The sequence below is a fragment of the Lacerta agilis genome, chromosome 18, assembly GCF_009819535.1.
Source record: "Lacerta agilis isolate rLacAgi1 chromosome 18, rLacAgi1.pri, whole genome shotgun sequence".
NCBI classification, from domain to species: Eukaryota; Metazoa; Chordata; class Lepidosauria; order Squamata; family Lacertidae; genus Lacerta; species Lacerta agilis.
Genome location: NC_046329.1, coordinates 11,941,067 through 12,081,366, shown reverse-complemented (window position 1 = coordinate 12,081,366; position 140,300 = coordinate 11,941,067). Strand labels below are relative to the sequence as shown.

At 48.6% G+C, this 140,300-nt stretch overlaps 6 protein-coding genes across 9 annotated transcripts in view; 4 read left to right on the top strand and 2 right to left on the bottom strand.

The window, feature by feature from the left end:
* LOC117039765 (zinc finger RNA-binding protein-like) overlaps nucleotides 1-11,883 on the top strand; it is a 23,885-nt gene extending 12,002 nt beyond the window's left edge. The window contains exons 7-19 of the mRNA XM_033136949.1: nucleotides 275-512; nucleotides 1,339-1,499; nucleotides 1,862-1,981; nucleotides 2,741-2,886; nucleotides 3,943-4,084; nucleotides 5,307-5,494; nucleotides 5,946-6,117; nucleotides 6,979-7,120; nucleotides 9,041-9,138; nucleotides 9,471-9,566; nucleotides 10,097-10,208; nucleotides 10,671-10,768; nucleotides 11,701-11,883. Coding sequence (XP_032992840.1) covers nucleotides 275-512; nucleotides 1,339-1,499; nucleotides 1,862-1,981; nucleotides 2,741-2,886; nucleotides 3,943-4,084; nucleotides 5,307-5,494; nucleotides 5,946-6,117; nucleotides 6,979-7,120; nucleotides 9,041-9,138; nucleotides 9,471-9,566; nucleotides 10,097-10,208; nucleotides 10,671-10,768; nucleotides 11,701-11,883 — 1,896 coding nt within the window. The remainder of the gene's footprint in view (nucleotides 1-274; nucleotides 513-1,338; nucleotides 1,500-1,861; nucleotides 1,982-2,740; nucleotides 2,887-3,942; nucleotides 4,085-5,306; nucleotides 5,495-5,945; nucleotides 6,118-6,978; nucleotides 7,121-9,040; nucleotides 9,139-9,470; nucleotides 9,567-10,096; nucleotides 10,209-10,670; nucleotides 10,769-11,700) is intronic.
* A 15,332-nt stretch (nucleotides 11,884-27,215) lies between these two features.
* On the top strand, nucleotides 27,216-36,043 carry LOC117039508 (retinal homeobox protein Rx1). Its single transcript, XM_033136642.1, has 3 exons — nucleotides 27,216-27,516; nucleotides 34,426-34,681; nucleotides 35,565-36,043. The coding sequence occupies exons 2-3, from the start codon at nucleotides 34,439-34,441 to the stop codon at nucleotides 36,006-36,008; spliced, it is 687 nt and encodes a 228-aa protein (XP_032992533.1). The 5' UTR covers nucleotides 27,216-27,516; nucleotides 34,426-34,438; the 3' UTR covers nucleotides 36,009-36,043.
* Nucleotides 36,044-40,846: 4,803 nt separating this feature from the next.
* Nucleotides 40,847-52,314, bottom strand: LOC117039603 (receptor expression-enhancing protein 6-like). The gene is made up of 5 exons (XM_033136772.1): nucleotides 52,163-52,314; nucleotides 47,401-47,494; nucleotides 46,436-46,574; nucleotides 45,504-45,672; nucleotides 40,847-41,897 (listed from the first exon to the last, which is right to left on the bottom strand). Exons 1-5 carry the CDS (start codon nucleotides 52,275-52,277, stop codon nucleotides 41,854-41,856), a joined length of 561 nt encoding a protein of 186 aa, XP_032992663.1. The 5' UTR covers nucleotides 52,278-52,314; the 3' UTR covers nucleotides 40,847-41,853.
* A 6,771-nt stretch (nucleotides 52,315-59,085) lies between these two features.
* On the bottom strand, nucleotides 59,086-77,017 carry PGPEP1 (pyroglutamyl-peptidase I). 4 transcript variants are annotated; one of them, XM_033136779.1, is made up of 5 exons: nucleotides 76,933-77,017; nucleotides 71,202-71,254; nucleotides 63,089-63,209; nucleotides 60,857-61,089; nucleotides 59,089-59,363 (listed from the first exon to the last, which is right to left on the bottom strand). In XM_033136779.1, the coding sequence occupies exons 1-5, from the start codon at nucleotides 76,964-76,966 to the stop codon at nucleotides 59,178-59,180; spliced, it is 627 nt and encodes a 208-aa protein (XP_032992670.1). In that variant the 5' UTR covers nucleotides 76,967-77,017; the 3' UTR covers nucleotides 59,089-59,177. The 4 variants fall into 4 exon arrangements, with proteins under 4 accessions (XP_032992672.1, XP_032992670.1, XP_032992671.1 ...); XM_033136776.1 differs by having other exon boundaries at nucleotides 59,093-59,363; nucleotides 63,093-63,209; XM_033136781.1 differs by lacking the exon at nucleotides 71,202-71,254 and having other exon boundaries at nucleotides 59,086-59,363; nucleotides 76,933-76,990.
* Nucleotides 77,018-79,880: 2,863 nt separating this feature from the next.
* On the top strand, nucleotides 79,881-88,256 carry LSM4 (LSM4 homolog, U6 small nuclear RNA and mRNA degradation associated). Its single transcript, XM_033136755.1, has 5 exons — nucleotides 79,881-79,923; nucleotides 81,569-81,610; nucleotides 82,813-82,911; nucleotides 86,283-86,466; nucleotides 87,098-88,256. Exons 1-5 carry the CDS (start codon nucleotides 79,921-79,923, stop codon nucleotides 87,190-87,192), a joined length of 423 nt encoding a protein of 140 aa, XP_032992646.1. The 5' UTR covers nucleotides 79,881-79,920; the 3' UTR covers nucleotides 87,193-88,256.
* Nucleotides 88,257-104,070: 15,814 nt separating this feature from the next.
* JUND (JunD proto-oncogene, AP-1 transcription factor subunit) lies at nucleotides 104,071-105,912 on the top strand. The gene has a single exon (XM_033136760.1). It carries the CDS (start codon nucleotides 104,289-104,291, stop codon nucleotides 105,306-105,308), a length of 1,020 nt encoding a protein of 339 aa, XP_032992651.1. The 5' UTR covers nucleotides 104,071-104,288; the 3' UTR covers nucleotides 105,309-105,912.
* Nucleotides 105,913-140,300: the final 34,388 nt, after the last annotated feature.

Genomic DNA, 140,300 nt, shown 5'->3' with positions numbered 1-140,300 from the left:
ACTTGTGGGAGACTTTGGTCCACTCCAGGAGGTGGCCCCTCCGTCTTCCTTCTCCTGGGGGGAACATAGGGACAAAGTGAGCATTAGTTGACTGCCTCTGTCTCCCACTCTCTTTGGCCTTTCTGCCTCCTTCCCCCCCCCCCCGCCTTCCCCAAGGGGCATCAGCTGCTTCTGGCCAGAGTCAAGCCCTGGTGAGGTGACCCTTCCTAAGTACTTCCTGGGGAGCCTGTGCTGGGCCATGTCTCCCCTCCACTGAAGGACAGGTGTCTTCCAGGTCCTCAAGCTGCACACCAAGTTGGGAAAGCCCATCCCTTCCATCGAGCCCATGGTGCTCAGCGTCTCTGTGAGTCCTGCCAATGGCTCTGCCAGCAAGCCACCTCTGCACCCCCCTGTCTCCACCACGGCCAACGTGCTGGCAAAGCAGGCTGTGGGCACAGCCAACAGCACACCCAGCGTGAGCAAGCCGCTTTCTGCAAAGAAGCCCCTGGGGCAGGCAAAGCTATTGTTTCCAGGTAGGAACTGTGGCGAGGGGAGCTGGGCGAGAGGCTTGGCAGAGAGGCATTCTCAGGGGAGTGATGTCTCTGCACAGGCAGGGGGGTGAGGTGGGAGAGAGGACTCCCTATTCCTGACTGCAGGTGGGAGAGGGGGAAGCTGTAGCCCTCCAGATGTAGCTGGACATACAACACCCATCATCCCTGACCATTGGCAATGCAGGCTGGGAGTTGTAGTTCTGCAGTGTCTGGAGGGCCACCAGTTCTTGATCTAAGAAGGGGCATTTCTCCACATCAAATAGAGGCAATCTTCCACATTATTGTGTATTATTCATAGGGAAGTGGTGGGGAGGGGTTCAGGAGGGGTGAAATTGGCAAAGACAAACTCCATGAGGCCTGGTTCCCTTTTATTTCCTTTATTAATTAGCTGCCTAGCACACCAGGGAGGGCTAAGCCTCCTCCACGCCATACATTCACGGCACATGGCTTTCCCCAAAGAACCATGGGAACTGTAATTTGTTATGGGTGTTGGGAATTATAGATCTGTAAACTATAGCTCCCAGGATTATTTTATATAAACCATGTATATTAAATGTACTTTAAATGTGTGGTGTGCCATTTTACCCTACTCTACAGTGCAATAATGGTTTTGCCTTTAAAATAACCCCAAGGCATTCCAAAATCTGACACACACACCCCAAATCTGCAACAGTCCATTTTTAGGACCTCATTCTGCTGCATGCATGGCCACCTACTTGGTCACTGGTCATGTTGACCTGTAAGTTCCTTCATAAAAGCAAATGGTGGCCAGGTCAAGATCTGAGAACCTCCATGGCTGTTTTATCAGGAGCAGGCAAAGTTCAAGTGACAAGCGCAAAGCAGGAAGGGGCAGAAGGGGTGCCCCCGAAAGCCGCAAGGCCAGCAGATGAGTCCCCCCTCAGCAGCTCCGGAGACAGTCTGAGGGATCTGCTGGACGTACAGCCTGTGGGTCACGATTATGTTGAAGAGGTAAAGCAAAGGGAAAGGGAGGACGTGCCTCCTTCACTGAAATATTTACCTGCCATCTGTCAGGGATATTAATTGAGTAGGAGGTTGAACTCAATTGCTTCAAAGATCTTTTCCACCAAGCCACTGTGAATGGTGCAGGCGAGCTCTTTTGGAGCCAGGCTTCCAAGGTTGCTCCCTTGGCTCAATCCTGCTTTCCCCTCTGCCTCTCCCTGCATCTGGAGGTCGAGAGCCACTCTCCCTATGGAAGATCTGGCAAGGTGGGGGTTTTCAGGGCCTGGTTTCTGTCACACGGGGGAGATCTTAGCTTTCCTGCCTCTCGAGACTAGGGACTGGCTGAGACGATGCATCTTGCACCTCTCCAGGTTCACAATGACAAAGGCAAGATGGTCCGCTTCCACTGCAAGCTTTGTGAGTGCAGCTTCAATGACCCCAACTCTAAAGACATGCACTTGAAGGGTCGCCGGCACAGGCTGCAGTACAAGGTATGAGGGCTGGGAGGGCCTGGCGTGGGTTGGGCCTCCAAGGTTGGCAGGCCAAGTGGGGGAGCCCCTGTCTGGCAAGACCCACCTGCTGTGAGAGGGGTGCAGGGGCCAAAGACAGCAATGGGTGAAGCAGTCTTTGGCCCCTGGCCTGAGGGGTTCCCCTCCTCTGTTCTACACATCCTCTGCAGCCCCCCATCCCGCATTCCAGTCAGAGGCAGATTGGTGAGTCTTGAAGTTTCCATTTTGGTTTCCAACAATATCTTTGGTGTAATATTGCTCTGGAATGCAGGAATTAAAAGAAATGGTGGCTTCCCTGCCCAGCTGATGGAAGTGCTGGGGAGGCCTTGACCCAAGGCCCTGTTTCTGGAAGTCAGTTCTGACAGTTGTAAATCAGCCGTAATTGTAGTCTCCACAGTATCGGATGGCTGTGAGGGTGGAAGTCAGGACTGCAAGATAGGAAGGGACCTCTGTTAATGCCCACCATTTTGAAATACAGAGTTAGCTGTTCTGGATTCCCACACTAGAGAATCCTGGAAAGTGTGCTTCGTATGGGTGCCAATAAATCTTCCCGAATTGAGCAGGCTGCCTGGGGCAGCAGCATCTGGAGAACCAGGATTGGGAAAGCGGATGGAAAATGATTTGGGGCCCAAGTTCCTGGTGCCTCTGGATCTTTGCCTCTTGACACAGCTTGTAGCAATAACTGAACAGGATGAGGCCCTCTGCTCTCTTCTGTGCCTGATGGCAACAAACCTCTTGCAGAAGAAAGTCAATCCTGACCTGCCAGTCGAGATCAAGCCAAGCAACCGAGCTCAGAAGTTGCACGAGGAGAAGCTGAAGAAGCAGCAGCTGCGGTCCCTGGGGAAGAGGCACCGAGAGGAAGAGCAGCGCTGGCACCTAGAGATGAGGCGAGTCCTGGGGAAGGGTCTGCGGGGCGGAGCGTCCTCTTTGCATGCCTGAAACCTTGGAGAATTGCTCTCGGGCAGTGTAGACATTGCTCAGCTGAATTGGCTGACTCCGGAGGAGACTGGAAAAGCTACCTTGTACTGCTGGATCCATTCTCTCTTAAATGTCGGGTTCCAACTCTGGCTGGCCTTTTGCAGGTTGATGGCTATACTCTTATCTGTGGAAGAAGAGGGAGGGAGGGAGGGCAAGAAGTCCTCTTGTGGCTGTTCTTGTTGTTGTTATATTATCAATATTATCCAGGACCATCAGAAACCCAGAGGAAATATAGACAGTCTCTTTTCCTAAGCAGCTTACAGTCTAAACAAGGCAGTATAGGATTAACAACAGGAAGCCAGGGGAGGCAGAGGCCAGTTGAGGCATAACCCTGCACCATAGTTTAGCTTTGCTCACATGAGTTCTGGTCTCACATTTTCCCACTTTTACGTTCAGAGGAGGAGGAGATTGGAAATTTGCTATTTGAACTAACCACAGTTCCTTGCTGCATCCAGATACTTAGGAAGGGAGGCCGGGGGGGGGGGGAGGCACACGTCTGGCTAAACTGCTATTTGTTTAAACAAGCCAGCTTCTTGAAGCACAATTTTGATCCTGATTACTTTGAGCAAGCCATCGTTCCAACTCAACACAGTTCTGTCTGAGTTTGGTGCAGTGGAGAACTTGGTCGAGGTTTCTGCTGTCCTCCTCAGAGGCAGGGAGGCAGGATGAAATTCATGAGCTTGAGGCTGGTGCTTATAATGCGGAATCACAGTTTAGTGGAGCATCTGAAAAGGCAGGGCAGGAAGAATGTGAATGAAGAGGGAGGAGGATGGAGCCTTGGAGACAGACCAGGATGGATGGACTGAACAAAAAGACACAGTCCACAGCTCCAAGTCCAGAGGGGTTTCTGCTGTTGGTCCATAATCCTGGCTGGTCAGTTGCTGGCTCTGCTTGCTGCTGTTCCTCCTTCCTGTGAGAGAGCCAGGCTGTTCTAATGCAGCATTTCTCCTGCCTTTCCCCTCCAGGCGCTATGAAGAAGAAATGTACTGGCGCCGGGTGGAGGAGGAGCAGCTGTATTGGGAGGAGCAGCGGCGGCGGCACCTGGCGGCAGACTGGCCCCCGCCACCCCTCATGGGCAGGCCTGGAGTGCCAGTCCCCCCTCTCTTGGTGAGTATCCGGATTTGGGTGGAATTTTCTTCAAACCCCAGGCTCCCTGCAAAGCCAGCCAGCTGAATCACACCATGAATCTATTCCAACGTAACGCTAGACCTGAAGAAGCCTGGCTCTTCGGTTCTTCACATGGCTGCCAGGGGGAACTGGAAGCATCCATTTACTGGTTTGAACTGACCAGTTTCTTGTTGCTCATGAACTGTGGTTAGTCTAAACCAGGAGTTTGGCACTCTGACATTGGCAAAGGTGAGGCTCACATTCAGAACCAGCCAGGTTATTGGCACTGAGAGTGGGCTGAACTATGACATCAGGGGTGGGGCTGGGGGATTGTCGTGTGGGGAAAACTGACTTGCGGGTGGAAGAGGAACCTGTGTTGGTTCTAATTAGGGCTGCAGGCAGGAGGTTCCATGTTCTTGGCTCAAACTCTAGTTTAAACATATCACTGTTCCCAGTTTGGATATAATGAGAAACTGTGTTAGTGTGAACCAGGAAGTGAGTGCTTCTGGTTTCTCTTCCTGGCTGTGTTGGAAGAAAAGTGGGGCACATGCAAGGCTCAGTAATGTCGCACTGAACTATGATTCTCCATCTGTGCCTTTTCCTCAGCTTGTTTGCCCACTTTAGTTGACAGCGTGGAGCCCACACCCCCTGGCCCACACCAGCAGAAAACACAAACTTTTCTGTGGATCTTTAACAGACAGACATGAGTTTTGCTATTGGATGAATTACAGCACTGTGTCAGTGCCAGTTCCCAAACAGATGCAGTTTTAATAATAATATTTTTATAATTTATATGCTGCCCATCTCCCTGGGTTGCTGAGTTAATCTGTTAATGTTTTTACAGACAACAACCTCTCTCCTGTCCTGGGTTCTGCCTTAGCCTTTCATAAAAATATTTAGATTTTAACATTGCTGTAGAACAGCAACATTTAAAAGGGCAAGTTTGCAGTTCTCAAGTTTTCTGCCAAAGGCTTTAAGAAATGACAAGATGGATGGGCCTTTCCATGAAAGCAGAGTGCCAGCTTCAGCCACCATCATTTCCCAGAGTCTCCCAAGCCCATATTATTAAGATGTTCCCTTGCCAGGCTTGAAATACTTGGAAGCTTTGTACGGCTGGGAGTGTTGAATTCTCGAGATCCAATAGAAATAATGTTTCTCTTCTGTTTTCTTTTTCTCTCTTTCCAAATTGATAGTTAAAGTCTGTCCATTTTATCTCCCTCAGCCCACCCGGCGACCGGACTCTTCTGACGACCGCCACATCATGACAAAGCACTCTAGCATCTACCCGACAGAAGACGAGCTGCAGGCCATTCAGAAAGTTGTCTCTCACTCTGAGCGTGCCCTTAGGCTTGTCTCTGATTGGCTGACGGAGCAGGAAACAGAAAAAGAGGAAGGCAGTAAAGAGAAAGGGTAATGCTCTGTTCTTGACCTTCACTCGAATTATGCTCACAAACAACCCTGTGGGGTAGAACAGGCTGAAATAGGGTGACTGGCTCAAAGTCACCAAGTCTTCCTAGTCACTCCTAACCATGAGGCCAGGCTGCCTTTCCTTCAGTTTACGCTTTAAAAAAAAAAATCTAAATTGAATCTCAACATTCTAGCTGAAAAGGGTTTTCTCTTCACTGGAAGCCTATCCCCCAATACCTGTGATGGTGGCCGATGCTTTGAGATCCCAAACCTAACTGGCGAGCTCAAGCAACTGGAGAATAACCTGCTCCCCTTACTTGCGAGGGGGGGGGGGAGAGAAGCAGCAGCAGCACAGAAGTGCCTTGGACATCCCTGCTGGATGCATTTAACCGCCCATGCTAGGTAGCTAGTCCTCATGAGCATGCTTCCTTTCCTGCCCCTCTCCTTTCAACAGGAAGGCAGATGACCCTCCCCGGGTTCTGAAAGGGGTAATGAGAGTTGGCGTCTTGGCAAAAGGGCTGCTTCTCCGCGGAGACAGGAATGTTCGCCTGATCCTGCTGTCGGCCCAGAAACCTACCCTGGCTCTTCTTCAGAGCATCACGGAGCAGCTGCCCCAGCAGCTGGAGGTAAGGAAGGCCTCTCTCTGCTCCACAATCAGGGTGTTGGTTTGGGTTGACTTGCCAACCTTTGGAGAGTAGGATGTGTGTATTTTTATATATTTTAGCTGTTGTTTGTTTTTAAATTTCTATTCCAGGTGTAATCAAATCCTGTGTCTGGATGGGCCTGCTGAAACAGAAAAGGTTCCCAGCAGGGATGTAAAAAGAAAACAGTGGTGGGGCCCACCTGACTTCAATAGGCAGGGAGTTCCAAATAACAGCTGCTACTACACTAAAGGAATGACTCCTTACAGATGCCAAGTGGACCTTAATGATCACATTAGCATCTTACATTGAGCTGGAATTGTCTCACTCTGCTCCTCAGTTGCTGTTTTTTAGTCTGCCTATTATTTGGGTTTTATATTGTGGCACTTTGTACACCACCCTGGAATCATTTGAGGAAGGGTGTTTAAGAAAAATACCTAAGTATAACAAATGACAAGAGGCATGGCACAGTTTCCACAGTAAAAGCCGGTCTCAGTTCCCAGTGAGCTTACATCCTAGAATCTAAGATATGGCCTCTTGGGCCTCACTACCTGGCTTTGGGACTCTCCCCAGCCTGCCCTGCACCCTCCTTGAGTGTCTTTGCCTGGCTGGAATGTGTCTTTCAAGCTCTCACCACTGTCTCGTGCTTGCTAGATGGAGCAGTGGTGTGTAGAAACCTCTGGTGTGTGACAGTCGTGTCTGTTGCTCTAGCATCAACCACCACTGGCATACAACTCCTGGCAGATTGTCGTCAGGGACAGCAGCCCTATGGTCAGAGAAGTTTTGGGAAGTGGGGGCATACCTCAAAGGCTGATAGAATTCTCTTTTTCTCCTCATCTGTCCCAGAAGGTGACGAGCGACAGTTACGAAGTGCTGTCCAACTCTGAGGAAGCCAATATTGTAATTGCGTCATGCAGAGAACCCCAAATGCAGGTCACAGTTTCGTTGACGTCTCCCTTGGTGAGAGAAGATGCCGCTACAGATGCAGGTGAGTCTTCAGAACTTTATTTATAAAAGTTTAAACCTCAGAGTTGTGTATAGGAACATGAAAACCTTGAAAAGCAGAACAGAGCAGAACGTTTGGGTCCTCAAGAAAATTTTTAAGTAAGTGTGTGGGCCTGTCAGTATGACAAAAGTCTTCAAGAGACACCTGAAATTCAAATTTGAGGGTGTTTGCCAACTGATTCCTGGAAGAGTGTTCCACAGCATTCACTTCAACTAAATTTTACTCACTAGTAGACCCACTGAAATTAATGTATATCAGTGTAGCATACAGAGCTGGAGATCCTGCTGGTGCTGTTTGTGTTCCCTTATTTTACCTTCCCCCCGTTTAGGGGAGGGGAAAGGGTTGGCATCTGGGCAGATCTGTGGTCCACCACTGGGCAGCACCCCAGAAGGAAGGGTGAGCCTGTTTCCCTCCAGCTTCTCTGCCCTGGGAGACGGCTGGCATCTTGCTTCCCCCTCAGGAGGCAAGGCGGTTTCCGCAGAGGATGCAGCGACAGGAGCCCTGAGTGCCAAAGACAGGCTTTGACCCCTTAACCCCCAAGAGCTCATGCTTTTGTGTGGTGTGTGATAAGCTGCTGTAAGCCACCTTGGAGATCATTTGATCAAAAGGTTGGGCCTTGTATCATTTAAAATAAAAATAACCTGACCTTCAGCTCTGGCTCTAACCGAGTCTCCACATCACCATCTCCAAAGGAACTTTGAACTGACCAGGGGTGATTTGTGGAAGTCTTCCTAGCTAGAATCGATGTTTGTCGCTGGCTAAGCATACTGCTTCCATGCCTGCTCTTTTGTAATGTTGCTGAAGCCAACCCATTTATGGGCAGCTGGAAGGAGCTGCTGGGGGTTGGGGGGAGAGAAGGCAAAGAGAATTGCTATTGCAGCCTTACTGTAGTGGCAGATCCCGCGAGAAAAGTCTCCCCCAGCTGTGGTTGCCCATTAAAGCAGGAAGAAAAAGGGAATGCAGTTTGAATGCAAATGGCAAGGAAAACCCTCCTTTGCCAGAGCCGTTTCACACGACGTCTTGGGTGCCCCCATGTCTGGCCAATGTTCCCAGGCTTGTAAAGGAAAGGTGTGCCCCATGCAGTGGGTGCATCTCCACTGTGTGGAGGGGCCTCTGCCTTTTGCTTGCTGCCATGTGCACCCATGTGTTGTGAGTTGAGGAGGGGGTGCTGTCCTGCTCCATCTGCCCCTTGTGGAACATGGGGACACAAGAAAAGCCTGGCTGGATCATCTAGGGCAGTGTTTTTCAACCACTGTTCCGTGGCACACTAGTGTGCCGCGAGATGTTGCCTGGTGTGCCGTGGGAAAAATTGAAAAATTCAAGAGAATTACTTTATATATAGTCAATATAGGCACAGAGTTAAATTTTTTAACATTTTCTAATGGTGGTGTGCCTCGTGATTTTTTTTCATAAAACAAGTGTGCCTTTGCCCAAAAAAGGTTGAAAAACACTGATCTAGGGCATCATCCTGCTTTCACAGATGCCCCAATGGGACCCCCATAGCACAAGAGCAGCTATTCCCCACTTGTGATTCCAGCAACCTGGTATTTGGAGACTTTTACTGACTCTGACTAGGAATACCCCCCACTACCTGTAGATGTGGTGCTCAAATGGTTTATTACAAGGAGCTCAAGGTGTGTATATGGTTCTCTCCTCCACATTTTATCTCCACAACAACCCTGTGAGGTTAGGGAAGCAAGTTGAGGAAACTGGCCCAAGGTGACCCAGGGAGCTTCGTGATGGAGTTCAAGCCCAGGTCTCCCAGGTGATCCTAGTCCAACATGCTGATTGTTGCACCACATTATGCAATTGAAAGTGGTACATGGTTTGCCTTCTCTTCTGGCTGACTGGGTTGCAGCCGGCCTCTTCCACCTCCTCCCTCCCTTTCTGCTCCCTTCTTAGAAACATCACCAGAACCTCAGCTCAACTCCTCAGAGACCTTGAACAAGGATAAGTGCCTGGAGTCCCTGGCCGCTCTTCGCCATGCAAAATGGTTCCAGGTAAGAGAAGCCAGTTTGGCCAAGGACTGTGGCCAAGGGCTGTGTTCGCCCCCCTGACCCACAACAAGGAGGATCCAGTTAAGCCACCAAGTCTTAACTTTGTGTTCTTTAAATCTTATGATTTCAAATCCACAGTGACCCATTTCAGAGACAACCCTTGGCCTTGTTAGAGTATCACCAGTTCCCCCTTTTCTTAATTTCTTGTGCCCTGACATTTTGGAACAATCAACCCAGGTTCTTTGCTTGTTGTGGAGGGGGGCAGTTCATATTCGTTTTCTTTCAAGACATGGATCCGAGATGGAGGTAGCTGGGTTTTTTCTCTCTCCACAAAGGCCCGAGCCAATGGCCTGCAGTCGTGTGTGATCATCATCAGGGTTTTGCGGGACCTCTGCCAGCGTGTGCCAACATGGGGCGCTCTTCCAGATTGGGTAAGGTGGCGGGGCGGGGCAGACGCACACTTGAACCATCAATACGATGCACATCACAAGATTAGGCCATTCCCAGAGTCTTGTTTTTAGCAAGCGAAGTAGACTATATATGTTGGGCTGGCTTCAGTTCACGCAGGTCATCATAGGAGCCCCTTCTGCATGGGTATAAGAGGGGGGGAGGCAGTATTCGGAAAGGAGGCCTCTTCAGTGATGGCCCCCAATAGTGGAGCTCCATGGATCTCTGGGGACTATAGTTCTTTGGGTTGAAGAGTGCCCTCCTCTCAGCACCCCTAACAAACCACAGTTCCCAGGATGCTTTGGGGGAAGGTATGATACTGTTTTAAGTGGATAGTGCAGACAGGCCATAGTCTGAAGCCAATACCTATTTTTAATAAATAAAATCTGTGGAAAATGCTTAGTGGCATTAAGAAAGGCACACTTCATTCTCAACAAGATATTCACATGTTTATAAACTGCACTTTGCATATAAGAGCTTGTCTTCTTCTTCTCCTCCATCTCCCCCCTTCCAGGCAATGGAGCTGCTGGTGGAAAGAGCTCTGAGCAGCGCCACGGGCCCTTTGGGACCTGGGGAGGCCATGCGGCGGGTCCTGGAGTGCCTTGCCACTGGGATGCTCCTGGCAGGTCAGCTCTGCATGCTGTGCCAATTGCAGTCTTTCTACCAGCTTTGGGGCAGGACCACAGCTTCTGGGTCAGAGCACATGCTTCACGTGCTAAATAGCCCCCATCTCCAGCATCTCCCAAGTAGAGCCTGGTGGGAAGGGAAGCCCTGTCAGAAAGCCTGGAGAGCCAGTGGCCACCAGAGGGCGATGTGTTAGCTCTTCAGAGGCCCAAGGCTGCCATCCGTCCCTAAACCAAACCATTTTCACCCCTCCCCTCCTTCTCCCACAAGATTCCTCTAAATGCAGCCCTAAGAAGGTTCTGGAAAACCACTTCCACTGTGTTCTAGTTCCAATTTTCTGGATTTGTGCTTTGTGTATTTTGAATCTGGGTTGGGAGTGGAGTCAGGCTGCTAAAAATAAAAAGGGGGGAAAGTTTGCCTCCTTCCTACGCATAACCGTGCCACCATGTTCTGCTTTCCTGCAGATGGCCCAGGGCTCCAAGACCCCTGTGAGAAAGAGCCAGTGGATGCCTTGCAGAGCATGGCCAGGCAGCAGCGAGAGGACGTCACGGCCAGCAGCCAGGTAGGTAGTGCCTTGGGCTCTTTGCATTGAGCCCTGCAGGGCAGGCAGAGAGAACTTGCAGCCCTCCAGGCATCTCCATGGGCAATGCTAGCTAGGGCTGGTGGGAGTTAGGAGCCCCACCGCTCCTGGAGGACCAGAGATTCCCTATCTCTGCTGTGGGGCTTGTGAACTTAAAACTAAGCTTATAGGAATCATGAAAGGCTTCGCCAGGACCACCTGCTTCCCCAAGTGGCACCTAGCTCACTTGCACTTGGGTGCGCTACAGCTCTTGGTCTCTCTCTCTTCAGTGTGTCAGAGCCCATAGAGGGTTGAACTGAAGGAACCTCTTCTCCTAGCAGTTGGCTGCTTGCCGTCTCTCTCTAGCCAAAGGATGTCCTGCCCTTCCTTTGTCGCGAGGGCAGATCTGCAATTTGGCGCTCGTTGCCTTCTCTTGATGTCAACCAGCGCCAGGATCCAGAAATCTGGAACTTGCTCCGTCAGCCAAGGGAGCCTTAATTGTTAGCACTCACCTAGAAATTCCTCTGAGTTAGGACAGTGTAGTTTAGTAGTAGCAGCAGGAGGAGGAGGAGTCGCTTGTTACCTAAACAAAACATAAACACATTATACCATAGAAGAGAAACCATAGAAAACATTAACATTTTCATGTAGCACCAACAATTCATTAATGTCTGTCTATATACTTTTTGCTCTAAGCTGATTTGGAAATGTTTGCTCCACCCTCAAGAAGTCATTTATAGATAGCCTTAAAATGTGAACGCTATTCACTTACTTCGAAATAGCAATGAAGTGGGAACACAGTGTGCTGGGAAAGCAGGAGTAGTTTAAAGCTAAAGGCCCAGTTAGAAAGGGAATGATTCTGCCTGGTACCTAAAGATATGTAGGGTTCAGAATCCTAACCCTGTGTGCATCTTTGCCTCTCTCCCTCCCCGCAGCATGCCTTGAGGATGCTGGCTTTCCGTCAGATCCACAAAGTCCTTGGCATGGAGCCTTTACCTCTGCTGAAAAACCGGCCCGGAACACACAACCGGAAGAGGCGACGGGACATCGAGGAGGAGACTGAGGGCGAGGGGGACGGGAAGAAGGACAAGAAAGAAGGGGACGAGGGCGGGGCCTAATACATACATATATATATATATATATATATATATATATATATATATATATATATATATATATATAATTGTTTAGCTTACAATTTTGGTAATTTTAGTGTGTGTGTGTGTGTGTGTGTGTGTGTGTGTCCCCTTTAAAAAGGAAATAATACTGTAGATTGTTTTAATACTGTGCTTCAGTCATTAAAGGGATTCCATCATTCCATAAGAGTGGTCTTGTTTCTGCAACCTGGAGACAAACTTTCCACCTTTCCAACTGCATATCTGAAAAAACCTCCTCGCAGCAACATGTGTCATTTTTAAAACAGCCAAACCTCTGACCGGCCCCTATCTTTAAAATGCATCTTGTGAAATGGTAATTCATGGAATTGCAGGCTTAAGGATTCATTGTTCATTCCTCTGCAGCCTGGTCAGAGTTGGAGGGGATCCCTGAGCTGAACTGAACCAACTCGCATATCTGCCACTGGAAAACTTCAATTGCTCCATAACATGCGGTGCAACTTGCCCCATAATTCTGCCAGCAGCCCTTTCCTGTGTGCTTTGGGCTGGCTCCAGGTTTGAGTGGAGTCGGGTTGCTGGGCAACATCTCTACTTCAATGGGTCCCCTGCTGTGCCAGTGGATTTTCACTGATGAGCTTGGAAAGTGGGTTGCCATTTTAATTTCCCACAATGCTTCAGTGGAACGCCTTGTTGCAGACATTGTAGGAATTAAAATGGCCCAGCCTCAGATGGGGTTGCCCATAGCATGGGGATAGGGAAAGGGGTCCAGGGCAGGCAGCTATTGGGGATGGGCCTTGAGGAGCAGGGCAGGAGCTCCTTGAGAATGACAAGGGTCTGTGCTAAACCTGCCCTTGCTCCACATGGTTGGTTGGTGTCTGGGATGTCGGGAAGAACTGAAACCACCACCTCCACAGAGAGTTGTTTTTTCCTCAATAGCTTGTTACTCAACTGCAGAGAAGAATAAGGAAGTTCTTCATGAGAAATGGTTGTAGACAGAGTCAGACCATCTAGCTCAGTATTGTCAATTCTTAAAGGTAGTGGCTCTCCCAAACTTCTAATGGGAGTCTTTCCCAAACTTTCCTGAAGACAGGCTGTTAGCCTATGTAGCTTATCAGCATAGGCAGTCTTGGGTTTTAGACTTGGCTGGACATGGGACCTCCTGCATGCAACCCCTGAGCACAGCACTTCCCCAAACTTGGAAAATCCAGGCCCTTCTGGCTCTGTCATTGTGCCTTGGACGCTCTGCTCCCCCAAAGCACACTGCTGCTATCCCTCCACCTGCTTGGGACCCCAAGCCAGAACTGGTAAAGCAGGTCGAAAGCTCAGGGTGGATTTAGCTCTTTACGTATTAAATCAAAGAAATTGGTTCACTGCCTTCTTTATTGCTCTGGTTTAAATTTAAGCCAATTTGTGGGAGCAGCTGATCCCATCTCATTCTGGAACAGGCGTACCAGCTCTACAGAGGCATGAGAGAGAGGGGGCATATGGCTTAAATCCCCCCCCCCAGCCACCTCAATTTATGCCTTTGGACACAGCGCTTTCCATCCAAAACGTCCCCCCAACTTCAAGTATCTGGGGGGGAAAACACTGCTAGTTTGTTTGTTTACTTAGAAAGTACATACTGTCCCCTATAAAAACTTCAGGATGACATAAAGCAGCCTAAGAAAACTTTAAAAGCAATGCAGAGCAATAATTAAAATCAGTAGTTGTGCAAGGAAATTTTAAAGAAGTTCATAGTTTCAAGTGTTGCCATAAAACAGTATTCAGGGGGTGCTTGAAAGTCAAAAGGAAGGATGCCCACAGAATCTGTGACAGAAGAGAGTTCGCACAGCATGGGGCCAGCAAGGCTAACTTCTGGCTGAGGTTCCCTGAGCCTCTATGCAACACGGGCAACAACACTCAGTGGTCCTCTGGATCGTTTTAGTGATTGGACTACAACAGAGAAACTCGGGTGCTCCTAAGGTATCCTGGGCCCAAGCTGTTCATGGTTTCCTTAGTAGTCCTGGTACCTTCAGGGTAGTGTTCTCCCAGCAAGCCTTACCCATGCCTCGGGATGGGAGACCTGACATTTTCTGCTTCTATCATTTCATAGCATCATAGAATTGTAGAGCTGAAAGGGACTCCCAAAGGCCATCTAAACCGACCACCTACAATGCAGGATTCACAAGGCAGTTTTGCATGACATTTGCACTGATGAGAGTGGATGTTATCAGTAGAAAACTGGGTCTGGACATTAGATGTTCTCCACTCCAAGCTGGTCAACTTTGATAGGGGCCACCCACCTGTCAACCCCACTGACATCACAATGAAATCAAGCTTTGTGGGACTTTGCAAGCACCATCCAGTCAGCAGCGTAGCCCACCCTTGCTTTTGGCAATGAGCTAATCTGTGTTATCTTGCAAAACCAATAGAAATGTATCAGTTCCTCTCAGATCCAAACAAAGCACTCGTCCTTTGAGGCAGGGGTGCCAACTTGAGTAAAATATGGGGGTGGGCCAGATAAGCCCTGCCTCACATAATTGATCACATGATGCAGTGCATGCACACCATTTGGATGGCAATGCCCATTATTGTGAGCTCAAATATTTCATTGACAGCTTCTTTTTAAAATATATATCTAAATAAAGCTACCCCTTTTTACAAAACCACAAGGACTAGAATATTTTTAGGGGGCAGACAGGAGCTCAGTGGTGGAAGTTGCAGGTTGAATCCCTGGCATCTCCTGCTGGGGCTGTGAAAGATGCCTGGAGAGATGCTGCCAGCCAGTGAAGACAGCACTGAGCAAGATGCTCCTGGTGTCCTGACTCAGCCAGAGGCAGCGCCCAGGCTTCCCGCAACCAGAGCCTGACTTCCAGGTTCCACCATCCCATACCAGTTTAAGCCTTTTAGGTGGTCCTTCTGCGATCAGTAGCTGCCTCTACTTCCCTGGTAGGAGACTGAGCTAAGGCGTTTGCTGACAATCCTGTGGTCTCAGCCAAGCAAAGATTAGTAAATCAGTCCAGGCAGCTGTGTGTGTGTTTCTGTTGGAAGCAGTCTCTCCTCTGTTCCAATCCCTGTCTTGTCTCCCATCCAGACTTTCGATCCTTGATCAAGTCTTTCCACCTAATCTGCTTGTGTCTCCCTCTGAGCTGGATTCCGGCACCTTGGTAACCCCAAGGTATTCTGGCCCCTGCTCCTGTTGCCAGCACATGCCATGGAGGGAGAGGAGAGTGGGGGATTCAGAAGTGGGAATCCAGCTTAGCTGATGGGAAAGAATCAAGGCTATGAAGCAGAAACCTTGCGGCCAGGCTAATGCTACCAATGTCCAGTTATCTAGTGGCATTCAGAAGCCATGCAACAACAGTTCATTTTATAGCCGTTAACAAGAAAGGCCTCCCATTGGTCTGTCTCGCCCCTCACCACACACAGCCCTGGTGACTTTGCATTCATTGGACAAAACACTGGAAGGCGGCAACAGGGTTGCTTCTATTGGACAGTTGGGTTGAATCCTGCACCTGCACTTTTCATGACATGCCCGCAACTAACGAGGAACAGAAACAAAATAGAAAATTCTTTCCAGTAGCACCTTAGAGACCAACTGAGTTTGTTCTTGGTATTAGCTTTCGTGTGCATGCACACTTCTTCAGATAATAGTTAGTAATAATTAGCGAGAGTATGTATGTATGTATGTATGTATGTATGTATGTATGTATGTATGTATGTATGTATTGCTACGTTTACCTGTATATCTCCAATGAGCTCAAAATGGTGTACATGGTTCTCATCCTCTCCATTTTTATCCTCACAACAGCCTGGTGATGTGAATCAGGATAGGAGACACTGACTGGCCCAAAGTCACCCAGTGAGCTTCATGAGCATCTTAAAAGGTAGAGTTAGAAGGGATCCAAGGGTTATGACATCCAAGCCCTTACAATGCAGGAATCACAGCAGGATTTGAACCTTTGTCTCTCCCAGTTCCTTTTCCCACACTGGTTCCTCAGGTGTCAGTTTGCCCAGACCTTTGTTTGCCTCCTATGTAGGTGGGGGCCCATCTTTTAGGGGGGCGAGTAGGACTTTGCCATTAATGCATTGCTGGATGGGCATTTCATATATTTTGGTACTGGCCATTGTTTTATATATATATTTAATGTTTCAATTGCTTTTTGATGCAAAATGACTGATCAATGTAATGATAGCTAATACTAATAATGCTAATAATGCCAAACATTCCAGGGAAGGGGCTGGGCATTTCCCTTAGTGCAGGCCCTGCTGCAGCCATGACTCTTGCCTGTTCTCGGAAGGGGCAAGCGAGACGTCCCCTTGACACGTTCGCTCTCCGCAGGTACCGTGAGGCTTAAAGGTAAGCGTTCGCAGGAGGTTGCCAGCTACTCAGATGGCTTAATGCCTGCCTATTTTTGTGAGGTCTAATCTGCCTGGATCTTCTGTCCCCAGCAGACTAAGCCAGCTGAACCCTTTTAAAATATACTGTGGGATTCCAGAAAGAAGCGTGGAACTGGGCCGGAGGGAGGTGGGCTGTGGGGATTTCATTCTAGACCCCCTCTCCCTGTGGGCCAGGTTTCTATAAAAGATTATCAACTGCTCTAAATGCAACTTGAAGGGGCAAAAATGAAGTGATATATGGAATGAATGGATATAAAAGCTATCAGTTTGCTGCAGTGTTCTATGGTTGAATTGCAAAGGATCAGTTTTCCTTCTCCCTGATGGACTCCCTTCCCAGGCGGACAAGCCCCATCCACCTCCCCCCTTCCCTCTCCAGCAGATGCAGAAACCGCCTTCTTGACTGCTCGACCCACTCTTGGTCTTGTCTGCTGCATCTGCCAGAGCCTGTCTTTGCATGCAGGAGAAGCCCCTAACTTCCCAAGGGTTTGAGACCCATTGGCTACACTCACCAGTGGAAGCCATTCCGGGGATTGTGGCCACTGTGGCATCCTGGCAGCTTCTAGGTGATGCAGGTGAGAGCTGAGTGCAGGTCAGGACACTTGTGCTTGGTTTTCCAGCTGCACAGCCAGGGAGAGGAAGGTACTACAGAAGGTCATAGCCACAGCCCGGAAAATTATTGGTCATCCTCTCCCATCTTTGGAAGAACTATACAGTTCCCGTCGCCTTAAAAAAGTAAACAATATTTTACAGGATCCATCTCATCTGGGATATAGTCTTTTTGCACCACTGCCTTCAGGCAAGAGATATAGAACAATTAGATCAAGAACAAATAGATTGAAGAATAGTTTCTACCCAAGAGCTATAACCATCTTAAATGCTGTAACCAGATAATATGACCTTGGAGAGTGGTGATGGGTGTGTACGTATGTGCATGTGTGGCTGACAATGTGTTTTTTTGTGCTGTTCTTTGTTTTTATGGAATGGCATCCAATTTAATTGCACTTGTACAACGTTGCACTTAATCTTATCTTATCTTATCTTAAAAGGTGGGCAAACTGCCCCAGCAGGAGCAGGACGTGTCCCCCACCAGAGGTACCACCCCTCCCCTAACACCCCATAGACCCCAAAGTGTACATAACTGTATATATGAATGAAAACAACATGCAAAAATATATTACACTAGGGGAACTGCTTTGCAAAGATGTACATATTGTGCAAAATTGCATACACAAACATGTATTAGAAATTTTAGGTAAAATGCTGCTGAACTTTCATGATTTTTTTCTTTAAAATACAAACAGATGTGGGAATGTGGAAAACCGAACTAAGGGCTGGAAAAATGAGAAACTGAGAGAAAACAAAATTAATAGATTTGTCCAACCCTAATTTCAATTGCCACTAAAGTCAGGAAGGCAGATCTGACCCCTCCTGAGACGAATCCATCTCCTTGGCCACCTCTCTTGGCTTGCAGAAATGGGATGCTTGTAACAACGTTATGATCTATTACGCCTGGACATCGACCTTGCAGAGGGTTAGCCAGAGCCTGAATGAAAATTGAAATGTGTGAGAGAAGGGCTGAGCAAGCGAAGGCTGGAACAGGAAGGTTGTGTTTGCAACCATGAGAGAAGGACAGAAGGACACGTATGCAGGAGCTATTGCTAAAACTCTTGAGGAAGCAGGATGGAAGGAAAGATAAGAAAGTAGCTAAGCCAGTAGATGCTAGTACAATGAACTATTGCCGCATGCGGATGTAACTGCCCCTTCGCTCAGGGCCCAAGAGCACTTTCCTTGGTATCAACTGGGGGAAAATTGGAGGGCAGGTTCTGCTAATCCCAATTTCTGACCCAGCCAATGGCTCACCCCTGATTTCACTGCATTTTCAGAAAATGCCAGCCCATGTCTTACACTTAGTTTCTGCAAAGTAAGAGGAGAGTCCTGCTCCTTCTTTGGTTGTCAATCCATGCGCAGGGACCCCTGGCCTCCCTTTTGCCTGCCCTTCTCTCTCTCTTCACCAAACAACCCAAGATTAAGTATCGTAATGAAACAATGAGCTAGTTAATAAGACCTGATGGGATTGATTACCGTGAATGATAACACATTCTCACCCCCTCCAAGCCCATTTCGTCCAAAGGTCCCAAAAGCACGTCAGCAATATATTAATTAATTGACTAAGCCCAGTTAACTTCCTCACAACACAAGCACTGCAAGGGGAGACTGTGCGACAGTTTTGGATTGCAGCAGAGCTCAGGCTCTGGGGACGATGGCTGGCTGCTGCGGTGATGGAAAAGCAGTGCAGGGGGAATCCGCACCTGCAAGACCAGCTCGACCTGCTCAGGCCTTGCAGGTTTGCTTTGGGACTCGGCCTGCACCCAGAGCAGCCGAGTGCAGGAAGCCGAGTGGAGCCAATAAGGGCACCTGTTTGCCTCTGGGGATTATTTCCGCTGTGGCCGGACTCAGCATCTGTGCCAGGAGAGGGTATGGAGCTGGGGAACTGAACGTTGTGTGCATGTATGTCTGAGTTTATTGGGGGTGGGCTGGGAGGTCTTTGGCTCAATGCAACAATCCCACATCTTCACCATCTGACCTGCACCTCTCCAGGACACAACTGCACTAGGACGGCCGCAGGGTTGTACCAGCACTTGGAGCATGCAGTTGTCACCTCCAGCTTAGTGTTGGATGTTGCAGAAATGGGGCTTGGGTGTGTGTAATCAGATTGATTTCCCCGTATGAGGAGATTAAAGACAGGCTACAAGGATGGTTGGAATACTGTCAACTGCATAGTGTTTTTCAAAAAGATAAGAAAGAAAGAGGATTTGATCAGGAGGAGACACTGTTAGACAAAATAGTGATGGGAAATGACTCCAAGATCTTGTCCAAAATATATGAATTTTTATTAGAGTGGAATACCAAGGATGAAGAGATAAAAAGTGTCATGATTAGATGGGCAATGGATCTAGGCTACAATATTGAATTTGAAAAGTGGTACAAACTGTGGAACATTAGACTGAAATTTACAGCATCAGTACAGTTGAAAGAAAATATATACAAGATGATATATAGATGGTACATCACCCCAACTAAACTGTACAAAATGTATAAATCAGGAAATAAAAAATGCTGGAAATGTGGGTTGAAGGAGGGAAACTTCATCCACATGTGGTGGAATTGTATTAAAGTGAAACAATATTGGGAAGAAATTTACAATGAATTAAAAAAGATCTATAGATATTCATTTAAAAAACTGCCCGAGGCATTCTTGTTGGGTATGGTAGGAGAGGATGTAGAAAAAGAGGATGTGACTCTATTTATGTACGCAACAACAGGTGCGAGAATCTTATTGGCACAAGTTTGGAAGCAACAACAAATCCCAACTGTAGATGAATGGAGACAAAAAATGGTGAGCTATATGGAAACAGCAAAATTGACAGTGAAAATTCGGCAAACAGGAAGTGGAACATATGAAAAAGAATGGGGAAAATTTTTATTATATTTGAATAGAATATGTGGAATCTGAAATAGTAACTAGAATCTCATTGCTTGATTTAGAACACTTTATTGAGTTGGAAATATATAAGAATACAAGGAGGAAAAGATGAGGATAAAGTTGAAAATAATTAAGAACATATGATAAAAACAATAAAGAGGTTTGAAACCGCAAGAACTGAACAAAAGAAAGAATAAAACAGAGGAAGAAGGGGGGAAGCCGGGGGGGGGGAAAGAAAGGGGGAGGAATAGGGAGGGGTTTAGTAACGACAGATTTGTATTGTAAGAAGAATGGAACTTATAGGAGGTAAAAAAGAATATAAGGATGATATAAGACACAAGCATATGGGATGTAATATAAACTATGGAATAACAATGTAAATATAATTGATGAGTTCTATGTCTGTATGTTAAAGTAAAAAAATAATAAAAAAGTATGAATTCAAAAAAAAGATTGATTTCCCAGTGTAATCTTGTGGGGCTTTGCCATAACTCAGGGGAACTGGCCATATTGTCATGTGGGGATGCCCCACACTAGCGGCTTTTGGTTCCAGGTGCACGTCAGGAAGAAGAGTGGTACAGAGACTTCTTCCGGGTGCAGTTGGCCAGAGGTATCAAAGCTAGTCATGTCTCTTGTTCTGATGCTACAGCCATGGAGAGCACGATTTTGTAGCCACAGTCCTAGGCAGGCCCTCTTCAGAATGGCACAGTCCCTTCAGTCGGTGGGTGCTCTGGTCAGAGATGGGGGTGCAGAATGATAGGCTGGCTGTGGGCTTCCTGACTGTCCACTGTTGGAAGGAGGGTGCTGGGCAGAGTGAATTCCTGGTCTGATCCAGGCAAGTTATTAATTAAAAGGAGCAGACGGCAATCGGTGACTACAAGGGGGATCCACAGCAGCCTGCTGAGATCTCCTTTTTGTGTTTCAATGTTTGTCCAAGGGTGTTTTAATTGACACAGGGATTGGTGCCACGTGTTAATTAAATGTAAGGTGTGGGGCTGAGCTGAGTCTGATCTAGCAGGCTCTTCCCATGCTCTCTCAGCCATTTGGCCATCACTAGCTCCACCCCCCTTTTCCAGGGCATAGAATTGTAGACTTGGAAGGGACCCCAAGGGTCATCTAGTCTGAGGAGGGGCAGCTGGCTGGCTGACACCCCAAACAGGAGCATTCCTCACTCCATTCCACATTTTTATGATTTATAAATGCAGGGGCAGAAGTATTGTGGTGGAAGGAGGCCTTGAAGGACCTCTGAACCCCTCTAACTAGTTTCTTTCTCCCTGCTGCTCACCTTTCTGCCCAATAAACTGCCCTTGGGTGTTTTGGGGCCCTTCTGCATTCCACCCCACCCTGATCCAGCCTTTTCCCTATCCAGCAAAGTTCTCTTAAAGAACTGAAAAAGTGCTAAGTCCTTTTAAGAGCTGGTCACGTGGCCACCTCCCCCCCCCCAGCCCATCCAGCTCTTGGCCTTAGTCCCCCCCCCCATCTCCCCAATCCTTTGCCCCCCCTCCAGTAAGCTGACACAGCGTCTCTAAGTGTTATCAGCTTTGGTGTCTAATAGGCTTAGTCAAGTTTAAAACTGTCATTTGAGTGAACTAAACCCCTCTGATACCCCTGCCTTGCACCTCTTTAGCCAATTTGCCTTCAATTAGGGTAATTGGGAAACGAGGAAAGAAGTGTAGCATTAATATTTTAAAGTGATGAAGTGATTACAGGACCCGGCCTAGGAAGGAAATCAATTTGCTATCTGCGTCTTGGGAAGGCAATTATCATCATTGGGCAAATAATCGCCCTCCAGCTTCTTCCTCCTCTCTGCTCAACACCCTCCTTTGATGACACCTTAAGGAGGAAAGGTGGGGGGGGGGCAAGGAGGGAGAGCCTGGCAGGGTGTGGAAAAACTAAATCCTCACACCACTCAGGCTGGCAGAGGGCAGCTGGGTTAGCCTCTTTCCTTCCTGCCAGAAATGGAGCCCTGAGATCTGTGGCTCCAGGACAGTTACCTTTACCCTGAGATCAACCACTGTGCTTTCTGGTCCCAATCCCCAGCAAATCCACCCCCCAGGTGAAATTTGAGCAGCCTTGCATCAGTGGCATTGTGAAGAACCTCACAGGGCCTGCACCCCAGCAGAGGGATTGCCTCAGTTCCCCAGAGCTTCCTAGTGGTGCTACGCCCCTTCCCCCAAAAGCAAAGTTAGGTGCTAGTCCTCATGATTCTGAATGGACAGGAACTTGGGAAGCCATCCTACATCCAGTCAGACCATTCATCTATTTTTCCCAGTGTGGTCCAATCTTCAACCTTTTCAGAACCACGACCTGCTTTTAACCAAAACATGTTTGGGGGCAGGGCATTTCTTCATCTTTTGCCATGTATTTGGAACCCACCTTGGGTCAGGCAGCGACCCACCAGTTGAAGACCAGTGACCAGCAAGGGATCTTCCCCAGTCCTATCTAGAGATGCTGGGGATTTAACAGAGGATCTTCTTCCTGCAAAAGTCCTAAATTCAGTTCTCCAGGTTTCTGCAGCAATATCTCTATGAGTCTGTTGTCCGGTACCCCTCCTTGAAGTGTTTCTTCTTCTTCTTCTTCTTCTTCTTCTTCTTCTTCTTCTTCTTCTTCTTCTTCTTCTTCTTCTTCTTCTTCTTCTTCTTCTTCTGTGATCCCTCATAGCCAAGTAAGATTGTCTTCCATAAACACAGTTTTAACAGTGAGTCCTGTGGAGGCCAGTTCTGGATCCCAACGTCCTTCCACAGTGGGGACATGTTTTCCAGTTGGGAATTGATCCCGGTGAGGGTTTGCCAAGCATGCTTTCCTCTTGGCACGTTTCTCCCTTGCATACTGAGTTCGAGTGTTTTCAAAGCCCATGACACCTTCGGTAAAAGCTGTTCTCCAACTGGAGCGCTCGCAGGCAAGTGTTTCCCAATTGTTGCTGTTTATAACACATTTTTTAAAAATTTGCCTTGAGACAGTCTTTAAACTTCTTTTGTTGACCGCCAGCATTACACTTTCCATTCTTAAGTTCAGAATAGAGTACCAGTGTCTTGGAAGAAGCAAAGATCACCAGTGTTGAAGCAATTATTCTTCAACATCAACTTTGTTGGACTGGTCATGTTGTGTGGATGCCGGATTATCATCTTCCAAAGCAACTACTCTACTGAAGTGGTCCACACCCCACAAGGCCAATACTTTTTCAAGATGTGTGTCTTGTGCTTCTCTCCCAAAAACCTCAACATCAGACTAGGCTTCCTGGGACACCATCCTGGTGGATGTATCTGCTTTGTTATCAGGTCAGGGGAAAGGCAGGGCTGCTTAGGAGACGAGCATTTTCTGCAGGGCAACTTGTAAGCATCTTTCCAGCTCATCCTTCCGTCTCCAGGGACACTCAGGAGGATGGCACCTTTGTCTCTTTTTTAACTGGCTCTCAGGTTTACAATCTAAGAAGAATGACTCCAAAGTAGGTTGGGAGGGAAGAGGAAATATGTGAACCCAGGTTTAAGTTATTAGTTACAAGTTATTCTAATAACTTTGTATCGTGTTGCAGAAAAAGTGTATATTGGCCAAAATTGCATCTGTAAACATTTATAAACTGGGGGAAATGTACACTAAAATGCAGGTGGGTTTTTAGGAGGACTTTACAAATTAATGAATCTCAAACCGATACAGAAACATGGAAAAATGAATTTTATGATTGGGAAAATGAGAATCAGAGAGAAAGGAAGGTTAATCTTCCCTGGGCATCCTGCACATGTTGTTGGCTCCCATCACCCCCACCCTAGTAAACCATGTCAGCCTTATGCTGAAAGACTTGACCCTGGGGGCTCTCAAGTCCCCTCACCCCTCCAGAACAAGGAAGAAGCATCTAGCTTGGATTTGAGTCTCTCTTTGTTGTGACGTTAAATGCTTGCCTTTGAAAATAAAATAAAACAACTATTATTTTAAAAAGAACCTTTCTTCTTTAAAAATTGTTTTGCACACACATGTGTTGCAGTTGGTGAATAATAATGGCTCATTTGCTCTCTTTCCCAGCTTTGCAGGTGGGCTGCTTATTACGCCTAAATAGTTGATTTAATTGAAATGTCATTTAATTAATGAAATTAATTTAAAGGAGCACAACTCCACTTGGGACAGATGGTGGAAGCTCAGGGGTGGTAAAATCAAGACAAAATTGCCTTCTGGCTGAAAGAATGCCAGCATTGCACTTCTAGAGGTGACAGCCTCCAGTGCTGGCTAAGTTGGGGGGGGGGAACTCTGTACAAACTCAAAAGCACTCTGTTCCTCAGCTGGACATTAGAGGGAAAGCGTGATAGTCCCAGCAAAAACATGGAGTGGGAGAAGGAGGTGCAATGGGCATCATTAGAAAAATATGTAGGATCATTTTTGCACATTTTAAATCTGAAAGCAAAACATAAGAAGGACCTATTAGATCAGGCCAAAGCCCCATGGAGTCCAGCATCCTGTTCTCACAGTGGCCAAGCAGATGCCCCAATGGAACCCCCACAAGTAGGGGGTTATCTAGTCCAACCCACTGCAATGCAATGCAAAGCATCCCTGACAGATGGCCATCCAACCTCTGCTTAGAAACCTCAAATATAAAATCAATATATAGTATATATTTTCATTGAGAGAGAGCTGTTGGAGAAGGCTTCGTTATTTGAGGGGGGAGTTGTTGTTTTTTTTAAAAAGCTATTTGTGCACAGAAACACAAAGGCACAAGGCAGAGGAGCATCTTCTCGTGATACAAAAATGTTTGAAACTTTTAATCCTCCACAGGCCAAACAGCAGTGCCATTGCTGTTCTCACCAAAGAAAACCTGAGTTTGTGTAGGTTGTGCTTCCCTTAAAATCCATTTGAGAAACCAGCCTCTGGAAGACTTACAGGACACAGAGTGTGACCAATTTGTGTGCCCTGAGCCTGCTCTGCCATATCAGTAAAGAAGGACACAAAAAAGGGTTTCAAATAGGCCACAAGCTTAGTGGTTACAGATGTAAATGAGTTTGGTGTTGGGCAAATGGACCTCCCCACCACTAAGGAGGTGGGAGGAAGCAGAGGCTACTATTCTCCCTCTGCCAAAGACCAGGAACTAACCCAATGCCATATCTGCCAAAGTTGTGGGCAAAACTCTCAGACAGGCCCAATTCGCCTGGTGGGACAAATTCCTCCCTGGACCCCAAAGTGGCAAGCATGAAACCCATCGCCAGGTCCCTCCAGGAACAGCACAGAGCAGTATTAAGGTGTTAAGCTGACAGCCGTCAATTGGTCCCAGATGGCAGACGGGCAGATTTGAATCCTGCTGGCTGGCGGTAAAGGCTGTCTCCCATCGGCTGCCAGAGCCCGAGACCAAGCCATGGTGGGACAGGAGATGGTGCTGGGATGTTGCCAGGCTGCAAGCGTCATGTCACCAGGAAGTGGTCAGAGGATATTCACAGGGGGGTATTTCTCAGACCAAAGGAACATGCGATGCTACCTTATTATTTTTGCTGTGGGATCTGGAGGACGTTTATGTAATCTTGATATATTTACAGTGCTGCACTGAAATGTTGCCTTTTGCATGCTACTATATTTGCTATTGTGTTGTTTTGCTGCCTTCATTTCATAATAATTAAATTGTTTTTGCAAATGTGTTTGTGTTTTCTTTGCTGTAAGCCGCTTTGAGCGTGATCTCTCTCTCTCTGTCTGTCTCTCTCTTGTTCTGTGTGTGTGTGTGTGTGTGTGTGTGTGTGTGTGTGAAAAAGGCACAGAAATACAACGAACACAATGTAACTACGTTTTAAATCCTTTCCTCACAGTTTATACAAAATAGAACATTTCAAAGCTTACATTCTAAAAAGCAATCATGTTACGAGTTCCGTCAGATTCTTTACTTCCCCAGTCTAGAACAAGGCTGGGAAATCTCGGAGTCCCCCCTTCCACTCTTGCCCCCAGAAGCCTGCACGGAAGGGATTTTGGCCCACACAGTGAAAAAGGTCACTGGGAAAACTGCATAAAAACTTGTGTGTCATTCGGAGGAATTTGCACTAGAACACTCATGAATTTTCATGATGAAATAGCAATAACTGCAAATTGATGTAGAAATTTGAAGAGCTGAACCTAAGTCTGGGAAAAGTGAGAAAGTGAGAGAAACCCAAACTAACACAATCAACATCTCCCTTCATAGTCAACATCTATTAGTCATGGCAGGTGAATGGGAGCTGGGTGGGGAGAGGCAGGGCTCCCACCCACAGCATGCATTTAAAGCACATTTAAAGTACATGACTTCCCCCAAAGAATAATGGGAAATGTAGTTTGTTAATGGTCCTGCAAATGGTAGCTCAGGGCCCACTTTCAAGGTGCTTCAAATGTCTACTGTGGATGTGACCTCTCTATCTCCTGAAGGACAACACGTGGGGCAGACCCTTGCTTGTGGGCTTCTCACAGGTGAATGTTTGAGAGCAGGATACTGACCTCTACAGGCCTTTGCTCTGACCCAGTCGGGCTCTTCACAATGGTCAAAGTCTCTCAGGAAATTTTGGAGGCCGAGGCTATGGTTTCCATGCCTGGTGTCAAATGCAAAGATGTGCTTTCCAGATAATGGACCACAATGGTTTCTCCATCCCTGCCACACACAGCCAGGCATCAGGCAAGCTGCCCAGGTTTGGGGGGGGGTCAGAGGAAGGCCCACCATGAGGCCTGGTCACTCGCATTTCGGAGGCCGAAACCGGGGCGGAGGGGGAGGCCAAGGACACACCAGACCTGTGGACCATGATCCTGCCAGAAGCTTCTCTCCTGCTGCATGTGTCTCCCTACACTTTCAGTTACAGGTGGGTAGCCATGTTGGTCTGCCATAGTCAAAACAAAATAAAAATTCTTTCCAGTAGCACCTGGAAGGTGCTCCTGGAAAGAATTTTTTATTTTGTTTCCCTACACTTTGACATACATTATGGCTGCTGAACCTCCTGCTTGATTGCGCCCAGGGTTAATTAGTAGCGCTACACACAAGCCACATTCAGCTTCGCACCAGACCCCCCAAAGCATCCTTGGTGGTGCTAAACCTCCTGGCTGGAGCACAGAGGTTCCAGGCTCTGCCATGCCAGTTCACACATCCCTTGGCTGCAGAGCAAGGAACCCAAGTTAGGAAGTTGCCACCCCCACCCCCGCCGGCCCTGGGATCCATCCCTTCAGCCTGCTGCCCAAAGACAAAGGCCATTGTTTCTGCCCTCCCGGGCGGGGCGGGAACCCTCCCTTCATTTCTGTGGTGCCCCTTCTTTTCTTCTTTTCTTCTCTCTGTGTCTAATCATTCTTTCCCTCTTCTGTAATGAGGGGATTACGAGGGGAAACTGCAGCGGGGTGCTTTTGTGTGGAAGACAATCCAAGTGGGGAGGGGGGGCGGGCGCCGCTTGGCCCATCATTACCGTGCCTCGGTGTCCCCTCCGCACCACAAGCCGCCCCCAGCCAGCCCAGCCCAGCCCAGCCCAGTGGATGAACCAAGGGGACACTTAGAGCAATTACTTAGCCAGAAAGTAACTGTCAATCATTCTTAAAGGGGAAGGCCTCCAATTAATAACCTCGTCCTAATCCGCTGGACTCATTTCCAATCTGCAAGGGTCCAGTGACATCTGCAAGACTAAATAAAGAATCTCCTTGGGGCTTTAGGCGTGGTGGGCTCCGTGACAGTTAAGGCGACCACTGAGCATCTTGGCTGCCAAGCGAGAAGATTGCGAGCGAGTTAGCCGCTTGTTTGGCTTCCTGAAGGGGACCGTCAAAGTTAAATACTTCTGAGCAAATCCAAGTAGGGCCGGGAGCAGGTAACGGAGCCTTCTTAACCATCTTTATTTTGTCTTGTTTCCTTTCAATATTATTATATCCATCGCTTGTTAATGTTGCTCACCTTGGGGATTTTGCCAAAGATTCATACCAAATCCTGACAGAAAATTGAGACAAATAGATTATTTTCCTCTCTGTTCCAGAGTGCTAGAGGTTTGCTATGACTCCCAACCCCCTGGAACAGTGGCTGCAAATATAGAGGATAATTGCTTAAAAATAAAAACAATTTGAAAGGGAGGAAGGAGGGGCCCAGCCTTAACCCCTCAACCCCACCTAAATAAAATTGCCACTGAAATCACAGAATCCCGACATAGATGTGAATAATAATACAAATTAAGGTCATCAATAGGCAGTTCAAGCTGATCAGCTGAAGCAAGAAAATAACACCCAGCACTAGTTGACCTGATTTCTACATTCCAGGAAGTGTCTCTCTCCTTCCCCAAGAAGGCTGGCTTCATTGATTTCTACAGCTGGGAAGTTTTATTACTTCCCTCTCCAATATTAGACCATATCAGGAGGGCATGGGGAACCCCCCCAATATTCCAGAACTGCTCCCCCTTTGCCACAAGTGGGCCCAGCAAAACACCCTTTCTGCCCCCCACCCCATTTCCAGTCCCCGTAACATTTCCGAATTGCAAAAATGTCTTTTAAGAATAAATCAACATTTGGGTAGCAACTAAATCCCCAAGAGATTGTGCGTCTCGGCAATGTTTTTCCTTCCAATCTTCGAGCTTAAGAACTTAAAGCCAAAAGGGGAGGGGGGGAACCTGCTGTGGATAAGGTGGAGTTGATTGTTTCAAAAAGGAAAAAGATATAAGAGGGGGGAAAGACATACTGAGCCTGGCTAGGACAATCAGGGAGGAAAAGGTGGATAAATAAACCATCTATTTTTCTAACTACATAAATTTTAGCTAAGACTTTTTGTTGAGAGTAAATAAATAAATTCAGCACAGCTCTTGAGTACTGTGAAGGCTAAGAGGCTGAATTGTAGAAGGAAGTGTTGGACAAAGAGAGCTGAAACTGACTCAGTTTCTTTTCCCAGGAAGTCACTTGTGGACAACTCCACCCAACCTGGCCTGGGCACAAATCCTGCAGGGCGGGGGGCTGTTTGGCACAGACAGAAATGCAACACGGTGTAAGAAGAATTTTGTTGGGGTGGGGTGGAGAAGGGAAGATGTCTAAGAGACAAACTTTCTGTTGCAGTGTGAAATTTTGTACAGGGAGGGGGAAATCCATTAATGTCAGTTTCTCAGATTTTGCAGGGGGGGGCTCATTTACATTTCCATTCTTAACTTCAATTCTCCACATTTCCAGTTTGTGGCTGGGCGGAGCAAATATTGAATGACGGCTTCAGGGAGTGTGACTTAGGCAGGTTTGCCTTTAAACATGAACCAAATTGGATTCCTTCCCCCTTCTAATTTTGTGTAGGGGATCCAGAGGTAGCTTGGCCTGAGGGCAGGATCCAGAGCATTGCTGAGGGTGATGGATCCAGCCCAGGGGGCAGGAAAAGGCATAGGAGACCCAACAGGGACTTCTCCTGCACAAAAGACAGGGCTATACATTTATTTTTTGCAATTAAGTTTATATCCCACCCTTCCTTCCAAAGAGCCCCCCCCCGGGGGGGGGTAACAGTAAGTGATCAAACAGTCTTTAAGAGAATTTCAAAAAGCAATTCTGATGCAGATGCAGGTTGGGAAGATGTCTACTTCAAAGACATCAGAGACAGCAGACCTGCTTAATATTTAAGGGGAAGGGAATTCCAAAGGGCCTACATTGTGCAGAAGGAAACTCCTGAAAATATGGCATCATCTACAGAGTAAATGAGACTATAGAGGGGGAGACGACCTTTCAGGTCTCCTGATCCCACACGCTATAGGGCCTTTTACACCTTGAACTTAGCCCAGTAGCAGGTGGGTAGCCGTGTTGGTCTGCCATAGTCGAAAGCTCATACCAAGAACAAACTCAGTTGGTCTCTAAGGTGCTACTGGAAAGAATTTCCTATTTTGTTTCCTATTTTGTTTAGCCCAGTAGGTTGCTAAGTGGCAGCCTGTGAGAGTTACACTGATGCGGGTTGCAGACAGGAAGAACTTCCTGTTGGATCAGGAGCCATGCAAATTCATTGCCACCTCCTGCATCAATATAATCCCAAGAGGCCAAGAAGGGTTTCTCCCCAAATGCTTATGCCACAATAAGGTGTGCAAGGCAGTTTTGCAGGGAGCAAAAATGATGGATCAGAAACACAAACACCCCCCAGCCTGCTCCCCACTCTCCCAGCAGCATTATTTCATTTTAGAAAAGCTTCCCTGTTCCAAAAAATCATTTGCTGTGCAGCTGGGACTGGGGACAGTTTTTAGCCAGGGAGCTGCAATGTCTTTTTCCCCCTGTATCATTTTTATTGGGTTTATAACAATACAATAATAAAATCCATCACTTTATCTTTTCAAAATCTTAACATTTTGGCTTTTTAGGGCCATCTTCAAACCCTCCTTGTGAAATCCTAACATTCATCACTAATAACTATACTTCACAAATCAATCACTGCTTATAATTATCACACATAAACTTTTCACTAAAACACCATACTACAATGATCTTCTTATTTATAAACTTACAAAGCTTCTCGCAGTCCTACCAATGTATTCAATTGAGTGCAATTGTCTTTCAAATAATCTGCAAATTTAGTCCAATCTTTGATGAACTTCTGGTCCCACTGTTCTCGGATTCTTCCCGTCATTTTATCCCACAATGTCATCGTAGGCAGCCTTTGGAACAGCAAGACACATGGGGATGGGGAGGGGCTCAGATGCAAAACTGGGTGGGGGCGACAAATGTGACTCCTCTGCACAAACAGCGACATCCCAGCCACACAAAGGTTCTCACTCACTCACTCACTCACACACACACACACCATTCTCCAACCAGGCCAGGAAGAGGCATCTTCAGTGCAAGAGCATTTCCGGTCAGGCCAAAGCACGCGAGGAAGCTGCAGGGCCAGGCCAGCCAGGAGGGGGCTGAGGGCCCCACAGAATTTTAGCGGGCAGCATTTGCCCCCTGGGTCTCCAGATGTGGGGAGTGGGAAATTCATGTCCCAACCCACACTGTGACAGGAGAAGTCCTGTTGAAATCAATGCATTATTGAACCTGCTCTTAGTATGGCACAGTTGGACACAATCCTGCCCCCACTTTCTCTGTAACTGAGGCTCAAAATCCTTAACAGCAATGCCAGTGGGCAGAAACTCATTTTAAAAGGAGCATCTGAAAAGGACAACGGGCTGGAACATGACATCTAATTGCGAGTCCCGTTTGTGTTGCTATGTAACTGAATACTTGCAACCCTCTCCAAAAGGGGGCAAAATACACAACAGTTTGGGGGACATTGTTACAAGGGCACAAACTGGTGGTAGAGGCTGGTCCATTAGTGTAAATGGGACATTGCCCTGCCAACCTCAGTCCACTCTCATCCAGCCCCCAGTTTCCTGCCTTGCAAGCCTGTCAGCTTCCTGCTGCTCCATTGGCTCAGTGTCACCCTTGCAGAACTCAGAAGAAGCAGAACAGGGACTCCCAATGGGAGCTGCAATCCCTGGTAGGGCTGTGAAGGGACTTCCTGTCTGCAGCGCTGCAGAGTGAGAGGGACCCATGGCCACTTCCTCAGTTCCTCTTTGAAACAATTGCCTTATTCAAGGCCATGAGGTCTAGAATCTTTGCCTTTGGGGGCAGGACTATCCCTTGGCTTGGTATAAGGTTACCCTAGATGTCACCCTAGATTTTGACCTGATTCCTGCATTGTGTGTGTGTGTGTGTGTGTGTGTGTGTGAGAGAGAGAGAGAGAGAGAGAGAGAGAGAGAGAGAGAGAGAGAGAGAGGAAGTAGTGGCACAAGACAGGTGTCTCCTCGTCCACCTGATCCAGGGATTTAGCCAGGATCAGGGCTTGGAGTGGAGCTCAGCAGACACAGTGTTGTGCCAACTTGGAAAGCAGCAGGCGATCAGGAGCTCTGACCGCTTCCACCTGCTGGCATCCCCCTTGGACCTGACATCTCAGGAAAAGGGACCAGGTCTGGCTTGCTCTCCTGCCTTCATTTTCTTCACCGAAAGATTTCAAATCCGAGGTACTAGCACCCCACCCCCCTGCTACAATCAACTTTTGGGAATAATTAAATTGCACTAAATCGTACCCGAGGCAATGAGGTGGTCTGGGATTCTACTCCCAAATTGTTGATATTTTATTGTTGTTAATTATTATCTGCAAAAGGGGCATTTTTTTCTTTTGCCTTAGAGAGGCAGGCAAGATGGCCCGCTCCTTAGGGGACTGAGGATTCCCTTATTGCAACTCTAAAGGAGGGATGGAAAGACATGCCCATTTAAGTTTCTCATCCTTTCCAATTTTAAATTCAGCTTTCCACATTTCTGCCACAGTTTGCAAGAGAAAAATATTAGTCCTCATGAAAATTCTCTAGCATTCTAATTATGCATATTTTGGTATGCAGTTTTTACTTAACAAACACATTTTGAAAGAAATTTATCCTAACGTAATACATCATTGAATGTTATTTTCATATGCATGTATTCAATTTTATGCACACTTTCCTCTAATATGTTCATTTTTTAAAAGGTTGGTTGGTTAGAGAACTGCATCAAAAATAGGATAGATGAAGGATGGATATGTTGCAGTTCTCATATAGCTTTGGAAATTGCAAATTGAATAGATTCCTCTTTAAATGCATCAAATGCATCCTTAGCATAAAGTCATAAATGACATTTCAGGTTGGGGACGGGATGCAGTAGGGAGACGTTTCTAGTGGTAGAGCACATGCTCTATGTTTGACCCTTAGCATCTCCAAGCACAATGGGGTCCTGTCAAATCAGAGACCTGCTGCCAGTCAGTGTAGGCAACAGAATTATGAGGACCAGAATCCTATTTCATTTTTAGGCAAAGAACACTAGCTCAGTGCTAGAACACTTGCTTTACATGCAGAATGTGGTGGTCTCTCCTTCCTTGGAGGAATTCAAGCAGAGGTCAGACAGCCGTCTGTCAGGGATGCTTTAGCCGAGATTCCTGCATTGCAGGGGGTTGGACTGGATGACCCCTGGGGGTCCCTTCCAGCTCTACAATTCTCTGATTCAGAAGGTCCCAGCCAGAAAAGGCCCCTCCTGTCTGAGATCCTGGAGATGCATAGCCTGTCCGCTTTGACATTACGGAGGTTAGATGGACCAATGGTCTGATACTGTGAATGTTTTTGGGGAGTGGGGGGAGAAGCTGTCTATTTTGAGGGCATTCGTGGGATCTTCTCACTTGCAACACAGAAGAAACCAAGAGAGACTTGCATTTTTTTCATAAGCAAAAGAATGTGTGCCCCTGTTGCATCTGAAACATATGTTGCCCCTGAGTTGTCATAAACAACCATGAGTGCGCAGAATATGTGAGTGGGTACAAAATAGAACATGCCTTGCATACTTCTGCAAGAGAGATCCAATTCTGAAATGCTCCGTTCAGACCCCCAACACCAGATCCCAGTTGCCAACCACAATGTATTCTTTGATCAGACTCAGGGGAACCCTTCAGCCAGCAGAGAGGGAAGACGAGTTATTCATCCCAGGCAGCCATAGACACAGAGTGGGATTTTGAGAATCAAAGAGGGACAACCTCATTCATTCATTCATTCATTCATTCATTTATAAATAAATAAATAAATAAGCCAGTGCAAGGCTCATAGACACCCAACTTGGTGAAAGACAACATACAAATATTTTAAATGTGAAAGAGGAACTGCAACAAAATCTTGAAGTACAAAAAGTTCCTAGTTGGATTGCTAGTTGGGATTTAGCATTCTATTCCTCCTATGCGCCAGTCAGCATGCTGTAGCCACCAAGCCATGTGGGGGATTCTCTACCCCCAGAAGTCCTCCCCACAAAATTATTTTTTTGTACTTTTTTGCAGGCCTCAGGGTTAAGTTGTTTTCATTCTGACGCTTTCCATACTGCTTAATTATGACCATATCTTCAAGCTCAGCAAATAGAACAAAAATGTTCTACTGATTAAAAATTCACGTGCTGATAATACATTTCTCTTGTCTGAGGGTGGCACTGTTTTGACTACATAATAATCAGCATTCAGGTCTGCACATCGGAAATAGAAGAAATGTTAAAAAAAAAATGAGGGAAGCTTCCATCTGCCAAGATGGGAAACTTTGTCTCGTACAGATGAGCAAATCTGTTAATTGCTATTTCTCTCAGTTTCTCATTTTTCAATCTCAAGCTCAGTTCTCCATGTTTCCACCTCAGTTTGCAAAAAATATTGTTTAAAGTGAGTCTTCATGAAAATCCATCAACATTTTACAGCAAATGCATCCTAATATGCACATTTCTGTATGCAATTTCCCCAAGCACCCACACATACCGGTATTTTTGCAAAGTGATTTCTTCCAATATAATGTGGGTTTTGTTTGTTATTTTCACTATGTGAATTTCTGAGACACACTTTTAGCTCAGTACAAACATTTTTGTACAGCTTGCTTGGCAGGATAATTGCACTGCAAAATTTGGGTAAGTGAAAAAATTCAAACGGTGACTGTGTTTTGCTTTGTGCAAAACACCAGAAAGTTCTTTGCAATGTTTAGCCTAGAAACTCGGTTTACTAAACCTCTTGGCTAATTGCAGTCATTCATATACAGGCCCTTTAATTTCTGCACTGGCTCTGCAGCCACCACTGACCAGCGAAGGAGGAACCAAGTGACCCATCGCCCCTCTACCCATCTCCTCCCCTAATTGACTGCCAGGAATTCCTGGCCACCGCTATGTTCAATACAAGACCCACTATATGTGCCCCTGAAAAGTACACTGCTCAGAACCATCCGGAGCTCTCTGACTTTTCACCATATCCATGGTCTTTGCAGATTGACGGCCGAGATGTTCCTCAGCAAGTGTGAGGGGGAGCTGAGCGAGCTGCAGAAGAGCGTGGATAGTGAGGGGACCACGCCGGAGAACCTGGATGAGGAGCAGCCCAAGAAGAAGCATCGCCGGAACCGGACCACGTTCACCACCTACCAGCTGCATGAGTTGGAGAGGGCCTTTGAGAAATCTCACTACCCGGATGTCTATAGCCGCGAGGAACTGGCCATGAAAGTCAACTTGCCAGAGGTCCGGGTTCAGGTGAGCAAGAATGACGAGGAGCTCTTGGGACAAAGTGGTGGAGCAGATGGCACTGCCCAAGATGGAGTCAGACCACTGGTCCATCGACCGTGGGTCTCCAGGTGTTAGGGAAACTGGGTGCTTTTAATAAGGGGGCTGGTGCTGGGCTTCTTCTTCTTCTTCTTCATTGAATTTATATGCCACCCTATACCTGGGGGTCTCAGAATGAAATCAAGATATAAAACCACAAAATACATAATAAAAATTAAAACAACCCAATAGCTCCCCCCCAAACAATTTCTTTTTTAAAAAAAGGGCATAGGATGTAAATCAGATCAACCAAAGGCCTAGTTAAAAAGGAACATTTTTGCCTGGCACCTAAAGATGTATAGTGAACTTCCCTGGGGAGAGCATTCCACAGATGGGGAGCCACTGCAGAGAAGGCCCTGTTCTCGTGTTGCCACCCTCTGCACCTCTCGAGGAGGAGGCACATGAAGGAGGGCCTCAGAAGATGATCTCAGGGTCCAAGTAGGTTCAAATGGGAAGAGAAGTCCTTGAGGTATTGTGGTCCTGAGCCGTTTAAGGCTTTATAGGTCAGAACCAGCACTTTGAATTGGACTCAGAAACTAATTGGTTGCCAGTGCAGTCAGACCAGGATTGCTCAAACCGTCCTGCTCCGGTGAATAACCTGGCCACTGAATTGTGCCCGCTGAATTTATATAGTTTTTCTGTTTTTGCAATTCTTGTTTTTATCTGTAAGCTGCCTTGAGTGCCATCAGGGGAAAAGGCAGGGTGCCAATAAATATATAACAACAACAACAACAACAACAACAACAACAACAACAACAACAACGATAATGATGATGTATTGGATGCATTGAGAAGGTGCTTCTTCTTTTCGCAGGTCTGGTTCCAAAATCGGAGGGCAAAGTGGCGCCGGCAAGAGAAGATGGAGGCCAACTCCATGAAGCTCCATGATGCCCCCATGTTGTCGTTCAACAGGCCACCCATGGCACCCAACGTGGGGCCCCTCGGCAACTCCCTCCCCTTGGACCCATGGCTGACATCGCCCATCTCCAGCGCCACGGCCGTGCACAGCATCCCGGGCTTCATGGGCCCCACACAAGGCCTCCAGCCGGCCTACACAGGGCACTCCTTCCTCAACAGCCCACCTGCCATGCCCCAGAGCATGCAGCCCATGGCGCCCGCCGCCTACCAGTGCACCACCACGTTTGTCGATAAGTACCCTCTGGAGGACGTGGACCAGCGGAGCTCCAGCATCGCTTCGTTGCGGATGAAGGCCAAGGAGCACATCCAGACCATTGACAAAACATGGCAGCCCATTTGATGGCGGGCCGGTTGACCCCACCGTGCCAAACACTGGCCAGGAGGGGGGACAAAGGAAGGAATCGACACAGCGTGGTCTCTCACCAGGCGACTCTCAGCTTCTTCCATCGTGGCCAATGACTATGAGGTGGCCTCGCAGACGCTGCAGAGGGGTTTCCGCTTCAAGCCAGCTGGGTTTACGCCGGCTAATGGTGATGGTTTCGCTGTCATAGTCGGGCGTTGCCTCGAATGAGAGAATTTAGCACCACAGACTCAAATACTGAAGTTCTTGCTCTCCCCACTTTCACTCTGAATTGTGGTTGGGGCAGTGGGATTAGGAGGGGAATACCCCACAAGGAATCTTTTCCTTGCAAGGAGGGCGGTTCCAGTTGTTACGGGGATGAAGGACATCTCTCTACAGAAGTTTGGCAGTTTGGGCTCTGCCATATTACTCTTCTAGCAGATATTTGGGGGATATTCTGAGTTGTGGTTTGGACTGGTTGGATTCAGTGATTCCTGCACCCCCTGGAAAGGGGATATCAAAAACAAGAAAACAAAGGCTGTGGTGGAGATTGTAAAAACAGGACCAGATGCCTTTGGCAAGGCTGTGACATCGCACCAAGTCACTGGTCCTCATAGAGAGCAGATTCAGTCTTGGAGCAACTGATTTATATTGATTGCAGGAGAACAAAACGACTATTAACCATTTTCCATTTCCATCTCTCTGATGTTTGTCTCAGAATTGCCACATTTGGTGTGATTTCTATGCAGCAGAGTTCAGACAACAGAATGAAGGAGGGGAAATATTTTCTTTGATAATTTCTCACTTTCTCACTTCTTTCAATCCATCTCAGCTTAGTGAGAAAGACCAGTGTCTGCTCAGTCTGCTACTCAAGACACCTTTTGCTGATCTCAATGCAGGACAGAGAGGTTTGGGTGTGTGTTGACTCACTTACTGTACAAAGGTACTGGGGGCACCCGCTGTTCCACACATTTTGCCTTCACCCACCCCTGGGACTCTCCACCTGAAGAAGGGAATGAGACACTCACACTGCAAAATTATCCTTACCTGCCTTCAGCAACCAGTTTGCACCCCAGGCTTGCTTTCCCAGTATGCCAATATGCAGCACTGGTGCAGACTGGTGCTTGTTGTCCCAAAAGATGGGAGCTGGGGGGGCGGGTTGGGAACTAAAGGCTGCCTCAACCCCCTCTTAACCTAGAAGGCCTCATTTCTCATTTATGGTGGGTTGTAGCGCTCATCCAAAAAGTTGCACTTTGCACATGCTCACTGCTCCAATCTTTGCTCTTATAGCAGCTCCCCACTCCCTTAGATTGCAGAGTATGGAGGGGGGGGGGCTGTAACCATCATTAGGAGTACAATAACTTCCCCCCTGTTATTAATCCTAATGAAAATTGCCCCCGTTCCGCCAGACCATTTGCGACTGAAGAAAGGGTCCACGGCTGCAGCCAAGCATTGCGGTTGCTCCAGTTGCTGGGGGACGGCAAACTCAGGCCCTCCTTAACCACTGGGCATGCTGGTGCTTGCTGGGAGCTGGAAGGCTGCAGGTTCCTCATCACTTCTGCTGCTTCTCAGCCGGGGCCGCCTTCAGGGTTTGGGGCGCTGCTGGATAAAATCTCCTCTCCTTGATTTCCAGCCACTTGGACCAGTTCCCTCCACCATCAACTGGGCACTGGTCACACACCTTCTGACCGTGGCCCCTTCCTGCCCCACCTTGAGGCACATGCGGCTCTTGCAGAGTCTCCTTCCTTCTTCTCGCTCTCACTGCCGCCTCTCGCCTCGTCTCCCCTTCCGCCGGGTGGGGGGGCGTCAGACCCGATTCCATATTGCACGCCTGGCTGCCCCCACAACAAAAGGGGCCTGGCCAGGGCTGCTTCTCCCAAGCCCCACCGACCCCCACGGGCCACTATTGTTGTCTTGCAACAGATGCGAGACACTGGGGTGCCCCACAGCGCTCGTTAGGGGGAATCTGCTCACCCATCACTCTGCCGGAGTTTCCCAGGTGGGGCAGGGAGGGACCGTCCCCTTTGCCCCAGCCGACCAGGCTGTCAAACCAAGCGGGTTGCTCCTTTCCTTGCAAGAAACTGCCAGAGGGCTGAGGGCTCCCACTTCCCCAACCGCCAGGAACAAAATGTGGAGGCAGCAATCCTTCTGAATGCCAGTGGCTGGGAAACTCGGGCTGGGAGAGTGCTCTTGGGCTCAGATCCTTCTGGCAGGGATCCTGCAGGGATCTGGTTGGATACTGGACTGGAGGGGCCACAGTTTACATGTTCTGAAGGCCTGGAGCAAGCTGCCCAGGTACACTCTCCCTTGTGGGTGGGATGCAGCTGCTGGCTGTGGTTTTGCCCTGGGCCCACTTGGGGCAGCCTTTGGATCTGCCTCACTTGAAGAGAGCAGCTGGATCAGGCCAAAGTCCCACCTAGAGCCGTTTCACAGAGTGGCCTGACCAGGTGCCCCAATGGGAAGTAGACCAGCAGGGTCCCAGCAGGGGATGTGGCCAATGCTTAGGGATGGGGGGTGGGGCTGCCTGGGATCCAGGATGGCAAGGGGGGGGCTATAGATGAGGCTTAAAATAGGCACAGACTCACTGGGAAATAGGAGGCTCTCAGCGGCTCCTAACTCTGCCAGAGAGAGACATGCTTCTGAGAACCAGCTGCTGAAAACTGTGGGGAGGGGGGAGTTTTCCTGCTTACTGGTTTCCCATTGGGTCATCTGAAGTAGAGGGGCCCTTGTCTGAACCAGCAGTATTATTATTATTATTTATTGACTTTATATACTGCCCTATACCCAGGGGTCTCAGGGCAGTTCACAGAATAAAATCAAGATATAAAACCACAAAATACCTAATAAAACTAAAAACAACAACCCAATAGCTGCCCCCCAAAAAACACATTTTAAAAGGGCATATGATGTAAATCGGATCAACCAAACGCCTGGTTAAAAAGGAATGTTTTTGCCTGGCGCCTAAAGGTGTGTAATGAAGGTGCCAGGCGAACTTCCCTGGGGAGAGCATTCCACAGATGGGGAGCCACTGCAGAAAAGCCACATACAGCCTCGTGTTGCGGTTTCTCCAATTGCTGGGGGACGGCAAACTCAGGCCCTCCTTAACCACTGGGCATGCTGGTTGTTGCTGGGAGCTGGAGGGTTGCGGGTTCCTCATCACTTCTGCTGCTTCTCAGCCAGGGCCGCCTTTGGACCTCTCAAGGAGGAGGCACACGAAGAAGGGCCTCAGAAGATGATCTCAGGGTCTGGGCAGTGCTCTTCTTATGGACTTAATAATAAAAAAGGTTCTGTGACCCACATATCTACCTGCAGTTGCCTGCCTTCGCAGTAACACCACAATGACAAAAATCATTTCCTCGATTTCCTGAAAGGCTGGTCCGTTAGATGACAGGAAAATTAAATGGCACAGCAATTAAATGCCCTCTCCCTCCGCCCTTTGCCACACCAGGCTGTCCAGGCTGGCCAACAAGGTAGCTCTTCCCTTCCCTGGCCGCTTTGCGGAAGAGACAACCCCCCGCCCACCCCAGCGGCACTAATGGGGCTTGATTGCTGACAGCCAGAGCGGGCTCCCGGGTTTGGCATGAAATGGGGGGTGGGAGAGCCTTTGTACATCTGGCGCCAGAGTCCAGCCTGTCAAGGCCTTGTCAAAAGAGGCGGCTCTGTGGCATGTCCCTTCAACAGCTGGCCCTTCCCCAATTAACGGCACGTTAATTAGGTCATGGGCTTTGCTTGGGCCAGGCCCAAACTCAGGAGTTTCAGAAGGAACCTGCACTCCTTCAAGGTATATCTTTTCTTTTTCTGGGAGGGGGGCAGATTGAAACAGGGGGCCCATTTTGCATGCATAAGGTCCCTGGGTCAATCGCCCGGCATTTCCAAAAAGGGCTGGGAAAAACTAATAAATAATATTTATTTATTTATTTATTTATTTATTTATCTATCTATCTATCTATCTATCTATCTATCTATTCATTCCTTCCTTCCACCCTCTTCTGGCTGGGTTTCCCCAGCCACTCTGGGCGGCTCCCAACAAAATATTAAAAATACAATCAAACATTAAAAACTTCCCTAAACAGGGCTGCCTTCAGATGTCTTCTAAAAGTCAGATACTTGTTTATTTCCTTGACATCTGATTGGAGGGCGTTCTACAGGGCGGGAGCCACTACCGAGAAGGCCCACTGTAACCTTGCAGAGAAGGAAAGCCCTCGGAGGTGGACCCTGGTATCCAGGCTGAATGATGGGGGTGGAGATGCTCCTTCAGGTATCTTGTCTGAAACCTTGGAGAGGTGCCGCTTGCCAGTGAATGGCGGGGGCGGGGGGGAGAAGCAGCTCAGGGTCGCAATGCAGCCAAGACAAGCCTATCTGAACCTCAGAAGTTGCAATGGATGCAAGTTTAGCCCTTGCAGGCTGCATTTCAACCACACAAGAGTTGAATGGTTCTACACACAGACACAGACACAAGCAAGCAAGATGCAGCACCACTTCTCAAAACACCTTCCCACCATGGAAATGCAGAGGTGGATGCAGAGGTCAGCCATGAAGGCCAATGCAGAGACCCCTGGGGGCCCCATTACAACTGAGGTGCCCAGCCATTGCTTCTTCCACCACACCTGAGGCCCTTCCGAAGACAGCTAAACCAGTAATTGCAGGAATCACACCTGTGTCGCCGTCGTCCCCATATCCGCAGCCGCATTGCAATATGCATTCAGTGATTTGTAGAGAGACTTCCATAATGTCGTTTTGCTTTCTATAATCCTAAGTGATTTTACAGAATTGAAAAGTGTGCCAAATGACTTGGCAAGCATCCATTTCTTAAAGAATAAAAAGCAGCCTGACACAAATGGGGGGTGGACACTTGATAGCTCGAACTTTATCAGCAGAAAGTACAAAGCTCACGATCTCTCAAGTTCACCATGCAGAAAGTCGCCAGGAGTGTTGTGCGGTTTTTTCAGGGTGATGTGTTTTCTTGGCAGATCTTCCTGCTTTGGGGGCTGGGGCTGAAGTTCAGAGTCATACCAACTTGAGAGTTTCTGGAATTTGTCAGGGAGTGTTTCCCATCACTGCTCCCACCCACCTCATCCCACCAACAACACATTAAGGAAGTAGCAGCTTAGGGTGGTCTGGAGAACCCATTAAGCTCAGCATCAATACTGGAGGTTGAACATTGGCTTTTATTTGCAAGTCTTGGCCTTTTCCCAAGCTGTATATTAAGAGGATGGAGAGGACACCAGGCAAACACTTCATGATGGTTTGCAAAGAGTAAGGTGGGTTTCAAAGAACCTTGTTCCACAAACGTCCAAAGATTGCATCTCTCCAGAATGACCAAGGAGACAGTTGAGAAACACTCTGTCCTTGGAAAGATGAGCAAGTTGGCTACTGCTAACATATGACCCTAAGATAGGGACAGTGAGAGAAGCCCCATATATTAGCTTTACCCCTATAAATTGCTCCAGAAGCCAATTATTTGGCCCGAGGCCTTGAACTGCAATTGCCAGGGAGAATATTCAGGGATGGAAGGATCTCTCTGCTCTGGAACTGATCACAGGGACCAAAGAAATAAGAAGCTGGTTTGAGTCTCCAGGCAACCTCTGAAGTCACAGCACCCTCTGCTGGAGTTCAGAAAGGAGACAAGGATATCTTGGGGCGCTCAGTGAACAGGCAATCAAATCACATTGGTGGCACTGCCACACATTTCCAGAATTTGGTGGCGGCGAGGAGGGAGGAGAGCCAAAGGAATGATCTTATCGTGGGTGAGCAGAAAAAACAATGAAGTCTTCCCAAAGCTTCCAGGGATATTCCAGAATGTGGGCATCTTTTCTTTTGCTTGGAAGTTTAAAGCATCAGTTGCTCAGTCCTCTGTCCGTAGGGCTTTTCTCATGGCTTCTTTGGAGGCTAAAAATAAACCGAGAGAGAAGGGCATCTCATGAGAGCAACACAACAAGGGAGAGAAGAGCCTATTTCAGTCCTTGAGCTCAGATCTCCCCATTCCAAAAAGAGCTTGTGGGTTCCTTGAAAACAGGGGAGGGGTCAGCAAACTTTTTCAGCAGGGGGCCGGTCCACTGTCCCTCAGACCTTGTGGGGGGCCGGACTATATTTTGAAAAAAATATATGAAAGAATTCCTATGCCCCACAAATAACCCAGAGATGCATTTTAAATAAAAGCACACATTCTACTCATGTAAAAACACGCTGATTCCTGGACCGCCCACAGGCCGGATTTAGAGGGCGATTGGGCCGCATCTGGCCCCTGGGCCTTAGTTTGGGAACCCCTGCTTTAAAACCTTCCTTGAAAGTTCATATGCATGTTTGCAGGTAATTTTGTCCAATACATGCATCTTTGCCAACCATTCCAGGCATTACCATACTGGCCTGAATATAAGCCACACTTTTTCTCAAATTCTGACCATGAAAAGTTAAAGTGCGGCTTGAATTTGCAACCTTACAAAAATGGGCTTTTACAATATCACTGTAGGATTTTCTTCTACATTTGTCATTCACTGGTGTCAGTGCCAGTGGAATTTTAAGGGACTGGCTTATATTTGGGGATTGTCTTTTTTTTCTCTCCCCCCCTGAATTTTAATGGTGTGGCTTCTTTTGGGGTGTGGCTTATATTTGGGCCAATACAGTATTTTCACATTTTGGTGCACAATTCACCCCTTAAATTAAATTAAATTAGGTAAAGGTAAAGGTACCCCTGACCATTACGTCCAGTCGCGGATGACTCTGGGGTTGCGGCACTCATCTCGCGTTGTTGGCCAAGGGAGCCGGTGTACAGCTTCCGGGTCATGTGGCCAGCACGACAAAGCCACTTCTGGCGAACCAGAGCGGTGCACAGAAATGCCGTTGACCTTCCTGCCGGAGCAGTACTTTGATGTGCTTTTGAACTGCTAGGTTGGCAGGAGCTGGGACAGAGCAATGGGAGCTCACCCCGCTGACCTTCTGATTGGCAAGCCCTAGGCTCAGTGGTTTAGACCACAGTGCCACCTGCACCCCTCTAAATTAAATTATATACCCCTTAATTAAAAAAAACAACCTCTAAAGGTATGTAAGAAGCCGTCTCATACAGAGTCAGACCCTGGTCCATAAAGCTCAGTATTGTCTGACAGCAGCTCTATAGGAATTCAGAAAGGGCTTCACTCCTAGACCTCTGGATATGGCAATATTCTGCCTCGGAGCCACAGATATTCCCTATAAAATATCCATTGGAATCAGAGCAAGAGGTTTCACTGCCAACCAAGAGTAGGCAAAGAGCTGAGATTTTCTGCAGTGGGGAGACTTAAAAATAGCCTCTTTCCCCACCAGGAAATCCCAGCCTACATCTCTTGCTGGCAGCCAAGAGCTCCGCCATCCTCTAATCCACTTTGTGCAAAGGTAGAGAGATGGGCTAAGCCAGATCTAAACTTAGCTGGCAGCTGGGGAACCCATTTCCCTATCAATAGGCAGGGTGGTGGAATCTGGATTTATCTTTAGAGATAGGAGCGTAGCTCCGTGGTGGAGCACGTGCTTTCCATGCAGATGGTGCCGGGTTCAAGCCCTGCCTAAAACTCTGGAGAGATGCTGACAGTCCACCTAAAAATCAATGATTTTTTTAAAAACAAAAAATGGATTTTTAAAATTTAAATCATATTTTCTGATTTAAATTGTTTTTTTATTATTATTTAAATCGAATTTTTAAAATAAAATGCTTTTGGGGGGGGGACTTTCTAAAGATTTTCTATTTAAGTTACAATAAAGTACAGCAGAAAAGTTGTCCCAATATAAACAGTTAACTTATTGAACCTCACAGTAATTTCATCATTATCAGTCTATGTATTTCTAAGAGTAGAACCAAATCAGTAATTTCTGATATAACTGTAAAAACTACTCTGAAAATTTATGATTCCAAAAACAAAACCTTCATCTGGTTGTAAATATTAAGATGATACCAGCAAGAAGGAGTCTTTCTTAGAGAAAGTGATTTAAATCAAGTCTTACTGACTAGTGATTTAAATTGTGATTTAAATCAAGTCCCTTCTGGGTCCCCCCTCCCTGCACTCAGCTCCCACCTGTAGAGGGAAGTGAGGGGCATATTAGCTCATCAAGCCTATCTGGGAGTAGGAAAACTATTGCTGGCATTTATTAATAAGAAATAAAAAGGGAAAATAATTATATTGGGGTCAGAAGATTGGGAAAAGATTGCCCAATCGAAAACAGATCTGTTGGGTCTCATTCTAGAGTCTTTTATGTAACTGAGAGATGGAAAATCACCAGTCTTTTTATTTCTCTTCTCTTCCTTGGGTGTTTTTTCTTTTTTCTTTCTCTCTTTGCTTTTGTATTTATTTAGATTGGTTTCTCTTAATTTATTGCATTGTGGGGGGAAAGCTTTAAGAAAATCTTAATAAATGCTCATTGTATCTTCCCTGCCTTGAGCCCCTTAAAAAGCCACTTGAGATACATGGTTTCTTGAACGATGACGGCTGATGAGGGTGACCTACTCGCAAGTAAAGACGGTGGTGGAAAGCTGCCTTGGCGCACAAGGGGAGGTCAGCTGTCAGCCAGAGACTGCAGAACTAAGAAGACAAAAGACAAAGGAAGGGGAAGAGAGCAGAGGGAATGAAAAAGTGCAGAAGAAAGAGCGAGAGATTGCAAAAGAAAAAGAAGGCCAGGCCTTTGACTGCTTGGGCACAAGAGCAGAGCAGAGTTGGGACGCACACAGCAAATTTCCAGGATGACTGCTTTTCAGAGTTTGCCTAGAACAGCTTTTACAAACCTGGGAATATTTTAAACCCTTAAAAGACACGGCCAGGGACAGATTGAGGTTTGATGCGGCCCTCAGCACCTGAAGGGAATGGGGCACCTTCTATGTCCAGCTGTCCTTTGTCAACAACAAATTGTCACTGTTCTTTTGTGTTGAATATATGCTAGATGGTCATTGATGGACCTGACAGGTATCTCAAGCCATTTGCACACGTGGCTACACAATCAGTCCATGCAGAATGTAGGCACCTATATATAGAAAGGAGCAAACCAGGGATATTTGAGGGAGCAGGCTAGCAGGCGGGGCCCATGACTTACATCCTAGGAGCCGACACAACACAAAACATGGTTGCTGGATGTAGGTTTTATTTTATTTGTTTTTTTATCTTCTATTTTGGAAATGTACATCCAGGTGTTTTTTTCCTTTATTTTGTTTGGGGGGGGGGCCAAGAAAGTGGGGCCCAAAGCTATAGCTGGTTTAGCTTACACATAAATCTGGCACTGGTCTAGACACACACGACAAATTTCCAGGATCATTGCTTTTCAGAGTTTGCCTAGAACAGCTTTTACCCACCTGGGAATATTTTAAACCCTTGAAGGCATGGCTGCAGCTCATCTGCCGTCATTCATCCTGCCTGTTTAAAAGGCTTTTAAGGCTGTTGTTTTTTTAAAAAAGGGCCAAACCCTCTCTAAGCTGCTTCCGGAATTAAAACACGATGCTACCACAGATATAAAATCAATAGCCATAATTGACACAACTACCTTCCCTGGAGACGGCAGACGCAGCGTGAGCGGCTCGGCCGCCGAGGTCGCTGAGAACGCTGTCGACAGTCTGGTGGTGCTTCAGGAACCAGGGGCGGATGACGCTGCGGTAGAGGACCTGGGAGCCGTTCCATGAGACGGGAGCCATGCACCACAGCAGGAAGAGACACTGCAGGGCAGGAGAAAGGAGGGCAGGTCAGCATCAACAAGCAGGGCGCTGCAACAAGGTGTGGCAGTGCATCACCACCAGCCACAGGCGTTCACTTCGAGGGCTCCAGCCACATATACCCTTTCCTAGGATACTCCATTTCCATTCCCACTGCTTCACCTGGGAACGTGGGCATCTGAGATGATATTATTATTATTATTATTATTATTATTATTATTATTATTCCCCGCCCATGTGGCTGGGTTTCCCCAGCCACTCTGGGCAGCTTCCAACAGGATATTGAAAACACAATAAAAGATCAAACATTAAAAACTGCCTTCAGGGGTGTGTGTGTGTGTGACTCACCCTTAAACGGCTCAGGATTGCACCAGTGTTAGAAACCCAAATGGCACTTTAAAACTTTTTTGTTATCTGCTACTTGACTGTAAAAAAACAACAAACAAAGCAGTTTGCAAAAAGATAAATAAGGAAAATTGGGGATTTTACAGCTGTAAATTTTCCCCAATTTATCTTTCTGCTTTCAGGGTTTTTGTTGTTTTTTACAGTCAAGTAGCAGATAAATCTTATGATAAATAATTGCTCTTCAATTTTAGACATGTAAGTGGTTTGTGTGCATATGTTTGTACTGTATATGTGTTTGTATCCTGCTGTTCTTTAAAAAAAATCAAAGTGATGTGCTATAACCATATATAACTTTGATTTATTTTTATTTTTTTAAAAGAACAGCAGGATACATATGCTTTTTTAAAACAAACAACGTTACCTTGCCGGCATAATAAAAGGGGAACCAGTAAAGGAAGGTGTCCGAGAAGAACTCCGCCACGCTGAAGAGCCCGTAGACAACCCAGTAGGTCAGCCACGTCGTGTCGTCGTCCTTCGTGGAGCTCTCAATGGCTTTGATGCTGAAAAGAATGGCAAGAGAACGTCCCTCATTTATGCAGCACTTTGGGGACTTTGCAGGAAGTTGCTCTGTCGTGAGCAATCCCACAGCACCAAGGGGGCCGGAGGGCAGGGCAACCGTGCCAAGGGGAGCATTTCAGAGCTGGGAGGGTCCTCAAGAGATGGCTTCCTTATAATCTTCTGCAGGCTAAACATGCCAAGCTCTTTCCAACTGATCCTCTTCAGGTTAGGTTTCTAAGCCCTGCTCATCCTCTCCTGAACACTCTCCTATTTGGCAATGGTGGAGCCCAGATGCAGCATAGATTAATCATCCTGGCGATCTGGACTCTATGCTTCTATTAATTCATCTCTAGCAAGCGAGCCAAGCTGCATGTTGCCATCTCAGCCCTCCGCTGCACTATACTTCTAAAGTACCATCCCACTTCAACAGTCATGGCTTCCCCAAAATAATCCTGAGAACTGGACCTTGTTAAGGATGCTGAGAGTTGTTCAAAGACCCCCTACTGCTCCTACAACTGGGAAGAGGGATTGGCTGTTAAATATCTCTGGGAATTGTAGCTCCATGAGAGAAATAGGTGTCTCCTAGCAACTCTCAGCCCCCTTCAGCTATGGCTCCTAGGATTTTCAGGGCTGCCACGACTGTTGAGGTGGACTGGGACTGCTTTGGATGTCAGATGCAGGGGGGCCTCACTCTGCACCTTGATATTGGTTGCTGCTTTTGGGCAGCAGCTCTGCAGAACAGCTCCAGTGCCAGCCAGCAAAATGCGCCCCGAGAGCGAGGGAGGGAGAAGAGAAGATGAGAGTCTGGCTCTCAAGATGGGTACTTACGAGACATAAGCAGGATAGACAAAACCGATGAGATTGCAAAGCAAGGAGGCGCCATGGCCAAACATCAGGTAGAGTCCCAGAAGCACAATTGCACCTAAATCGAGCAAAGCCATATGAGCCTGGAAAGTTTGTTTCACAAAAGGAATTCGTTCTACTCCAATATTTCCTAGAAAGGAATTAATTCCCCTTCATGCTTGCCTCTTTACAGAAAGTATTTTGTATTATGTTCAGTTCAAAGTTTGCCCGAATGATCCTTGGCAAGGGCTGTCCCTTGCCTGAAACTCTGGTGAGTTGCTGCCGGCCCATGTAGACAGTGCTGAGCTAGATGGACCCAGGACCTGATGACTGCGTTCAAGGCCTCTTCTGGTGGTGATAGAGAATGTGGCTTATTTACACACATATACAACCTGAGCCTATTGAACCCAAGAGGGTCTTGCTTTTTCCACAGGCTCCAAACAGGCACCATGCTCTTCCGGCTGCTTTGCGTTTGGCCACGGAAGTCCCACCTCTCCCCTCTCTAAGCACTGGCTTTATCTTCCAGCTAACTCCTATTTGCCACCTCCCACCAAGTTCCTTGGATCTTTGCTTCCTTAATGGCTCGTCTTTTAACACTTGATTAGACATGTCTAGTACACAACTTAACACACTCAGGTCTGGCCCCCCGTTTTAAAACCACAGGCCAATTAATTCTCATCATGCTGGTTCCAGGACTCTAGAAGTGTCCGGCACCCACAACAGTCTAATCTGCCCTTTATTCACAGTTATGAGGATAATAATCTTTATTAATAATTGGGGAAGAACCACAGCTTGGTGACAGAGCATCTGCCTTGGGTGCAGACAGTCCTGGGTTCCGTTCCCAGCACCTCCAGGTCGGTCAAGGTGGGAGCTCCTGCCTCTGTCCCTTTCGAAAAAGGGAAGGAGAGCAACTCAACACATGCAGAAGAAAACAAAGGAGCTTAATAAACATGGTATGCTATGACAATTATCATAATGTTCAGTGAAGGCCAGGAATTCCTTTGCTGAAAACTTTTTCACTGGGCGACTCCAACTAAGGCAGCCCCCCATGTTTCTGTTTAAATCACCCCCTTTTCCCTAACCATGAGGACTGGGGTCTTTCTTCCTCAGCTGGAGGCTCAGGACAGGTGAGGCTCACCTGGTCGTCAGGACCAGATGCTGCAATCAGCAGGCAAGGAATAAAAGGGAGGCTGAGGGGCTGGGTCTGCTCAACTGCTTCTGTTGACGGATCTTGGCTTCGATGCTCCAGAATATCTATGGGCTCTGCTTTGGGTTTGTCTCTGGATTGCATTTCCTGACTGCTGGACTTTGGTTACGTGGAATGACCCTCAGACGGCGTTTCCCAACTGCTGCACTTTGGACTTGACATACTGTATATGCCAGCAGGACTTGGTGCCAGGTAAGCTGGAGATTCAGGACTGCTTTGTTCTGTGCCTGTTTTAAACTTTGCTGAGGGCTCTCTCCCGCTGGAGAGCGTACAGTGCCCCATGTTTTGAATGCAGGCTTCCTGCTGTTTCTTTTCATAACTAACCCACACATGGGTCATGGATCTTATTTCTCCTATTTATTATTATTTATTATGAGCTAGAGGGACCAATGACCTGTGCTAGCAAATCTTTATTCAAAAGCATGTGGACTGGAACCTTCCTGCAGCTTTGGGGAGAAAGTGCAGCTCAGGGAAGGACCACAGGCTTTGTAGAATCATGGAATAGCAGACATGGAAGGGAACCCAGCGTCATCTAGTCCAGCCCCCCGCAATGCAGGAATCACAGGTAAAGCATCCATGACAGATTCTTGTCATCCCCACAAGGCTGGGAGGAAACGGTTAGACAGCCTGCTGCTGTCTGACTCTGTAGAAGGCAGCCTTCTATGTTGGCAAGAATGACTAATATTACTAATAATGCAACCATAAAACCATTTTAGAAAGTAAACAATGAAGCTAAACAGAAGAGCAAATAAAAGCCATTCCGTTTGTAGTGCCAAGGAGCTTAAAACATTTTAAACAACAAAAAACAAGTCCTTCACCATCAACTCTCCATGGCAGAAGAACAGCCAGGAACAGGCAACTGAAGATCTGAGAATTTATTTGTTCATTTCACTTGTATGGGGAAAAGAGAATGCGATTTAAAAAAGGGGAGGGCACACTTGGCACACCACCACCAGGGCTACATTTACAGCATGTCCCCCCATTCCTATAAAGAATCATGGGAACTGTAGTCTATCCCTCAGAAAACTACAATTCTCAACATGCTTTTTTTTTTTTTTAAACCCAGAGTTCCCAGGATTCTCTTTCTGCTGGAGGAAACGTGCTTTAGATGTATAGTGTGTGTTTGTGTGCACCTGACAAGTCTGTTTCCAAACCTGGGCCAGAACACTTTCCTCCCACACTCGCAATGGCTGCAGGGTTTCGTAAATTCTCCATTTACGAAACGGCCCTGCACAAACCGCCTGCTCCGTAACAAACCTGATATTCCAGTTTAAGATTCTCCCATTCCCCCTAGCTGGGGGCAAAGAACCTGTTCTGTTGTTCCTCAGTCGTGTGTGGTAAGAACCATCTGGGTATCTTAGCAGAGCTTGGTCAGTTTCGCACGGGGCGCTTGTGATTTTCCTTGCGCTAACCTGGAGCTCAGGAAAAGCCCCCCCCCCAAGAACCAGGGGGTGGTATTCCTGGATTACCTGACCCCTGGCGGAGCAAGTGCATCGGGGGGGGGGGGTGCTGGTTCCAGCACCTGTGTCCTTGGGGACTAAAAGAAATTTAATGCATTTTTGGAAAGTGTCATACAGATTATCCATCCGCTAACTTGGACAGACTTCTTGGGCCAGTTTTAACAAGCGATGGTGGGTGTCTGTTTAGTGTGATGTGTCAGTAAAGGAAGAGATGCAAACAATCACACACCCTTGGCATGTGTTGTACTGTATATGAAAAGGGCAATTTTTATGGGTTTCTTTAGGAAAGGGAAGATTGCAAGATGCTCTTATAAAGGGATGTGGGAATTTCAATGTGACTTAATGCCTCATCTGCATGATATATGTTTAAAGCAGTAGCGTTTTGCAAAGGATTCTGGGAACTGTAGTTCCTTTAAGGGTGCTGAGAGTTGTCAGGAGACCCTTATTCCCCCAGCAGTTAGAATTCCCAGAGCAGTTTAACAATCAACCCCTCTTCCCGGGGAAAAGAAACAGATTCTTGGGAGGGGAATACAGAGGTCTCCTAACAACTCTCAGTAGGTCAGGGGCAGGGAAAGATCTCCCAAGATTTCTCCCACTGCATCACATGCTAAGGAGATTAACTTCCGCACGTGGAAGGAGCGAAAAGTCGGCTCTTGCCAATTGCGGGAGGATGGAGGGACTGCAAAACACCCCATAATGTCCCCATACCTGGAAGCAACACCTCAACCTCTGCACTGGAAATCTTTCTGTCCTAATTTGCAATTACAGAGTTTATCATCTGCCGTTATTAAAGGTTAGAGGAGCCAAGACTCCACCCATCAGCTTATTCCCATGCATGTAATACTAACCTTGTGTAATTAATGCATACCTAAGGGGAGATATATGCATACCCAAGGGGACCCCAGTTTAACCCATCTGTTAAAGAGCCGCCTGCAGAAGGGGGGGGGGAGGAATGTGGAATAGTGGCAAAGGAGGGGCGAGGAGGCACAGAAGCAGAGCAGGCTTCTCCAAGGGCTTAAACATTCATTATTACAATATATTTCATTGCTTTATTGCCAGCCCTTTGCCCTACAGTCCTAGTGTGGGTGCAGAGATCAGGGTGTTGCACTAGGACCTGGGAGACGGGTTCAAATCTCTACTCAGCCACCAAGTTCAATGGCTGACCCTGGGCCAGTCACTCCCTACTGAGAGTAGACCTACTGAGTTGCAATGACACGGCACACTTAGGCTCACGATCCTCTATGGCCATTCACAAAACAGTCACACAGACACCCCAGTACTGGCATGTTTAACAGGGGTTGTGTGATTTTATTTTAAAATGTTGTATCCCAGTTCAATATCCAACTTGAACCTCTAGACAAGTTGCAGTTGAGGAATTTTCAGGCCTTCTGGGGGGCCTATGATAATAGTAAATAATAATAATAATAATTACTATTAATTATTATTATTTATACCCCGCCCATCTGGCTGGGTTTCCTGACCTAGGAGACAAACAACGTTTGGAAAGTAATGAACTTTAACAACAATGTCAGGGATTTTAAAAAGGGGTGGAATATTAAGTACAGTATGTACTAAAAGACAACAAGTTGAATAATATTTGAAGGACAATTGTAAACAATTAACACTAGCAGGGTTGATTTTAAAAGACTTGTAATGTTAATGAATACTACCGGTACCTTTTTAAAAACTTATTTAAAATATGGGACAATTATAATAAGTGAAATTTAAATTGTAAGAGGTACAAATGCGATGATGCAGAAATGAATGACGAAAACCATGAAGCGGGAGGGAGGGAAGTCGTTTAGCTCCTGTGAGCAAAGAATTATGATAACAAATAAGGATGTACTTAAATACTATAAAATGGAAATTTAATAATAATAAAAAACAAGCCTTCTGATGGGGTCCCTCCCAGGTCCTTTTTTCTAAGGGACCCCATATCAAAACGGGTACTTCTGAGCATGGACAGAGTCCTCCCCCTCCCCCCAGGGATTAAGAGGGCTTGGCGAGCCTTGAGCCCCTTAGGGCTGCTTTTCCCCCGGGGCTGGCTAGGGGAAGTCTCCCCTCGAGAGCAAAGGCTCACCTGCGGCCAGGTAGTCCCTCTTGACGCCCGTCTGCGCCTCCAGGCGGCCCAGCAGGTCGTCCACGAAGCCCGGCCGGTGCAGGAAGGCCTGGAAGCGGAGCTGCGCGGAGCCCATCGCGGAGAGAGAGAAGCGCACCTTTGCGCGCCGAAGACGCGGCTGCCGGGGGGGGGGGGAACCAGGCAGGTGGGAGGAAGGGGCGGGGCTGGGGCGCACGGCCCCGCCCGCTCACCACGCTGGGCCAATGGAGGGCGAGGGCGGGGCCGACAGGTGGGAGGAGGCGCGCAGGTGCGTAAAAGCGCGCCTCTGAGAAAGTGCAGAGAGCCGGCTCTCCAGAAGCAGGACGCTTTCTTCTTCAGCGTCTAGGGTTGTTGTTTTTTGTACAATCATAATATAATAATAATAATAATAATCTGGGCGGCCCCATCTGTTGAGGTTCCTCTCTATCGTTCTGATTTGTTTTTTGCGTGTTTATGTATATTTAATCCTCCATCGTAACTAAACCATCTTCGGTTTGATTTTATTCCAATGGTGGGCATTGGATCTAAACGTATAAAGACATCATTTTGGCTTTAAAAGTCGATAATTTATTTTTAAAAAAATATTTGTGCATGGTTTTTTTTGTTTTAAAAATGAATTGATTTTAGAAACAAATCTCTCTTTTTTGCATGGTATTTTTGTTTGTCTTTTAAGAATGAATTGATTTTAATTGTGTCCCCCCCCCAGCCCCCACCCATTTTTTGGGGGGGACGTTTTTCTTTCTTCTGCCTCCCCTGTCGAAAGCGAGGGGGGCGGGGTCTGGGTCACTTGGACCCAACTTTGGACCCCTCCTGCTTTCTGCTGCTTTCCTCGCCGAGGCTCCACCCTGGGACGGGTTGCTTGAGAGGAGGGAAGGCCAGGCTCCTGAGCAGCTGCAGAGTTCGCTTCCCACTCCAAGCGAGGGTGGCCGGGAACGCAGCACCATCTGGTGGTGTTAAAATGCCGCACAACCTGATGCTAATCTGAAGAAGTGTGCATGCACAAGAAAGAACAAACTTACCGGTAGTTGGTCTCGAAGGTGCTACGCCAACTACTCCGTCAGGGATAAAGCACCCCAGAGTTAATTTAAAAGGGAAAAAAGAATATACATTTGCTCCCGAGCGTGGGGGACAAGTCCTGCAAGAATGCGCAGAAATGGTTGGCATCGTTCCAGAGGGATGCACAGACAGACTGGCACTGTTTGCAGAAGCGCAGGGGGGGCTGGCTCAGGTGGGCCTTTCCACCCGAAAAGGTCACATTGTCCCATCAATATTTTGGGGGGAGGTGGAGGGGGATGAGAAAAACACAAAGGGGAAGGTCTCCTTCCTCAGTCACCCGTGATTCTGGGACCCTCGAATGGTGTTGCCAGCCTCCTAGGACTGCCCCCAGGAATATATTACATAGTCCCCAGGAATATATTGCATAGCAGTGGGCAAACATGCCTGAAATCAAGTGTCTGTCCCTCTCAATTTCTAGTTTCTCCACTCTTCAGCTCCGCTTGCCACATCCCAGCATCACTTTTGCTATTGTTTTATTAATAAGTTATTATTCACACACACACACAAAAAATATGCAACAGTGCTTCAGCACAGATTTCTCCTAAACATAAATGTTTTTGTATGGAGATTTAGGAGAAATCTACTCTAAAAGGCCGGCAAACTTTCTGAATGGGCTTAATAATAATATTTGTACCATCTGGCTAGGTTTCCCCTTTAATTTTCATATGCATTCCAGAGTACATTTTCTCAAGCAATTTCCCCCAATTTATTTATTTATTTTTATATCATATAATCAGAGTTGGAAGGGATCAATCGAGTCCAACCCTCTGCAATACTATAGAAATGCGTTGGTTCCCGAACGTCTCAGGAGCCAAATGAATTGGCTCCCGAATGATCAAAAACTGGAAGTGATTGTTCCAGTTATTGAGCGTTTTTTGGAAGCCGAACACCCAGCGTGGCTTCCTGCAGCCAATCGGAAGCCGTGCCTTGGTTTTCAAACAGACTCCCGGAACGGATTAAGTTCAGGAACCAAGGTTCCACTTGTATTATTATCATTGGTATCTTCTTTTCACCAGTATATGCATTTTCACACATGCTTTTCCAGCAGTAGACACACTTTTCAGGTTGGAGAACTGAAAAATTATCAGCAACTTTTTTATTTCCGTTCAAACGGGGATACTTTACGAGTCTGCGAAATTAATGGGAGAGAGAAGGCGAAAAAGGGAAAACAATAAAACCAAACACACACAAACGCATTTAATTCTGTAAAGGCTTAAATAAAAATGACTTTTAATGCAACTTTAAAAATTAATCAGCACCCAAGTGAAGGTTCTTCGGAGAAACAGTGGTGGGCCCCTCCCTCTCCCTCCCTTCCCCCCCCACCCCAAATCAAATTATTTGTGAAAACTGGAAGATTATAAAATAAATTACATATTCTAGCTAGCAATGTAAAAGTGAGGCAGGGGGCAGTGTGGAGCTTTTGTGGGATTCCTGAGATGGAAAAACAGAAGGAAGATGTTTGTATAAGTCAGGCTCCGCACTTTTGACTGACGGGCAGCAGTTCTCCAGGGCTGCAAAAAGGAGACATTCCCAGCACTGTATTTTGGATCCTCAGCTCTCAGCCAACACAGGAAGGGTGCAGCTGCTGTTCGACTAAATTTTTTATTGTTGTTTTGTTAATAGTGCTTTACAGGAAGTAGTTGTTTTACTGACGATTGGTAATTATTCTTTATGATCATCGTGATGTTCTATTCTTGTTTGCAAGTCACTTTGTGACTTGGTGAGTGAAAAACGGCACAGAAATGGAAGGAACGGTATGAAATGGAAGGACTTTCAGGAGCGAGAGCTTTTTCCCTTACAAGAAATGCCCTCTGCAAGGAAGATTCTTGGAAATTCCATATTCAGAAAGGCCCTGTCCCTGTGGTATGAAACAGATCAAAACCCATTGCACATGTCTCATTTTACTGCAAAAGTTCACGAGAAATATTTAAACCCCATGCTTGAAAGCAAGATTAAATGACACCGGCTTCTCCAGGGTTTCCTTTCTACTGAACAATCATAGGCATACTCCACTAAAGGAGACTGGCTGATCGATTGACTGGCAATGATGGGATTCCTGAATATCTGGCACTCTCAAGGTTGAAGGGGGCTGGTTTAGGGCACTGGAAGAAGGGAGACAGATGGCAGATTTGAAATTCTCTGGGGAAACCCAGAGCCCACAGGACTAGAATGGGCACTGCAGGAAAAAGCACACTGCACAGGCCAGAGAGAATGAGGATTGCACTTTTTAGAGGAGAACAGTCATAAACTGCTGGATTAGGCCCAGCACCCTGTCCTCAAGATGAGAGGGCAACAGCCGCCTTCTGCTCTTGTTCTCCACTGTCCTAAGGTAAGCTGGCTCTGCCCATGCAGGTTCCACAAGGAAACTAAGAAGAGCACGCCGGATCAGGCCCATCCAGCCCAGCCTCCTCTCCTCAGGGGAGCCCCAAAGGAGGACCCAAGTGGCAACAGTGCACTCCCAAATTTGTGGCTCAGGGGAACCCAGGAAAAAGCTCCATGCCAGATCACTGGGTCCATCTAGCTCAGTTCTTCTGTCCACACTGACTGGCAGGGTTTCGGGAAGGTGGGAATTCCCAGCTCTGCCTGGAGAAGCCAGGGATTGAAACTGGAACTGTCTTCTCTCATTGAGCTACAATTTGGACCATGGGACCTTCGGGTGCTCCAACCACTGAGCTGAGTCTCGCGCTGACTCTACTCCCCCTGCCTTTGCAAACCATCAAACCCCAACCATGGCTAAAGAGCCGTCCCTTTCCTGCTGCTCAGTTCGATGGCTGTCTCTGATAAGGGGGGAAAGCGATCTGAAAAACGAACCAGGAAAGACCCGTCTTCAGGAAAGGGTTAGGAGTACTTTAAAAAAAGAAAAGAGAAAGGAGAGGCTTTAAATCAGGTGATGAAAAGTTTCACGCCTTGAAGAAACGGGCTTTGTGGAGAGAGCAGCGGACCAGACACACAACGGATGCTACGAGAATGGAAAATGGCATCAAGTCCATCCGCAGGGACGGCACTGAAGGTCAAGTCCATTCCGAGCCCTTCCATCCAGCAAGTTACCCCCATTTCACCGCCACTCTTTCTCGTCAGAACAAAGGCAGGTGCCCCCCTGGCTGCAAGTCGCATAGCCTCCCAACAAACATTGTGGGACTACAACTCCCATCAACGCTGCCTGTCCAAAATACTTGGGAAGCACCAGATTGGGGGATGCCAGCCCACCGTGGGCAAGCCAGCTGTTCCTTGCCCGGCATCGCGAGGCATCCCAGTGGCTGAAACCGGCTGGCAAAACTTAGAAACGAACTGGAGGCGTCGCCCACTCTCCTTAAAACAAGAAAAGGAAAAAAGCTGTCCACGTTGGGTCAAAACATTAAATAAAATAAATTATGAAACCAGATGTGGAAGACGTCTGTGGCCCCCTCCAAATGGGACTCCTACAAGGGTGGCCGGAAAGTTTGGTGAATGGTCACAGAAACTGGACAGCGAGAAATATCCGAAGGTACAATCGGCAGCAGAAATCCACGAAACGCTCACAATTGTGTAGGGAGATGAAGCTGTAACTCGAAAGACAGCGTACGAGTGGTTTAAGGGTTTCCATGAAGGGCGGCAAACCATCGAAGATGACCCTTGGTCTGGCAGGCCGTCAGTGAGCAGAATGGCGGGAAATGTCGACAGAGTCCGTGAGTTATTGAAGTGTGTTCGGCGTTTGTCTGTCCGAACGGTGGCGGAAGAATTGCATATTCCGCGCAAAATCATTCCTGAGTTTACTGAGTTGTCCCACCCTCCGTGTTCTCCCGATCTGGCCCCACCAGATTTTTCTTTTTCCAAAACCGAAAGGGCACAGATTTTCAAACATTTCACACATCCAAGCTGCTGTGATGAGGGAACCCAAAGCAGTACGAAAAGAGGACTTCTCCAGAAGTTTCCAACAGTTCTATGACTGTTGCCAACGGTGCATTGTATCAGAGGGGGCTACTTTGAAGGCCTGTAAGGCATGTATGTTCGAATATTTCTCACCGTCTGATTTCTGTGACCATTCACCAAACTTTCTGGTCACACCATGTACAACTGTCAGGGGCAGGGGCAGCTGTCAGGGGCAATATTGACGAGGGGAGATGGACTCCAACGACATTTGGCTGGCCACAGATCATGCCCCCCACCCAAATCCCTGTACTAAACAAAAACAGGAGCCACTGTAGACTCTACAGGCTCAGAGTCAAGACACTTCAGATATACATTACAGGGGGGGGGGGAAGAGATTTTCACAGTCCAGAAAGCCGCCCACCACCATTTGTCCCGGCAAGGCCAGAAAGCAGCTCCACTCAGGCATCCAAACCCCGTCGCTCTCGCTCACAAACACAATTCCACTGGGTTAAGCAGGCAGGCCCTTGGGGAACTCTCACTGAGAGTTACTAGAGAAAGCAGAACCAATTAAAGGTTTTAAGAGATTCAAATACCAATCAACTTTTCTTTTACAAAAAGAGAAAAAGGGGAGAGGGGGAGAAGGATCCAAATATTTCCACTTGAACAGATTCCTCCTCCTCCTCCTAAGCCAAGTCATTTAGCTCTATTTTGACGGGAGAGTCTGCAACACTCAACTCCATTCGGGATTTTTAAACTCTCAGGTTCGTCTCCTTTTAAGTCTGCGACGCCCCACGACTGTTTTAGAGCGAAGTTGGCGCACTGGTTTTGAAAACAAGACTCTTTGAGCTCTCTGCTGAGCGTGGCGCTCTCATCCCGCCATGTTCAAAAGAGGGAAAATGCGTTTTTTTCTGCAATACTTGTAAGGGCAACGCTTCTTTGCCAGAATCCGGAATGTTTTTCAGACAGGGGCCGTTGGGATCTTCTGCCCCAACCACAGAGAAATGGCTCTGCCAGGCAAGAAAAGGAGTCCTGGCAAGTCTCAGGTGTCTCTTCTCCCATCTTCATTGTCCCCCACCCCCCAAAATAAATCTTCTTAGGAAGTGTCATCAAGGAGGCGGCACCATTCTGGTTTGACTCCAGAGCGCACCCCCCCCCCCCCAACACAGCAAAAAAGAAGTTCAGAAAAGGGATCTAGTACCACGTTGAGATTCTAAGGTACAAAGTGGTGTTGGGGTGGGGTCTGAGCAGCATCTAGCTTTTGAGGCACTGGAAAAGAGGGCTCAGGGGTGTGTTGTGGGTTGGGGAGAGAAGGCAGCCCCCAGTTCCTGGAGCAAGACCCAGCCGAAGAGAAGGTGTGCGCTTCGGAGGCAGAGGTATGTAGTTGCCAGGTTTGAAAAAGGCAGTAATCCAAAGAGGTCCGTTCTTTCTTTAAAATAATAATGGGAGGGGACCCCAAGAGTCATCTGCTCCAATAACTCCCCCCCCAAAAAAACTAGGTCAGAGCAAAGGAGGCCTCTCTCCACCCCACCCCACCCTTTCCTGCCCCCAAGCATTCGCCAAGAGGGCATCAGAGGTGTTTGGGGGGCTGGCAGAGTGGAAAGCTCCGACCCCCTTGACGAGGGGCTATAAAATTTCCCTGGGCAGGAATACATTCTGCTGCCCTCTGCTTTAAGCTACAACGTTTTGTATGCACCATTTTCGAAAAACCCAAGTCGAGACAGGAGGCAAAAGTTTTCATACAAATTGGGGCCTGGATTCTTGGATATTACGGGAGGCATAAGCCCCCCCCCCTCCGAAATCCTAGACACACAAACACACACACAGAAAAAAAAGCCTCGACTGCTCTGCGGCGATCCAAAAATAAAAACTGCTCCAGTTGTGTCTGGAAAGGGGGGGCCTGGAAAATTGAAAGAGGGTGCAAAGTCATTTCTTCGGAAGTTATCGTTCATCACTGGACAGAGAGAGGGCCCTGTGGCTCAAAATCAGGAAGGAAAACCTGCCTGCCCGCCCCCGAGGTACTGTGAGAAAAGTTTTTTTCTGGAAGTGCAACAGCGAGGGAGCAGGTGGGACGTGGGGCTCTGTGCCTCAGTGCTCATTGTGGCAATTGATGTTGCTCTCTGAGTGTTTCAAGTCGCTGAGCATTGCCGCGATGATGGCCTGGAGGGCTCGCCCCAGCTGCTCGGCGCTGTAGGGCCTCCCCAGCGGGGGAACGTGGACGAAGGCTGAGCGGCCGTGGCTGTGGTACAGGGAGGTGTAGTAGGTGAAGTCGCAGAGGTACCTGCAAGGAGGAGAAGCCGGGGATTAGAACTCAGAGCTAAACGGCAGGGGTGGCTTTCTCGCTTCGCTATCATTAATTTGATTTACAGTGGTACCTTGGCTCTCAAACTTAATCTGTTGCTGAAGTCCATTCCAAAACCAAGGCGTGCTTTCGCATTGAAAGACATGCAAAACGGATTAATCCGTTCCGGACCGTGAATTTTACTATCTAACAAGACCATCAATCCATAAAATGAAAGCGATAAACAATCTACTGCAGTCACACAATCAATCCATCAGTAGCTGAACTGGGTTCCACACAGTCACAAAAACAAACGAAAAGAGTCACAAAAGCAAAAATGCAAAATAAATAGCAAAAATAGACAAAACTCCGTGTAACACTCAAAGTGGAAGCGTAACACTCAAAATAGAGCATGTTCAGCTTCCAAAAAAAGTTCCTTCCTTCCTTCCAGGTTTGCAGTGTTTGGGTTCCAAGGGACCACTGTACTGCCCTCTATTCAGAGATCCAAGGGCAGGGTGCAACATTAAGAACTCACAATAGTACAAAAACACAACAAAAATCATAATAAAATAATCATAGTAACAGGTCACCCCCCAGCTTTAATAGGCCATAAGATTATTTCACGGGTGAAGAGGACTGGTTTTGCCTAAGGACATGCAATGATGGCACCAGGTGAGCCTCTCTGGGGAGAGCATCCCACAGATGGGGAGCCACCGCAGAAAAGGTCCTGTTCTCGTGTTGCCTCTGGACCTCTCGGGGAGTGGGGGGCATGGATAAGGTAAGGGACCCCTGGACGGTTAAGTCCAGTCCAAGGCGACTATGTGGTTGTGGCGCACATCTCACTTTCAGGCCAAGGGAGCTGGCATTTGACCACAGACAGCTTTTCCGGGTCATGTGGCCAGCAGGACTAGACCACTTCTGGTGCATGGCAGAAACCAGAGCGCACGGAAACACTGTTTACCTTCCTGCCGCAGCGGTACCTATTTATCTACTTGCACTTTGACGTGCTTTCGAACTGCTAGGTTGGCAGGAGCTGGGACAGAGCGGGAGCTCACCCCGTTGTGAGGATTCGAACCGGTGACCTTCTGATCGGCAAGCCCAAGAGGCTCAGTGGTTTAGACCCCAGCGCCACCTGCGTCCCTGGATGACAAGTGCAGGATCAGCATCAGTTTGCATGAGGAGAGGCTGTCCGTAGGACATTGAGGTCCTGAGCTGCTTTAACCTTTGCTTAACTGATTTTAATTGTCATGTTCAACTACGGAACTCCCTGCCGCAGGAGGCAGGGGCGGATGCCTGGCATCTAGCCAGGGTGGCTGTGCTGTGGTTTTAAAGAGGAACAGAGAGAAATGATCAGACCCTTCCCTCCATCTAGCTCTGTACCGTCTGCACTGATGGGCAGAGGCTCTCCAGGGTTTCGGGCTCAGCCTTACCACTGAGCTGGGGGGGGGGGCTTTTCCTTCTCTGTCGCCAGCCAGGGATTCTGCCCCGCCTACCTGCCAGCATCCTTCGATATCGTCACGGCGACGTCCAGCCCCAAGGTGGAGACCCTCTTGCAGACGGCATCCATGTCGATGACTGAGTCGATGCACTCGGGGCCCCCTTCGATGCAGCACTGGGAGCCCGGGCAGAAGCGGCAGTTGTCCAGGCCGCGGTAGCCGGTGTTGTGGCCGCACTTTTCCAGCGTCACCGTGGTGGCCATGCCCGACAGGCCCACGTGCACCACCAGCTGCAAGGGGAACAGGAGCTGCGTTGTCCGAATTGTCCGCCTCTCCAGGTCGGGCTTGGAATATCCCCCCCTCCCCTGCCACATCTGGAAACCCCTGGAGAGCTGCTGCCAGGAAAAGTGGGTGGGTTTCATAGGGGATAACCATTGCTGATATTTATTATGAATACCAGTTGATTTTGAACATAATCTGTTCCAGAAGACCATCAGACTTCCAAAACATCCGAAAACCAACGGGCGGTCGGCAAATTGATAAAATGGAAAAACGCACAGCGGAAGCTGTTTGACTTCCGAGGCGCGTTCGAAAATGGAAGCTATGACTTGCAGGTTTTTGGCGTTCGGGTTCTGAATTGTTTGTCAATGGAGACGTTCGAGAACCGAGGCTCCACTCTAATAATTAGAGAAGCCCTTTTGGGCGTTTTTGTGTAAAAAGGAAATTGTATTGATCCATTTGGTCAGAAAGGAGTACGACAAGGCTGTATATTTTCTCCCTGGTTATTTAACTTATATGCAGAATTCATCATGCGAAAGGCTGGCCGGAATTAAGATTGCCAGAAGAAATATCAACAACCTGAGATATGCTGATGACACAACCTTGATGGCAGAAAGTGAGGAGGAATTAAAGAACCTTTTAATGAGGGTGAAAGAGGAGAGCGCAAAATATGGTCTGAAGCTCAACATCAAAAAACCTAAGATCATGGCCACTGGTCCCATCACCTCCTGGCAAACAGAAGGGGAAGAAATGGAGGCAGTGAGAGATTTTACTTTCTTGGGCTCCATGATCACTTCAGATGGTGACAGCAGTCACGAAATTAAAAGACGCCTGCTTCTTGGGAGGAAAGCAATGACAAACCTAGACAGCATCTTAAAAAGCAGAGACGTCACCTTGCCGACAAAGGTCCGTATAAAGCTATGGTTTTCCCAGTAGTAATGTATGGAAGTGAGAGCTGGACCATAAAGAAGACTGATCGCCAAAGAATTGATGCTTTTGAATTATGGTGCTGGAGGAGACTCTTGAGAGTCCCATGGACTGCAAAAAGATCAAACTTATCCATCCTTAAAGAAATCAGCTCTGAGTGCTCCCTGGAAGGACAGATCCTGAAGTTGAGGCTCCAGTATTTTGGCCACCTCATGAGAAGAGAAGACTCCCTAGAAAAGACCCTGATGTTGGGAAAGATGGAGGGCACAAGGAGAAGGGGACGACAGAGGATGAGATGGTTGGACAGTGTTCTTGAAGCGACTGGCATGAGTTTGGCCAAACTGTGGGAGGCAGTGGAGGATAAGGGTGCCTGGCGTGCTCTGGTCCAGGGGGTCACGAAGAGTCGGACACGACTGAACAACAACAAAAATTTGGGTCAGAAGACTGGGAAAACATTGCCTAACAGAAAGTATACCAGTTGGGTGTCATTCTAGAAACAACAACTAATCCAGAATGCAGCAGCCAGAGAGGGGACTGGGAGTGGCCGCCAAGACCATATAACAGGAGTTCCTGAAAGACCTCCATTGGCTCCCAGGACGTTTCTGAGCACAATTCAAAGGGTTTGTGCCGAGCTTGAAAGCCCCAAACGGCCCAGTAGACCTGAAGGAGCGTCTCCACCCAGACACTGAGGTCCCTCTCCCGAGGGCCTTCTGGCGGTTCCCTCCCTGCAAGAAGCAGGCAGGGAACTAGGCAGAGGGCCTTCTCGGTGGTGGCGCCCGCCCTGTGGAACGCCCTCCCGTCAGATGCCAAGGAAATAAAGAACTACCTGGCGTTTAGAAGACATCTGAAGGCAGCCCTGTTTATGGAAGTTTTTTTAAATGTTTGATGTTTTAATGTATTTTTAATCTCTTGTTGGAAGCTGCCCAGAGTGGCTAGGGAAACCCAGCCAGATGGGTGGGATATAAATAATAAATTATGAGGAGGAGGATGACTCAATGTAAAGCAGCTTCCTGTAGGCACCCAGCTGCTGTGTCGTCGTCCGTCCGTCCGTCCCCTCCCCCAGCCATTCACTCACTCACTCACTCACTTGTGGGCTGTGCTTCTTCCACAAGGCAGGGATGAGCCGCTCCACAGCCTGGTATTCCACTGGGATTTCGCAGACGTGGAGGTCGACGTCGTCTCCGAGGCCCAGCTTCTCCAGCTCCTGGAAAGGAGAACAATGTGCGGGGGGGGGGGGATTTTTAAGCAGAGAAAAAAACAAACTCAAACATGGTTTGTTTGCCGAGGAAGAGGGAATGCCAAGGACTCACTATCGGGAAGTAGTGCCAGATGTAATTGGGGAGGGGGCAACCTGAAGAATGCCCTCCCCTTCCTGAAGGTCAACTCTCCCAAACACATTTGGAGGCTGGAACTTGAAGCCGAACACTAGAAAATTCAGGGCAGGTAAGTCGGACATGACTAAATGACTAAACAACAACAACAAAAACAAAGGACTTATTCGCGCAGCAGAGCTCTGAAAAAGGGCCAGCCAAGTCCATGGAGGAGGAGAGGGTTGCCGATGGCCACAACGCTCCCAGTTGGAGGCAGCAATGCTGCTGAATCATTCCCAGTTGCTGGAAACCAGGGGAGATTCTGCTCTTCTGCAAAATCCTGCTTGCAGACTTCCCATTGGAGATTCCGGTCGGCCACGGTGAGGACAGGATTACAGACTAGATTTCTGTTTAGACAAGTCTACCCAGATGCTCAGAAAGCTGATGGGACATTTGATCTGTTCTTAGCCTACGTTAACTTTTACTAAGTGATAACTATATCGTTTCACCATTTTCATAAACAGCTTTGATGTGTATTTTACAAGCTGGATATGAATTTCGTGAAATTAAATAAGATGGATCTTTGGGGGGGTCTCCTTGTTAAACGCCAGTCCATCTGGGGTGCTTAGCAAGAACACACTACCCCCTTTCCCCTTTCTCTGTCTCTCTCCTTGAGGTTTGAACCTTGTTAGCAAGCTCCCCCCCCCCCCAACCTCACACCTCACACACTCAGTTGGCTTCCTCTCCTGTGTTTTGGATTACGTATGGAAATTGGGTGGGGGGGGGGAATTTTCATGCTTCCTTGCAGGAAAGGGGGCAGCCAACCAAAGCAGAACTAACAAAATAGATTTTAGGGGCTTCTCCTGCATGCGAAGTCAGGCTCTTGTGGATTTAGCACGAGAGACCAAGAGGGGCTCCAACCATCAAGAAGGCAGTTTCTGCATCTGCTGGAGAGGGAAGGGGGGTAAATGGGGCTTGTCCGCTTGGGAAGGGAGTCCATCAGGGAGAAGGAAAACTCTGATCCTTTGCAATTCAACCATAGAACACTGCAGCAAACTGATAGCTTTTATATCCATTCATTCCATATCACTTCATTTTTGCCCCTTCAAATTGCATTTAGAGCAGTTAATAGTCTTTTACAGAAACCTGGTCCACGGGGAGAGGGGGTCTAGAATGAAATCCCCACACCCCACCTCCCTCCGGCCCAGTTCCACGCTCTTCTTTCTGGAATCCCACAGCTGGCTTAGTCTGCTGGGGACAGAAGATCCAGGCAGATTAGACCTCACAAAAACAAAAAACAAACAACCCCATCCAAAAAGCGGTTTCTGCCCGTGTGGGAGAGGGAAGTGAGGGGCAGGTGGGGTGGTCCACCTGGAAAGGGAACCATCGGGGAGAAGGAAAACTCTGCCCCTAGACCTCTGCTGCCTTGCAGGCACCTTCAGAAGAAAAGGCTCAGGAGTAAATCTGACACAAATCCAGAGCAGAGTCCCCGAAACGGTTGGATGGCCCCTTGTCCGCCTCCTTCCGGCAACTCCTGCAGCCAAGCGGGTGCCAGACATCTCAGTCTGCTTCCCTTTGGCCAAGAGGGGGGTCTTGTCATCTGAGCAGGACCCCCAGACACCCTGCCCAGGCCTGCACCCCAGGGAGTTCACTTTGGTTTCCCCCTCAGAGGAAAACTCCATTCTCTCGAGGCGGAGAGGTGCTATATCCCTACACACCACCTCACATTTAGGCACGAGGCATGCTCCGGTCCAAGGACCCAACCCAATGGGGCAAAGAACACATGCAAGGAGGGCTAGCAAAGGCGGTGGCTTGTGGGAGAGTGCCGAAGGCCGGGTTAGGCCCCCCGGGGACTGCGGTTGCAAACCCCCCGCTTGGAAACTTTGCAACCTTGAGAGAAAGCACAGGGCAACTCCGAGTGCAGCGAAGGATCAGAGAAAGGAAGCAGAGATAAATCAGGAGCCCCGGCTGGTGCTGCGGAGGCTGCTCTGGACACGGCCGGCCAAACGTTATTGATCTGCGAGAGAAGCGCCTGGCTTCTTGAGCAGAGAGCCGGGGCTGGAAGGAAGTTTCCGAAGACTCGCCTCTTAGCCGTGTGGTAAACTGCCCTGCGTACCAATTGTTTTGACTATGGGAAGGCAACCAAGAGTCTGGAAGCCAAGCCTGATGAGGAATGGTTGAAGGAGCTGGGTATGTTTCGCCTGGAAGAGAGGATAGATACGAGAGCCATCCTCAAATATCTCAGGGTCTATGGAAGAGGGAAGCATCTTACTTCCTCCTGCTCTGGAAGGTAGGACTCGAACCCATGGCTTCGAGTTACAAGAAACGAGATTCCAACGAAACTTTCCGACAGTAAGAGCCGTTCAAAAGTGGAACAGTCTCCCTCGGGAGGTGGTGGGCTCTCATTCACTGGATGTTTTTAAGCAGAGGTTGGGTGGTCATCTGTCATGGAGTCTTGCATTGCAGGGGGTTGGACTAGATGACCGCTGGGGTCCCTTCTATGATTCTGTGAACAGAAACATAAGCCACCTGGAGCACTTTGGAGAAAAAGGAGTGTATGAGTCATAATCCCCCTTTAAAAAATGGAGCCAGTGTAGCGCAGCGGCAGGAGGGTCAGGTTAGGACCTGGGGGAGACCAGGGTTCGAATCTTGCACCTGGCCATGAAGTGACTTTGGGTGGAGTGGGGGAGTTGCAGCCCCCTCAGCCTAACCTGCCTCGGAGGATTGTTGTGAGGATAAAAGGGGGGGGACTATGTACACTGCCTTGAGCTCTGGGGAGGAAAAGGTGGGATAGGAATGAAAGAATCAATCAATCAATCAATCAATCAATCATTAAAATAACCTGAAGGGCTATAGATCCTCCTCCCCAAGGGGGACCAATTTACCCAGAACAGAAGAGGGATGTGTGTCTTTCTCCCCTCCCCTGCAGGAAAAGACCTGAGCTTACAGAGAGAAAAGCTCAAAATACATCCCATGTTTTGCTTTTGCTCGTTTTTTATTACGTATTCTGCATTTTTGTTTTGCGTTTTTATGCCGTGAACTGCCCTGAGATCTTCAGGTGAAGGGGAGTATGCAAATAAATAAGTAAAAAGTTTATAGTTAATAATAATTTTATTATTTCAACTGCCCATCTGGCTGGGTTCCCTCTTTTACATTTTTTTAAAATCCACAAAGCCGTTCTTAAAAACTACAACAATTTGGATGCAAAGGAAAAGCAAGTTACAAACACAGAGAAGTGTAAAGACCAGGGCTTCTTTCTTTAAAATATTTAGGGGTCCTCTCATTTTGACTCAAGAAAATCACCATTTTATAGTTCAAATTGGAAAAAATAAATACAGTAAATGGACAAAACTACAAAGATTTACAAAATGTTTAGGAGTATCCGTACCCCTGTGCCCCCCCCCCCGAAAAAAGCACTGGTAAAGACATATGAAAAAGCAAAGTGTACTTTACTAACTCCTTGCCGAAAGATATATTGGGTTTGGGTTGCTGTTGTTTTTTTCCTGCAAAATCTGGAAGGAACAACACTTGTATTTCGTATTATTAAAGGGGGGGGGGAGGAAGAGACCACATTCCCTCCCACCAAACATTCTTCCCTGCTGCCTTGGGCGTACCTGACAAATGCAGAAAGGGGGAAACCACGTGTGTGACCGATTCCCTGACCTCCCCACAATGGGCCGCTTTGTGTGAATCTAATATCCTTATCTGGTCTGTCTAGACGTCCTGACAGTGATTGTCTAGGAGGGATGGGGAGACTCGCTGCTCTGAACTCAAGATTTTGGAAAATGGGGGGAGCAGGAGGCCCCCATCAACTTCACAGTCCGCAGGACACACCTGGGGCCACCCCCACCCCCCCCGGCAACCTGCTGGACCACAGGCCAACTTTTTAAATAAAAGAAAATGAAACGGCCCATTGCCAAAAAGCATGTCCCTCACAGAAAAAGAGCAGATTTGGCTTGGGAAAGTGAAAGCCTTTGTGAATTGCGCCTTCACTCTGCAGAGATGCAAAAATCCAACTTCAATGGGGTAAAAGAGCTTGGAGGAGCAAGGCAGCTCTGGGCACTTTCTAATAATTCCGTCAATGTTAAAGGTCAACGCCTTTTTACACTTATTTAAAATTTGAAAGCCAGGAGGCGGGAGGGAGGGAAGTCGATAAGCTCATATGAGCAAAAAGTAGGGTGAACAATAAGAACGTGTTTTAATATTTAAAAATGGAAATGCAATAGAAATATTCTATAAAATAATAATAATAATAATAATAATAATAATAATAATAATAATAATAATAATAATTCTGTTGGGGGGGCTTTGTGGACAAATAAATGATGGACTTTCCCCCTCCCCAAGATCCATTGAGCACTTTCGAGTTGGGACAGTTCTAGGCTGGGTTGGGGGGGGGGAATGACAGACACACATTCAACTGTGGAAGGGAGGACAAAAAATAAATCCCTTAAAGAGGAGAAAAGGAATTGGAGAGGGGGTCTTTCTCCCCCCCACCCCTCAGTTCTTTTTTCCTTCAAAAGCTTTCGGATGCAGGATGCCCAAGACTTATTAAAGCAGGGACCTGCTTAGCGTACCGCCCCCCCCAAAAGCCAGGGGAGGATTTACAAAGATTGTTTAATTGATTTTTGTGTCTATTAAAATGCAGATCACACCGTCTGGAACTCAGAAACTCAGACACAGGTCTTTGTGTCCAGTCAGCTCCATGAAGTCCTGTCTGAGACAGACACAAAGGTCCACTTTGCACGTGTTCAAAAGCATGCTGGGGTGGGCTGCCTTTTTTTTTTTTGCAGGGGCCCCTCCAGGCTGGGACAGAGGGACGAGCCAAAAGAAAATCCCACCTCACAGTTCAACGCAGGGGAAAACTTTAGGCTGAGATGGTGCTGGAGACTCAAGATGAAATCAGCCAGAGATTTTTCTCGGTGGAGGGGCCATAAACATTTAGGGATGGGGGGGCATTCCATTTCTGTTTCTCATTCTCCCAGGCTTAAATTCCGCTTTAAAAATTAACCACAAACAGCCCTCCAAAAAATTCGTCAACATTTTACTGCCGATTCCTCCAAATTACCATATTATCCGTGTATGTATTTTTGGAGACTCAAATTTATGAAAATGGGGAAAGACGACCCCTGTTTTTTAACATTACAGTCGTATCTCGTGTTGCGTTCGCTGCGGGATGCAAACGCGCCGAACCCGGAAGTAACGGAACAGGTTACTTCCGGTGTCGGTGGAAGTCACATGCATGCCCAGAAACGCCAAATCATGTCGCGCACATGCGCAAATGCAGCGCTCGGGATGCGGACTGCTCAGGATGCGAACGGGGCTCCGGAATGGATCCCATTCGCATCTAGAGGTACCACTGTATTTTAGAGTAAAAAAAAACCCTAGTCTTATACACGGAAAAGTATGGTAACGTGTTTGCCTGCACCCTTTCCCCAAAGCAATTTCCCCTAACGTAGCTCATTTTTGAACACTCCATCTCCCGAATGCATACGTTTCATGGTAAATGATACCAAAGCATGCAACTTTCCCCCCCTTCCCTTTAAAGGGGGGGGGCTGTGTTGCAAAATGTTTGAGAAGCGCAACTTTCAAAGGATGGCTGAATCAGAGTTCACCTGGAAAGCAGGAATGAGGAAGGGGTGCCTTTAAGTGGCGCTGAACCAAATTTCTCTCCGATCCAGACTTCAGGTATACTATGGGGCTATTAAGGTAACTGCAGCAGAGGGGACTCCCTTGCTCTTTGCGTGCACACAGACGGTGACTGTTAACGCAAGCGTGTAACCAAATTCACAATAAAAAAGGAGTTTCAAAATACAGGCTCCTTATCTTTCCTTTTAACAAACATGTCCTCGTTTTGAAGGACACAGCGAGGAACTTGGCTACATTAGGATTGGTGTCCGCTACTGAAATATAAAACTAGTCTGAGTTTCCCCAAGTGCAAAGGAACTAGGCTGATAAAATTGGGCTCTGTATTTTAAAAAGCAGACTACAGGGGAACATGGGCTGACACCTCAACGAACACTAGAACTCATGGCGTTGAGCAAAGAAAAGAAAGTCCTCCTTTGTGTGCAGTTGAACTGTGGAACTCACTCCCACTGGAGACCATTTCCTGGGGTCCAACGGAGCCATTTTTGCAAGCACAAGCTCTCAAATGCCAATCAGCCTCTTTAGCTGGCCCACCCCATCATTCAATCCAGACACCAGGGTCCCTCTCCCAGGGGCCTTTTGGTGGTTCCCTCCCTGCGAGAAGTGAGGTTACAGGGAATCAGGCAGAGGGCCTTCTCGGTGGTGGTGCCCGCCCTGTGGAACGTCCTCCCATCAGTGTCATGGATTCGAGCCCCACATTGGGCAAAAGGTGGATTCCTGCAAGGCGGGGGGGGGGGTTGAACTATATGGCCCTTGCGGCCCTTCCAACTCTCCCATTCTATGTTTCTAAACATCCAGTCCAGTTTTGAAGGAGGGGAGGGGGCAGAATAGGAGAGGGGGGTGAATGGAGAGAGAGAGATGCGAACACACAGCCATGCCCCAGACTGGCTGTCCATTAGTCGGCTGCAATTGATTACGGGCTCAGAGTTTAATTTGAAAGCATTCAGAAAAAGGAATATTCCCAGAGCTCCTGACTTAGAAGGGGAGGGGAACCTGCAACCGGGATGGAGTAGAGAGGCTGGGGGGGGGGGGAGGAGGAGGAGGAGGAGAAGAAGAAGAAGAGGTGTTTGGATTTCATATCCCACTTTATCACTACCCGAAGGAGTCTCAAAGCAGCTAACAATCTCCTTTCCCTTCCTCCCCCACAACAAATACTCTGTGGGGTGAGTGGGGCTGAGAGACTTCAGAGAAGTGTGACTAGCCCAAGGTCACCCAGCAGCTGCATGGGGAGGAGTGGAGACGCGAACCCGGTTCCCCAGATTACAAGTCTACCGCTCTTAACCACTACTCACACTGGGGGGAGAACCAATTTCCCATTCAGCAGATCAGCTGTGCTATAAATTTGGAGGCAGGTTTTCAGTCGCAATTTGCCTCGCTTAGAATCTCACACTTGCTACGTGGGCCAGGGGTCTGACTCGGTGCAGACAGCTTCCTGAGCTCCATGAGGACTAGGGTCTTGTTTCCTCCTGGGTGAGAGAGCCCCAGCCCTGCACACACAAGGCCCCAGCTTCCACCCCCAGCAGCATCTCCTGCTCAAAGCCCCTCGAGAGCTTCTGCCAGAGCGAAGTTGGAAGAAGCAGCTTTGCAGATGAGCAAACATCAAGTCGGACCATCGTCCGGTATCACTCAGCTCTGACTAGAAAGTACAGTGGTCCCTTGGTTCTCAAATGCCTTGGTACGCAAACAACTTGGAACCCAAACACTGCAAACCTGGAAGTGTTCCCGTTTGCAAACTTTTGAGTGCCACACTTCCATTTTGAGTGTTACGCTGAGGTCTGTCTGTTTTTGCTATTTATTTTGCGTTTTTGTGGCTCTTTTTGTTTTGTTTTGTGACTGTGTGGAACCCAGTTCAGCTACTGATTGATTGACTGATTGTGTGACTTAAATTCTTGTTTTAGGGGTTGTTTTTAAAAGTCTGGAACGGAGTAATCCATTTTGCATTCCTTTCTATGGGAAAGCACACGTTGGTTTTGGAACGGACTTCTAGAATGGATTCAGTTTGAGAACCAAGGTACCACTATAAGATTCTAGTCCTCAGGTTCTCACCAAAGATTCAGGACAGTCAACTGAAAGGATTTCTTCACACGGCGCTGAGCTGTGCTGGCTGGAAGTTGAAGTCTAAGGCGTCCGGAGGGCCCAAGGGAGCAAAAGACGTTTTGTGGAGACAAAGGTTAAGACTGGAGGTGATTCCCCCCCCCCTTTCACACGGCACAAAGAACTTGAGAACTCACGCCATTTACCTGAACCGCGATCCAGCTGGCATTGACCGAATGCTCCCCGAACGGGCCAAACCCTGGAACGACACAAGCAGAGGTTTCACCGACATGGCTCTGGGCTCGCTGGCGGGTCTAACTCCCCACTCCCACCATTCTGTGAGGGAGGCTTGGCCGAGCCAGTGGCTACCTCATGGCTGAGTGGGGATTTGAACCCGGGTCTCTTCCAGGTCTGAGACCATACTGGCTACATCCCAGCATGGCTCACAGCCTGGATTTGGGGGCTCCAAATCTTATACAACTCCAACTCCCATTATCCTGACCGCCAAGCCGTGATGACTGCTGGGAGTTTGAGTCCAGCAACATGGGCAGAGCCACAGATTGTCTCCCCCACCCATGTGCTGCCCCTCCCCATCTCTCACCCATAACTTCATACCATGTTTCTATGCCACCCTTCCTCCTAGGAGTTCAAGGCAGTGAGCACAGTTCTCCCCATTTTATCTTCACAACAATCCTTGGCGGTAGGACTAGACCAAGAGAGAAGACAGGGACTGGTCCAAGGTGACCCAGTGAGCTTTATGAGCAATGGGGTTATTTGAAGCCTGGTCTCCCGGGTCCTAGTGTGATACACTAACCACTACACCATGCTAAAATTCTCCATCCTATGCAGGTCTACTCTGAAGTAGGATCCACTGGTATGTTTTTGATACTGTTGATCATGATATTCTCCTGGGACACACCACTTTCCGCCCTTATTTGGGAATACATCTCCTGCCACCTCCCCAGGCCCCCACAAAACAGAAAAAAATGCTCCCCAAAAATCTTATTCAGAGAGATTTAAATTCCCCCTCCCTCATGCAAGTGATGGGGACACAAACACTGTTATTTGCACCAGCAAAAGCACCTTTGTCCTGAAAGGGATAAGAGTCCCAATCTATTATTTTACTGTACTATGCAAAATCTACATGCCGCCTGATGGTAAAAACACAGCAAAGCTCTAACGGAGCAGAACAAAACTGTAAAATGAAACATTCAAATTCTTGATTTGAAAAAAGTTAGAAACGTACATTTCAAAGCCTTCAAAAGATGACTAAAACCACAAAGAGAGAGCGAAAACTCAACTTCCACGTGCTGGAGTGTCTTTGCTGAAACAAAAACTGTTTTAAGCAGGGAGTTCTGATCAGCTGCTTAGAGCGTGGTGCTGATGACGCTGAGGTTGCAGGTTCAGTCCCCGTAAGGGACAGCTGCATTGCAGGGGGTTGGACTAGATGATCCTCTGGGTCCCTTTCCAGCTCCACTCTATGATTCTCTGAGTCAAAAGATTCACTTCTTACAGGGGGGGGGGGACCTCATCAGGCAAGGCCTTCTTCCACCTGCCTTGCCCCACCCTCCAGTCTCTGCTTCTCAATTTGTATTGTATTATTTTATGCACTGTGTCTTGCCATTGTTTTATTGATTAGAAATTATTTCTTGTAATTGTTAAGAGTGAATTTATGTTTAATTTTTATATGCTGGTATTATAATTCTATACTATTCTAATGATTGCCGAATGTTACTTTCTTGATGTAGGTTGTTTATTTTAAAGTTATGTTTTATTCTCACTTTTTTGTATTGCATTAGATTGTTATAAGGCATGGGTAGGCAACCTAAGGCCTGGGGGCCAGAGCCAGCCCAATCACCTTCACAATCAGCATTTTTTAACATGAGTAGAATGTGTCCTTTTATTTAAAATGCATCTCTGGGTTATTTGTGGGGCATAGAAATTCCTTCCTCCCCCCCCCCAAAAAATAGTCTGGCCCCCCACCAGGTCTGAGGGACAGTGGACTGGCCCCCTCCTAAAAAGGTTTGCTGACTCCTAGTGTACATTTTTTGTTTCTTCAGCTTGTAAACCAAAAGATAGAAAGACGGCATACAAATTAAAAGAGATTATGAAGTGCAAAAGCCAGTCTCTGCCAGTTCTGCAGATCAAAGAGATCATGACAATAAGATGGTCCCAAGCGGCTATGGACTTTTATATGCAGTATTAAAATTATATGCAGATCTCTGAGCAGAGGTGTTCCATGCAGACAGGGGCCTGTCAGCAACTATGCTGCAGCATTCTGCACTAGCTGCAGATTCTGGATCAAACAGAAGCCCCACAGAGAATGCACTGCAGTCATCAAACCTTGAAGTTGGCAACTGCTGTGGTCAAGCTCTGCCAGCCCAGGCATGACTGTACCAGTTGCCAATCAAATCCAGACGCACAAGAATGCAAACACACACCTGCACTTTGGCTTCACAACAACCCTATAAGGTAGGACAGGCAGACAGAGACTGGCTTTCTCAGCAAACTTCTTACCCCACCCCCCGGGGAATCTGAGCTCAAGTCTATTGGGTTTGAAGTCCAACGCTCTTTCCTCCTGACCAGATTTGTTTACTTAGTAAACATTTCCTTTGACAAAGCTGAGTTACGTAAGAATCGGTCTAACGCTCCTTTGGCTCAGTAATTAGTAACTTTTGTTAACTAGCAACCCATAATTGTAGTTACTGAATGAGAACATCTTGGATTCTGCACCCCAGCTAAAGGTTAAGTCGCTCAGGGCCTGTGAGAGGTCAGATTTTTCCTTACTGTACTGGAGGAGCTTGCTGACATGACAATCATTTTTTATTACAAGCACAAAGTATGTCACCTGGTCATCTGGAGGCCTGTTCCTACTCACCATAGGCGAGCTGCTATTTGCAAGGCTGGTAAAACTGCACAGATAGGGCAGTAAGCTTCTGTTGACCTGCATGCCTCCTTTGTGGGTGCTCATAAGCGCCAGAACTTACCTATCCCCCCCCCACAAAAGATCTTGAGTTTAGGGGAGACCAGTGTACCTATTTACAGAATAAAATCAGGTCTGGGCACCCTTAGGACAAAGGGATGCTAGCTGTTAAGGTGAGTGCCAGTTTCCTGGAGTGAGATCTCCCAAATAAATAAATAAATAAACCTAGATTCAGGTAGGTGGCCGTGTTGGTCTCATGCAGTCAAAATAAATAAAAAAGTTAAAGAATTGTCCAGTAGCACCTTAGAGACCAACTAAGTTTGTTCTGGGTATAAGATTTCGTGTGCATGCACACTTCTTCAGAAACTTTTAAGACACAAGGAAGGCAATTCATATTGGCAGTTCCTACGCAGCTCCAGACTCATAAAAAGGGACCTGCAGGAAGTTATGTGGCTCTAATCTGCCTGCCCACCTAAACACTTCTCATCACCATTTTTGACCCAAAATGAGGGAGAAAGACAGCCAACATTAACCAAGCTTCCCAAGTCCGGTGACCCTACCTCACTCGCAGACAAACAGGAAACCTAAAAACCGAATCTATTTGTTCCAAGGAAAGCATCCTCAACCTTTCCTCTCCCTTTTTCGTTAAAAAAAATAAGAAAGTCTGTAAATAATAACTCCGAGAGCACCATTTCAGCCTGGTAAACCTACAGGTGCCGGACTGCTACATAGCTGCAGTGTGTGTGTGTGTGTGTGTGTGTGTAGGGAAGACAGCCGCCCTCCCTCTCCACCCCCCCTCCCCAGACAGAGGGCTCCTTTTGTGTTCCATTCTTCCCTCCACAACCAGGGAGAGAGGCCTGCCATCAGATAAGAATTCAATAGAGTGTTTCAGAGTCCTTCTGGGTGCTTGGGCTCACAAGGCCTCCTTGGCTAATTAGCGGGAAGCCAGCTGCTCCCAAATGCCAGATTATCTTGACACACAGAGAGAGAGAGAGAGCGCACTTGTGGACATGACGCCTGTGGCACTCAGTGCTCTCCTCTTGCGGCAAGAAAAGGAAGGTCTCCTCTGCAAAAAATAAATCAATCCAATTTTACTTTCAACACGTATGCAAGGCGGTCATGCTCCACAGGTGTGCAAGAACAGCTTCACATGCTTGGCTCGAGATCTCAGCAATGGTGCTCCAAAGACCAGCACCTCTTTCGCTGCCAGGAGTCAAGTGGGTGCTTCTCAGGTTTGGATTCAGGCCACCCCAGCTGGTCCAGAGGGTACTGCTCTGACTCCCATGATGGGGAAAGGCAGGTGGGGGGAGCGTCACTCCTCTGAGCACCATCCCCCAATCCAGAGGCTATTCCCATGTCTCTCCTCTCTGCACGCCCCCCAGATCCCACCTCCTTTTGTGCCCCAGAAAGGCCTCTCATTCCCCCCAGCTTTCTCCGGCCCCTCCTCTCTCTCAGACACAACTCTGCTGTTTCAAATAACCCACTGCAGGAAAACTCCCAGGAGCAACATTTTTTGACTCCTTTCTTGCACGTCAACTCCACTGGCTTCCCCTAGGCGTGATTTCAGAGCTGATTTTTTTGGGGGGGGGATCTGGAAAATTAAGAGGGGGCTGTGCATCCAACCACTTGTCGGAGTTTGCATTTGATTCCGAGGTTTCCAGCTGCAGCCAGACTTTCTGCAGGGAAAAAGGAGGAGGCACCCAGAAAGCGGAGAGAGGGGGAGCTGGCGAAGAAGCCAGCCTCCCCCCACCTGCTCATCTCAGACAAGAGACACAACAACAGACCGTGAGCCAGTTTCCAAGGGACTTTTCCCAGGGCAGGTTAAGCTAGCCTTGAAACACAGAGCATCAACAACTTTAATCTGATTTTCCTTCAACACACAAACAAAAAAACTGTTTATATGCCACCTTAAAATGGTGTCAGTAACACTGCGCCTTTATTGTTAATAAAAATAATTTATTAATGTTAGCCAAGAGGACACCCCCACATAACATACAACGAAAAGAGCTTTGCTCAACCACACATACAACATAATTCTCTCACCATCGCCCTAAATTACCCAGGGATTACTCTCACAAAAGCACAACCATGAACCTTTTTCTGCTGCCCCCCCCCAAAAAAACCACCCTCCACTCCACTTTCCCATAATATATTGTTTAAAATTTCACCAGGTAACAATTCAAATGAGGCGATGATTATATATATATATATGGGGGGGGGGGGTTAAGAAGGAGGAGCTTTGGAAAGGCTGCAAGGAGAGAAGGCATGGGGGGAAGGGTCAAAAGAAAATGAGTAAGAGGGAAGGAGAGATTATTTCAGGGAGATGATTCAGGGGAGGGGAGTTAAAAGGGCTGGAGAAGCAGCTGAAAGAAAGGGGGGTGGGGAAAAAAGGAAGAGTTTAATCCTAGATGGGCTCTGTTGGGTGGGGCTGACTGTTGCTTCTGAAATCACATAACGGGAAATCACACCATTTCTTTCTTTATCCTTAATTTTGAGAAAAGTTAAAAAAAAAAAACAGGAAAGAGAGGAAGGCTCTAAAGAAGGAGGGGCCAATTAATTAGCATTAATTAAACTGTTGCTTCTTCAATCACATAACGGGAAATCACACCATTTATTTATTTATTTGTTATGAATTTTGAGAAGAGCTAAGTTAAAAAAAAGGAAAAAGAGATGAAGGATCTAAAGAGGGAGGGGCCAATTAACGAGCATTAATTAAACAAGGCAAGAGTGGATTTTTTAAAAAAGAGTGGAGGGGAGGAAGAGAAACAAATTGCAAGTTAGAGACAAGTTAGAACTTTCGTTTATTTCCAAGGTGGAGGGAGGGGGAACCAAATGAGAGGGGAACCAGCTGAGGGGGTCGCGGGAGGTGGGGGGGCACATTTCGAAGGAGAACGAAGTTCGGCAGTTAAATGCTTCCCCCACCCTCAGGAATTCTGTCCCCCCCGCCCCAATAAAAAACAAAACCCGGCCCCCTCCTCTCGTTCGAGGCAGCCGGCGCCGCCCGCCGCCCTTACCCGTCACCACCACGAGCCTCCGCGGCTTCTCCATGGCTCCCTTCCCCGCCTGCCTCCCTCCTGCCCGGCCAACTTTAGGCGACTGAGCCAGCGAGCGAGCGGCGCTCCCGCCCCTCAGGGCCCAGGCCCCGCCCACCTCACGTGACCGCCCCCGAGCCCCGCCCGCCCGAAGCCTGAAGGAGGACGCGGAGAGAACCGTCGAGAGGGAAGCCTAGAGCGGCACTCGAGCGCCCCTCTCTATGATCTCTACCTTGCGCTTCCTCCTTCCAGCTTCCTCTTCACCATAGAGAGGGAAGGGCAAGAGCGGTTCCCAGCATCTCCCAAACATATTTTCTTTTTAAATTTATTATTATAAATATCTTTAGATCTGTTTAATTGTTCCCTTTGTTATAGCTTTGTTGTTCAGTCGTTGAGTCGTGTCTGACTCTTCGTGACCCCATGGACGCCAGGGCCAGGCACCCCTATCCTCCACTGCCTCCCGCAGCAAGGCCAAACTCATGCCAGTCGCTTCGAGAACACTGTCCCTACAGTTGTATTTTATATGTAAAAACAAAATCGAAAATTCTTTCTAGTAGCACCTTAGAGACCAACTGAGTTTGTTCCTGGTATGAGCTTTCGTGTGCATGCACACTTCTTCAGATTTTATATGTGGTTCAGTAAGCAAAGCCTCTTCAGCAAAGGATCGACGGTCAGAGGCGTAGCAAGCCCAGGTGGTACCCGGTGCGGAATTGTTTTTGTCACACACCACACACACACCCCCGCCGCCGGCAAACCCCGCGAGCAAGCCGCAAAGCCAGGGGGGGACACTCTAGGCGCCTCCCCCCCCCAACGAAGCCACTCATCTCGCGCTTCCTTTCCTTTTAATAGCTGGGGGACAGGAGCCTTGCAGACAAGAAAGCAGGCCTGACTCTGTTGTTTTTCTTAACTAATTTTTATTGATTTTCCATTTAAACATGTCTAATCACATCATTATTATCCACTTTACCTACCTCCCACCTATTGGCTTTCAATAGTAACCTTTATATCACAGCATGATATATATTTTCCAAAGGGGGCGGGGATTCTCATTACAAGTATTCACCTTCTTAAACTGAAATTTTCAGTTTCTGCTCATGGGAGCCATAATTTGCCACATCCCAAACAAAGAGAGGCCATTAGCCCTGGGCAGACATCTGGAATTCCCTTCCATAATCTCACTCCCTCTCTCAACATGCTGTTACCTCTGCCACTATACAATAACTCACATCCAGAATTATTTCCATCCTTCCGCTGAGGGTAGCTGCCAGAGTTCTCATCGAGTCTATATATATATATATATATATATATATATATATATTCCTTCAAGCTGCATGTTTGTTTATTTTCACCTTTCTCCGTAACCGCTTGACCGATTGGCGTCAGATTTGGACACAACATGCCTTGGCCGTATGGGAAGGATCTTAGGTACCTAGAATGTAAAAATATCACACCTTTCCCAGGTAAATCCGTGAATTTGTGCAAAAAAGCGCCCTCCAATGGACGTTAAATAGCACAGCACACAACACCCATTGCCGATCCCTCCCCCCCCCCCACATCACTGCCACCATCCAATCAACAGGCACACAGCATGCAAAGACAGAGTTTGGCCTTGGTGGCTTTTAGATGCGCCTGCAGCTATAGAGAGAAGCCACACCATAGCCACACCGCACGGAAACGTCCTGTCCGCCTTTTGGGAGGGCGGACGGATCAGTAGGAAAGCTAAGCCGCCCGCTAACACCGAGATAGCCTGCTGACAGAAGCGGCAGGAACACAGCGAAGCAACAGCACAGTCAGGCCGGCTGCAAACATTCCGTCCACCATTTCCGGGTTTGGACAGCCTAACCTGATACTGTACAAACAAACATACTGCCCTCCAATGCACATCAACATCAAACCAAGACATACAAACAATTCAAAAAAAGGAATCAGATAATACAACAATACTAATAATGAGTTATATACACAGAAACAATAATGAGCAAGGAAACCAAAACAACCTCAACTTCAACGCAAAGACCTATGGTAAGACATCAATTTCTCTTTTATACTGCATCTTCCTTTCCCATTACACTAAAGCAGCCACAGCAACGCGTGGCCGGGTCAGCTAGTTATAATTAAACCATAACGGCAGCAGACCTTCGCCCACTAGCTGAGCTGCTTAAGTCGAAAGGGCAGCCGAGTGAGTCAGCAGGTGCCAGGGCCCAGGACAAAGGTGGTGTTCCTTTCTGGGTGCCATTAAATAGGCGTGAGTCACCCTCTTCCTCGCCTGCTTGCTGCTCACAGCTCTGAGCAAGGCCAACGGATGTCGCTCGGTCTATTCTGAGCACCGGCTTCCTTGGGTTCAAGCCAGGGCCATCCCTGCCAGCTACTCGCCCTGTTTGCTACTGAAACAGGAGGGGGCGATACGTTCAATATTGTGACACACACAATGATCCAGTTAATGCATTTTTTTTTCATTTTACAACACACTCAAAAGTGCAATTGTGGTTTTAGTTAAAATGCTTTGGAAAAGAAAATGAGCTGAGCTCATGCCAAGTAGGAGCTCACCCAAAATTGCTTATTATTTTTTATTAATAACACTTTTTATTATTAAATTGTTAAAAATTATTAAAGAAACACCCCACCACAAAATAAAATTAGGCCAATATTTTTTAATATTTAATACTCCTTGGCCAGAGGGAAGCAGCCGCCGCGCTGCATTGTGGGCAAGGCGCTCCTTTCTCCGCCGCGGGGTTTGCTGGGTAAAGCGGCCCCTCCGTTCCGCGACGTTTTTGCGAGACTGTCGCGCGCGCCGCTCCCCCGCCGTCGCTTTACGGCCGCCGCTCAGGAGGCTCCTCATTGAACGGGCGCTGAGGTCGAAGCGTTCGGCGGGCGGAAGCCGGAAGCGGAAGTCGAGGTTGCTGGGGCGGCGGAGCAGCAGCAGCAGCAGCAGCAGCAGCAGCAGCAGCAGCAGCAGCGTTGAGCGGGAACATGGTGAGGCTGGGAAAAGGGGGAGGGGGGGCCTCAGGAAGGTCTACCCGGGAGTAAGCCGGGGGAGGGGCTGACCCGCCCCAGGACAAACCAGGGGGGCTCACACAGGGATTGGCTATGGGGCAGGACCCATTCAGTTCAATGGAGTGTCCTGGGAGGGGGCGAAGTGGGTGTCTGGGGCGGCTTTTTTTGTTGTTCAGTCGTGTCCGACTCTTCGTGACCCCCTGGACCAGAGCACGCCAGGCACCCCTATCCTTCACTGCCTCTCGCAGTTTGGCCAAACTCATGCCAGTCGCTTCGAGAACACTGTCCAACCATCTCATCCTCCGTCGTCCCCTTCTCCTTGTGCCCTCCATCTTTCCCAACATCAGGGTCTTTTCTAGGGAGTCTTCTCTTCTCATGAGGTGGCCAAAATACTGGAGCCTCAGCTTCAGGATCTGTCTTTTCATTGAGCACTCAGGGCTGATTTCTTTAAGGACGGATAAGTTTGATCTTTTTGCAGTCCATGGGACTCTCAAGAGTCTCCTCCAGCACCAGAATTCAAAAGCATCAATTCTTTGGCGATCAGTCTTCCTTATGGTCCAGCTCTCACTTCCATGGTGATCCATCATGGATGACTGCCTTGTCGTGGCTAAAGGGCTTGAATAACTCATGGAAGCTATGAGCTATGCCATGCAGGGCCATCCAAGATGGACAGGTCATAGTGGAGAGTTTAGACTAAATGTGATGCACCTGGAGGAGGAACCGGCAAGCCACTCCAGTATCCCTGCCAAGAAAACTCCATGGACAAAGACAACAGGGGTGGCTAGAGGAAGGCAATAGAGCGGCCCCTTTCCACCCACCCCAGATAAGGCAACGAGGGCTCCCTCCCACTGCCCCCACCTCAGGTAAGCTGAATCACTCAGGGGCAGGACCCATTCAGTTCAATGGAGTGTGCCAGAAGTAGGTATGCGCTTCGGATTGCGGTGTAAATGTCAAACGAGGTGGGGGGTTCACATGGGGAGGGGGCTTGGGTAAAGCAAAAGGGGTTCGCTCCTCCCTACCTCCCAGGTAAGCGGGTTCCTTTAGGGATGAGACCCATTGAGTGTGGTGGCATTTACCAGGTGCCCTAAGCAGGATTGCAGCATTAGTGTGAAGCAATGGAGGGGGGTTTGTGTGCCTCCTTGGATACAGCCAAAGTGGTTCACTCTCCACATCTTCCAGATATTCACTCAGCAGTAGGCCCCATTGAGTTCAGTGGCATTGGAAGGGGGGGCTTATTTCCCTCCCTCCAAGGTAAGGTAATGGGGGCTCCTGCGCCCCCCTGATGCCCGGTAAGCTGAGGGTTATGTTCAGCTGGGAATCACAATAATTATTATTTATTGAATTTATATACTGCCCTATACCCAGAGGTCTCTGGGCGGTTTGAGCGGGGAGAGTTGCAGCTGCAGTGCTCAAGTCCTGCTGGGGGGGGGCTTCCCTTTGGGGTGTCTGGGTGGGCAGTGTGAGGACAGGACGCCGGACCTGGTGGCCCCCCTTTGGCTTGATCCAGCAGGGCTCTACTTAGGTTCTGAAAAGCATGGAAACGATTAAGGCCGGCTCAACTGTGAAGACTCCTTTATGTGCCAGGTGTGTTTCTCAACCTGCCCAATTTGCCCCCCTCTTACAGCTTCCGCTCTCCTTGCTGAAGACGGCGCAGAACCACCCCATGGTGAGTCCGGGTCACGTCTAGCCTTCAGTCAAACTGCAGAGGAGGAGTCTGACTCGCTGCTGAGCTGTGCAATTTCAGACTGTGGCTGGATGCACCTCCAATTTTATTCATTTTTAAATCCCTGCATACAGAAAACTGGCTTTTTGGGGGAAGAGACTAACGAGAGCCAGCGATGTGTAGTGGTTAGAGCAGGGGTCCCCAAACTAAGGCCCGGGGGCCGGATGCAGCCCAGTCGCTTTCTAAATCCAGCCCGCGGACGGTCCGGGAGTCAGTGTGTTTTTACATGAGTAGAATGTGTGCTTTTATTTAAAATTCATCTCTGGGTTATTTGTGGGGCATAGAAATTAGTTCATTTTTTCCCCCAAAATATAGTCCAGCCCCCCACAAGGTCTGAGGGACAGCGGACCGGCCCCTTGCTGAAAAGGTTTGCTGACCCCTGGGTTAGAGTGTTGAACTGAAACCTGGGAAAGCAGGTTTCAAATCCCCCCTCTTGGACTAGCCTCCCTTGTAAGGTTGTTGTAAGGATAAAGTGGGGAGAACTAGGAGTGCTGCCTTGAACTCCTTGGAGGGAAAGGTGAGGTATACAGTGGTATCTTGGTTCTCAAACTCCAAAAACACGGTTCCAGGTTTCGGGGGGGGGGGGGAATGGAAGCCGAACATCCGATGCGGCTATCAGCTATTGTTTCCAGGGCGCCTGCACCAATCAGAAGCTGTGCCTTGGTTTTTGAATATTTCGGAAGTCAAACGGACTTCCGGAACGGATTAAGTTTGGCACTTTTGTTTTTGCTCTTTATTTTGCGTTTTTGTTTTCGGAAACCATTCAGAAACCAAGGCATGGCTTCTGATTGGCGCCGGCGCCCTGGAAACAATTGTTGACAGCCACATCGGATGTTCGACTTCCAAAAAACGTTCAGGAACCGGAACACTTCTGGGTTTTCAGGCATTTGGGAACCAAGGTACCACTGTCCTGGGCTTTGGGAAGGCAAAGCAAGGGCTGTGGGATGTCAGATGTTGCCCAAAAGACCTCCAGGACTGTGAGAGAGAAGGAAATGCCTCTTTTTAGATCTGGGAGGTGTTTCTGCAATGTGGATGGGGGGGGGTGTTGTCTGACACCGGGAGGGCCCCAGGTTTTCCCCCCATCCTTCCTCCGCAATATATTGGTGCCCAGTTCCTTCATCTAATCTCCTGCCTTATCTTTCCAGCTGGTGGAGCTGAAGAATGGGGAGACTTACAATGGTCACCTGGTCAGCTGTGATAACTGGATGAACATCAACCTGCGCGAAGTCATCTGCACCTCCAGGGTAAACTTTATTACTCTTTTTATTATTATTCCTGTTATCTTCAAAATGAGAGCTTCAAGTGATACTGCAAGCTCACACTTCTCACCGTGTTTGTATACCTACTTAAGGTACATATGTAAGAGGCTTGTTTATTATTTTATTTTAGGAATGATGCACTGCATTGCTTAATACTTTCCGAATGGCCATTTTATAATGCAGTTGTGCTCTACATTGTAAATCAAGCAGAGCTAGGAGCTGCTCCTTTTGTTTTCCAAATGAGAATGAGTGTGGCACGAGCAGATTTTTATTCCGAAAGTTTGACAACAGGCAGAATTGGCGCAGGGACCACCTTCCCCTCCTTGCAAACTGGATTAAATGCAAGCGGGGGGCGGGAGCAGGGCAAGCAAGCCTGCGCACAGGGCTTCCCACGACCCTGGCACCACCTCTGCGCCCCCTTCCTCTTGGCATGCAACACGCGGCCAGCCCTGCAATGACATCAGCCCATTATTTATTATAGTAGTAGTAGTATTTATTTAACAAAGTGTCTACTGGTTGGCCGCTATGAGAACAGGATGCGGGCAAGGTAGGTTGGGTTGAGAGTGGGGGACACAACCCCTGGTCACCCAGGGAGTTTCATGGCTGAGTGACGACTTGAACCCTCGTTTCTTTCAGGTTTATTTCCCCACACACTGCTCTTCTCTGGATGGTTACAACCTCTGAAGTCTGGCCTTGTAAGCCAGCGTTTCCCAAGCTTTTTGGGGGGCGTTTCCCCCTTTGCGGTTCCACAAACTCATCCCCAGTGCCCCCTGCCCTATAAAAGCATTATTCAGGATAGCTGTTTGCACGACCAAACAATTCATGGAATTGTAGAGTCGGAAAGAACAACAAGGGTCATCTAGTCCAACCGCCTGCAATGTACGTATCTTTTGCTCAATGTGGGGCTCAAACCCACAACCCCGAGATTAAGAAACTCACGCTCTGCCAACTGAGCTATCCCAGACTTAATTCACAAGAAAGCTGTGGTAACAGCTTTCTAAAGTCTTCCTTCTTGGGATACTGGGTTCTGATATCCCCCAAAATGTAAGGGAATTCTTATTTGTGACAGTGACTGTGAGAATTTTAATAGCATTAAATTGGAAGTAAGAAAAAGTACCATCAAAACTGGAGTGGCAACAAAAACTAATGGAGTACGCAGAACTAGCTAAGCTATCAGTATTTTTCAATAAATGGTGTTTATTTAAAAGTTACATAAAAGATTGAAACAATATAAAATCTCTGGCAGCCTTTGAATAGCTTCTGTTTTACACCGAACAGGTTTAAGAAAGTACAATATCTAGGCTAAGCAATTATTTAAAATAGACACAAACAGTGCGCTGGATAAATATAAATTTAAAGCTAGATGGAGTTGGCGGGAAGTCAATGGAACTAGAAGAAGACTGTGACACAGTGCAATAGATATTGACAATTCTTTGATAATTTTTATTTTGTGTTGTTATTTTTTAAAGTTCAATAAAGTAATTAAAAAGGAGGGGGAAAAACCAGCTTTCCAAAGTCTGGAGTCATCCAGACCTTTAGCGCCACCCCATTAGGGGCCTCTTAGCACAATCCCGCCATCCCCAGGGGGTGCTCCCACCAATTTGGGAACCCCTACTCTAGCCTTGTAAACCAGCATCCCTTTTCTGCCTTTTGTTGGGCTGCTGCTTGCCCACTGCCCATTAGGAGGCGCTGCCTTGCGGCCTAACTGTCTGGGAGATGGAAGGGCCAGGCTCTGGCGCTGGCAAGACTTCAGTCGCAAGGGTGGGAAAAATCTCCTTTTATTTTTCAGCTCAGCAGGGGAGGAGCCATTTTTGCACAAAACTCGAGTCTCCTCCGGAAGAGAGGGAGGTAAATGTTAGCGCAGAGCTAAGCAAGTTGGCAAAAACCACATTGGGGGCAGGATTAGAAATGGGGTTTCCCCTTCAGCTTTAAAAAGACAGCGTTTGTGGCAGCCAGTTTTGCAACAAGAAGTAAGAAGCTTCCAAAACAAAGGGGCGGTAGGCAGCCTGCCTGCGATGTTAAAATTGCCTCCAGTTGGGCAGGAAAACGTTCAAATGAAGAAAGATAGGGAGAGAGCAGTACATTGGTCCCTTGGTTCTCAGGCTTAATCTGTTCCGGAAGTCCGTTCCAAAGCCAAGGCGTGTTTCTTTCCCATAGAAAGTAATGCAAAACAACCCCTAAAACAGCCATTTAACGTGAATTTTACAATCTAATGAGACCATTGATCCATAAAGTGAAAGCAATAATCAATGCACTGTACTATAAAATAAAGAGGACAGTATTGTAGATGATAAAAATTAAAATTATTATTTTTCTTACCAGCACTGATGACAGTCATTGGAGGATGTTTTATCCATTTCCGCAGTCAATCAATCAATCAGTTCCGCACAGTCACAAAAACAAATGAACCGAAAACGATTCAAAAACAAAAAAGCAAAATAAAGAGCAAAAACAAAAGCGCCAAACTTAATCTGTTCCGGAAGTCTGTGTAACTTCCGAAATGTTCGAAAACCAAGGCGCGGCTTCTGATTGGTGCAGAAACAATAGCCAACAGCTGCATTGGGCGTTCGGCTTCTGAAAATCGCTCAAAAACCGGAACACTTACCGTACTTCCAGGTTTTCAGAGTTTGAGAACCAAGGTGTTTGGGAACCAAGGTACCACTGTATTATTAAACTCGCTCTTTTCATTCTATTTCTTTTTTTAATCTGTTTTGCTACTGGTTTTACCCAAACCACCTTGCACTTTTATGTCCTTGTTGCTAAAAGGAAATCAGTCAAAATAATTTGCTCCTTATTCAAAGTAGTTATTGCAGTTGCAGGACAGAAATTAATTGTTTGGCAACTGCAAGAACTACTTTGCAAGGTGGTTTTGGTGAAACCAGTACCAAAACAGATAATAATAATAATTTATTATTTATACCCCGCCCATCTGGCTGGGTTTCCCCAGCCACTCTGGGTGGCTTCCAGCAAAATACTAAAATACAATAATTCAACAAATATCAAAATATTCCCCAAACAGGGAGGGATGGGAGGGCGTTCCACAGGGCAGGCGCCACCACTGAAAAGGCCTTCTGCCTGCTTCCCTGCAACCTCACTTCTTGCAGGGGGGAGAACTGCCAAAAGGCCCTTGGGAGATGGACCCCGGTGTCCGGGTGGAGACGCTCCTTCAGAGATACAGGGCCGTTTGGGGCTTTCAAGGTCAGCACCAAGACTTTGAATTGTGATCAGAAAGGAACCAATGTAGGTCTTTCAGGACTGGTGTTATATGGTCTCCACTCCCAGTCGCCAGTCTGGCTGCCACATTCTGGATTAGTTGCAGTTGAACCCAGTTCTGTTCTCTCTTTTCTCTCGGGCAGGACGGAGACAAGTTCTGGCGGATGCCTGAGTGCTACATCCGCGGCAGCACCATCAAGTACCTTCGCATCCCGGACGAGATCATTGACATGGTCAAGGAGGAGGTGGTGTCCAAGGGTAGAGGCCGGGGCGGGATGCAGCAGCAGAAGCAGCAGAAAGGGCGCGGAGTCGGCGGTACCGGCCGGGGTGAGCCTCTCTCCGGAGCTCGGGGGGGGGGCTGCCGGGGAATCTCCCACTTCAGAGGGCTGCGGCCGGGGGGGTGGGGCTGGCCTTGACTGTAGGAATGCTGAGGGTGGTTGTTTATTAATATAATATCCTTCCTAACTCGTGCTAGCAAGTTTCTCCACTTAGCAGAGTGCATTCCCCTTCTTACGCAGCAGAAAACTAGTTGCAAACTCGTGTGAGTTTCTTAAAAAAAAACACAATTCAATCTGGCTTCTTCAGATTGAAATGCGTTCTAATATTTTCCTGGTAAGACCCCTTGAATCCCTCCTAAGAGAATAAAGACGCCACAGTCTTATTCATAAGCCAGGCATGTCCAAACTCCGTATTGGGGGCCTAATCCGGCCCCCGTGGCAGATATCTGAAGGCAGCCTTGTATTGGGAAGTTTTTAAGGTTTAATGCTATATTGTGTTTTTAATTTTTGGTTGGGAGCCGCCCAGAGTGGTACAAATAAATTATTATTATTATTATTATTATTATTATTACTACTACTACTATTACTATTACCACCACCACCACCGCAGGGCGCGAGAGCCTCCCCTCGCAAAGCGATTCCCCTGAGCTCACCCCCTTCCTCTTTTCTCCCCCCCCCAGGTGTGTTTGGTGGCCGTGGACGAGGGGGGATCCCAGGCAGCGGCCGAGGAGGACAGCAGGAGAAGAAGCCTGGGCGTCAGGCAGCCAAGCAGTGAGGAGCCAAAGATGGTGTCCCAGACTCAAGTGCCACACCATGCCAGGAAGGCTGGTCCGCCGTCCCTCTTCACCCACAAAAGAAACTCTTAGGTCCCTCTGTTTCCACATACCTCGGGGGAGACGGAAGCAACTGGCTTCTAGTTTTTGTCTCTTTTTGCTTTTAAGTACCATTTATTAGAAATGAGTGTTTAAAGGTGTCTCCCCTGAGGGCATCCACACAGTTTAGCTCTTAACTTGAGAATCTGGATAACCTTTTGGAGGGGTAATTCGGCGTCACCTTTTCCCTCCCCCCACCCTTTTTTGGAATTGTTTCCTTGCCATCCTTCGGAACGACAGTAACGGAGAGGACAAGCGAGGCTTTCCACTCGGAGTGTCAGGATTAAACGATGTAGCTTTCTTTTTATTAGAAAATGGGACTTGTCGAAGGCAACTTCAGCTCTGGGTTCAGTTTTTGGGGAGCAAGGTGGATGGACAGGTAGCGCAGGACAAGGGAATTTTGCTGGTTCCACCTGGGCTTCCATCACACCTTCAGCAGGAGTTTAGTCTCCCAGGCTCCCTCTGGTCCTGTCTCTCTTGTTCAGCCTTCCCCCCCCCCAGCCCATTGCCCCCCAGATATTTCCCAGGGATATTTGTTGAGCAGCCAGAAGGGGAAGGAAATAATGTGCGGTAGATCATGCAGGAGGTGATCTGTGCCCATTCGTCCCCCAGGATGCTACCAGACTCCCATCCGCACAGCCAATATTCTGGGGTGCTGATGGGAGCTCCAATCCAGCAACATCTGGAAGGAGTCAGGCTAATCTCTGCTTCCAAAATCTCCACACACCCAGTTCCCTCCCAGGTGGAATTTATTGCCTCAGCCTCTGAGCTAAAGCATCCCGTTTGTGTGACCCTTCTGAGAATCTCTCGGGAAGCTGCGTCGGCCACCTCTGTGATATCAGCAGCAGTTGGTCGGAGCCAGAAAACAAACTGCAACCATTCTTTCCTTTCCTTTTTTTTTTAATTAAAAAAAATGTGCTTTGTAACCCAGTTTTAAGTTTACGAGCAGAATAAACTTGGAATCGGCTGTTTGGCGTCTGCGTTTCTGCTGGAGGGGCCCAAGAGAGCTCCCATTCCCCTTCAGTTCTCAAAACACAGCTTGCAAATCTTGTTTTGTTGTTTCACTGTCTTGCAAGAAGTCCATATCGTGGCAGCGCTTGGCGTGAGCTGACAGGCTCAGGGAGCGGTCAGTCTGCTAGTGGAAGTGGCCTGTCTCAGCCCCCTCCACCCACAGCAACTCCTGCCCCTGGAACACTTTGCCCTTTGCGAAATGTGGCTCTGGAGGCTGGCCAGATCCAGAGGCGGGTGTGGCGCTTGGATTCCCAGGCAAAGCTTGTTTTTGAAAGATTTCTTAAATGGATAAGGACATCCCAGGACATTCCCGAGCACAATTCAAAGTGTTGGTGCTGACCTTGAAAGGCCTAAACAGCCCTGTATCCCTGATGTCTCCACCCCCATCGTCCAGCCTGGACACCGGGGTCCTCTTCCCGAGGGTCTTCTGGCGGTTCCCTCTCTGCGAGAAGTGAGGTTACAGAGAACCAGGCAGAGGGCCTTCTTGGTGGTCGCGCCTGCCCTGTGTAATGCCCTCCCATCAGATGTCAAGGAAATAAACAACTATCTGACTTTTAGAAGACATCTGAAGGCAGCCCTGATTATCAATGTTTGAAGTTTTATTGTGCTTTTAATATTTTGGTGGGAGCCGCCCAGAGTGGCTGGGGTCACCCAGCCAGATGAACAGGGTATTAATAATAATAATAATAATCTAAAGAGCCCTGCAGCAGCTGGCTCGTCCAGGCTAGCATCGTGCCCCCACAGCGGCCAGCTAGGCCCCCACAAAGTGAAGCCCCCATGCAGGGCCTGAGAGCAGCTTCACCTCCACCCACTTGTGGCAGCCGATGCAGAGAATCTGCTCTGCATGCAGGGGGTCCCAGCTTCAATCCTGGGTGGCATCTGCAGGTAGGACTAGGAATCTCCCCTGCCTGAAACCCTGGAGAGCTGCTGCTGCCAGTCAGTGTGGACAATGCTGAGCTAGATAGGCCTGGAACATGATGAGCTTGAGTATTTCCTCTTCCCTCCTGAACTGTTTTCCTTTTATCTCGTGTCTTTCCTGGTTGCAAGCTTGAGGGCAGGACAGATGTCTGCCTCTCTCGCCCTAACTCACTAGTCTCTCCAAATGCTCTTTCCCCGCAGCACCTTGTCAGCAGGCCACCCTTTTCCGTGGGGTGGAAGCAGGTGTTTCTTTCCAGCACCCATGGGAGCCACAGGGTGCGCTCTCCCCCTCCCTCGGGGAGACGCGCTTCTCCTCTTCCAGAGCCATGAGTCACGACAGCCCCCACCACCCGAATCTGGAATAGCTGCGCACTAAGCAGAGCAGAAGAAATGCTTCCAGGCCTTTGCTCAGCGGATAAAAATAATCGCTTCTCTGTGCTCCCCCCTCTGCTGCCTCTCCTTTATATATTCTTTTTATTAAGGTTTCCTTTTCCCCTGACATGTCACAGTCAATGGCTTCTGAGGCCACCTGGGCTGGGGTGCAAGGAAGGAGCCCTGATTTCACCCCAATTTTGGGGGCAAATGAAAAAATAAAATTAAAAATGGTAGTGGCCAAACAGCAGGGGGAGAGGGTTGAGAGAGAGACATGTTCAGGAGTAAACAGAGAAACGGCAGCTCCTCTTCCCTTGTAGCTTTGCAGCTGTGGACTTGAACCCTCACAAGAGCCAGCATGCTCAGTGGTCAGGGCTAGAGCCACAGATCTGTCAAGTCGGAAGGGACCCCCTAGTGTCATTTGGTCCAACCCCCTGCAATGCAGGAATCCTGCACCACAGCTGTTCCTGGGTGGGGTCAAGTATAATTTGCAGACAACACCAAACTGGGAGGGGTAGCTAAGAAGACAGAATCAGGATTCGAAATGACTTTAACAGACTGGAGAACCAGGCGCAAGCTGACAAACTGAATTTCCATAGGGACAAATGTCAGATTCTGCACTTAGATGTGCAAATATAGGATTGGGGGGGGGGGACACTTGGCTCACTAGCAGTACATGTGAAAAGGACCTAGGGGTCTGGGTGGACCAAAAGCTTAACACGAATCAACAGTGTGATGCAGCATCAAAAAAAGTGAATGCTATTCCAGGCTGCATCAACAGGACACTAAACATCTGGGGTCCAGATCAAGGGAAGTACTACTCTATTCTGCGTTGGTCAGACCACATCTGGAATCCTGTGTCCAGTTCTGGGCATCACAATTTAAGAAGGATGTTGACAAGCTGGAAGGTGTGCAGAGGACAACTAAGATGATCAAGGGTCTGGAAACCCGATGAGGAATGGTTAAAGGAGCCTTTTCAGGTGTTTAGCCTGAGATAGGAGAGACATCTTCCGATATCTCAAGGCCTGCCACATGGAAGAGGACAACTTTCTAAGCGCCTGAGTCGCTTTCCTCCTGCTCTGAAGGACAGGACTCGAACCAGTGGCTTCAAGTTGCAAGAAAGGAGATTACGACTCAACATCCTTAAGTGCAAGACATCTCCTGACCCTCCCCCTCCCTCCAAAAAACATAACTGTACTAAGCTTTTCCTTCCTTGACAGCAAACCCTTTTGTTCTGTTTTGCTCCTCTCCGACGGCGACGTACTTTTAAAAATGAGATTCACAGAGGCCTCCATCGCCGTGCAACGGCCCCTGTGCAAAACCTGCATGAAGCCACAGCGTCACAACCTGCGGTTGTCTAGGACACCTTCCCTGGTTTCCAAGGGCACCTGGGGGGAGCCAAGCAGGGAACGCCCGAGCTGGGTGTGCTTTCCCCCCTTCTTTAATTGCCAGGTGCCTCTGCAATCTCCGGCAGGGTTAGGCCAAGGCTGGCTCTGGCTGTGTCCCCAGCGGGGAAGGGCCTTCTCTCCCTCGCTCCCCCCCCCCCCATCCTGGGAAAGCGCCAAGGCAGAGAGGCCTGGGATGGATTAAGAAGCCCTGGAAGGCTGCTTTTAATTTCGCAGCCTCCTTCGCTGGGAAAGAGACAGGGGGAGGGAGGGCAATGGCCCCCGGCAAGAAGAGGGGGGCAGATCCAGGCTAGGTGAGGGGACCCAAAAGGGGGAGAGGGTCCCACGGGTGGGGAGGCACCCACCTGAAGGCTTTTTCAGAGGCTGTGACCAAATTGAGCAGAACCAGCCACTCAACCTGGGAACTGTAGTTTGAGGGTGCTAGGAATTAGAGCTGGCCTGGACCATGCAGGGACAATGCCGCCATCGCTGTTTCCCAAGCCCCTTGAGCCACCTGGCCAGGCTCTCTGCTGGGAGCCTCAAGTTGTTCTGTGTGCGAGAGTTGCCTGCCGTTGCTTCAGTCATTTGTAAAGCACAGCTCTTTGTACCCTCTGGCTGCATGCAGTGTGCGACAGCGAAGGCGCATGCCTCCAAGCATGCACAGAGAGCTTTCCCAAAACACATTGCTAATGGGGTGGGGGGACTTTGGTCATCTTTCGTAATACGGTGCGAGGCCAAAATTGGGTGCTCCCACATGGATCTTCCCACTTATGGATCTTCTCAACTTTGCTGTGCCTTGGGCAATGGGATCCCATCCAGCACCTTGGCTGACACCTCCAACCTTTCTCCAGTGAAAACAGGGACACCCTAAGGAAAAACAGGATCGAATCAGAAACCGGGAAGGCTTCTGTAAATCCAGGACTGTCCCTGGAAAATAAGCACACCTGGAAGGTCTGACAGAGAGGACCGTTTCTAGGGTGGAGGAAAGGCACCATTCAATTCACAAGCTACATAGATATGATGGTTTGAAAACCGAAGAAGGAGCGTCTCATCAACACGGAAAGTCTGAACCAGTTGGTCCGGCCGCAAAACCTGTCCCGTCCCACTAATTATGGGGTTGGCGGAGTCTTCCATGGAACGTGGGCAGGGCTTTGGAAAGAGCTCAAATTAGACTCCTTGGCTCTGGCTGGGCCTCTCGGGCCATGCTGGGCGTGCCGCCCTCCGTATGCCTCGACCCCACAGGAGGGCACCCCATGCAAGAGACCCTCACTGGGAGGCCTGCCAGCCCCATAAGGGGGAGGGTTTCCAATCTGATTTGCAAGGGGAAAGGTTTGTGCGGAGAGAGAAAGGTTTTCAGGAGCAAAGGAGGACCCAGAGGAGAACACCCGAGGCGCCCCACCCAGATTCACAGCCTTGAGCAAACCTCGCCTTCATCTTTTGGGATTGGGGTTCCCTCCCTTCCCCGTTCTCTCTGCAAATTGAGAACTCCTGGGAGCCCAGCAAAGCTCACAAAACCCAGGCACAAAATATGATCCACGAGAGGCAAATTCTTTCCAGTGTATGAACCCAATACAGGAGGGCTGACCTGTGGGGACATCTGAGTGTTGCTTCAACACATCTCCCATCATCCCTGACCGCCGGCCATGCTGGGAGTTCAGCAACAGCTAAGGGATGCGGGTTTCTCCTTCCCTCATCTAAGGAGAGGCGCCAGCTGCTGTCAGTGCTGTGTCCAGTTCTGGGTACCACGCTTCTCACAGGGAGGGAACCGCCAGAAGGCCCTTGGGAGATGGACCCCCGTGTCCAGAGTGGAGACGCTCCTTTAGGTATACTGGGCCAAAGCCGTTGAGGGCTTTCAATGTCAGCACCAACACTTTGAATTGTGCCCGGAAACGTCATGAGAGCCAATGTAGGCCTTTCAGGACCGGGGTTATATGGTCTCCACTCCCAGTCCCCAGTCTAGCTGCCGCATTCTGGATTAACTGCAGTTTCTGGGTTACCTTCAAAGGGAGCCCCACGTAGAGCGCATGGCAGTAGTCCAAGCGGGAGATAACCAGAGCATGCACCACTCTGGCAAGACAGTCTGCAGGCAGGGAGGGTCTCATCCTGCGGACCAGATGGAGCTGGGAGACAGCCGCCTGTTTCGTCCTGCTCTTCTCCTGCCAGAGACAGGGACCATCTGGGCCGCAGGTTCCTGGAACTAACAGGAACCAGAGTCCAGGAACTGGTGGGAGGCAGGTTCCCCTGAATCTGATTTAAGAATAAAATGCATGTCAGGATGGGGAACAGCTCTGCCTCGCCGCTCTAACATCTGCTTCCCTGTGTCTCGATTTGCACCTGCCGCTATGATGCCTCTGGGACGCTCCGCACCCTGCTGTTTCCCCATGCTCAGGAACCTCCCTCCCCTTTCCAAACCGGGTTTCCTTGCCTGCCGCATTCACAAGTGACACGTGAAACCGCAAAGAGGGATTGCTCTCTGCTCTTGGCCAAGCAATGCCTCCCTGTGGTGGGCACAGGCCTGGATTTTCCATCTGCCGCCTGGATTTTCCATCCTTCAAACCTGGGCGTGTGCTGCTTGGGACGCAAGCCAGTTTCTGCTGCTGCTGCTGCAGGTCAGCCAGCCGGCCAGCCCCACTGCGATACAATCTCTCTCTCGCACCCACCCAGCCCAACAGTGGGGCGTTCCTGCCCTGCTGGCTGGGGGTAAGGCTGGCAGAGGGAAGGGCAGGTCTCTTTGCTCCTGCTGGGTGAGGAGCCCCCTGGGGTGGCAGATGGCAGCTAGCGAGGCAGCGGTGCTGTGAAAGGGCAGGACTTTGGGGGCACAACTGCAGGGCCCCCCTTTTGAGAAGGGAGGGACCCGCCCCCCCCCAATGCAGCAAAGGGGTGGTTAGGCCAAAAGCTGCCCCCCCCCAATTTCTCTCTCGGAGGCCACACGCCTCAGCAGCCCTCCTTTGCATCTTCCTTGTTTCTCCTTGGCTGCAAACAGGTCCCTTGCACTCTGGTCATGCCCCATGGAATTGTAGAATTGGAAGGGACCCCCAAGGGACATCCAGTCCAGCCCCCTCTGCTTGCCTGACTGAGGACAGCAAGGGGCTGCACAAAAATGTGCCCAGAAACAAGTCTTAAGTGTACGAAAGGCAATGTTTTGAAGTGTTGCCCTGCCCACTTTGCCTCTGGCCCCGCCCACTGCCATCACATGACCCTTAGAAAAGCTATTACAGTACTGTTGTTATTATAATATTATGCAAAAAAAATGCTTTGCTGGACTGCAGGGTGAGTATTGTTGGACCTGGAAGAGACCCAACACTACTCTCTCGGCCTTGCCTACCTCGCAAGGTTGTTGTGGGGATAAATGAGGATGGGGAAAACTGGCCGGGGGAAAGAAAGGGGGATATAAATGCAATCAGTAATAATAATAATCTATAATAATTTGCTAAGATTGAAAATGCCTTTTTTCTGGGGGTACGCAGACCTCTAAAAATTTTGTGAATCTTTTGTCCATTCCCCCCATATGAACTATAAAATGGTGATTTTCTTGAGTCAAAATGAGAGGACCCCCTAAACATTATTTTTTAGAAAAAAGGAACTGATCTATAATAACTTGCTAATGCCTCCAATCAAACCCTACTCCAGAGGAAGCCCACTGTAAATTTAAGGGGGCCTAAGTGAGCCATCAGATTGATTATATTCTCTGCAGCCAAAGATGGAGAAGCTCTATACACTCAGCAAAAACAAGACCTGGAGCTGACTGTGGCTCAGATCATCAGCTTCTTATAGCAAAATTCCAGCTTAAACTGAAGAAAGTAGGAAAAACCACTGGGCCAGTAAGATTCAATCTAAATCAAATTCCTTATGAATACACAGTTGAAGTGAAGAACAGGTTCAAGGATTTAGATTTGGTGGATAGAGTACCTGAAGAACTGTGGATGGAGGCTCGTAACATTATACAGGAGACAGCAACGAAAACTATCCCAATGAAAAAGAAATGCAAGAAAGCAAAGTGGCTGACCAATGAGGCCTTACAAATAGCGGGGGAGAGAAGACAAGCAAAATGCGAAGGAGATCGTGAAAGATACAGGAAATTGAATGCAGATTTCCAAAGAATAGCAAGGAGAGACAAGAGGGCCTTTCTAAACGAGCAATGCAAAGAAATAGAGGAAAATAACAGAATGGGAAAAACCAGAGATTTATTCAAGAAAATTGGAGATATGAAAGGAACATTTCGTACAAAGATTACCACAATTAAGGACAAAAGTGGAAAGGACCTAACAGAAGCAGAAGACATCAAGAAGAGGTGGCAAGAATACACAGAGGAATTATACCAGAAAGATATGGAGGTCTCATACACCCCAGGTAATGTGGTTGCTGACCTTGAGCCAGACATCTTGGAGAGTGAAGTCAAATGGGCCTTAGAAAGCCTTGCTAACAACAAGGCCAGTGGAAGTGATGATATTCCAGCTGAACTATTTAAAATTTTAAAAGAGGATGCTGTTAAGGTGCTGCACTCAATATGCCAGCAAGTTTGGAAAACTCAGCAGTGGCCAGAGGATTGGAGAAGATCAGTCTACATCCCAATCCCAAAGAAGGGCAGTGCCAAAGAATGCTCCAACTACCGCACAATTGCACTCATTTCACATGCTAGCAAGGTTATGCTTAAAATTCTACAAGGCAGGCTTAAGCAGTATGTGGACCGAGAACTCCCAGAAGTGCAAGCTGGATTTCGAAGGGGCAGAGGAACCAGAGACCAAATTGCAAACATGCGCTGGATTATGGAGAAAGCCAGAGAGTTCCAGAAAAACATCTACTTCTGCTTCATTGATTATGCAAAAGCATTTGACTGTGTCGACCACAGCAAACTATGGCAAGTTCTTAAAGAAATGGGAGTGCCGGATCACCTCATTTGCCTCCTGAGAAATCTCTATGTGGGACAAGAAGCTACAGTTAGAACTGGATATGGAACAACTGATTGGTTCAAAATTGGGAAAGGAGTACGACAAGGCTGTATATTGTCTCCCTGCTTATTTAACTTATATGCAGAATACATCATGTGAAAGGCTGGACTGGATGAATCCCCAACCGGAATTAAGATTGCCGGAAAAAATATCAACAACCTCAGATATGCTGATGATACTACCTTGATGGCAGAAAGTGAGGAAGAATTGAAGAACCTTTTAATGAGGGTGAAAGAAGAGAGCGCAAAATATGGTCTGAAGCTCAACATCAAAAAAACTAAGATCATGGCCACTGGTCCCATCACCTCCTGGCAAATAGAAGGGGAAGAAATGGAGGCAGTGAGAGATTTCACTTTCTTGGGTTCCATGATCACTGCAGATGGTGACAGCAGTCACGAAATTAGAAGACGCCTGCTTCTTGGGAGAAAAGCAATGACAAACCTAGACAGCATCTTAAAAACCAAAGACATCACCTTGCCGACAAAGGTCCGTATAGTTAAAGCTATGGTTTTCCCAGTAGTAATGTACGGAAGTGAGAGCTGGACCATAAAGAAGGCTGATCGCCGTAGAATTGATGCTTTTGAATTATGGTGCTGGAGGAGACTCTTGAGAGTCCCATGGACTGCAAGAAGATCAAACCTATCCATTCTCAAAGAAATCAGCCCTGAGTGCTCACTAGAAGGACAGATCCTGAAGTTGAGGCTCCAGTACTTTGGCCACCTCATGAGAAGAGAAGACTCCCTAGAAAAGACCCTGATGTTGGGAAAGATGGAGGGCACAAGGAGAAGGGGACGACAAAGGATGAGATGGTTGGACAGTGTTCTTGAAGCTACTAACATGAGTTTGGCCAAACTGAGGGAGGCAGTGAAGGATAGGCGTGCCTGGCGTGCTCTGGTCCATGGGGTCACGAAGAGTCGGACACGACTGAACGACTGAACAACAACAACAAGTGAGCCATGTCCATTGGGACTGGATGGGTTTACTCGGGAGTAGAACCCGCCTCGGATGGTTTCTAGCTCGAAATGCAAAAGGCGGACGCACAAAAATAGACATTGAAACCAAAACAAATGGGGATTTAAAATGAGGAAGGGGCGACGCTAGCGGGCCGTGGGAGGGGCAGCAGCTCAGCCTCCCTCCCTCCCTCTCCCTCCCCCGCACACTTTCACTCGCACGCAGCCCAACCCGTTTGCAGGACGCCTCGCGCGCCTCCCCCGCACCAGTCCCGGGCACTGACGTCACTGCTGACGCGCTCCCCCCACCCCCTCGCCCGTGACGCGCGCCCAGCCGCCTTAACCCCTTCCTGCCCGGTTGCCTCGTTTTGTTTGTGATTTTTCTTTTTTGTGGAAACTGGGAAGATGAGGAATAATAAATTAAAAAAAGAGAACATCTCCCACCACTCCCCAGTTGAGTTGCCGGGTCCTTCCCTCCTCGGGCCCCCTTCCAATTTATAATCTCCTCTACTTTCTTCTTCTTTTTTAAGTTTGCAGAAGTTCAACAGGTGAAGCCTCTGCTGAATGCTTCACCTGTTGGATTCCATCTTCTTGGTTCTTGCACGTAGAAATGATCTTTCTACTTTTTTAAAAAAAACACCGTATTTTTCCGTGTATAAGACAACCCCTATTTTTGAGCCCAAAATTAAGATTTTTTTTTTTTGGCAACATTCCATGTATAAGACGACCCCTAATTTTAAACTGAATTTTTTTGGGGGAGGGGGGAAATATAGTCTTATACATGGAAAAATACAGTAATCACGTTGACTCATTTCACCTTATTTTTATATTGTATGGACATGACTTCAGGCTGCAGTGTGGTTTAGGCACAACAACCACAAGGAATAAATCTACCAGGTGAAGCTTCCCCCCCCCCCGCATGGTGGATAGGGAAGAACTGCACCCTTTGAATATCTGCCTGTCGCCCAGCTTTCAAAGGCACAGGAGGACTGTTAGGGGGAGGGATGTCAGACATGACTCTTTCTCTTTCCCCATCCTGCCCCTCAGACATTGCTGACTTTTTAAAAGGAAAAATGTCCCTCCTGCCAGGACTCAACCTGCAGGCTGGCCTGCGGCAATGGCCCTGACAAGAGTGCCTCTGCGCTTACACCAAGGGCACCTCGGAGGTTTGCAAGACCATCTTTTGCCGACTGGGGTGGAACAGCAGCTGGTAGCAGGCACAAAATCCTTGCAAAATCCCATGTGGAGCAATGGCTAGTGGGCCGGCCAGTCACTGCCTCTCAGCCGAGTCTACCTCACAGGGTTGTTGTGAGGGTAATAAAACACCTGAATTTTATGTCTCCCCATCTTGTCCATAGTATTAATCCTGACAATGTTTTCATCTGCTTAACTGGTCTTCTAAATAAATTTTTATTATTTAATTTTTTTAAGAAGAAAACGGAAATCGGTAACACTGAGTCCCTCCTTTTTTTAATTTAAGCCCTTTATTGTGGATTCCCCCCTTTTTATTATTAAAGATTTCTTGGTTTACCAAAGTATATGCAGGGCCGGATTTAGGTTTGATGTGGCCACATAACAAATAGGAGCCTACGCAACACAAAACACTGTTGCTGTATGTAGGTTTTATTTTATTTGTTTTTTAACTTATATTTTGGAAATGTACATCCAGGGGTTTTTTGCCTTTAAATTTTTTGGGGGGGCCCAAGAGAGTGGGGCCCTAAGCTAGAGCCTGTTTAGCTTATAGGTATGTGCAATGTCTCTTTTTTCAAGTTACATTTTCTACAGATCAGTTTCATTTGTTGAGGGTTGCATTAGGAAGAAAATGAGGAAAGAGGTGGAGGGGGTGTAGATTTTTTTTTAAAAAAAGAAAGGTAGGAGAACTGAAGCTCTGTGTGTGTTTGCTTTTGTTCCCTGGCTCGCAAAGGGTTAAGCCCGAGCCAGCCGCACACAAGAGCCTTTTGGCTCAGAGGCCCTGGTGACCTCAATGGGGAGCGAAGGGGGGGCAGGCTCATAGCTAGCAGCCCACACCCCTCCCAGCTGCTCCTGCAGGCCTTCCTTCCCTCCCAGCTAGCATGCAAATATATTTATGCGCCAAGCTGGTGATTCAGTGCTCAGCACCAGGCCAAGATTAACAGGCACCCAAGCCGAGCTGGTTAAAAAACCTGCTATGCCACAGAGGCTGCAGGCGTTGCTTTCGATTTAAATCTCTCCCCCTGGTGTAAATTGTTTTTCTTACGCAGCAGCCAGAGCCGCCCGCCAGCTCCTCTCCCCTGCCAAGTCCCAGGCCAAAAGATGTGGCTAAAAAGGAAAGATGAAAATCTCTCCTGTGACTCGGCAGGAGGGTCAGCCTGCCCCCCAATGAGAGGGAAATGTGAGGGGCTCCCCCAATGAGATGCAGGGGTGGGCTGCTAGCCTGGCAGGCTTCGGAGGGTGATCTGGTCAGCTTGTAGGGAAGGACAAGCCTCAGTTCCTAGGGAAGGACAAGCCTGTCAGCAGCTAAATAGTTGCAATAGCTGCGTTCTTCCTCCAGCATCAGAGGCAGTCTAACTCTACATACCAGTTGCTGGGAATCAAGAATGGAGAAAGTTGCTGCTGGTGGACTTCTCTGTTTGGCCACTGCGTGGACAGGATTCTGGATTCGATCATGGGCCTCCCTTTTGGCCTGATCCAGGTTCCTTCTGAGGTTCTTAGGTGCACCGAAAACAGGGCCCTGAGCTTGACAGAGACGCAGCGTGTGTGCTTTCCTCAAGCCTTGGGCTGATGGACATCCAATGCCCTTTTGGGGGGTAAAATACTTTTTATTCAGTTTTACACTCTACATTTGGATTCAAACATCAATCATAATCATCAACATTTACAATTCCCTGAATCCTCAGCCTCTCCCCCCCCCCCCCCGGTTTCCATAATCCAAGTTTTCCTACTGCATCACATAATTTCTCTATTTTTTAAAAAATAATTTTTACCTAAGTTTTTAAGATATTACAAGCGTTACTCAAATCCTGTCAAAGTTTTTTAATTACAGGTAGATAGCCATGTTGGTCTGCCATAGTCAAAACAAAACAAAATAAAAAATTCCTTCCAGTAGCACCTTAGAGACCAACTAAGTTTGTTCTTGGTATGAGCTTTCGTGTGCATGTATCTGAAGAAGTGTGCATGCACACGAAAGCTCATACCAAGAACAAACTTAGTTGGCCTCTAAGGTGCTACTGGAAGGAATTTTTTATTTTGTTTTGTTTAAAGTTTTTAATTGTTTACAGTGGTCTCTTAAATAAATGGTGAAATTTATTCCTTCCTGGTTTCTGATTTTCCTGGTCGTTTTCGCCCTTTTGGTATAGTCCATCATCTTTGTCAGCCATTCATCTCTGGCCAGGACTTTGTCTTCTTTCCATCTCTGGACCAGTAGTAAGCAACTTTCTCGGGTTCAGATTTGGGGGGGGGGCATGAATTGGGGGGGGGGTGCCAGCTGGGCCCATTTCACCAGAGGGTAGGTGGCAACAGGAAGCCCTTTGCCAGGAGGGGCAGGAAAGGGGAGGGATCAGTCGCAAAATGTGCCCATTTCCTCTTTTCTCTCTTTCCCCCCTTCCTTTCTGCTCTGCTGCAACGGCACCAATAATGAAAACATCTTTTCCAGGCTTCCTGACCCCAAAATGAGCTTTGCCCTGTGACTCCCTGTGTGATTTCTCCAGCATAGAAAAATCTTTCCCTCTATGAAGAAGGGTGGCAGCCAGTGTCGGATTGACATCTAAGCTAAACAAGCTAGAGCCCCACTCTCTTGGGGCCCCCCAAAACAAATTTAAAGGAAAAAAACCTGGATGCTCATTTTCAAAATCTATATATATATAAATGTTCCCATTGTGTGCGCGGCGAACACCAATGTTCTCCGTAACCGCTGGACCAAATCTCATCAAATTAGTACAAAGCATAACATGACCATCAAGGAAGGATCTGGCATCATAAAAATTTAAAAAACAACACCTGTCATGCCTAAAATATAGAATAAAGGCAAAAAAAGTGGTGCGCCTATTATACGTCTCCAGCAAAAGGAATGAAGACTCCAACAGCATCCAATAGAAAGGCGGATCGCCCGTTGACATCATCAGACCTGGCCAGAGCAACAATGCCCTGTCCACCATTATATAACTGCCCTCTGTAAGCACCTGAGGACTTTCTGACACAAACCACTCAGTGGAAACGTGGCGCAGGCGAACTTGCTTTTGGTGGGGTGGGGTGGGGTGGGGTGGGGTGGGGCTGGGGGTGTTCCCCAGTGCCCTCACCTAAAATGGCCACCGCAGCTTCGCATGCGCAGAGAGAGAAAAAAGACGGAGCAGGAGGCATGCCTGAGAGGTTGCACTGAGTAAGAGCAGCTCTGAGGGGATTGTGTCGCTGGGGTGCGTAATTTTGGGACTGGGGTGGGGGAGAATGCTCTTTGAGGTCCCCAGTGCCCTCACCTAAAATGACTGCCGCAGCTTCGCATTCACCAAAATAAAAAAAGACGGCGCAGGAGGCATGCCTGAGTAAGACCGGCTCTGAGGGGTTGTGTCGCTGGGGTGCGTAATTTTGACTCAAGAAAACCACCGTTTTATAGTTCAAGTCGGGGGAAATAAAAACAATAAATGGACAAAAGTACAAAGATTCACAAAATGTTTCGGGGTATGTGTACCCCTGTGTCACCTCCAGAAAAAAAGCACTGCACATGGATTTTATTTTATTTTTGCATCGCAGGGGATTGGACTAGATGACTCTGGAGGCCCCTTCAGTTTTGTGATTCCGTTCTGTGATGGGAACTGTAGCGCCCAGGGCGCTGATGGGAACTACGCAGGGCGCCAGACTGAGGAAGGGCGGCTAATTCAGCCCAGTATGACTTGCCTGCTCTCAGAGCCTTTGATCCCCTGCCTCTACAGGGGCTTGTGGATCAAGCAGCAGGCCAAAGCCCAACTGCGACAGCTGCCCTGATGAATCCAGAAGGCAGGAGAGGCTGCTCTGGTGCAGGGTCTCCCTCCTCCCCTAAAAGGGGCCAAGCGGTGCACATCTGCTTTGGGTTAGCCCCCGCCCCCCTCCCATCACACAAGCCCTCCCTGGGGAGCCCCTCCCTCTCTGCTGCAGGCCCTGATAGGCTTCCAGGAGGGGAGGGGGGCAGAAAGAGAGGCGCCAAGGGGGCGGGGCGGGGCTTATCCTGATGCTCTGAGTAACCCCTCTGTTGAGCTTTCTCTAAGGACACTGGGTTTCTCCAACTCTTCCCTGACCTTTCGCTGCCATTGTTTCTCTGCTGCGCTACCGTTTATTTTGTTTTTTGCACCATTTTAAGCAGGCCGCCTGGTTATTTTTTGCATCTACAATACTATTCTGCACTCCCTGCAAAGTGCATCCAAACACATAAATAATGAAAGGCTGTGGCTCGGGTAGAGCCTACTCAGAGGAGTGACATTGACATTCAGGGGCCTAAGCGGTCGGTGCCCATCCGTTGCATGTATAAAAGCAATTTCAGATAAATAAATACAGTGGTGACTCTGGTTGTGAATGGGATTCCTTCCGGAGCCCCGTTCGCAACATGAGCAACACATAACATGAAGCGCCGAATCTGCGCATGTGCGTGATGCGATTTAGCACTTCTGCGCATGCGCAACACGCCAAACCCGGAAGTCACCTGTTCCGGTACTTCCGGGTTCGGAGCATTCGTAACCCGTGCTGAGGTATGACTGTATCGTATTTTTCTGTGTATAAGACACTCCCATGTATAAGACGACCCCTATTTTTTTAGCTCAAAATAAGAAATAAATAATTGCAACATTCCGTGTATAAGACAGCCTTCAATTTTAAACTTGAAAAAGTATTATACACAGAAAAAGGCAGTACCTTGGAGGAAAAGGTGAGATATAGTTGTCAGCACACATCTGTCTCAAGAGACAATGGAGTGTGCCTCCATGGGTGAAGTCGAACCGCTGCGTTAGCAGCACCAAAGTGATCTCCCTGGGGCGCAAGCCTAGGTAGTGTTTCTGGGGGTCCTGGGCTGCTCAGACGACAAGACCCTCTTCTCTGCCCCACTGATTGGGGTCCAAGGAAAGCAGAGCAAGACGTTGGGCACCAGCAGAAGTTGCCGGAAGGAGGCAGACAAGACACCACAGGCCGGGACTTCTATCCCACAGGCAAAGCAGTCTTTTCCTCCCAAGATGAGGTCGGAGTTTCCTGCGTGGCTCTTCTGGAGAAGTTGGGGTGGGGGAGTCTGAGGCTGGCTGTGGGGCGGCAGGGAAACATTTAAACATTTCAGTGTAGCATAGTGTATTATCTAAATAATTTTATTTTGTTTGCAGAATACGGAAATAAACAACTACATTACCTGACTTTTAGAAGACATCCGAAGGCAGCCCTGTTTAGGGAAGTTTTTAAACTTTGATGTTTTATCGTGTTTTAATATCCTGTTGGGAGCTGCCAAGAGTGGCTGGGGAAACCCAGCCACATGGGCAGGGTAGAAATGTTATTACTATTACTGTATCTTCAAAATGAGAGCTTCAAGTGATACTGCAAGCTCACACTTCTCACTCAGTTTGTATACCTACTTAAGGCACATATGTAAGGGGCTCGTTTATCATTTCATTTTGGAAATGGTTTATCATTTTATTTTGGAAATGATGTCCCAATGAACTGCATTTTTCGATACTTTCCGAATGGCCATTTTATAACGCAGTTGTGCTCTACATTATACCGGTAAATCCAGCAGAGCTAGGAGCTGCTCCTTTTTGCTTTCCAATGTATTTCTTATCCATAATAATGATTTTGAGAATGGGTGCCACACAGGCAGATTTTTATTCCGAAAGTGTGGCGCAGGGAGCCCCCTTGCAAACTCGATTAAATGCAATCTAGATTACAAACTGGATTAAATGCAAGTTGGCGCGCCCCTTCTGCGCCCCCTTCTTCTTGGCGCGCAACACGCGGCCAGCCCTGCGATGACATCAGCCCAAGAGGCCGCGCGCTGTTGTGCGCAGTTGACGGCGCAGGTCGCCTGGCGACGGGGGGGGCGCCCGGGGGAGGGAGGGGGGAGGAGACTGGGGGCGTGTCCCCATGCAAAGCAGCCTCCCCCTTTAGACGTCATCTGCAGCCAATGGGAGACGTCGGCGGTGAGCTCATAGCGGCCGGCGGAGGCTATAAAGAGGGGGCGCCCGCGCTCGCCGGCGCATTAAAGAGAGAGGTACGCGGGAGGAGGAGGAGGAGCGAGGCGCTGTCGGCAGCGGCGAGGGGGCGGGGGGAGGGTCGTCGCGGTCGTCTCGGGGGCAAGCGGCGCCTCGACCAGCAAAAGCCGCCGGAGAAGCCGCTGCGGAGGGCACCCGTTGCGCGCAACCCCGTCGTCGAAGGGGAGGCGGGCGCGATCCGGCCGCCTGCCTCCCTCCCTCCGCAGCCGGCGGGGGAGCGGAGGAGGAGGATGGAAATACCTTTCTACCATGACGACGTGTTGATCGCCTTGGCGGCCTCGTCGGCGGCCCTTTCTCCCTCGTCGGTGCGCCCCGGCGGCGCCTTCCCCGACGGCTCCAACATGATGAAGAAAGACGGGCTCTCCCTGGCGCTGGCGGGCGCCGACCCGGGCGCGGCCGGGAAGAGCCACGGAGGGGGCGGCCCCCACCAGCAGCACCCGCAGCAGCAGCAGCAGCCGCCCCCCAGCGGCGCCCCCGACGGCGCGGCGCTGCTCAGCTCGCCGGATTTGGGCCTGCTCAAGCTGGCGTCTCCCGAGTTGGAGCGCCTGATCATCCAGTCCAACGGCTTGGTGACGACCACGCCGACCAGCGGCGGCGCCCAGTTCCACTTCCCCAAAGGAGGCGGCGGAGGCGGCGCCCCCGACGAGCAGGAGTTCGCCGCCGGCTTCGTGAAGGCGCTTGAGGACCTGCACAACCAGAACCAGCTGGGCGGCGGCGGGGGGCCCGTCGGGGGAGAGCTGCCCTCGGCCGCCAGCCTGGCCCCGGCCTCGCAGCAGCACGGCCCGCAGGAGCCCCCTATCTACGCCAACCTCAGCCCCTTCGCCGGCGCGGCCGGGGGGTACCCGACGGACGGGAGCCCCTTCCAGGCGCACTCTCGCCTGCCCCCTCCGCCGCCCGCGCCGCTGAAGGACGAGCCGCAGACGGTGCCCGAGGTGGCGAGCTTCGGCGACAGTCCCCCTCTGTCGCCCATCGACATGGACACGCAGGAGCGGATCAAGGCGGAGCGCAAGCGGCTGCGCAACCGCATCGCCGCTTCCAAGTGCCGGCGGCGGAAGCTGGAGCGCATTTCGCGCCTCGAGGAGAAGGTGAAGAGTCTCAAGAGCCAGAACACGGAGCTCGCCTCGACGGCCAACCTGCTCCGCGAGCAGGTGGCGCAGCTCAAGCAGAAGGTGCTCAGCCACGTCAACAGCGGCTGCCAGCTCCTGCCCCAAACGGCGGCCCAGCAGCCGCACCAGGTGCCGGCCTACTGAGCGCCCCAACGGGGCGCACCGCCAGCCGGGACAGGCGGAGGAGCCGGGAGGACGCGCGGGTTGGACGGTTTTTTTGGGGGGGGGAGGCGGCCTCTCCTTCTCTCTGGACCCCGGCTCCTCTTCCGCGCGGCCCCCCCCCCCACGTCGGACAATGCAAAGGTGGATGGGTGTGGACGCCGAATGGGGGTCCCCCACCCCCCAAGACTTCCTTGTGGGCCGCGCGCACAGAGGACTTGAGACATTTTTTAAAACTTGCTGGAGGAAACGGGCGCAGGATTTTGGGGAGGGGGCTGCTTTTGGAAGCTCCCACCCAGCGCAGCTGCCATTACCCAGTCTCACCCCCCTTGTAATCTTTGCCTCTCTTTCCCACCCCCTCCAAACGCAGCGTGCCCAGATGTGACTGCCTTCCACTCTTGGCCCTCCCAATATTTTTTCCTCATAGACCATGTCTTTCCTTCCACCATACTGTATTTATGTTTAATATGCCCCTCTTTTCTTGCTGTTTTTTTTGGGGGGGGGAGGTTTGCCATTATATCTTATCTCTTTATCTATCATCACATTCCATTGTGCAGTAAAAAAAACCTGTGCAGGAGTTTGGAAATAAGAGACTGTCTGTTTGGCTTATTATTGCATGGGAGGGTGTGGTATGGAACTTTTATCTTCCCTTCAAAAGCAACCTCCCTGCACATTAGGCACCCTCCCAGATGTTTCTGGCCCTCGGCTGGTGAAGTGAACATCTGGATGGCGCCCGGTTGGCAAAGGCTGGCCTTGCAGAGTCAATTTTGAGGGGAGGCTCCTGAGCCCAAAAGCATGGAGTGCCATCGCCCTCTGGTGCCCAGGCTGGGCACTGAACCCCTTGGCACAGCCTTGGGGGGGGGGAAGTGTGTGTGTTTTTGGGGTGACGTTGCTTATGCAGGATAGATTTCAGAACCTCGTTTAACAGCCCAGCAGTCTAGTTGCTCTGGGTCAGGATGATGATGATGATGATGATGATGATAATACTACTAATTTGTTACTTACGCCCTGCCCATCTGGCTAGGTTTCCCCAGCCACTCTGGGTGGCTTCCAACAAGAAATTAAAAATGAATTAAAACATCAAACATTAAAAACTTCCCTGAACAGGGCTGCCTTCAGATGTCTTCTAAAAGTCAGGTAGTTGTTTATTTCTTTGACATCTGGTGGGAGGACATTCCACAGGGCGGGAGCCACCACCAAGAAGGCCCTTTGCCTGGTTCCCTGTAACTTCACTTCTCACAGGGAGGGAACCACCAGAAGGCCCTCGGAGCTGGACCTCAGTATCTGGGCTGAACGATGGGGGTGGAGACGCTCCTTCAGTATGTCCTGTTCCTGGCCACCTAACACTCCACAAATTTTTATTTGAGGTGGGGTCCAGGTAGCCATAAATAAACCTTTCCCCTTTGAATTCTGAGAATGCCCTTTGAAGTGGTGACTTCCTTAAGTTTAGTAGGTCTTAAAGCATGCAAAATCTTGCCTTTTAAAAAAATCTGTCATGATCCTGCAGACATTCGTAGGATGTCTATAATTGTAGAGTTGGAAGGGGGACCCCCAGGGCTCATCTAGTCCAACCCTCTGCAAAGCAGGAATTTCAGCTGAAGCATCCATGACAGATGGCCATCCAACTATTCAGTGCGAGGGATAGTCACATTTTCATTATTATTGTGACTATTTGCTTGAACCCAGTTTTGAGCTCCATAATTATGTCTGGGCAATAGTTTTGTCTCCAACTGTATTTCTGAGTTTCAAGCAATATTTTGTTTTTGAGTGGGGTGGGGGTAGGTTTCAGCTTCAAATTCAGCTGTGGGGAAATTTTAAGGTTCTGGGGGTGTTGGTTTTATGGCCTGCCCTCCCTGGCAAACATCAGAAAGTTTAAAGCAAAACAATTTAAAGCAACATTATTGCAAACAATTCTGAAACCAAGTAAGAGTGTTTCGAAGTAATTGTAACAAAACAACTTGGAAACATTTCAGAACATTTAGGGCACATTAAAAGGTCTGGGTTTTGGAGTACGGACTCCAAATTTGAGTATTTCCAAATTTGTGTCCCTTCCCCTCTGAAACCCATTAATTTAATTTCTGAGAACTCAAATGTTACAAATAGGTAGCACAGTGTAGTGGTTAGAGAGAGTGTTGTACTGCGACCTGGGAGATCAGGGTTCAAAACTTGAATGGGTGGGTGGGTGGGGTGACCTTGAGTCATTGTCTCTCCCTCCCTAAGCCTACCTTGCAGGGTTGTTGTTAGGGGTAGAAGGGGAAAAGGCAACAATATGCCACCTTGAGCTCTTTTGGGGAAAGACGAGATAGTTGTGTACCAATAAATAAAAGACCGGTAGATAGCCTTAAAATAAGTGCATTTGGACAAAACCTGATAGTGAAAGGTTTTGATTTTGTGAGTGATTGAGATTCTTCTTCTGCGATCCCTCATAGCCGAGTAAGATTGTCTTCCATAAACATGGTCTTAACAGTGAGTCTGTAAATGACTGTGGAAGCCAGTTCTGGATCCACACGTCCCTCCACACGGGGGTTTCCAGGAGGGAGTGGATCACAATGAGGATTTTCCAAGCATGCCTTCCTCTTGGCATGTTTCTCCCTTGCGTCCTGAGTTCGAGTGTCTTCAAAGCACATGACACCTTTGGTAAAGGCTGTTCTCCAACTGGAGCGCTCGCAGGCCAGTGTTTCCCAGTTGTCAGTGTGTATACTACATTTTTAAAGATTTGCCTTGAGAGAGTATTTAAACCTCTTTTGTTGACTGCCAACGTTACGCTTTCCATTTTAAAGTTTGGAATAGAGTAGTTGCTTTGGAAGACGATAATCAGGGATCCGCACAACATGACCGGTCCAACAAAGTTGATGTTGAAGAATCATCGCTTCAACGCTGGTGATCTTTGCTTCTTTCAGTACACTGGCATTAGTTTGCCTGTCTTCCCAAGTGACATTTAAAGTTATATACTAGACTTGCTGGTCTAGTATAAATCTTAAGGGTTGACTTCATCCACCTGCCTCCTCCTGGGCTTCTTGTTCAGTTTCCCCTTTGGCGCTTCTGTCCTCTGAGGGTGGAACTCAAGCCATACTGAGACCCATAGGCTGCAGCGTTTGGGTGGGGAATTTAAGAAGGGGGCTTTGTGTATGAGAAAGGGGGCTTTTGTGGACTAGTGGTATGGGTGGTCTCTGTCGTTTGGGCCCCATCAGTGAGGTTGGGGGGGGATTGTCTGGCCAACCCAGGACCCCCATGGACACTGGACAGACTTGCACCTCAAAGAGATCACTTGGGTTGGCTTCACCCCTGGAAGCACACTCCATTGTCCCTCGAGACAAGACGGATGCCTGCAAAGTATTCAGAACCTTGAGGACTAGCAACTTCCTTGCTGCTACTTAAACCACCCTTCCACTTAGAGCTGTGAGAATTGCAATCTCAATTCTGGTGAGAGCACCTTAGGACAGGGATCACTTGCTTTGCATGCATAATGTCCTGGGGTTGCAACTCCACTGCTGTTTCTGGGTACGGCCTGCCAGAAACCCCAGAGAGCCGCTATCAGCACAGACAGTGCTGAGCTCAGTGCTCTTGGCATAAGGAGACAGATTATTTAAATCCTCCCCTCACATCCATGAGGACTAGAATCTTTGGGGAAAATGCTAATAATAATAATTAATAATAATAAATTTACACAACAGCACTGCAGCTGGTAACTGGTGGAATTCAGGGGCAGAGCCTGCAGAAGAGACCCCTCTTTAAATCAGCCCTTTATTCCAAACACAGTGGACTGGAAGCTTAAATTTATTATTACAGAGTGCGCCATAACTCGCAGCAAATGGGCCGAGGCTCGGTGGCAGAAGATCTCTAGTCCAAGCCCTGGTGTCTCCCAAGTAGGGCTGGGAAGGAGCACAAGACTCCTAATGTCAGGGTCGTGGGTTTGAGTTTCACACTGGGCAAAAAAATTCCCCATTGCAGGGAGTTGGACTTAGATGAACCTTGGGGTCCCTTCCGACTGATTCTACGACCCCCTCGAGTCTGTATCCTAGATTGCTGCCAGTTAGGGTGGACAGCCGTTAGCTGGAGGGCCCAGCAGCTGGATGCAGTCGGAAGAGGCTCCCCCTGTTCTGCCTCGGGTTTGTTTTGCCAAGAGAGGGGTCCTGGATTGGGCCTGTGTTTACATCTGTGTTTACTCCCCTGAGTTGAGTAACGCAGGCAGGCGTACCTTGACTCCACACAGCTTTATAGCAGAACCAGATGTGGACTGTCATCCAATTGCTGCAGAACTTGGGGGCAAGGAGAGAAATATTTCATGTGCGTTGGCTGAAGTTTGAGGCTGGGGGAGCGGAAGGGTGGACAAAAAGCTTCCCCCTTTTTCTCTCTTGGTAAGGGGGCTGTGAGCCGTGAGGGCAGCTAGCAGGGAAGACCCACAACCGAGAGAGCTGGAGCCAAATGAGTTAATCTCAGAGCAGACCCACCAAAGGCAGCCATGCCCATTAGGTTGAAACCCCGATAGCATCACCGGAAGACAAGTGGGGTTGGGCTACATGTCCCTTGGGGTGCCTTCCAACTCTGATTCTCTGATTCTAGGATGCAAAATCTATTTTATTATCCAAAAAAGGAGAGGGGATGGGATTTTTAGTTGGAACAAAAAAAATTTTTTTGGTCAAAGGCCACTTTGGGATAATATGTCAGGGGCCACATTCCTGCAGCAGGAGGAGCCAGAACTGATGTTGGGCGTTTCCAAAGAGGGTGTAAGGAAGTATGACACAGAATAAAGACAGCCCTGGTTTCTGTTTGCCCCATGGTTGCCTCAAACGAGAATCCTTGACCTTATCAACCCCATTGGATTTAAGGAGGTCACTCTCAAATAAGTATACAGAGGATTTTATACACACACACACACACACACACACACAGTGGTACCTTGGTTTTCGAACATCTTTGTTGACGAACATCTCGGTTTTCGAACGCTGTAACCTGGAAGTAAATGCTTCAGTTTTCGAACTCGCGTCGGAAGTCGAACAAGCCACATGGCTTCTGTATTGAGTTTTCTGTTTTTGAACATTTCAGAACTTGGTCTTCTGGAATAGATTACATTCGAAAGCCGAGGTAGCGTTGTACAGTATATATAATTTCGTACACACACACACACACAATCTGAATAATGGGGAAAGGGCATGTATGAAACTCCTTGGAGACAGAAGAGGAATTGGAAAAAGGCAGAAGGCAAGCAAGTTTGTCAATTCCCCAGCTGCAAATTCATTCAGGGCCAAAGACCTGACCACTCTTCTTAAACAATACACTAGCCTCTTAGCATTGCTCCCTACTCGGGAGCATTTTTTTTCCTTTTTCTAGGAAAAAGCCCAAGAGCCTCTTACATAAATAAATATGAATACCAAGGCAGACACTTCAGAAGTGAAGAGCTAAATCAACAAAGAGCGAGGGACACGGCAAGGGGGATTGTAGCGAGATGGTTCAGTTTCAGATCCACTGTTGCTTTTGTTATAAGAACTTTTATTTTATCTTAGACCTTATAATTCTCACAACACTTTAATGCCAACACTCTGGGGGTACCTGGAGATGCCAGGGGGTTGCAGCTGGGCCATCTGCAGGCAAAGCACAGGCTCTGCCACTGAGCACATTCTGCTCCTTCTGGGGCAGTCTGCCCATCTTTGGTCCCTGACCTGCACTCAGCTCCCACCTGTGGCTCCTACAAGATCCCAGGACGTGCTGGCAGCCCCAATCCCGGGAATGGCTTTGACTGGCCAGCTGAACCAGGTGAGGGGAGCCGATGGGGCTCAAAACCCTTGGGGAGTTTGGGGCCTCCCCTGCATGTGAAGAGGGGGTCCAACGGGCAAGAAGGAGGTTTCTGCCCATCCCAGAGAGGGAAGGGAGCCCATCTCAGAGAAGGAATAATTATTATTTTATTATTTATACCCCACCCATCTGGCTGGGTTTCCCCAGCTACTCTGGGCAGCTCCCAACAGAACACTAAAAACAATAAAACTTCAAGCATTAAAAATGTCCCTAAACAGGGCTGCCTTCAGATGTCTTCTAAAGGTCAGGTAGTTGCTTATTTCCTTGACATCTGATGGGAGAGGGTGCCACCACCGAGAAGGCCCTCTGCCTGGAAGACTCTGACCCCAAACCTCCTCTGCCTTGTGGGATATGTATGGGGAAAGACACAAATCTGATTGGTTGGATGGCGCCTTCCGGCAACTCCTGCCGCCAAACATCTTGCTTTGATTTCCTACAGACTCCATCAGCGAGGCAGAGAAGGGGGTCTTGGCATCTGGGCAGCCCAGGACCCCCAGACACACGGCCCAGGCTTGGGCCCCGGGGAGGCCACTTCAGTGCTGCTAATGCAGCAAAAACAAAGTAGGATACAGCCACACTGAGTTACCAGTCTCTGCATTCGCAGACAGTGCTGAGATTCTCCCGCAGTTCAACTTCCCCTCTGGAGGTGAACTGTCTCTCAAGACAGGCGGCTGCCACCAGCAGCTGAGTTAAATGTCCAATTTCCAGAGGCGCAATGTCAGACCACTGGTCCATTTTGCCCAGTTTTGTCTCTATGCCGGCTGAAAGGTGCTCTCCAGGGTTTCAGGAGTGCGGCAGGCCCCATCTGCCTGCAGATTAAAATGCTTTAATGCGGCCCGCGATCAAAAAGCAGCACAGACACCTTTAAAAAGCAGCAAAGAGAAGGAAAGCAGCAAATCAGGAGTTAAAAAGTTGTTTTCGTTGGAAGGGAAATGGCTGCCATAGGGATGTCGCCACCTGGCGCCTTTCCACCGTAACATCGCTGGTCTGTTTGAGGTCTGACCTTGTTTGAGGTCGGAGCCCCACTTGGGCGAAAGATTCCTGGGGTTGGACTAGATGACCCTTGGGACCCTTTCCAATTCTACAATTCTGTGATGATTCTTCACAAGCCAGGTTATAGCGTATCGCAGCGGTTCTCCAAGGCAGGAGAGCAAGAGGGGCAGGAAGACAGACACACACACACACACAAATTCAGTATAGCATATTATTTTATTTTTATTTGCAGAATATGGATAGATATCTTTCCAAAATGAGAATGATACTCAGGACAATCTTAGCTGTGATCAGTTTGTTGACAATACGTGGATAATATCTACCATGAGCCTCGGTTTCACGTGAACCGGAGATGAAAACGTCTCTCAATGGATGGTTTGATCTGTGAAGCTTTCCCAATCCAATATACCCCCAAACAAGATGAAAATAAATTAGAAAATAAAGCAGATCAGGCATGACTCTTGTTGAGTTCATGTACATATGTAAGAATTTAAGCTGCACTTTAACTTTTCACGGTCGGAATTTGGGGGGGGGGAAGTGAGGCTTATATTCAGGGCAATACATACATTGGAAAGCAAAAAGGAACAATTCCCTGCGCTGTTGGATTTATAACACAGAACACAACTACTTTATTGTCGTGGGACAATAAAACAATGCAGTGCATTAAAACATCATTCCCAAAATTACAATTATTATTTTTCTTAGCTGCACTGATGATAGTCATTGTTTGGATGGGGGACTTTTATCCATTTCTGCAGTCACACAATCAGTCAGTAGCTGAACTGGGTTCCACACAATCACAAAAACAAATGAACCGAAAAAGCCTCAAAAACGAAAACACAAAATATAAATAACAAAAACAAAAGTGACAACTTAATCTGTTCCGGAAATCCATTTGACTTCCAAGATTTTTGGAAACCAAGGTGTGGCTTCTGACTGGCGCAGGTGCCCTGGAAACAACCTCTGACAGCCGCGTCAGATGTTTGGCTCCCGAAAAACGTTCGGAAACCGGAACACTTACGTCCGAGTTTTCAGCGTTTGAGAACTAAGGCGTTTGAGAACCAAGATACCACTGTATTTAAAAATTCAGCGTGGCGTGAGCCAATTTTTATTACCGGTATTTTCTCTGGCCCAGAGAAAAAAAAAGGTGAGTTCTGAGCTTGCTTCCCCTCGCCTGTCCAGAAGGGGGAGCTGTCAGGCCACACTCCTTCCTACTTTCCAGGTGCCAAGCATCACAAGCTGGGATTTGGCCGTTGCCCAGGTGCCCGCCTCCTTGGAGAGGTGGCAAGACAGGTGCCTGGGTCCTGTTGGCAGGCGGGACGAGACTCTTCCAAGCAGCTGCTTTCCTTGCCTTCCCCCTTCAGGAGAACCAGCTTCGGCTGCCATGGCTGTGTGGGTCCTTTTGCTGCTGATGGTCTCAGATCAAGGTAGGGGGCTGGTGGGGGGCTGCCGAAGGACTGGGAACTGGGAAAGCAGCAGCAGCAGCCTGGGCAGTGCCAGATTTATGTATAAGCTAAACATAGATGTACATTTCCAAAATATAAGATAAAAAGCAAATGAAATAAAACCTACATACAGCAACAGTGTTTTGTGTTGTATGGGCTCCTGTGATGTAAGTCATGGGCCCCGCCTGCTAGCCTGCTCCCTCAAATATCACTGCTTTGCTCCTTTCTATATATAGGGTGCCTACATTCTGCATGTGCAAATGGCTTCAGATACCTATTAGGTCCATCAATTACCATATAGCATATATTCAACACAAAAAACAGTATCTGAAGAAATGTGCATGCACACGAAAGCTCATACCAATAACAAACTTAGTTGGTCTCTAAGGTGCTACTGGAAGGTTTTTTTATTTTTTTTCCAACTGCAGCAGACCAACATGGCTACTTACCTGTAGCAAAAAACAGCGACAATTTACGTAAATCCAGCACTGCCCTTGGGGGTTCCTCAGCTGGTTCCCCCCACCCCATTCCTCTGCGTACAACTGGTTTGTGACGTTTGGGGAAAGGCTGCCCCATAGAGTTCCCAGCCCGTTTTTGTTGCGGTCTGAAACGCAGCTCCCAGCCTCTCCACCTGCCTTTGCCCTGTCCCTCTGGCAGAGAAGCAGGGTGTGGGGAGCTAACCAAACAGACCGTGCCCACGCAGGTGGGGGCAGCGGCACAATCTGACTCTGCCGGGTGTGTCTATTATTTGTGTCATGCAGGTGGAGGAGCAGCCCTCCGCCTGGCTGGCAGGGAAAGGCGAGGCCGGTCAGAGTGGGTGGCCCTCGAGAGCCTTGGCCAATATTTGCACCTGTTCCACCCTCATGGGCAAAGCAGCCAAGACACGGGCACTGGGCCTGGTAGCACGTATATTCATTTCCCTTTCTGTCTTACTGTACACAAGGCGTCTCGCTGCCACGCTGCCAGCCTCCAGTTTCGGAGGCAGCCTACCTCTTAATACCCAATTTCAAACAGGGGGCTGGGTTGGAGTCAGTGCTGGATTTACCTATAAGCTAAACAAGCTCTAACTTAGGAACCCACTCTTTTGGGGGGCCCCCAAAAAATTAAAGGGAAAAAACAACTGGATGTACATTTCCAAAATATAAGATAAACAACAAAATAAAACATACATCCAGCAAGTGTTTTGTGTTGTGTCGGCTCCTTTGTAAGTAATGACCCCCACCTGCTCCCTAAAGTATCTCTGGTTTGCTCATTTCTAGATATAGGGTGCCTACATTCTGCATGTACAAATGGCTTTAGATACCTATAAATTACCAAACAGCATATATTCAACACAAAAAACAGCAGCAATTGGTTGTGGACAAGGACAGCTGGACATATAAAGGGCCCCATTACCTTCAGTAGCTGAGGGGCTCATCAAACCTAAATCTGGCCCTGGTGTTACTGTACACAAGGCATATCGCTGCCACGCTGCCAGCCTCTTTAACATAAGAGAACCCCCAGTTTCTGAGGTAGTCTACCTCTGAATGCCCAATCTCAAACTTTGGCGCCCTGTTATTGGAGGCAGCGGGCTGGGTTGGAGTGTCCAGCTGCATCTCTTCTTTAAAAAAAATAAAGCAAGATTCTAGTCCTCATGATTCTGAATGAAAAGGGCTTAAGGAGCGAAACGAAATAAAGCAAGGAGCTAGTCCTTATTGTTCTTGATGAAACACAGAATGGAATAGGAATAGTTTTAATTTGTCATAATTCTTTGTTTCTTCAGCTTGCAAATCGCCTTGGGGATTATAAAATAGAAAGACGGTATACAAATTAAAAGTGATGATGATGATGATGATTCCTTGAGCCGTGTAGGTTTGATGCTTTCCAACTTCCCCTCCCCTCCCTTTGCAGTCCTCTCCGCCACCCCCAGCGTTTCACCATCAAGCACCCTGGCCGTCTCCGCACCCCCAGAGTCACCCACCCTCAGCTCCGGGGCAGAGGAAACCAGTGCTTTGAGGGCACCCCATGAAGAGACTGGCATCACCGCATCAGAAGCACCCACCTCTCACCCGGGCTCCTCGCCTCCTCCCAGGCCCACCGAAAGCACCGCCAGGGAGGGGCGCAGCACCACAACCGCCACCCCACTCACAACCCCCCAGGCCAGCTCCAGGGAGCCATTGCTCACTAGCCGAGAGGCTGGATCCGCCATCCACAACTCCACCACAGGTGAGAGGCAGGTGCGGATGCCCTCTGGATCCTGGCAGCATCCTGTGCCATCTCGAGCAGCGATATTTTGCCTGTCCGGGATTGGGGCTGATTATTCATGTTTTGTAGGGGATTGGATAGCAGGGGGTTGGACTGGATGATCCTTGGGGTCCCTTCCACAGTTCTCCGATTCTGTTATGATCTTCCTGTAGACAGCTCCTGTACCTTCTGCAGAAGGGATTTTTGAACGATGAGCGTTCATGATGGCTTGCACTATTCATTCATTCATTCATTCATTCCCCACCCATCTGACTGGGAGCCAATGTAGGTCTTTCAGGACCGGGGTTATATGGTCTCGGTGGCCATTTTTTATCCTGCCTTCCAAGCAGACTATTAAAGGCACCTAAAAAAAGGTGTGCGTGTTTAGAGACGCACAGTGTATTTGGAGAAAAAAACAAAACTCCTTCTCTGAATACAAAATAAAACCTGGAATGGACACAGGGTGAGAAGGTGCAAGGAGTCTGACTGCAGCTGGGTCAGGCCCAAGGGGGTAAGATTGTCTTCCATAAACACAGTTTTAGCAATGAGACCATAAGTCCAATTCTGGATCCACACGTCCTTCCACAGTGGGGACATAGGTTTCCGGCGGGAGTTGATCCCGGTGTGGATTTGCCAAGCGTGCTTTCCTCTTGGCATGTTTCTCCCTTGCGTCCTGAGTTCGAGTGTCTTCACAGCCCAGGACACCTTTGGTAAAGGCTGTTCTCCGACTGGAGCACTCACAGGCCAGTGTTTCCCAATTGTTGGTGTTTATACTACATTTTAAAAGATTTGCCTTGAGACAGTCTTTAAACCTTTTTTGTTGACCGCCAACATTACGCTTTCCATTTTTAAGTTCAGAATAGAGGAGTTGCTTTGGAAGACGAGAATCAGGGATCCGCACAACATGACCAGTCCAACAAAGTTGATGTTCAAGAATCATTGCCTTAAGACTGGTGACCACCAGGTGGCACTGTTGCCCCGCAATTCCCCTCTCCTGCTGGATTTTCTTACTGATGATTGCAGAATTGGAGAGACCCCGAGGATCATCCAGTCCGTCCTGCTGCAATGCAGGAATCTTTTGCCCAACGCGGGGCTCAAACCCACGACCCTGAGATTAAGATGCTCCAGCAACTTAGCTCATAAACAGCTAACAGTGTGATTTACTGCTCCCAACAGGTGTGTGTTTGTGTGCATGCAGAAACTAATGTATTATACGAGGGTCATTTTTAAAAATATGAGTAGCTCCGCCTGCTTTTGCCTCCGGCCCTGCCCATGACGTGGCCCCCCAGAAGGGAATGTGGCCCTCGGGCTGCGAAAAGCTTGTTTCCTTGGCAAAAGCTGGCGAGCTTCAAAGCTGTGTGTCTCCCCGACAGCTGAACCCGGCGAGGATGCGCCCATTTCCCAGAAACCTGGCCTGGTGGCTGTCATCTGCATCTTCCTGGTCATCTTGCTCATTGGCGCTGTCGTGGTCCTGGTGAAATGTTACAGGGAGAGGGAGCCGGCCTTCCAGAAGCTGGACGAGGTCCCCATGGTGGGTAGACACCTAAGATTTTGGGGGGTGGCTGTGTGTGTGTGGGGGGGGGGGCAATCCCCCCGAGTTCTGGAGCTGGTGTTAAAACTATGCTTCTGGGCTGGAAAGATGGAAAACCTTTGGCATCTCAATAGAATCTCTTTACAGCTTTAATTTCCCTCTGTTTTCTCTCTTTCTTCCCTGCAGGGGAAAGTCACAGAAGGTTCTCCATTTGCCCACTTTCCTCCAAAGTAGCCTGGCTCCCCTTCCTACCAAAAGAATGGCCATATCCTGCTGTCACTTAGCGTGCGCAATAATAATAAAAATAAAAGTTTCCAAATTCGTCCCAGTGACTTTCTTGGATGCTGGTTAATCTGTGTGTGTTCAGAGCACAGAATCATATAGCCATAAAATTGTAGAAGGGATCCCCCAGCGGTCATCTAGTCCAACCCCCTGCAATGCAGAAATCTCATCTCAAGCATCCCTGACAGATGGCCATCCAACCTCTGCTTAAAAACCTCCAAGGAAGGAGAGTCCGCCACCTTCCATCCCACAGCCGAACGGCTCCATCTGCCAGAAAGTTCTTCCTGGTGTTGAGTCGGAATCTCCTCTCATATAACTTGAAGCCACGGGTTCGAGTCATGCCCTCCAGAAGCAGGAGAAAACAAGCATGTTCCCTCTTACTTGCGACAGCCCTTGAGAAATTTGAAGATGGCTCTCCTATCTCTTCTCTTTCCCAGGCTAAACAAACCCAGCTCCTTCAACTGTTCCTCATCAGGCTTGGCTTCCAGACCCTGGATAATCTTGGGACTCGGCTACATTCAGTCAATTATATCATTATGACTGTGTTATAGACATGGGACACCAGATGGCGGTGTAGAGCTATAATCTGTGTTTTCCTGTAACTTTTTAAATGAGTATAAATCTGCACAATATCCTGCTTAAATTGTGATGCCCAGAACTGGACATAGTCAGGGCCGGATTTAGGTTTGATGCGGCCCTCAGCTACTGAAGGTAATGGGGCCCTTTATATGTCCAGCTGTCCTTTGTCAACAACAAATTGTTGCTGTTTTTTGGGTTGAATATATGCTATATGGTCATTTATGGACCTAATAGGCATCTAAAGCCATTTGCACATGCAGAATGTTGTTGTTGTTGAGTCGTTTAGTCGTGTCCGACTCTTCGTGACCCCATGGACCAGAGCATGCCAGGCACTCCTGTCTTCCACTGCCTCCTGTAGTTTGGTCAGACTCATGTTGGTAGCTTCGAGAACAGAATGTATACCGGTATATGGGAAGGAGCAAACTGGTGATATTTTAGGGAGCAGGTGAGCAGGCGGGGCCCATGACTTACACCATAGGAGCCTACACAACACAAAACAGTGTTGCTGCATGTCAGTTTTATTTTATTGGTTTTTTAATCTTATATTTTGGAAATGTACAACCAGGTTTTTTCCCCCTTTAATTTTTTGCCCCCTCCCCAAGAGAGTGGGGCCCAAAACTAGAGCTTGATCCGTGTTTTCCTGTAAATTTTTAATGAGTATAAATCCAGCCCTATTCACCCTCCTCTGCTCAGCTTCCAGCTTGTCAACATCCTTCTTAAATTGTGATGCCCAGAACTGGACACAGTATTCCAGGTATAGACTTTTGTGGATGCAGCCGAGAATAGCATTCACTTTTTTGCTGCTGCATCACACTGTTGACTCGTGTTAAGCTTGTGGTCCGCTAAGACCCGAGATCCTTTTCACATGAACTGCTAGTGAGCCAGGTGTCTCCCATCCTATATTTGTGCACCTGGTTCTTCCTGCCGAAGTGCAGAACCTGACATTTGTCCCTATGGAAATTCATTTTGTTTGGGTCCAGTTCTCCAATCTGTTGAGGTCACTTTGAATTCTGATTCTGTCTTCTGCGGCCTTGGCTACCCCTCCCAGTCTGGTGTCATCTGCAAATTGGATGGGAATCACCTCAATTCCATTATCCATTTCATTTATAAAGATGAGCAATTGGGATCATGGCCTCTCCTTCAAACCGCTTGTCTCAAGGAAGAAAACAGTGGGTGGTATTGAGGTGGGGAAATGCAGATGGCCTACACAGCAGGGCTGTTGTGAATACCAAATGCTAGCATATACAGAATGCCTGTCCGAAATGCCTTCTCAATATTATTATTATTATTATTATTATTATTACTACTACTACTACTACTACTACTACTACTATTTGTTTGTTTGTTTTTATTATTATTAAGAGGGCAAAGTTATCCAAGTTTCTTTCCTGTCCCGTCAACATCGAGAAAACTGACAGGGGACTTTCTTTCTCCACTGGAAATGCAGAGTTGGGCTAATGAGTAACAGGGCCTGGGAGTTAATTAGTGACCTTAATTGCTCACCCGCAGGTCTCCTTGGCAGGAGGAGCTCAACTGGCAGAATAATAATAATAATAATAATAATAATAATAATAACAGTGCTTCTTTCTGGGGGGGACACAGGGGTACACACGCATAGCCCTAAACATTTTGCGAATCTTTGTACTTTTGTCCATTTACTGTATTTATTTCCCCCCAATCTGAACTATAAAATGGTGATTCTCTTGAGTCAAAATGAGAGCACCCCTAAACATTTTTAAAGAAAAAAAGCACTAATAATAATAGTAGTAGTAGTAGTAGTAGTAGTAGTAATTTTATCCGGCGCATCTGTCTGGGTTTCCTCACCTGTGGATGCCAGTGTCTTTCCACCAGCCTTGCAGAGGCAGAAATCCGAGTTTCCTGGCACCTTCTAAATTCCGGGAACAAAAAATAAATAAACCTGGACAAGATAAATGGTGCCAAGCCAAAGGGTGTGTTTTGGGTGTTCCTGCGAAGAGGAGACTGGTTTTGCCCAGCTGCCAACCTGCTTTGGCAGCAGGGAGGCTGCTTTCGAAACTGGAGAGGGTTGCCCATCAATAGAGAATCTGCTCAGCGGGTTGGCAGTGTAAGAGCTTCAGGACAGACAAAAGGAAGGTCATCTTCCTTCCTTCCTTCCTTCCTTCCTTCCTTCCTTCCTTCCTTCCTTCCTTCCTTCCTTTCATTTCTATACCGCCCTGTACCCGAAGGTCTCGGGGCGGTTCACATAAAATACCGAATACAGAAAATCAAAGCAAAAATAACACAGTTCAACTGCGGCACTCCCTGCTGCAGGAGGCAGGGATGGCTTTGGGCAAACCCAGAGAGGGCTATTGATGGCTGGCCTCTAAGAATTCAAAAGGCATAAGAAATAACATGTTGGATCCCTTGTGGAGTGTTAAAACCAGGGAAGCCTGCCCCCTTTGCCCGCCCAGACTTGGCAAATTTGTAACCGGAGTCACAAGGCTCCAGGTTAATTTCCCAACTCGCCAAATTAATCATTTATTTCTTTTATTTTTTAAAAAATGTGACCTCGGGCAATGAGCTCCCTTTTTGCTTGGAAAGGCTTAGGGGGGGGGCAAGAGCAGTGGCTGGATGGCACAGTAGTTGGAACATGAGGCTCTTGATCTCTGGGTTGTGGGTCACAGCCTCATGTGGGGCAGAAAGATTCCTGCCTTGCCGGGGGGTTGGACTAGATGCCCCTTGGGGGTCCCACCCAATTCTACAATCCTATCATACAGTGATGTTGAGGATGGCAGTCGCACAACCCCCCCCCCCAGTCCTCCCCATTTCGGTTCTTCCAGTTGAACCAGTCATGCCCTTTCGCTGCTTCTCCTGCCAGGCTGGGATGTTTGCCAGGACTCCCTGGGGAGGAGTGGGGGGGGGGCAGGGGGCAGGGTGCTCCAAAGTGCCTGCTGCATGCCATGGGTGCTCCTCCCCGTTTCAGAAAAAGGGACTGAGCCTCTGCTTGGAGATTTTGCTTCCTTTTCAATCCTCTCGAGGGAGAGAGAGCCTTTGCGGGGAAGGGCTGCGAATTTCCCGCAAGGTGAGGGGTCCAAGTTCGAGAGGCAAAAGGAGCGAGAGAGGCCGCCAAACTGTAAGTCCAAGAAATGCCCAAATGTGTTAAGAGAGAGGGGGTGGTTTTGGCTCTGGGCACCAGATATTTAAAGCACACAAAAGGTGGTAAACATTATAGACCATCAGTCTTGGAAGTGTTCCAAGCTAAACCTCTAGCAGTTATTATATGGGGCTCAGATTTGGACAGACGCTCACCTTGGATCTACGGAAGCTGTCCAATCAAATTTATACCAGATGGGCAGGGTAGGTATAAAAAAATAAAAAAATAAAATAAAATAATAATTAGTTCTTAAAGCAAATTTCCTCTGTCCCGCCCTGAGTCCCAAACGCATCATTGCGCCTAGAGGCTAATCTTCCCTCGGTAGAATTACGGATCCGGCTTAGGACATTTAACTCTTGGCTTTGCCTAACTCAACCCCTCCCCCCGTCTAATATCCCTAGTGCTGCAAGATCACAAGAGCGCCTGGTCTAAAATTGTCTTCTCAAAGACTTCACTCTTGTGGTTTATCAGCATGACATCTACTCACTTTGGGTTTTAGTAAAGCAAACAGTCTAATTTGTCAGCGCCTAAATGATATCGAGCGTCGGAGCAACTTGGCCACAATCAGGAAATTTTGCCCATGGCGTGACTATTTCCCACCTTCCCATTTCGAGACTCTGGCACCCTATCTGCATAACCAAGCAATCCTAAAATATAGACGCGCTTTGACTCTCGGAAGATTAAATGTCTTGCCCTCGGCTGTACTTGAGGGACGATTCCAACAGACATGAAAAACGCTTCTGTCCCTGCGGAGATGGCAGTCCCGAATGGGTGGCGCATGCCCTTCTGGCTTGCCCTCTTTATAAAGACTTGAGGAATGAGATTATCCCCCCCTCTTTTATTGTCCATCCTTGGTCGCTCAGCCACTGCCCCAGTTTCCTTTCTCTGGGCAGTTCAAGGTGTGTGTGTGTGTGTAAGAGAGAGAGAGAGAGAGAGAGAGAGAGAGAGAGAGAGAGAGAGAGAGAGAGAGAGAGAAAGAAAGAAAGAAAGAAAGAAAGAAAGAAAGAAAGAAAGAAAGAGGGCAATCAGAATAAGATCCACTATTTGACCATTGACTCAAAACCCTAAAAATGTATTTTACATAATTGACTTTGTATTTCTATTCTTTGTATATCATATTGTTGTTTTATTGCTATGGCCGATGGTTGATGTAAATAAAGATTCATTCATTCACTCACACATGCCCTGCAAAGAATTCTGGGAACTGTAGCTTACCAGCACTACAGTTCCCAGGAGCCTTAGCAAAAACTACAGCCCCCAAGATTCTTTGGGGTGTGATGTGCTTCCAATGTGCTTAAATATTTGGTGTGCATAGGCAGCCCCGAGTGTCCAAAGGCTTAGACACAAATTTCTGATTTTCTGAGGCTTTTGCAAACTACAGAGACCAGCTCTTTCCCAACAGAGAGCGGGCTGGTACCGGACTTATTTCTGTGATTGTTACGTTGCTTTGAACTATTGTGTTTTTATTGTTGCAATTAAATTGTTTAAAAGTAGCCCTAGGAACTTAGGGTGAAGGGTGGTTGTTTATTATTATTATTATTATTATTGGGCCTTTGTCATGATTAAAATGCATCTTGAATCTTTTAGCGTGGCTTTAGTAAGCTGGCAACCGCAATGAGCAGAAGCACAAGAGCAGCCTTGTGCATTTGGCAAACCCTCAGCCCTAACTTTTGGGTTCTTTTGCCCCATCTTCTTCTGCTTATTGTAATATTTTATTCTCTTGTTAATTGTGCTGTTTTAAATGTGCATTTTATACTTGATTTCACTTAGCAATGGTGCTTGTTTGTTTTTGAAATGTTTAAGATTCTTATTTTTTGTTAACGTTGCCTGTGTTAAATATGTATTCTGTAGCTGTCCTCCTTTGTAATGTTTTGTTTTCTTTAAGATAATATTTTAGTTTTCTGTTAATTATGCTGCTTTGACCCCATACTCTATATTTTACTTTCTCCAGATTGTTTTATTGATCTTTTAATATTCTGTCAACCGCTTTGAGGTTTTTCTTTAAAAATATAAAGCGGTATAGAAATGAAATGAATAATAAACCGAGTATGTTAATGTTTGTTAGTGACAGCTGTGCTGACGATGTGGACATATGTAAGGGTTTCAAAAGCAAAAACAAATTCAGCGGTCAGTGCTTTTAACCCAGCTCCAATTGAAAATATAAGTTTTGAGCTTTCTGGAGTGGAATGGATCAACCCTGAAGATAGATTTCTCATTTTCTTTCCTCCTCTTTGCAGGGAGAGGAACAGGCGCCGGCCCACTCCAAGGTTTTGCCACGATGCGTCGAAGCCGGACGACGGTGTCTTTTCTCAGTATGGAGGTAAGGAAAAACAATGCGCGGGGGATCAAGGTGTCTGTGGGTGCAGCTTGGTGAGCGCCCAGCCAGGAGGGCGGCGGCCAATATTTGGGGTGAGGTTGTGGTTAATAATTCCATCCGAAGTTCTGGACCCCCCCACACACCCTTCCAATCTTGCTCAAATCCCAAAGTGCCTTCAATGCTCTGCAAAAGGTAGCCAAGAGCCCGTCTAGAGTCCTTAAGTGGCTTCCCTATCGGTAGGAGAAAAGAACAGAGGCCAAGCAGAGAATATTGAGAAGCAAAGCAGCTAGGAAGCCTGACCTTTATTGAACAGGGTCCTTACTCCCCACACGCAGGAGGGAGGAGAGGAACCCAGAACAATGGTGCGCAAGCTCTTATATAGACTCCTGAAATTGCCCACCCTGTAGCCCAAGACCACCCCCCAAAACATCATCCATACATCACAGAAGGGGCATCTACAACAGAATCCTGTCTGCCAGGAAACCTGTTGATGGGTTTACCTGACTGTTAATGGGTTTACATCATTGGTAGGCAAACTAAGGCCCAGGAGCCGGAGCAAGCCCAATCGCCTTATCAATCCAGCCTGCAGACGGTCCGGGAATCAGCATGTTTTGACATGACTAGAATGTATACTTTTATTTAAAATGCATCTCTGGGTTATTTGAGGGGCATAGGAATTTGTTCATCCCCCCTCCCCCCAAAAATATAGTCCGACCCCCCACAAGGTCTGAGGCATGTATGTGTTTGCCTTGTAAATTTATGAACACTAAATTTGAGACGTTAAATTCTTATAACAAGGAGAAGGAATTACGGCTCTGCTTTTAGTCCTGTTGGAGGAATTCCCGGTAGGACAGGCAACTTGATCGAATTTAGCAACTGCGGCAGCCAGAGGGGAAGGGTCTCCAAATGTAGCAACTGCGGCAGCCAGAGGGGAAGGGTCTCCAGGCTTCAAAAACCCTCATGCACATCTTTCCACCAGGCGAGAGCAGCCCCAATCCCAGGAATGGCTTTGACTGGCCGGCTGAACCAGGAGAGGGGAACTGAGGGGGCTCAGGCCCTGGGGGAGTTAGGGGTTTCCCTTGCATGTGAAGACAGGACAAGGCCCTCTGCCTGGTTCCCTGTAACCTCACTTCTCAGGAGGGAATCCAGAGATGGACCCCGGTGTCCAGGGTGGAGACGCTCCTTCAGGTCTACTGGGCCATTTAGGGCTTTCAAGGTGAGCACCAACGCTTTGAATTGTGCCTGGAAATGTCCTGGGAGTCAATGTAGGTCTTTCAGGACCGGGGTTATATGGTTTCCACTCCCAGTCCGCAGTCTAGCTGCCGCATTCTGGATTAGTTGCAGTTTCCGGGTCACCTTCAAAGGGAGCCCCACGGAGAGCGCATGGCAGGAGTCCAGCGGTCAAGAAGGCGATTTCCGCCTGTTCCATGAGGGGAAGCGAGAGGCAGGTGGGGCTCGTCCCGCCAGGAAAGGAGCCCATCTGGGAGAAGGGAAACTCTGACCCTAAACCTAAACCTTTGGGAGAAGAAAAGGCTCCGCAAATCCTTTCAGTCACGGCAGGCAGGCCCTGGCTTGTCCTCCGGGTGCCAGGCGATGGGTGCCCCTTCTCTCCGGGTTCCTTGGCAACGGGTCACGCTTCCTGGGCTTTTTGTCAGTTAGCGGCAGAGGACCGGTTCAGAAAACAAGCAGGAATTCCCCCTCCTTCTTGGCCTCTTAGCGTGCCGGCTGCAGTGCCCACCAGGGCTGGAAGATCCTTGGCTCGCCAATTCTGCTCATGCGTTGCCAAGCAGGCGATGATGCCCACCTCCCGGTCCAAATGTGCTTTTTTTGAATACACAATTCAAAGGGTTGGTGCTGATCTTTAAAGCTCTAAACAGCCCAGTAGACCTGAAGGAGCGTCTCCACCCCAGACACCGGTTCCCTTAATGCGAGAAGTGAGGTTACAGGGAACCAGGCAGAGGGCCTTCTCGGTGGTGGCGCCCTCCCTTCAGATGTCAAGAAGATAAACAACTGTCTGACTTTTTGAAGACATCTGAAGGCAGCCCTGTTTAGGGAAGTTTTTTATGTTTGAGGTTTTCTTCTGCTTTTAAATATTCTGTTGGGAGCTGCCCAGAGTGGCTGGGGAAACCCAGCCAGATGGGTGGGGTATAAAAATAAATTTTTTATTATTATTATTATTATTATTATTATTATTATTATTATTATTATTAGGAAGGCTTTGCAAAGCTCTTTTTTTAAAAAAGACATCCTGATGGATCTCTGTTCTCTCTGCTGGTTTTAAATGTTCTCCTGTTTGGGATTTGCCTTTAATTTTACTTTATACAGTATAACTGGTTCCCCCCCCTCCCGTTATGCTTCACTGGCCTAGAGACCGTACAGGCCTTTAGCGATATATTATAATAATTATAATAATAGTCTGACAGTGGGACAGACTCCCTCAAGGGTGCAGACACTCTCCTTCACTGGAGGTTATCTAGCAGAGGTCAGATGGCCACCTGTCAGGGACTCTCCTGCATTGTGGGGGGGGGGGAGTTGGACTAGATGGCCCCTGGGGGTCCCTTCCAGCCCGACGGTTCTGCAAAACAGCCAAGCTGCTGGGGAAAGTGAGCTTGAAAAGTGGGGAATAAACACCTAAAATAAAGACGCAGCAGTTAAACAAAATGTCTCCTGTTCCCCGGGCTGACGCTTGGCCCAAATCTCTTAACGTGTACCCAGATTTTGGGGAGGGGGATTTGAACCTGCAACCTGCTTCCTCCAGCTCCCTTCTTGGAGGCCAGGTCTGGCGGGTGCTCTCAGGCGGAAATGATTGGCAGCCCAGCCGTGAGAGAGAGAGAGGCCCTGCGTGCTGTAAGTGGCAATTAACCCTCCTGTGGCGCTAATTGGCACCCCAGGGCAACCTTTAGAGAGAGAGAGAGAGAGAGAAAGCAGCTTGTTGGCAAGGAATCAGAAAAGTAGGTGCTCCCTCTGTGTGTGTTTGCACCTTAGCTGAGCCTTTTCCCAGTTGCGGAGGGGGATTTTCCCGTTCTAGCCAGCAAACTGTCAAGGGCAAACCCGGGGGGGGGGGGCGGGGGGCGGAACAGTGCAGGATTTACGTATAAGCTAAACAAGCTCTAGTGTAGGGCCCCACTCTTTTTTGGCCAATATTTGCACCTGTTCCACCCTCATGGGCAAAGCAGCCAAGACACGGGCACTGGGCCTGGTAGCGCGTATTTTCATTTCCCTTTCTGTCTTACTGTACACAAGGCGTCTCGCTGCCACGCTGCCAGCCTCCAGTTTCGGAGGCAGCCTACCTCTGAATACCCAATCTCAAACAGGGGGCTGGGTTGGAGTCAGTGCTGGATTTACGTATAAGCTAAACAAGCTCTAGTGTAGGGCCCCACTCTCTTGGGGGCCCCAAAAAAGTTAACGGAAAAAGACTACTGGATGAACATTTCCAAAATATGTTAAAAAACCAATAAAATAAAAGCTACATACAGCAACAGTGTTTTGCATTGTGTAGGCTCCTATTTGTGATGTGCAAGTGGCTATAGATACCTATTAGGTCCATAAATTACCCTATACTATAGCAGGGGTAGGCAACCTAAGGCCCAGGGGCCGGATTCAGCCCAAGCACCTTCTCAATCCAGCCCATGGATGGTCCAGGAATCAGTGTGTTTTTACATGAGTAGAATGTGTACTTTTATTTAAAATACATCTCTGGGTTATTTGTGGGGCATAGGAGTTTGTCCATTATTTTTTCCAAAATATAGTCCGGCCCACCACTTGGTCTGAGGGATAGTGGACTGGCCCACAGCTGGAAAAGGTTGCTGACCCCCGGACTAAGCACTAAGCACCAAGAACCACAAGGACTAGGAGCTTGTTTTCTTTTGAAGGGGAAGTCCAGAGCTTTGCATGTAGATGAAGCTCCCAGGTATCTCCAGTCCCCCAACCCTGGATTGCTGCTGTCACACTAAGCTAGAGGAGCCAAATCATGGAATCTTAGAACTGTAAAGTTGGAAAGGGACCCTGTGGGTCATCTAGTCCAACCCTCTGCAACACGGGAACATGGAGCCGCCCCAAACGGGGACTGAACCTGCAACCTTGGCTTTATCAGCATGCTCTAACCAACTGAGCTGCCCAGGCTGTCTGTTGGGCACCTTCTTCCCTTCCTGTTTTATTTGGCATCATGAGGACTGACACCTTGCTTCGTCTTCAGAGGAACAGCCAGACCTTATTGCCAAAGCAGCTGCTTTCATTCCCCCTTCCTTTCCTTTTTCTAAAATGGCTTGCTTTTTCTTCGGAGCAATATCACTATGGAAGCAATAAGAATGGAGGCGAGGGGATGAATTTTTTAAGCCTTTGCTGGAGGCTAACGCTTGCAGTTGATGGATGCTGTCCATAGATGGAGCTAGGAGATGGATCGAACTCTGCGCCTCTTCAATCAGCCCACCCACCGTCTCCCTCCCTCCCTCCCTAAGAGTCATCCTCCAAAAGTCTTTTCAGGGATACAGTGATCCTGTAATCATAAGGACACCTGAAGAGTCCAGGTGGACCACCTTCTTCTTTTTCTATCCCTCGTAGCCGAGTAAGATTGTCTTCCATAAACACAGTTTTAACAATGAGTCCATAAGTGACTGTGGAGGCCAATTCTGGACCCACACATCCTTCCACAGTGGGGACATAGGTTTCCGGGGGGGGGGGGGAGTTGATCCCAGTGAAGGTTTGCCAAGTGTGGCTTCCTATTGGCACGTTTCTCCCTTGCGTCCTGAGTTCGAGTGTCTTCAAAGTCCATTACACCTTTGGGAAAGGCTGGAACACTCGCAGGCCAGTGTTTCCAAGTTGTCAGTGTTTATACTACATTTTTTTAGATTTGACTTGAGATAGTCTTTAAACCTCTTTTGTTGACCACCAGAATTACGCTTTCCATTTTTAAGTTCGGAATAGAGTAGCTGCTTTGGAAGACGAGAATCAGGGATCTGCACAACATGGCTAGTCCAACGAAGTTGATGTTGCTTCGACACTGGTGATCTTTGCTTCTTCCAGTACACTGGCATTAGTTCACCTGTCTTCCCAAGTGATGTGTAAAATTTTTCGGAGAAACGGTTGATGGAATCTTTCAAGGTGTTGGAGATGGTGTTTATAAGCGGTCCATGTTTCACAAGCAGACAGTAAGGTTGGTAGTACAATAGCTTTGTAAACAAGCATTTTGGTTTCCCTGTGAATGTCCCGCGCCTCAGGTGGACCAGGCCAATGGTCAGTCTAGCCCAGCATCCTGTTCCCACAGTGGCCAACCAGATGCCCCTCTGGAGAAACCCGCAAGCAGGACCTGAGCACAAGAGCAGCCCTCTCCCCGCTTGTGGCTTCCAGAAACTGGCTTTCAGGAACATTGCTGCCTTCAACCGTCATGGCCAGTAGCCTATTTAATCCAGCACTTAGTTGAGGACTAGAATCTTACTTTATTTTATTTAGTCTCTTATGCCTTTTATTCAGAGCTGTAGTGTGTTGTTCCAACTCAGCTTCTTGTTTTTGATAGCAGGGGGCACACAAGCAACAGCGTTCCCTTGTGGTTCGTCCCTTCATAGCTGGTGTTCACAGATAGACTGCCTCTGAACCTGGGAGTTCTCTTTATTTTAGAAAGACGGGCAACATGGCAGCCGGGCAAGGAAAGGGCGCCTCCCCAATGGTCCGAGCATCCTGCTGACTCCCCCCTCTCTTTTCTCTCTCTCCCCCCCCAGAGATCCCGAGAACAGCTGGACTTGGGGCCTGGTGTTGGAGCTCTCCCAGGGAACGCCGTCAAGCGCCGTTTCTCAGGGACGCTGTTGCTTCCGCCCCTCATCTCCCGGCATGTGGCAGGCGGAGACCTCAGCCGTGTCCCGGAGCCAGATCACGGCAGAGTTGTTTTCACCATCGAGGAGGCCGCCCCGGCCAGCACCGAAGGCACCAGCGTTATGAGGTAAGAGGTAGAGTTGAGAATGGTGTTGAGAAGGAAAGACCCAGGAAGAGAGCGGGGCATGTCGTGGGCTGTCAAATCTGCATAGTTTTTGGTGGCCTCTGAGCCTGCACAGAGTGCCCTCCTCTGAGAAGTTAGGAGCTAAGAACAGCCTCTCGCCATTCTCTTTTTGGGTAGTGTCTGCATTCCGTGCCGAGATTGAACTCGTACAGCCAGCATCCCCTGGGGTGGAGAGGGTGTGTGTGGTGAGGAGAGTCCCTTGAGGGCCAGATAGCAAGCCGGGGGGGGGGCACATCTGGCCTCTCCCAACAGCCTGCGGTTCACAAGCCCTGCAGCTCTGTTTACCTCTTGTGGAGGAGAGGAAAGAAAAGATGAGGAAGATTGGCAATTTTTCCCCTGTAGCAGGCAGAAATCTAGACCCCCCCCCCCGTTTGCCTTGGTGATAAAAGTGATTTGGACGGCAACATTTCTGCCTGCGAGTCCCCCTTCCCCGCATGATCCACCAGAGGCAGGAGGAAGAATTGGAGCAGTCAAACCACTTTATTGCTCGTCTTGGTAATAATTAAGCTGTTGCAGAAATTGACTGGCTGATTGATTGAATTTCCTTTGCTTTTCCACTGCAAGGCACAAAACCGGCTTCTGTGGAAGGAGGGGGGGTGGGCAATCGTTTCGGGCAGATTAAATTTCAATTCTGGTTTAAAGACGTGCTTGTGTAGAAAGTTTCCTGCCTGGTTGCAAGTTCAATTTGTGGCAGCATCTCCGGGTAGGGCTGGGACAGAACCTCCCCCCCCCCCACCGCCTGAAACTCTGGAGAGCTGCTGCTTCCAGTCAGTGTAGCCAGTGCTGAGCTAAGTCTGATTCTGTATGAAAAGGTTCCCTATTAAAATCAGAACACTGAGGACTAGAATCTTGCCCTTAGGGGAAGGAACATAGCCAAGGTTCAATCCTGCATGGTTCAATCCTAGATGGCCGGGAAAAAGGACTCCTCTCTCACACACCTTGGAGAGCTGCTGCCAGTCTGTGAAGGCATCATTGAGCTTGATGGGCCAAAGGCCTGGCTCAGCATCAAGGTAGTTTCTGTTGGTGTTTTTACAGCGTCTCCCCCACCTCCTCTTTATGCGCCATCCGTCAAAGGGAAGGAGCCGCTTGAGGGCGTTTTGATCGCTGCTTTTTCATTTCTGCTGGTTGCAAAAATAGTTTAGGGGTGTTTGTGTGCATCTGAACATTTATTTCTCCCCCAGTTTGGACGGGGACAGCTCCCAAAGGAATAAACCAGCCATGTCTGCATTTGTCTGGCATTTCTTGGTGGCAGTTTAAATGAGAACGGGCTTGTGGTGCAGTTGAGGGTGACTCAGCGGGCAGCAGCAGGGGCTCCCCAAAAAAAGGGAAACGGGTGAGCAGCAAGGCTGGCACTCTTGCCGCCCCTTGCCCAGGACAGGCAGAGGGGGCACCATGGAATTGTAGAGTTGGGAGTCTCCCAGGTCTGAATCCAACACTCTAATCACTCCACAGCACAGTCTCGCTAGCCACTCTATGACACCCCGCTAACACCCATCACAACCTGCACCCTGCAGTGGGAGGAGAGGCACCCCAGAAGTAGCTGGCGCCATTCCTTGCATCCGCCCAACCCCTTTGGCAACCCACACACGAAAAGCAGGCAGGACTCCTGGGTTCTGTTTAACACCAGGCATAGGGGTCCGCTTGGTAACCCACTTAGGGGGTTCAGAGCACGGGGGCTGCCCTAAGGTTGCTTCTGAGGAGCCGGGTTTGACTTCGGATTCCTCAGGGTTGCAGCGTGTAATTCCTGCATTGCGGGGGGGGGGTTGGTCTAGATGTCCCTCAGGGTCCCTTCCAGCTCTACGATTCTATTATTCTATGTTCCTGAATAAAAGAAGAGGCTCCTGGGAAACAAACATGTACAGAGCGCGCCCATTCTCGTCGCCTCCGGCCTGAGCATTCTGTCTCCTTTCCCGGACAGAGAGGGCGCCCCTCACCGCCGCCTCTGGTCTGACCACTGTGTGAGCCTCTTTTTGGGGTGGCGGGAGGTGGGGCGGGGAGGAGAGCAGAGGGCTGTCAGCAGCGCGGCTCCCTCCCTCCCTCGCCCGGCTAATGAGCTCCAAATAAATCTCGCCCGGAGCGCGCTGTCAGCGCCGGCTCTATATAACGGAGAGCGCGGGCCGGCAAGGCGGAGGCGGCGTCTGGAGCGCACGGGGAGAAGCCGGGCTGCCTGGAGAAAGTTTGCCGCCTCCAGCTCTTTCCCTCTCCCGTCTCTGCGCCTTTGCCCGGTTGGCTCCGGCCCTCGGCTTCAGCACCGCGCCATGGCGGACAGCTCTTCCCGGCTCGCCCTGGAGCTGAGCCGCCAAGGCGCCGGGCTCGCCAAGCCGCCCAAGCACCTGTGGCGCCAGCCACGCACGCACATCCGCATCAAGCAGCGCTTCCACTCCGACACCGAGCGGGACCGCCAGGCCCGCGCCTCCCTCCGGCCGGCCCTCCAGAACCCCAGGATGTCCTGGCCTTCGTCGCTCCACCGCCGGTAAGAGCGCGCGTCCTCCGACGGAGCCTCCTCTCCCGGGCGCGCCTTCGAGGCTGGCTGGGGGGGGGGCGCGGGGGGGGGGGTGATGCTCAAGGAAACCCTTCCTTAGCTCGGCTGTTTAGCAGGGCGCACGAGCACCGCGCGTCTTACTTCGGAGAGACCCGTCTCTTCCGAGGAGACCGAATTGTAGAGCTGGAAGGGACCCAGAGAGGCATCTAGTCCAGCCCCTTGCAGTGGATGCGCGCCTTCCAGCAGGACTGCTGAGCAACCACACCTGGGGGAAGGGGATGTTGGCGTGATGGGTGTTAATTTGGCCACGAGGCCCCTGCGCTGTTTTATGTTGGAGGAAGGCGCAGAAGCCGCGTGCGTAACGATCCATTTTCTTTCCCCTCTCCGGGAAAGACCTCCGTATCCTCTGAGGTTCCAAAGATGCGCTGTCGGGGTGGATCGTGAAGCTTTCGCGGAGAGGGGGCGCTCTGGGGTGGGTCTGGAGGGGCGAGAGAGGACTTCTAATTTTCGGGAAGTACCTTGTGGAGGGGCAGGGCGCAGCAACAGGCCAGCAGAGCGCATCCTGAATTTGGAGAGGTTTTGGCGAAGGAGCTTCCTGTGCGCCCTGAAGCTCTTTGGATGACGGCTCTTCGGGGTGGCTGGGCGACCTGCGAGGGGCGGGGGAGAGAAACGTGGCTGCTTATTTTGGAGGGGGGGGTCCGTCTCCTTCACCCGAGGCGAGGCGTGAGGCCCCTCTAAGAACCTGTGCGCGCGCTGGTGCTCCACGGACGTGTCGCCTCTCCATTCTGAAGCTGCCCTTTGCGCTGAGTAGGGAATGGGGGGGGGCTACACTTGGTGTGTTTCTTTGTGGGGGATCCTCGCACTGTAGAAGCTTCGGAGCTGCGTGCATCCCGCCTTTGGAGAGGGTCTCTGCGTGCGCGCCCTGGATTTAGGCTTGGGGAGAGCCCCCCCCAAAACATGAATCAATTAAGAGTTGAGGGCGGTGTGACGCTCCGCCTCGGCTAAAACGCGCTGTGTGTTTGGGGTTTTTTCCCGGGTGGTGGTTTTTTGGTTGGCGACCCTCTGCGCAGGTCCAGTGAGGGGAGGTAGGGGCTGGGATGGAGATTTTAGGGCTCCGAGTCCATCCTGTTTTTGGAGAGACCGGGAGGTGCGGGGCGTGGTCAGCAGAGTGTCTGAGAAGCAGGTGTCTGAGAAGTGTCTTTGTGGTGGGTGCGGTAAGGGAGTGGACCAGGGGGACGCCTGGCCAGGATGCGGGGTGGTCTCTGTCGCCGGGCAAACCCCTCTCCATGGATATCTGACCCAAATGGGCATCTTCAATAAAGGAGATTCGCTGGTCCCCGTTTCATCCTTCCTCCTCTAAGCAGTTTATTTTAGAGTAACCGGGCGGCCGCTATGGCGCTCCTCTAATGATAAAGCAAGATTCTAGTCCTCATGGTGCAGAATAGTTCCCCCCTCCATGCGACAGCTACTGCCTCTCAGCCTAGCCTTCCTTGCAGGGGGGGTTGTGGGGATTAAATGAGGCGTGGGAGATGTCTAGAGTCAGAGGATAAAACCAACACCGTTAGATGTATTGCTGGATAAGTGTTTAATGGTTCTTCTATTTGTGTAAAAACCAATGTTTTGTTTTGGGTTTTTTTTATAAAAAAAAATGAGGCATGGGAGGAGAACCATGTACACTGCCCTGGGCTCCTTGGAGGAAAAGGTGGGATAGAAACACAACAATATAAGGCAAATTCATGGAGCTGCATCTCTTTGCCCCTGACCAGCGACTATGTTGGGGTGACTGAGAGTTAGGATCATCGGAAGGTCAGATCATCTGTTCATCTAGCTCAGTGTTGTCTACTCTGACTGGCAGCAGCTCTTTTCAGGCAGGGAGTCTTTTCCTAGCCCTGCCTGGAGACACCAAGGATTGAACCTGGGGACCTTTTGCGTGCAAATGAAGTGCTCTACCCACAGAGCATGCTTCTGCGAACACACACACACCCCTCCCTGTGACTTTGCCGCCTCCGTGCCCCGAAGGGAGGGCCTGGGAAGGCCGAGATGAGCTGCCCTTCTTTTATTCTCTTTCCGCTCATTTCCTCGAAGTCCTCCAGGTGCAATTTGCCAGCCTGGATGTTCCAATCCGACTGAGAGGGAGAAAGTAAAAGAGAATAATGAGGTTGGTTTCTGCAGCGGCTTTTGTGCGGAAGAGAACAAAGCCATCCTCTCTCTCTCTCTTTCTCTCTCCCTCTCTCTCTCTCTCTCCCTCGTCTTCTTTTGCCAGATGGAACTATTTGTGCAGGGACGGGGGAAAATAGGAGAAACAGGAGATGGTTCAGAAATGCCTGCATTTATATGACTCAAAAAAGGCAGCTTCTCATACCTCCATTTCAACCAGAGCCTTCATTCAGTAGCATTAGAAAAACAAAGCCTCCAGAGGCAGGGGCAGTCTACCTGCTCTGTGCACTCTCTCTCTCTCTCTCTCTCTCTCTCTCTCTCCACAGTTAAGGGAACATTGCAGCTGCCTGCTCTGCTAAGGCAGCATGTCGCTGTCGTCCTCTTAAAGTGAGGCAGAAAGTGTGTCCCTTGGGGGGGGGTGATGGGTGCAGGCGTCTGGGTATCGCGAGCTGCTTTGTCAGGGCGAAGGCCTCATGCAGAGAATTGGTCTGTTTGCCGATCAATCTGCCCCGCCGCTATTTTTCCATGCTATTGCCATGTTCCTCCTCCTGTTCGCTGCCATCTGTGCCGCTGGCGTCATTTGCCTGCCAAGAAACTGGTCCTCAAGGCGCTTCTGTTGAACCTTGACTTGCAGCTGCTCTTATCTGGGTGCTTCCTCGCTGCGTACCCAGAAGGCCAAGTCCCCTCACCCCACCCAAAGTCTCCTTTTGGTGCCGGCGATGCCACAGATGGCAGCACATTCTGCGTTTTATTTCTGGGAATAAAACCTTCCGCCCTGGACCGAGAGGCCCCAGCATGTGGGCGTTTTTCCCCAAATGCCATTTTGGAAAGAGTTTGCCCTGTGGCACTCGGGACAGAGCGGGGACTAGCATGCTGGTTGAATTCTTTCTTTCTTTCATTCGAAAACCTCTCTTTCGGCCTATGTCTCCCCCCCCCCTCCCGTGTGGATTAAAGCTGAGCTCGGTGGAGCCTTCCCTGTGCAGGGCAGTCTACCACTGAGGATCAGGTGTCAGGGGGACACACACAGAAAGGGAATTCCGAACTTAAGAATGGAAAGCGTAATGTTGGTGGTCAACAAAAGAGGTATAAGGACTCTCTCAAGGCAAATCAAAAAATGTAGTATAAACACTGACAACTGGGAAACACTGGCCTGTGAGTGCTCCAGTTGGAGAACAGCCTTTCCCAAAGGTGTAATGGGCTTTGAAGACACTCGAACTCAGGACTCAAGGGAGAAACATGCTAAGAGGAAGGCATACTTGGCAAACCCTCACTGGGATCAACTCCCCCCCGGAAACCTATGTCCCCACTGTGGAAGGACGTGTGGGTCCAGAATCGGCCTCCACAGTCACTTACGGACTCATTGTTGAAACCGTGTTTATGGAAGACAATCTTACTTGGCTATGAGGGATCACCAAGGAAGAAGAAGAAGAAGAAGAATATGCTGTCTGGTGCTGGCACCATCAACCTGTGGAACAGGAACTCCCCGGGGAAAGACAGAGGGGCAGCATGCTCAATGGGATTCTGCGATGTCCTGAAAGCCCTGGGACTTTCTTTGCCCTAAAGCGCAACATCCCCAAAAGGCTGGTTGACGGATCCATCCTTTGCCAAACTGCAGAGTACAGAGCAGATGGTCTCTATGGCAGCCTCTGAGTCCCTTCCCAAACCGAAACCCATCTATTTTTAATACCAAGGTCTGAGATGATTGATGGGGAGGAGAAGAGCGAGAGGTTTGTGTGTTTGTGTTTGTGTGTGTCACATGTACACTCGTGCACCATCGCAGCAGAGCGATTTTTGTCTCGGAACAGGGTGCCACCTGCCATCTGAAACCCCGACGACAACGACAAACCTTGCAACTAGCTTAGCGCTGAATATATTCGCAGAGGGGAAATGAAGGCTCACTTTGAAAAGAGTTGAATGGGGCAGGTTCTCGAGGCGGTGAGAATGGCGGCGTCAAACAATGGCAAACAGACTTCAACGAAGAGCTTTGTGCTGTTATAAATTATTTTGGGGGGGCCTAAACCCTAGAAATTAATAAATTGCATAGGATTTGGATAATTTGGGATGACCAGCTGCAGAGGAATTTTGCCTAGGCCAAACCACCTGAACTAAACCAGGGCCGTTTAAGAAACAATACAGGGTCACTGAGGGCCATTGGCAATGCAAGAGAATTTCTTCCCCCTTGCTGAGAGGCGTGGACAGAGACTGGGGGTTGTGGGAATGTTGTGGATAGGAGAGGATATATTGATTAAATATTATCCTTCCTCACTAGTGAGTCAGTAGCAGAGTACATTCCCCTCTTTATTGCAGGAAGCTAGCTGGTAGATTCGTTTGAATCTCTTGAGTTAAGCACTCCAGTTTTGCTTGTCCAGATTGGATTGATCCTGGTAAATTCCCCTTTAATCCCTTTTAAAAAGAATAAAGAGACAAAAGTCTTCTCTTAAAAGGAACAAGAAGTTTACTTACATTCAGTTCACAGTATGATCCTGAAGGCAGGCTATAGCTTGTAGTTACAGAAGAGAGAGGGGGTTTATCCCATGTGGGGATTGAGCCCATGTGCTGCTGGTGGAGAGCCAGCAGACAGCAAAAGGCATCGAGATGGAATAAATTGAAGAAGAAGGGGAAAGGTGGCTGTGTGACTGGCCCTTTGATGGGCTGCCAGGGTCACACCCATGTACCTGGTCACAGGCAGAGGGAGGATGCTCCAGACCAGGTGTGACAGGAAGTCCTCCTGGCTGGACCCACATCTCCCTGTGGCTCAGTCCACGAGTTCTGTCTGTGAGTTGGAGTCCTGAATTGCTGGAGCAACAAAAACCCTTTCTACTTGCATATATATCTGTATCTATATCTATATCTGCAAAGCTTGCAAGCTGTAAGTATATAGCAGCGTCTTGACCTGTATTACTGAAGCCTTATCTTCTGCAGCAGTTTGAACCTTCAGTAGCCTCTGTGTAGTGACTGGAACTGAGGGCAATGTCTGTTTCGTGGGTATCTCAGCACCATAAATTAACTCTGTGCCGCATAAAGAAGTCTTGTCTTTTATCTGTCTTGAATCAACACTCCGCTTTGTCGGAAGTCCCTATGTTCCAGGCTTCTGAGAGAGGGAGAGAAAACTTCTCTCTATCCTCTTTATCTATCATCATTTTTTTATGTCACGTCTGCTGTTCTCACCAGGGGAATTAAAAAAAGAAAGGCACACTGTCAACAAGACCAACAACACTCCGAAAGTCTGAACGTGATGGCTTTCGATTCCAAGTTTTGAGGCTGTTAATAAAGAATGAATTTTTTTAAAAAAACCAACAACATGACTTTGCTGAATTGATGGCTACCAGAAAGGATTTGTGAGTTGTCCTTGTTTTGATGGCACCTAGTTCCTCTGCGGTCAGTTTGCCCTGCCAGAGAGAGAGAGAGAGAGAGAGAGAGAGAGAAAGAAGGCATTTGAGCACCTTTGGGTGTCAGCGGGGGGAGAGAGTGGGTGAGTAACTCTGGTGAGTGGGGGGGGGTACGAAAAATTGTACACATCACTTGGGAAGACAGGCAAACTGATGCCAGTTTCCCGGAAGAAGCAAAGATCACCAGTGTCAAAGCGATGATTCTGCAACATCAACTTTGTTGGACTGGTCATGTTGGACGGATGCCTGATGATCCTCTTCCAAAGCAACGACTCTATTCCGAACTTAAAAATGGAAAAGCGTAACGCTGGCGGTCAACAAAAAAAGGTTCAAAGACTCCCTCAAGGCAAATCTTTAGAAATGTAGTATAAACACCGACAATTGGGAAACACTGGCCTGTGAGTGCTCCAGTTGGAGAACAGCCTTTACCAAAGGTGTCCTGGGCTTTGAAGACACTCGAACTCAGGACGCAAGGGAGAAACATGCCAAGAGGAAAGCACGCTTGGCAAATCCACACCGGGATCAACTCCTGCCTGGAAACCTATGTCCCCACTGCAGAAGGACGTGTGGATCCAGAATTGGCCTCCACAGTCACTTACGGACTCATTGTTAAGACTGTGTTTATGGAAGAGCTGTCTGGAATGCCAGGGGTCGGGCCCAGAGGCATCTCCCCAGCCCCAGACATCTAGGGACCCTCATCTAGCAGAGACAATTCTAGCTATTAGAAATCCAGAGCCTCTGGTGCCATCCAATTCTTCCATCACCGTCTAGTGATTAAGCGCAGGCTTTCTCAAAGCTGGGCCGACGTTTCTTGAGATGCTCCTCGCTGACCTGCCTGCGAACTCCCCGCCAGACAGAAAAAACCCATTTCCTCCTCCTCCTCTGCTTCTCGAATCCGCAGACTACAAATCAGAGGGAATGGCTGGGCTGCCAGGCGGCCATGAACCTCTGCTCTTTTGTTCCTTGAGTCCAGTGCTGGTGCAGGATTTGGGAATCGTAGAGGTGCAGAGTGGGAAGGGGTCCCCCAAGAGTCATCTAGTCTGACCCGCCGCAACGCAGGGATGACAGCAAAAGAATCATAACCAACAAGCTGCGCCTCTGAGCCCCAGCCAGCGTTAGTGGAAGCTGTTCTCCGACGAGGGCTTCAGGCGTGCGCCTTCCTTTTCAAACTTTTTTATAGCAATTCATTGATTTTCCAAAGATAACAAAAAATAAATACAAAAACAAAACAAAAACAAAACAAAACAAATTGACTTCCCTCTGGTCCCTTCCTTGGTTCCCTTATTTATCAATATACCGCATTGTTCGGCTTGAAACCTATTTAAATTACTTATTATCCGTTCATCACAAAATTGCAAGTGATTTTTAAAACCCTGCTAATGTATTAACCTGTGTGCACTGCTTCTGTATATATGCAATAAATGTCTTGGATTCTTCTTTAAATTTGTTGTCGCCTCTTCCTCTTAGTTGTCAATTTTGCCATTTCAGCATATTCCATTAATTTAACCTGCCAATCTTCTTTAGTTGGGGACACCTTCTTCTTTCCACAGATGTGCGCCGTCTTGCAATGGCTTGGCAGGAGACCTGCCCTCATTGAGGTTGCTTTGGGGTCCCGGCAGATGGTGGCGGGTGCAGCCGCCTGTCTCTCAGAATCTTCCCCGGTTGTAGGAGAGTTTCCGCCTCTCTGTGCCTGGCAGAAGAAGGTTTTGGGCCCGGTGGAAGGGGCAGCGGCAAATCGAGGCTATAAGGCTGTCAGGGAGAGACCGGGAGCTTTTGTGTAATTTAAGGCTGTTCCCCCCCCACCCACCCACTCTTTTCTGTGGAAGTCGAAGCCTCGTATTTGTGGGGCTCAGGTGCAGAATTTAATTCTGAAGCCCTTCATCACCGAGAAGCCTGGAAGGCGTCGGAGGAGAATGAGAACGCTCTTCGAGAACTGGCCTTGGAGCAAAATCGATAAAAATATACATATTCCTTTTTCTTTTTCCCTTCTTCTGCCTACGAAGCAAGCGGCTTCCCCCTATATTGTCAATCCATGACTCACTCGCTAGTAATTCCGCTGTGGGTTTTTAGTTTCTTTTGAAGTGGGTGCGTGTGTTTTTTGAAAAGATATACGCAGACCAATCTTTGCGATGATTCAGCTCTAGATATAGCTTGGTGCAGGGGTCCCCAAACTAAGGCCTGGGGGCCAGATGCGGCCCAATCGCCTTCTAAATCCAGCCCGCAGACGGTCCAGGAATCAGCGTGTTTTTACATGAGTAGAATGTGTCCTTTTATTTAAAATGCATCTCTGGGTTATTTGTGGGGCGTAGGAATTCGTTCATTATTTTTTTCAAAATATAGTCCGGCCCCCCACAAGGTATGAGGGACAGTGGACCGGCCCCCTGCTGAAAAAGTTTGCTGACCCCTGGCTTAGTGGGTGGTGCTGTGGGTTAAACCACAGAGCCTAGGGCTTGCCGATCAGAAGGTCGGCGGTTCGAATCCCCGCAATGACGGGGTGAGCTCCCGTTGTTCGGTCCCTGCTCCTGCCAACCTAGCAGTTCGAAAGCACGTCAAAGTGCAAGTGGATAAATAGGTACCGCTCCGGCGGGAAGGTAAATGGCATTTCCGTGCGCTGCTCTGGTTCGCCAGAAGCGGCTTAGTCATGCTGGCTACATGACCCGGAAGCTGGACGCCGGCTCCCTCGGC

Bases quoted from the DNA above. Each gene is read 5' to 3' on its own strand.
- LOC117039508 (XM_033136642.1), top strand. From the start codon at position 34,439: ATGTTCCTCAGCAAGTGTGAGGGGGAGCTGAGCGAGCTGCAGAAGAGC. The intron at 34,682-35,564 runs GTGAGCAAGAAT...TTCTTTTCGCAG, and splicing joins TGCCAGAGGTCCGGGTTCAG to GTCTGGTTCCAAAATCGGAG.
- LOC117039603 (XM_033136772.1), bottom strand. From the start codon at position 52,277: ATGGGCTCCGCGCAGCTCCGCTTCCAGGCCTTCCTGCACCGGCCGGGC. The intron at 46,575-47,400 runs GTAAGTACCCAT...CATTCTTTTCAG, and splicing joins GTCTATCCTGCTTATGTCTC to CATCAAAGCCATTGAGAGCT. The intron at 45,673-46,435 runs GTAACGTTGTTT...CCTGCCCTGCAG, and splicing joins CCTTTTATTATGCCGGCAAG to TGTCTCTTCCTGCTGTGGTG.
- PGPEP1 (XM_033136776.1), bottom strand. From the start codon at position 76,966: ATGGAGAAGCCGCGGAGGCTCGTGGTGGTGACGG. The intron at 71,255-76,932 runs GTAAGGGCGGCG...GTGTCGTTCCAG, and splicing joins GAGGCTCGTGGTGGTGACGG to GGTTTGGCCCGTTCGGGGAG. The intron at 61,090-63,092 runs GTGAGTGAGTGA...TTCCCCTTGCAG, and splicing joins GGAAGAAGCACAGCCCACAA to CTGGTGGTGCACGTGGGCCT.
- LSM4 (XM_033136755.1), top strand. The intron at 82,912-86,282 runs GTAAACTTTATT...TCTCTCGGGCAG, and splicing joins AAGTCATCTGCACCTCCAGG to GACGGAGACAAGTTCTGGCG. The intron at 86,467-87,097 runs GTGAGCCTCTCT...TCCCCCCCCCAG, and splicing joins AGTCGGCGGTACCGGCCGGG to GTGTGTTTGGTGGCCGTGGA.
- JUND (XM_033136760.1), top strand. From the start codon at position 104,289: ATGGAAATACCTTTCTACCATGACGACGTGTTGATCGCCTTGGCGGCC.